At 38.6% G+C, this 110,609-nt stretch overlaps 2 protein-coding genes and 1 pseudogene across 4 annotated transcripts; 1 reads left to right on the plus strand and 2 right to left on the minus strand.

Annotated features, from left to right (window-relative positions):
- Positions 1-6,030: 6,030 nt before the first annotated feature.
- LOC120414291 (metastasis-associated protein MTA1) lies at positions 6,031-99,397 on the plus strand. Of its 3 annotated transcripts, none has more exons than XM_039575423.2 (14): positions 6,031-6,254; positions 6,592-7,337; positions 38,985-39,146; positions 47,223-47,330; positions 90,981-91,249; positions 91,364-91,684; positions 91,751-91,939; positions 92,062-92,364; positions 94,837-95,192; positions 95,255-95,517; positions 95,583-96,188; positions 96,253-96,383; positions 96,448-96,563; positions 98,159-99,397. In XM_039575423.2, the coding sequence occupies exons 2-14, from the start codon at positions 7,310-7,312 to the stop codon at positions 98,580-98,582; spliced, it is 3,276 nt and encodes a 1,091-aa protein (XP_039431357.1). In that variant the 5' UTR covers positions 6,031-6,254; positions 6,592-7,309; the 3' UTR covers positions 98,583-99,397. The 3 variants fall into 3 exon arrangements, with proteins under 3 accessions (XP_039431357.1, XP_039431358.1, XP_039431360.1); XM_039575424.2 differs by having other exon boundaries at positions 6,842-7,337; XM_039575426.2 differs by having other exon boundaries at positions 7,121-7,337.
- Positions 55,969-58,712, minus strand: LOC120414294 (guanine nucleotide-binding protein subunit beta-like protein; annotated as a pseudogene).
- Positions 99,398-104,550: 5,153 nt separating the features above from the next.
- LOC120414293 (traB domain-containing protein) lies at positions 104,551-106,692 on the minus strand. Its single transcript, XM_039575429.2, has 3 exons — positions 106,535-106,692; positions 106,287-106,405; positions 104,551-106,229 (listed from the first exon to the last, which is right to left on the minus strand). Exons 2-3 carry the CDS (start codon positions 106,378-106,380, stop codon positions 104,845-104,847), a joined length of 1,479 nt encoding a protein of 492 aa, XP_039431363.1. The 5' UTR covers positions 106,381-106,405; positions 106,535-106,692; the 3' UTR covers positions 104,551-104,844.
- Positions 106,693-110,609: the final 3,917 nt, after the last annotated feature.

Genomic DNA, 110,609 nt, shown 5'->3' on the forward strand with positions numbered 1-110,609 from the left:
AATAATAAATAATATGTGTTTTTGAAACACAGTTAAAAAAAACTCAAAATTTATAGGCATTTTCAGTTGAACAAATTTCATGTAAAATGTGAAAACTTGTGATTCGTGCTTCGAATTCAGTATAAAATGCAATATAAATCGATAATTTTATAAACAAAACTAGTTTTAACAAATTTCAGGCAAAATTCCGACTTTTTAACAATTTTACCTAAAATTTATATGTATTTTGTTAAAAAGCTTATAAACTTAGTTAACTTAACATAAACATTGATTTTTTTTTCTTAAAAACTATATCAGCTACTTTAGTGATGGTACATTTATCGTACAAATAAAGTTTGAACATCTTAAATATGATTTTAACAAAAAAAACTATGACTATCAAAGTCACCCCGGAATTAAAACTAAGAATTTTTAACGTAACTATTTTTCTAAACACTATTGAAAAAACTTTTTTCCAAAATAAAGCATGGACTCTGTGTGGCCTACCCTAGTACATGTTTTAAAAATAATAATCTTGAGAAAAACCTTACCTGTTGGAAAATATTCTAAAAACAAATTGAAATCCTATCAAAGTCACCCCGGTTTACGGTAGTCTTTTATTTGACAGGTTGACAGGGCTATATAAACAGGGACTGCTGATGGCAGAGATTTTGTTTATGTTACTTTATTTAAAATCATGATTAAACAGACTTTACTGAAGTAACTTTTGCTCATTTTTGCTGAAGAGGTAGCTTATTAGGAGTACTTTCAGAATATGCAATAACCCAGAAAGTGTCAAAATGTAAATGATGCCTTTTGAAATGTTACCGTCGAATTGCTGTGAAGTTCACTTGCGGTGAACTTACCCAGTCAATTCAATTCTGAATATTCTGAAATGGAAAAGAAAGAGTGGTGGGGTTTTTCGTTTTTGGTAGTTGGTGTCAATGGGACTTTTATGAAAAATTAAATTTCGAAAATAAAGCTATTTTTCATGATAACAATTTTTGTTATTCAACTGAAAAAAAATCGTGGAACATGTTAGAAGAGTAATGTCAAGTACTTTCCAAGACTGCAATAACCCAGAAGATCATCTTTAATTTAAAACAAAATTTTTCATTCTGAAATTTTGAGTATTTTTTTTTAACTTTGCAGGGATCATTTTCAGAATGTATGAGTGTACAAAGCAGTAGCGTGCCCAGCTCCTCGAGGAAGGTGGGGCAATTATATGGACGTCCCCTGACTAAAATTAGATCAAATTTCTGAGGATGGTGGGGCAGTTGCCCCATGTTGCCTCACCCTGTGCACGCTAGTGGTACACTCAAACAAACGGCACAGACAAACAGACGGGACACTCGAGTTCGGAACCATCGTCCTTCAATAACCGAGCCAAAACGGTTATTTCAAATACAATTTAGCTTCGGCATCCACTCACCCGGCGCTGATGGCGCTGCTGTCGTGACAGCTCGCCCGTCTTTCCTCAGTGTGTGTAATGTGTTTTTGTTGTTGTAAAGTTGAGCGTGAGCACGTGGCAGCAAATGAAAACAAAACAAAATATGATAGAATTCAGAAATTCTAACGGTGATCCACAATCCAGGCTTTGCGGGACAAGATTGGGGCAGTTTCGACCAGGGTCAGATGAGCGGCTGACTAGCGAGGACATACCCTTGGCCCACAATTAACCCGGTAGGCCTGCCGCTGCCGAAGCTGCTGATGAGGCGTCCGCTACTGCGGAGGAAGCCAGATTCTGCGGTGAAGTCATCTCCTTCGCAGCAACCTGCTTATCCTTCATGGATTGCTGCTCAGATTGCTGCTGCTGGTCGTCCTTTTGGCGATGTTGCGTCGATCGTGAGCGCCACTCAATCTTCATCCACAGTTGTTCTGTTTCGATGTAAGAGTTTGCGGCAGCGTTTTTTGGAATCTTTGCGACTTTTTTCATCTCATTCGCCACTTTTTGCTGTTTAACGCAACTTAACTGCGCCGTGGACACGTTTCCCGGGGATGTTTCGAAACGCCCATCGTTGGGATTTTTATTTTTATTTCATCAAGTACTGACGATAAGCAACAACAACGTTATTTAAATCAGCTGATGATGTTTACAATCGTTAAGGCTTGATTGTCTCACGCATACACTGACATGACACATGACAGTAATGGGTTTGTATTGGTATGTTTGGGCTGCGCTTCGGCATAAGCTCACCAGGCAGCGCTGGCGTCGCCGTGATTTGGTGGTTTGATGAAGGACGATGAATTTCAAAAAATATTTGTATGGAGAGTCACGTCTGTTTGTCTGTGCAAACGGGGTCACTTTTTAGTTTGACACCCCTTATACACGGAGTTCACACACACTACTAAACGTTTGTTTTTATAGTGTGAGTGAGTGCCGTGTAAAAAGTGACAGTTTGTCACTTTTTAGTTTGACTTTGTCAAACCAACGGGGTACAAACTAAAAAAGTGTCAAACGAAAAAGTGACCAACCACCGGGGGTTGAGTGTACAAAGTATAGAATTGGGCCATTTTAATAATGTTGATGATTTTTTTTCTAAATAAAAAATATCCATTTGACATGTCTCACGATTTTTTTAAAGTTGAGTTACGAAAAATGGCCACGATTAAATTAAATTAAATTAGGTATCTTTGCTAGCGTGCTCTCGCAATCAATATACAATCTGTCAGCTAACGAGGCAATATTTATAAAGGTGCGCACTTTTTGTTGCGCTCTAAATTTATAAATTACAAGCCTTGCCCGACAAACTTCGTTCTGCCTTTTTTTTCGTTTGTTTTTTGATTTTTTGCTTATTCAGCCTCCTGTGATCAAAATAGGATTTTACGTAACTTTCTCCATACAATTTACCCATGCTCCGGAATCGGTTCCAGAGTGGCCAAAGTGTCAATTAGTTAGCGTAAGAACCTTCCTTGAGCTTATACGAACCCAACGCAACAAAAAGCACCTCGATCCGACGCTCCGTATTGAACTGATTCGCGTTCGAACAAAACCGTCGAAATTTGTTATATATATAAAAGATATAGACATAGATAGATTACTCATTTAATAATTTATTACATATTCAATCCTTCAACCTATAATACAGTCATAAGCAAAAACATTTGTTAAAACCTAGGTTAAAACTTGTAATTTTCGATCGATGAATTTTGTTGATTTGTATCTGCTCTAATCGAAATCAATCAAAAACATCCAATAGTAGATTATGCAACAAGTTGCTAAAAGATGTTTTTTCAGCACGAGTCTTACATTAAGTTTACCGAGTTGGATGAATACGACAGGTGTTGAAAAAATCAAAACCTAGCTTAAATATCTGTCCTAATTCGCCCCAGATGACGGTTCATGTATTCTCGCTTACTTTTTCAAAAGGCACTATGTACATAGGAAAACCTATATTTTGAAAAGTAATCTAGGATTGGGTACTAAAGCCCTATGTCAATTTTTATGTACAATGGAAAAAACACGATTAAAAACCATTTCTGATCACTTTTTTTCATTTTAATGCAAAAAAAAAATGGCAAGACAACATTTTTTCGATGGATCAACTATGGTCCCCTTGGAACGAGCTGTCAAGTAGGAACTTTTCTGTCAAGAAGGACCGCGAGGTTAATTTTTCCAAATTAATTTAAAAATCTATTTTAAACTCTTTGTGGTCGTACAAAGGGTCATTGTACTCAGAAAAATAAGTTTTATCGCTGTAAACAGTAATATCAGCAATCTAAGCTTCATTTTAAGGACCCAATTAAACTTAGTTGGAAAGAAGCATAGATTTTTTTTTATTTGATTGCCGCTCAAAAATCTAGCATTGCCAGATTTATCTGGACACCTGGCAACACACACTGTAACTGAAAATCACACTTTGCTGAGTTCATTTTCGCACTTTTTCATACGATTTTTTCAGTTCGACTGCGATTACACAAAAAAGTGTAATCGTAGTTGAACTGAAAAAATCGTATGGGGAGGTACGAAAACGAACTCAGCACAGTGCGATTTTCAGTTACAGTGCAGGTAGTAAGCTTTAAACATTACATTGTCAGTACCGATTAATTTCATCAGCCAATTTGTTTTCATTATTACACAGTTTGTACATAGGCAGAAAAAATTCCTCGACAATAAGTTGATTGTAGATTTAACTTTACCAACCGCGTCGTGACCAGTGAGAATTTTGACTCGAAATCGAGCCAAAATCGACTCGAGGCTCGAGCCAAAATTCTCACTGGGCGATTAAAAGCTGTTAAGTCGCGGTTACACCATGAATACACTCAAACCCCGTTGGTTTGACATCAACTGTTGTCAACGAACGGGGTCACTTTTTAGTTTGACACCCCTTTTACACGGAGTTCACACATACTACCAAATGTTTGTTTTGATAGTGTCCGTAAGCGCCGTGTAAAAAGTGACAGTTCGTCTCTTTTTAGTTTGACATTGACCAACCAACGGGCTACAAACTAAAAAAGTGTCAAACTAAAAAGTGACCAACCACCGGGGGTTGAGTGTATTGTTGCATGTGCAGCATGCTCAAAGATACGCGCAAATCAGCCTGAAAATGATCGCCGCACTTTGACCAAATGCACCCTGTCAAAGCTCAGAGCCGTAATGTTGAACTTACTTATTTTTAGATATACCATGGTAAACTTAACAGCAACTTCACAGAAAGTTTAACTCCATGTTGCAGATTTGACAGCTCGATAGCATCGCACAAATTTATCGGCACATGCCACCCTGACATTTTGTAAAACATTTCACCGAAATTGCTTATGAAATATGTGACGAACAAAAATCCTCCAGAGTTGTCAGTCAGTGTTTTGTTTTTGTTGTTGTTATCGGTTCGAACCGTTTTGAATAGAGTTATCTACGTGCGCATGTATTGCGTGTACGTACACGAAAAAGATTGAGGTTAAATTTTGTACCGTCCAGCAAAACAAATGGCGTGCTAGCGTCGGTGCTAATGTGCGTGAGAGTGGGCTTAGATAACTATAGTTGCCAGAACAATTTAAATGTGGCTGGTTAAAACAAGAGAGCATTGGGTAACTCTTTGGTTGAAAAGTGAGGTCCAGACTCTTATTGCACACTTTGCACCAAATTCTCCCCCTGTGCAAATCATAACTGCACACAAAATATTTGCACACTGAAAATCATACTCCTTCTCCCCCCCGCTCGCCTAGAATGGTGCGTGTGTCGACTGAGCTTTGTTGCTTTAGACCACTTTAGATCAGTTTCAAACTAGGGTGTGTGTCTTAGATAGTTTTTTTTCTGCTGTAGTTTGAGGTGTGCACTTTGTTGGAGAGCTTTTCACAACTTGCACGATTGTCTAAAAATCTCTGAAATCCGCAATAAAAGTGTAAAAAATTAACCATTGCTGGACTTAATCAATTCTAGAGTTTTTTTTTAAAAGGTCCTATAAGCTATTGTCTTTCATATGTTTATAGGACCAATTAAAAAAAAACTTTAAAATTGCTAAAACCATTAAATTTTTACCCCGGGTGTGCCATTTTGTATTGCGGATTTCAGAGATTTTTAGACAATCGTGCAAGTTGTGAAAAGCTCTCCAACAAAGTGCACACCTCAAACTACAGCAGAAAAAAAACTATCTAAGACACACACCCTAGTTTGAAACTGATCTAAAGTGGTCTAAAGCAACAAAGCTCAGTCGACACACGCACCATTCTAGGCGAGCGGGGGGGAGAAGGAGTATGATTTTCAGTGTGCAAATATTTTGTGTGCAGTTATGATTTGCACAGGGGGAGAATTTGGTGCAAAGTGTGCAATATGGACATTTCAAAAAAAGCCCAATCTAAAAGCAGCGTTGCGTATTGAGTTATCTACGTGCGTATGTATTGCGTGTACGTACACGAAAAAGATTGAGGTTAAATTTTGTACCCGCCAGCAAAACAAATGGGGTGCTAGTGTGTGTGAGATCGGGCTTAGATAGCTCTATACCAACTTTTATGGAAACAGACAATAACATCATGTTGAGGTTAAGTCGCGCTCACACTCGTTTTGACAGCTGAAAGAGTCCGTCATACCTCCTAAAATCGATTCACCTTGGTGCGAACCGCAAAAAGCCAAAATGGCGGAGCTTGGCAAAAACCAGAGACGCGTCCTGCTGTGTGCGATCGGCGGAATTTGAGTGAAATACGGCCGTTTTGTGTGCGAAACCGGGCCGGAAGTGCGGCCCAACGCGAGCGGAACACGGTCCCGATCGAGGTGCGGTAAAATTTGCCCGCCGGCTGCCGGAAAAGGGCTCTCTTCTGTGCGCGGTTGCAGTTTTTCGGTTCGTTTCTTGGTTTCTCGTTTTTTTTGTTGGCTGGTCTTTCGCTACACACCGACACAGAGGAAAAAAAAGTGGGGGCAAAGGCAGAAGTGCTCTGGTGTGCGTGTGTGTGTATGTGTGCTCCCTCGCCCTCAACCCGCGGCTGGGAGAAAGTGCACGGAAACTACTTCCGGGGGTTGTTCCGGTTTGGACAAGTGCAACTGCACTTTGCTAAACGTAGGTCTGTCGCCCTAAACGCCTACTGCAAGTAACAAATTTTCCGATTTTTCCTTATTGGTTCTTCCGATTGATTACTCTCCAAAACAAATAACACAAAAATAATCATTATTGAAAGCAGTGTTGGAAAAAGTAGTGTAATAAATTGGCCCACACAACGACCCCGCGCGCGCACACACATGCGAAAAAAAAGCCCAAAAGAAGAAGAAAGCAAAGCAGTCAAAATTCACACAACAAACAGAGAGAGGAAACAAAAGTCTTAAAAAAAGCAAGTGCGCGTGAGTGAGAAAGCAGCGAAAAATTTATCATTGATAACAAAAAGTAAATAACATAACAAAGTATAATAATCAAAATATTGTCACCTGCCAAAGTGTGAAAAAGAGAGAGAGAGAAAAGCAAGCGGTGCACGCCAGAAGGAGACGAAAGAAAAACAAAACAAGCACACTACTAAACAGAGAAGAAGCGCGCTGGTAGTAGTCGCCGTCGTCGCCTGCTGAGACCGCCGTCGTCAGCTGTGTTTATATGTGTGTTCTGTATGTGTCGTGTACGTTTGTGTGTGTGTGTGATGGTGTGTAAAGGAAAGTTTTCCCTTCGCGGCTTCTACGATCAAAAGTAAAAGAAGTAAAAAGGAAAAGTGTTTGCAATTTCAGTAGTGAGAAAAGCTTTCCTAGTAGCTTGTTTTAAGTTATCCACACACCAACACACAGTCAACACACTTGCAAAGTGATTGGAAAAGTGGTAGCAGCGGGGGGAAGAAGAGGAGGAGGAAGAGCTGGGGGGAAGTCGACAGCTTTCCTCTGAGCAGCAGCAGCGGCGGCAACAACAAGCGCGTGGCCACTATGACAACAAACATGTACCGGGTCGGAGGTGAGTTTTACCTGTTTTTATGGGTTTCCGGAAGTCATTTGCAACGGTCCAAGGGGCCCGCCAAGTCGGGGTTGGGACTTTTTGAGGAACTTGCTATTAACTGTCCTATGTATTGTTTTACTGTCATATTGAACAAATTCTATATTTTTGTACTGCATTTTTTATTGTTTTTTTTTATTTGATAACATATTTTGAAGTTTTTAAACTCTTTATGTAATATCGTGCCAAACATTTATTTAAAAATAAAGGAATTAAAGAATTTATGAATTGAGGAATTAAAAAATTTAAGAGTTCTATGATTCAAGAATGTAGAAATGTATTAATTCTCGGATTAGTTTTCAAAAAGCCGTAAGAGCCATTGGTAAACAAAGTCCTTTTTGCATCGGTATTCGACCTAGGGGAAATTCTCGTATGTTTGGCAGGTTAAGCACTCGCTCCTAACTCCATCCAATTTGCTGATTTTCACTATTTAAACAACTAATTTTGCAAAACTTTTGATATAAACTTGCTTGTTCACTTCTCATTGAGCTATTTATCACTCGATTTCAGTTGAAAACGCTTTTAATTAGCTTTAATTGAATGTCAAAGTTCTGACCTGCCAACATTAGAGGCACGCTGGATTTAGATGCTGTTCCCCTACTTTCGAAAAACCAATATCAATAATGCTCGAGATTGTTCATCTTCACGTCCTTTAAGTGTCCAAAACTAAAAATTAATGAAATTTTGTTTCATTTTCGAGAAAAACGAAAAGTAGTGTCAAAGGTCACGGTGGCTCTTACGGCTTTTTGAAAACTCACCCGAGAATTGAAGAATTTGAAAATTTAAAATGATCTAGAAACAATCAAAAAATAACAACTGGCGCTTAGGCCCTTTAAAAACTAACCCGGTTTTTGCAGGTAGTAGAAATTCTTGTATGTTTGGCAGGATAATCACTCGCTTCTAACTCCATCCAATTTGCTGATTTTTAACAACTGATTTTGCAAAACTTTTGATAGAAACTTGCCTGCTCACTTTGAGCTATTTATCACTCGATTTCAGTTGAAAACGCTTTTTATGAGCTGTAATTGAACGTCAAACTGCTGACATGGATCATTAAAGGCACGATGGAGTTAGATGCTATTCCCCTAATTACAAGCAAAAAAGGTGCTGGTAATTATGTTACATATGGAGCCTAACATTTCAAAAGGGCACATAACTTTTGTAAACAATAGTGTATCCCTTTCACTCGAATGACAGTTTACATAAGGTGTGAAAGGGACACACTATTATCTAAAAAAGTTATGTGCCCTAATGAAATGGCAAGCACGATATGAACAGGTGCTTTGCACAAAGGGACCATCTATAAACCACGTGGACACTTTTTTTTCGAAATCTCAGAAACAAAAGTTTTTTTTGTACGATACAAAATTTCAACCTACAAATCCGGATTTTTTTTTAAAAGGACCAATAAACTATTGTCTTTTATATGTTTATAGGACCTTATAAAAAAAACTCTAAAAATGTTTTCTAATATTAGTTTATGCAACAAGTTGCAAAAAGAGGATTTTTTCAGCACGAGTCGTACGTTTATCCAACGAGGTTCACCGAGTTGGATAAATACGAAGAGTGCTGAAAAAACAAGTTTTGCAACGAGTTCCATACAACATTTTTTGCAATTCCGAAAAACACCCATTGAGTGAAATTTTAAGTAAAATTTTCATGTATTTTGTCAATAAATCGTTTTAAACAAAAAAATGTTGAAAAGTGTTACTTTTCGAAACAAGTGCTGAAAAGTTCAACTTTTCAGCACCCATTTAAGTGCTGAAAAGTAGAACTTTTCAGCATTTTTTTTGAAAAGTGTTGCTATTCGATTCAAGAATGACAGGAAAAGTAAGTAGTTTCACGACGGAATTGCAAAAACATAAATTTATATACTCATAACTATTGATAGGGTTGCCAGATCTTCAATTTTTTGGGCTCGATGAAAAGGTTTTTTTTCAAATACGCATTCAACAATGGGTCGCATGATTAATCCGGGCATAATTTTCATTAAAATTTCTGAGATTCGACTTCCAAAAAGTGTATAAATAACACTTATGTGATCATAACTATTGATAGGGTTCTTCAATCTTTTGGACGCGTTGGAAAGGTCTTTTCAATACCTTTCTAGAAATGTATAACATGACGTGCTTTCTTACAAAAAATTCCGTGTTACAATCTTCCGGAACAAAATGGTTTTTTTAGCATAACTTTTGAAGTACTTAACTAATACTTGCGGCTTTTGAATAAAGACTTATGGGAACCCAAGACGAATCGAATGAGATTAAAACGGTCAAAATCCGATCAGCCAGTTCGGAAATAATCGAGTGACAATGTTGTCCACATTCCTACACACACCCACACAGACATTTGCTCAGATTTTGATTCTGAGTTTTTTTTTTTGTTTTTTTTTTTATTATTTCTAAGAGGGAAAAGCCTTTTCGAGCTGAGTTTGATTTCCATACTCTCTCTCTCTCGGGCAGGCACAAAACCTCATAATCTCTTTTTTTCATTTCATTGTACATAGGTTTACTTAGGCTATTACATATTTTTCTTACTTGTAAACTATTATTAGTCGATATGTATAAGTGAAAGTGGGTCTAGGAGGTCAAATTTAGAAGTTCATTTTTCGATTGATTTTATAGCCTTTCCTCAGTAAGGCGAGGAAGACAAAAAATTACAAAGTTCTTCGTCAAAATTAGAGTATTTGTCCCTATTTTGGGCCTACTAAGCAGATCAATTTGATGTATTCTCTAAGGCTGCTATAGGCAGCTTAGCTTATACATGGATAGGTTGATTTTTTATTGCCAAACTGCCCATGTTCGCATAAATGTCCCATATGCAAAAAACGCATTTAAAGTTTGTCCCATACATAAGGCTACGTGTTAAGTTTTCGCGAAAAAACTGGATTTCATCCTTATTTCTAGAACAAAGTACTGGGTGTTGTAGGCTTTTCTCAAAGAGCACACGATTTTGAACCAAACTACATCAATTACTCAAAAACGATGAAAATGCATATGGGACATTTTTGCGATCAAGGGGAATAAAGCTCCTACAAATATTTTTTTTTACAAAACACCTTGTGTCGCTCTATAAGCCCGAATGACTAATACATTTTTTGTCCCTATTTTGGGTCTATTGCTCCTAGGTTCCGACCTTCAGTGTACCCACTTTCGACGTATAGTGCACTCCCATAAATTAGATCGACAAATCATGCTTGAAGAAAAAGTTGAAGTTTTCAGCGGCGGTGTTTTTTTTCGCACTCTTCGGCAAAGTTGTTCCCTGGAACACAAAATATGAGCTCATAAGGTTTTTGAAAAATGCAAAAATCGTTTAGAGGCTTAAATCTGGCATACGCACCGATTTTACATGTGAGCAATTCTCTACGAAATCGGTCTTTTTTCTTCAATTTTATTTTTTGTATTTTTTAATCCGGCTGAAACTTTTTTGGTGCCTTCGGTATGCCCAAAGAAGCCATTTTGCATCATTAGTTTGTCCATATAATTTTCCATACAAATTTGGCAGCTGTCCATACAAAAATGATGTATGAAAATTCAAAAATCTGTATCTTTTGAAGGAAATTTTTGATCGATTTGGTGTCTTCGGCAAAGTTGTAGGTATGGATACGGACTACTCTGGAAAAAAATGATACACGGTAAAAAAAATTGGTGATTTTTTTATTCAACTTTTTATCACTAAAACTTGATTTGCAAAAAAACACTATTTTTATTTTTTTTTTTTTATATGTTTTAGAGGACATAAAATGCCAACTTTTCAGAAATTTGCAGGTTGTGCAAAAAATCATTGAGCGAGTTATGAATTTTTGAATCAATACTGATTTTTTAAAAAAATCGAAAAATCGGTCGAAAAAATTTTTTAGCTTCATTTTTCGATGTAAAATCGAATTTGCAATCAAAAAGTTCTTTAGTGAAATTTTGATAAAGTGCACCGTTTTCATGTTAAATCCATTTTTAGGTGACTTTTTTGAAAATAGTCGCAGTTTTTCATTTTTAAAAAATAGTGCACATGTATGCCCACTTTTGAAAAAAATATTTTTGAAATGCTGAGAAAATTCTCTATATTTTGCTTCTTCGGACTTTGTTGATTTGACCTTTATTTGCTGAGATATTGCAATGCAAAGGTTTAAAAACAGGAAAATTGATGTTTTCTAAGTCTCACCCAAACAGCCCACCATTTTTCAATGTCGATATCTCAGCAACTAATGGTCCGATTTTCAATGTTAATATATGAAACATTTGTAAAATTTTCCGATCTTTTCGAAAACAATTTGTTCAAAATTTTCAAATCAAGCCTAACATTTCAAAAGGGCTACACATTCAATATTACGCCCTTTTAAAATGTTAGTCTTGAATATTGTTTTCGAAAAGATCGGAAAATTTTACAAATGTTTCATATATTAACATTGAAAATCGGACCATTAGTTGCTGAGATATCGACATTGAAAAATGGTGGGCTGTTTGGGTTAGACTTAGAAAACATCAATTTTCCTGTTTTTAAACCTTTGCATTGCAATATCTAAGCAACTAAAAGTCGTATCAACAAAGTCTGAAGAAGCAAAATATAGAGAATTTTCTCAGCTTTTCAAAAATATTTTTTTCAAAAGTGGGCAAACATGTGCACTATTTTTTAAAAATGAAAAACTGCGACTATTTTCAAAAAAGTCACCTAAAAATGGATTTAACATGAAAACGGTGCACTTTATCAAAATTTCACTAAAGAACTTTTTGATTGCAAATTCAATTTTACATCGAAAAATGAAGTTGAAAAATTTTTTCGACCAATTTTTCGATTTTTTTTAAAAATCAGTATTGATTCAAAAATTCATAACTCGCTCAATGATTTTTTGCACAACCTGGAAATTTCTGAAAAGTTGGCATTTTATGTCCTCTAAAACATATAAAAAAATAAAAAAAAATAAAAATAGTGTTTTTTTGCAAATCAAGTTTTAGTGATAAAAAGTTAAATAAAAAAATCACAAATTTTTTTTACCGTGTATTATTTTTTTCCAGTATAGTCCGTATCCATACCTACAACTTTGCCGAAGACACCAAATCGATCAAAAATTTCCTTCAAAAAATACAGATTTTTGAATTTTCATACATCATTTTTGTATGGACAGCTGCCAAATTTGTATGGAAAATTATATGGACAAACTAATGATGCAAAATGGCTTCTTTGGGCATACCAAAGGCACCAAAAAAGTTTTAGCCGGATTAAAAAATACAAAAAAAATCGAATGACCGAAATCCTAGAGAACTGCTCATGTTAAATCCCATTTAAAGTTCAAAGTAAAAACGTCAGGTCCTGTCGCAACCAATCAAGCTCATATTTTGTTTTCGTTTTCAGTTTACTTAGCGGATCATTCCCTGAATTGCCCGCAAAATGGATCAGTTTTGTTACATCCTATTATTTATACTTTTTCTAAGGCCGGGTCTAAGATATTTTGATAGAAATGAAGTTGGATGGGTAATCAGTAGATCTACCTTATAACCCTATCAAAAGTTATGAGAACTTAACGGTGTACATCAACCAGAGCTTTTGCACCCAGATTTGTGTTACAGACATTTTAGTATCTTCAAAACTACGGGTACAAACGAAATATTTTTTTTATTCATCCCCTTAAGTACTATCCACAAAGTAATTTACAACAAAGTTTGAAAATTTTTACAATCACGTTGTTGCAGGATTGGGTCCGTAAGTTTGACAATTTTGGAGTAAGAAGACAACAACTTCCTTCGTTGCGGTGCACCCTTAAGTGTTATTTATACACTCTCAGAAATTTTGATGAAAATTATGTCCGGATCCGGATCCGGATTGGGGGGAAACATTAAAAGATTTCAACAAAATTGGCATTAGTTGGTTATGTATAGCCAAAATCATAAATAATTCCCAAAAAGTGCGCAAAACTTTCAATTTCACCAGACGCGCAACCACTCCTGGAAAACGTTGCAGTTATATAAACTCCACTAATAAGCCGGCAGCTGCTCGTGATGTTATCGTTTCGCGATTGAACCATGAACTAGATTTGTGTGATTCACCTTAGCATAATAACTTACATTCGAAGGACTTTTGGACTCGGTCGAATCCTTCCGTAAACCTTCCACAAACCACTTCCAATCTCGATCCAAACTGGTCACCGCAATAACCAGCTTCACGTGCTGTTGCGTCCTCCATTCATCAGTGGGGAAGAAGCACATGAAGAAGAAGCAGACGAAAAGTGTCATCCATTTTAAATCTGACCTGGGCGAACAGCGACGACTTTACGGCCGAGCGGCGGCAACAACGCGAGAAGCATCGAGATGATGATAACCTGGTCCGCATGTGTGTGTGTGCGAGCACGTGTGCGCCTGTATTGGTTGGTTGCGAACAAAGGCCGGGATCGGGCGGTTCGGATGGGCCGACTAACTGTTTAGTTTGATTTACTTGCGCATAAACTATCTTTTTTTCTTCTTCTTTCTGGTGGCTATTAAGGGGGGGACTGGGTTTTGATGGTGGCAACCTGAGGGAACTTCTTCAAATGGTGCATGATTAGTAGCCTAATCTCTCTGCACACGGAGTTGACTTGTCTTGAACAGTACTGACTTAATCCACGCAGGTTGCGAAAGATAGTAGTACCCAGTAAAGCAGTGATCGTTGACTTTGCCTTTGTACTGATTTGGGACAAATCGCAGATTGCAAATATCCACAACTGAGGACGTGCTATATTTAGCACAGAAACGATTGCAAACATGACGATGGTGTGTGGGGTATTCCTTCTTAATTCAAGTCTTGTCGCGTACTAGTTACGTCTTAGGCATTGTGACATCGCACTTGATTTGTTCTTTTCGTTGAGACATGATGAGATACTAGTTTCGTTAAAATAATTAAAGAACACACATTTTGTTATCCAGCTCTAAGTTGACTTAATTACAGCTAAAAACATCGCAATTAAGTCGATCACTTCCGGTGTGACATTCGCTGGCGTTAGCTGGCGTTGCGCCCCGGATTATCGGTGGTGTGAAAGCAAATGATGTCACTGTATTTGCATTACACACGGCACACGTAGGTTTGTGTGGGCAGTAGTGCACTCACAGTGTGTCATATATGTTGATTTCTTATCAATTTAATATACCAGTATCGCGTTTACTACTAGTTGAATAATGTATGCTTGTGTGTAACGAATAATCAAAAGTTTTCTGTGTTTCGTGGAGATCCCCATATTCAGCTTTCCATGATTTATGTTCTACATTTTTGTTGTGTGCCATTCTTCACTTTGATTTACTCAAACTAAGATTAAAGACATTTTTGAAACCTTACAAATCTTTTTGAATCCAAATTAGGGTATATGTCCCTATTTTGGACCTACTATGCAAAGCGTCAACATATTTCGCATTGTTTTCAGGAACGGTCTAACTAATTTGGCTCGTTTCAGGATTGTTTTGACCCTTAATTTATGCTTAACAAAGTGTACTATTGAAATTTGGAAATAATTTAACCATTTCATTGAAATAAGCATTTCAAGTAAAACATTTTTTGGATGCTTTTTGGACTTATTGAATGTATTTTGAAGACATCGCTGAACCTATTTTGGACCTACACTCTGATTGGTTGAAATTTGGACAACTCGAATTGCGGCGTGCGGCGGCAACACGCACACTTACAGAAACTCGGTTTGATAAACCAAAGGGCCTATCCACGATTATAATTTGGAAAATATTTATTCCAGAAATTAAATAATTATGATAAAACAATGGATTTGAATTTGAAAACATGTTTTAATTATATTGAATGGAAACTCACGCATCTTTAGCAGGTCTCTGTCCTATTTACAATTTGCGTATTCTTACGACCTAATTGTTCAAGCATTAGAACATAAAAGACAACCCGTTATTAGTCGCAATAAAAACACCTTAACTTAAAATGAAATGAATGACAGAGGTACATACACAATACATAACAAGTTACAATGAAAAAAGGTTCTAAATTTTACGCAGAGCTTAAGTTCAAATATTATTAAACAATCAAGAAATTTTAAAGAGAGATAATAGCTTGTAACTTGGTGTGAAACTTTCTCATCTGTCATGTTAAACTTTACAGTTGCTTGACAAAAAGTTTAACTACATGTTGCACTTTTAAAAACAATGTAATATTTGAAAAAATCTTTGTTTGAATACCAGGGTGCCTTTGATAGTCATAGTTTGTTTTGTTAAAAGCAGATTTGAGGTGTTCAAACATTATTTTTACTTCGAACTTACCATCACTTAGGTTGCTGATATAATTTTTAAGAAAATCGTTTATGTCAATATTTAGTTAACTAAGTTTATAAGCTTTTTAACCTTATACATACAAGTTTTAGGTAAAATTGTTAAAAGTTCAGAACTTTGCCTAAAATTCGTTGAAACTAGTTTTGTTTATTAAATTATAGATTTATATTACCTGGTTACGGTGTTCGCTTTGTAAGCGAATGGTTCTGGGTTCGATTCCCATCTGCTCCCAACGAGAAAGTTAAGAACACATTAATTTGAAATGATGAATATGAACGAAAAATCAAAGTTGCTCGAGGTGGGGTTCGATCCCCCGTCCTTTGGATTGGTAAGCAAAAATGCTAACCACTAGGCCATGACGACTTGGTGAGCGTGGACTGGAATTAGGAATACTGTTACAGAGAGCGAGTTGTGGCGCTATAACCACGGCAAATAGTGTCCAGGGCATTCGTGGAAATACAATGTCCCATCCCAGAGGGTCCCGGAGTACCAAACCTTCTTAGCATGGTGCTCCCAACGAATACAACCAAAAATCTCGGAGCGTATGGTGGTGTGTCCCCACGCTTCTTCCTCCCCTGTCGATTCAGAATTGTGTTGTTGTTCGAACACTCAGTGCTCAAACTCAACCCAATTACGAGTCATCTCTGCGATACGGCTTTATTAGGGAGCGGCCGTGGCTGACTGGTTACGGTGTTCGCTTTGTAAGCGAATGGTTCTGGGTTCGATTCCCATCTGCTCCCAACGAGAAAGTTAAGAACACATAAATTTGAAATGATGAATATGAACGAAAAATCATAGTCGCTCGAGGCGGGGTTCGATCCCCCGTCCTTTGGATTGGTAAGCAAAAATGCTAACCACTAGGCCATGACGACTTGGTGAGCGTGGACTGGAATAAGGAATACTGTTACAGAGAGCGAGTTGTGGCGCTATAACCACGGCAAATAGTGTCCAGAGCATTCGTGGAAATACAATGTCCCATCCCAGAGGGTCCCGGAGCACCAAACCTTCTTAGCATGGTGCTCCCAACGAATACAACCAAAAATCTCGGAGCGTATGGTGGTGTGTCCCCACGCTTCTTCCTCCCCTGTCGATTCAGAATTGTGTTGTTGTTCGAACACTCAGTGCTCAAACTCAACCCAATTACGAGTCATCTCTGCGATACGGCTTTACGCAGTAGGCCTGGCCGCTTTAACGCTTGTGATGTATCAATGCATTCTAATGCAATGGTGCACTACAAATGTTAATAAATGACAAGAAGAGTGCTAGGCGTCATCTAACCTAAGGCACTCTCCAGGATCCCTTCGAAAGATTGGCTGCGCTAGGGTCTGATTAGATTAGATTAGATTAGATTAAATTATAGATTTATATTACATGTTTAACTGAATTCAAAGAATGAATCAAAAGTCTTCACATTTTATATGAAATTTGTTTTACTGAAAATGCCTTTAAATTAGGAGATTTTTTTAAATTATGTTTCAAAAACAAATAATATTTAATAAGACTTATTACTCACAAACTTATTTTACCTTTTCCTAGTAGAAGATTGTCCGAAGAATCCGAAAATGCATTCCGTTTTATGATTCAAAATTATGTTCATTGAGAGAATCATGACACTTTGAGAAGATTAAAATAATGCTATTTATCAACATTTTCCTGATTATTGTTAACTAACTTTTTAAACTTTAAAAAATTTCATGAAAAGTTCTTCATGAGGCACTTTGAGCACTTATCTACCACGGTCAGTATGATTCCATACCATTCCGTACGTATTTAATTTGTACTCTTCATTTTGCGGAAAAATCTCAAACCTATCAAAGTCACCCAGATTTACGGTTATTTAGATATGTCTCAAATCATAAAATTCATAAAGTTAACCTCGCACCTCTTTTGCTATTTTTTTTTTCGATTTTTTTTATTTTTCTAGCTGGTTCAATTGTGTTTCTAACATGATTGACGCCGTAATTTTTTTTCCATATGAATATTTCTCTGATTAGTTTGCAATACGTCGTAACAGCATTCACGATCTCCGACACTTATTTGATTTTTTTTTCTCTGAATCAAACCAAATTTTGTTTGTTTTCCAGTAAAGAGCATTTAGAAGTTGTGCAGATGACAATTCAAAGCATTTTTTATTTATAATTCGTAAATTGATCGAGAACTGATCGAAAAGTTGATTTGTTTACAACTAGCGCATAGGATCTTTTTAAAACAAACTCAAGTTTTTTTTAAATTTAATTCATACGACTTTTTCAAAAACCACTCGTAAGCAATGTTGACAGCTCCTGTCACGGTGACAGCTGACGAATGAACTAGACCCTTTAGGTTTTTCAATCATTTCCCCTTCAATTCCAACAGGGTAGCCAGTTTGCATTTTTTGAAGCAAAAATTAAAAATATATGCAGCTTAATTGGTGATAATGATGTTAAGACAAAAATAAATCAACATCAGTTTAAATTTTGGGATACTTTGCAATCGGTCCTAGCAATCATCTAAATCTCTATCATCAATTTGCATTTTTAATCGTTTAAAAAACATTTTTTCATTGTTTCTGTTAATCATTTGCTTTTTTAAGCTTAGATTTCTTTCAAATAATTATAGTAAAGGAATGCAGTTCAAAATATTAAATAAAAAAATTCAATTAATTTCAATGAAATATCGAAATAAATTGATAAACAAAACTGGCAACACCTTGTTAAACATGTGTTTGTGATAGCCTTGAACTGACGGCAAAGTAGCTCCAAAAACTGATCCAACGCGGCTGATTTGAAAAAATATTTTGAAATGAGTTTTTTTTCGATAATAGAATAGTTATTTCAATGGTTTAGTGACGAAAAACATAAAAGAATTAGATAGACAACCATTACATTGCTCGGAAACCAGACGAAATTGCTTGGTGTCAGTGCAAAACAGAAAAAATCATCGAGGTGTCGCGAGCCAAATCTGATAAGCAACGAGGCTGGAATATTTGGACCTAATCGATGTGCTAGGAAAATGGTAGGAAATACGAATGGCATTGGAAAAAGTGGCTGAAAAAGCGGAAATAATCAAAAATGTTAACATTTTTGGAAGAGGTAAGCTACAAAACGATCCTGCTTACACTTTCTGTTGGTTGGATTCAGTGAATTCGTACTTCAAAAGCCTGAACTACCTCGATTAATAAAAATAGGTCCAAAATAGGGTCATATACCCTACCTGATATTTCCAAAAAAGTCGACAATCGAACATAGATAATAAAGAACGTGCTATATTTGACTTGAAATGAGCGAAACTTACTTGAGGATACCGTGGAGATTTTCCCTCATCCTCTTAAAAAAGATAGCTCAATTGATCTTTTTATTCCGCTTAAAATTTGCATTACTCTTTGCATTAAGCACTCAAAATCTAACTCTCCACGAGATGCTTCTTTCTCCACTAGAGTCAAAAACAAATTCGGTGGCTCCTCTTAAAACAAATCTCCACGCACACACTTCCACCACTTCAACCGGGGCACACTCTAGCAGTGTAGTCTCTCTCTCTAGTGTGAGAAAAAGACTCATTAAAGAAAGGAAGAAAAAAAAAACTCATCCTCATCTTGATTGCTTTTCCCAAGGTCAACAACTTTCGGCTCTCGGGGTCTCTGGGCTGCCGCCATCGACAGTGGCTTACAAACGAAGCAAAAAAAAAATCCAAACTTTGTGTGTGTGAGTGCGTGTGCGCCCAGCAAATCGGACGTTTTCTTCCTCTTTTTTATACGAATCCTTGCCTTCCTTTGAAAACCTTTCCTCGCTGAGTTTGCAATCCGTCTTCTTGGCGGATCTGGTTCTAAATTCTAGCGAGGAAGACGCCGAACTTTGGCTTAGGAAATTTTTCGTAGCAGATGAGTTCCTGTTTTGGACCTACGCTGCATAATTTTTCAAGATACGGATTCTTTGAGCCCAACATTGCCCAACTCACCCTAACCAACGTGGTTTTGGCCGTTGCAGTCAGCGCGCTTTCTCCGATGCCACGGTATTTGCCAATTTTGGTCCGTTTGGTCGTCGTCTCCCCCCTTTTTCGAGAGCAGGAGGGACAGGAGTCTCCCGCAGCGCGCGTTCAAGACGACCGACAGTCAGACTCTACTACAACAAGAATGAACGAATAAAAAATCGATACCGCATGTGCTGCACCGTCGTCGTCGTTGGTTGTGTGTCGTCGGTCTATCCGTGGTAGGGAACGACGTTCGGGAGATGGAGAAAGAGACCTACAACTAGCAGTATCGGTTCCCGGATGCTGGCGAACATTCGGATGTTGTACAAGTTCACTGAACCGAGAATTAAATTTTGGATTTTTTTTTGTAAATAAAAAAAAACAATTTAACAATTTGATTCCACTTTTGATTAAAAATAAACGATATGGAACATTTATGCTAATGCAAACAGTTGAGTGTAACTAAAATTACTTTTATTTTTTGCTTGCATTCAGGAGCTGTTTCCGGTGGGCAAACTTAGCTCAAATACTTTATGTGAGCTTGATTGGGCATAACAAGAGCTGGCTTTTGAATTTTAAGTGAGGCTTAACACGTAAAATGAAATTACTTTAAAACTATTTTTACTAATACGACATTTTTCAACTACCAGCCGCAGACCAGATCTTTGATATAATTTTAAGACAAATTTCAAGTTTTTGTCCATATAAATACAAGCATTTAATGATTTTTTTGAAATTTTTCTTGCTTAATAACACAATAATATGATATATAATTTGAACAAATTTTATACTTTAGTTAAATAAAAAAGAATCACAACACTTTTTTTTGTATTTTGATATCCACGTAAACGCAGCAGGATCCAGATAAAAAGTGCCCCGATTGGCATGGTGGTTCCTTGGTCAAAATAAAGAGTTCCGTTTATTTGTTTGGCGAGTAGGTTGGTCCTATCCGAAAAAGAGTGGTCCAAATAATAGAGTTTTTTTTCACGATATTCGCCACGTTTCAAAAGAAAGGAGTTGTATTGTTAATTTGATTTTTGTTAACCGCGGTGGATTTTCTTGAAATAATTCGAACTGTCAAAAATCCACCAAAATGATTACACAAAAAACTGTGCTAGAAGCAAAGCATTAAGAAAATCTACCGCGGTTAACCAAAATCAAATTAACAATACAACTAGGTGCCTAGCTGTTCGTTCAATTAAAATACACTCCAAAACATTTTAAAAACATAGCTAAAACACTTTTAAGGATGTTTTATGTAACATATCCAAAAATGGTGAATGTCCGTTATAACAGGATTATAAGAAAAATACCGGAATTTGGTTCATTGAACATAAAGCACCATGCGTCTACAGCAAAATTAACCGGGAACTCATTTCGATGGAGAAACATGGTACCGTAAACCGGGGTGACATTGAAAGGATTTCAATTTATTTTTGGAATATTTTCCAACTGGCAAGGTTTTTCTCAAGACTATTTTTTTAAACATGTACTGGGGTATACACAGCAAAAAATCCGATGGTATAGTCGCATGCAAAAGCATGCCCATCACCGTTGTGAGCAAAAGCATGGTATTGATCCAGACAATTTCAAAGCGGCGAGATAGCCGAGAGAGTTGGGGCGCGGACTTGGTAATCTGGATATGACTCTCACCAGATTGTTATTTTTGGGGTGTGCAAAATATATTTTTTTCTTCCGTACATGCTTTTTGTGTACACGTATTCTCATACAATATTACATGCTTTTGCTCACAAAGGTGATGTGCATGCTTTTGCATGCGATTTTACACAGAAATTTTTTACTGTGTAGGTCACACAAATTCCATGCAATATTTTTGAAAAAAAAAGTTTTTTAATTGTGTTTGAAAAAAATAGTTCCGTTGAAAATTTCCTATTTTGAATTCCGGGGTGACATTGATAGTCATAGTTTTTCATGTTAAAATCAGATTAAAGGTGTTCAAATTTTATGTTGACGTCAAATGTACCATGAATAAGGTTGCTTATCCGCTGTAAATACTTTTAGCTTTAAAAAAAATTTAATTACAAAAACCGACTCGGTCCTAACCAGGTCACAGTACCGAAAAGGACCCAATAAAAATAATTTTATGAAATAAATAAATAAGGTTGCTTATGTAGTTTGTTTATGTTTATGTTTAGTTAACTAGGTTTATAAGCTTTTTAACACAATACATATACATTTTAGGTAAAATTGTTAAAAAGTCAGAATTTTGCCTAAAATTTGTTAAAACTAGTTATGTTTATAAAATTATTGATTCATGTTGCATATTAAATTGAATTCGAAGCACGAATCAAAAGTTTTCACATTTTATATCAAATTTGTCCTACTGAAAATGCTTACATATTTGGAGATTTTATTTAATTATGTTTCAAAAACACATCATATTAATTATTTATTAACTTATTTCACATTCTCCTTGCGCAAAATTGTCCAAAGAATCCAAAAATGTATCCGTTTTGCGATTCGAAATCATGTTAATTGAGAAAATCATGACACTTTGAGAATATAAAAATAATGCTATTTATCAACGTTTTCTAACTACCTTTTTACTAACTTATCAACGTTTTCTAACTACCTTTAACTAACTTTTTAAACTTTTCATAATTTTATGAAAACTTCTTCTAGAAGTACTTTGAACACTTCTCTACCAAGGTCAGCTTGATTCCATACCATTTCGTACGTATCATATTTGTACTCTTCATTTTGCGGAAAAATCTCAAACCAATCAAAGTCACCCCGGCTATCAAAGTAACCCCGTTTTACGGTACTTTTAGTTCGATTGATATACTGAAATCTGATTTTTTTTTCAATAATGCTATCTCAGATTCCTATTTATGGATATTCACCACTTTTGGACATGGAAATGGCTTACATGAACAATAATAGAATCATAATTTCAGCTGTGGCTGTAAGCTCATTGGTCCGGAGACCTTCAATTCAGCAAACAATGTTTTCATTTGATCTGTAAATGTATTCAGGTAACCTGCATTTAGCCTTAATATTGACGAGCTAAAATTGGTTCAGCCGTTTCGGAGATATTAAATTTTGAAAACTGTGGTTTTTGTTGAAAATCTTTTAAAAATGTCATTCAAAGGAGCTCAACATAATTCGGCTATGATTCGGCTTCTAGCCAATTTGGTAACTGATACGGCCTATAATCCAGTAATCTCCACGCTAATCCGATCATGGCTAAAATGGGATAGCTTCTGAAATCAGATGGACCTATAGGTGACCCTCAGTTTTTGTTTTGGTTAACAAACTCTCGCCGGTTTGATATCGCACTGTGATTTGCGTTGTTCCGGTTGGAGTGGACAATTGGATTTTATTGAGTGCCAATAATCCCTTGAGGGCTGCCAAATTCATCCGAATTACAAAGGCCCTAGCATCATCACGCGTAGAACATCTCGGTAATCCGAATCAATAACCCAACACGTCTTCCTCGGCAGTCGTCGTCTGGGCGATGCAGAGACCTTGTGCCACCACAACCTCTTCGTCAAGTATCAATTAGCAGCCGGCTGAGTGCGTGTTAGTTGTATTACCCACAATGCTGCTTCTTCTTCTTCTCGGACCTGTGCGACTTTTGTCCAGCCCAGACTTGCCAACATTTTAATAAGCCCTTCCCTACTTATTATCGAGCGCGCGCGTAATCTAGATAATCGATGCCCGGGTCTCGGTCTTCTCCCTCACACACTATATCTTGTAGTAGTTCGTTGGCCATTACCAGTTCAGCAGTTGACCACCGCGTCCAGCGTGTATACGTATGTGTGTGTGTGCTTCGTTGGTGTGTGTATGAGTAGATGAGATGGTTATCAGTCCTCTTCCTCATTTGTCTCTCGCGCGCGCTTGGCTAGTTCGACTCACTAAAAAGCTCTCGGTGGCTTCGGCCAGACGAACGAACGGACGGTGGTCATTATTAGACAACGCCGCGCCAATATGTTGTTCGGGGGGATTGGGAGTCTGGATCTGTTTGAAGTTAGATTGAGTGAGGGTTGAAGGTCTCCGGAAGAAGTGATTACAGTCGTTATTTGAATTCTATGTTCAGCTTTAGCCAATCAATTATCTTCAAAGAACCACTCTAACATCGTCGTAACTCCCAGTGCCGGAAATCCTTCAGAAAAAAACCCAACTCCCTCCTCCTAACCCAAGTACCCGAATATTTAATCAATATTTTAGCACAATAAACAAATATTTATTTGCTTTCTCTCACGCCCCCTCTCACCACCTTCTCGGAGGTCGATCCACCACTTGGCTGACGACCACGAGGCGCGTCATATCCGCCAAGAATCAAGGTCTACAACGGGTTGGTTGGGGGTGGCCCATTGCGTTAGGCCACGCACACACACACCCTCACTTTCCACCACCACAACCGCACACCACTTTGCAGGATTCACATGCAAATTTTGCCTTCTCCGTGTGGGCTAATGGGTGTGGATGTGTTTGTGACCAGTCTGGCGGTGTGTCGATGTGAGTGAATGCGTTATAGCTAACCCCTCGTCCCTCCCCGTAACTGTGCGGTGGATCTTCCCCCGAAAATTGGACGGTCGAACGACGAATTGGTCTATGAATGGGGGTCTTCGGTCCACGAGTTCCGATGGATACGCTGCGCGTATAGGGTAGTTGCGGCTGTGTTGGACTTTGGAGTAGAGGTTCCAAGATCCCCTTGACTTATGGTTGAATTGAGTTCAAAATTACAGCTGGACTAGATTAGAGAATTAGGTTTGCACTAAAATTCGAAGTAAGAACTGTTAGGGTTACAAATAAAATAAAATTTTGCAAAATCTGAAGAGATACCCCCTGGCTTGATTCCTTAGGTAAAAATCAGAAACTGTGCCAATTTTGGGCGAAATCGGTTTAAGGTTCAAGTGTCGCTATTGGTCGTTAAAGTTAGTATGGGAAAATTTCCAAAAATGTATGAGGAAAAGCAAAAATTTCTAAATTCTACCATAAGGTGACTTTAAAAGTGTCGGATCATTGTCAAGTGTGAGATCAGTAACAACTTTTCAATAGGGCGAAACTCTCAGATGTAAACAAACTGAGTTTTTGTCAGAATCATATAAAGCGAACAAAACTGATCCTAAAACACCCTCCATCATCACAAAATTCCGAAAATACGTAGTTTTACAAGCAAAAAACAAAAGGGCTAATCAACAACATCAATCAAAACAAACCAAATTGAGTTTTCGCCCTTGTGTTTTCACCCAATCACGAGGGGCGAATGTAGTGTTTTCTGCAAGTTCCGACGTATATTTAGAAACACCAAATTTTCGTTATAATTTAGTGAATTTTAACCTGACAATCCTCAAAATGGATCAAAATGTATGTTTCTGATGTCTCTGACCACAATTCCACAACAAACACAGATTTGTATGATCCTAAATACATAACTTTTTAATTTCAATTATTGTAGTATCGGATCTGGTCTGGATTCACAATCTAGATATGAAGGTCCATAATTTACCGGTTCTTGGAACATCCGGGGATTCTGTTGCAGGACAAAAAGTTAGTGTAGGGAGGTTTAGGAGGAATGCTGACAAAATCATCGCCTCCGTAACCATTGAAGCTATGCAAAGATAGAGAAGGCAGGATGGTGTCCCGGGGTGGCCTAGTCGTCAGGTGCCATGTCTCCCACTTCCGGCGGGGACACCCCAAGGAACGTCACTTCAATATAGACCACATCGTCAAACCAACTTGCTACTTACGGTGTATCCTGGCTCAACGATTCTTGGCCTGAATCGGACTCCTTCTGAAGGCTTTCTAGACCAATTTTTTATCACTGAGGTTGCAAATATCACTGTATTATCACTGACTGTAACGTTTCACAATGATAAAATAGTTGTTTCACCACTTTTTTCTTTAAAAACCCGAAAAATGAACAAAAAACAAAAGGGCGAATCTGTTGTTTACTTTTGCTTTGCGGCGTAACCTGACGGGCTAAACCGTTGTTTTGGTTGAGTGGGTGGCGAATACGGGGGGGGCGAAAATGGAGGCACGCTCTTCAAAAAGGCGTAATTTGTTTTTCTCAATTTTTAATAGCAAAAACACCTTAATTAATTTCAAATTGCTCTCTATGATGAAATTATTGCTATTTTCTATTACGTTTTGACAAAATTGATGGTTTTCATGCTTTTTTGTGGAAATAGGAATTGATCGGAATTGCAAAATTTTGAATGTTGATTTTCCCGAAATGGCAGGATCGTAGGTTTCGCCCTTTTGAAATGTTGTTACTGAGATTCTTATGTCAAATTTTATAACAATCAAGTTTGTCCAAGATCGCAAAACGAACCGAGTTAACCCTGACGAGTAATTAGCGAGACGTTATTGTGTGAACAGTTTTTTTTTTCACCAGCTTATTTTTGCCTAGGGAATCGAATCAGAGGGTATCCCTGAGGTCTATTTTTATTATTGTCACCCTAATCTAGATCCTTAATTACCCAAATCAAGTTGCAAACTCTGTACATTCCTGTGAAATTCCTCAAAGTAGTTGAATTGCTTCGCAGTCTTCGACAAAGTTGTACCCTGCATAACTGACTACCTGTTCGTAATGAACTTGATTAAGACTGAATCTTAGAAATATTTGAAGTAAGGCTTAAACTGTGATATGATCTACAACATAATTTGATGTTGATATTGCATTTGAAATTGGAACTGAATTAGGTTAAGACATTTTTCATTTCATCCGCTTGACTTGGACTAAAAAGGCCAGGCTATTTGATTAGACTTTGACTGGACATTAGGGCGTCCCAAAAAAAATAAAATGAAAAGTGTTCAAAACTTCGGTGCTTACCCCTAGAATGATAGCTAAGAATGCCAGGAACAATGTTTTCGTACAACAAAAAAAATCCCAAAAATGGTTTACAACTCGCGCGCTGAGCTTGACTGAAAAAAGTGCCTTTTTCGAGTATTTTTCAGAAATAAACGTAACAAACATACTAAAGTCATTCAAATTTGGTTGCTTTGGGCTTCAAGTTATAGTTTAATGTCCCCTGAACAAATTCCTGTACAGACATAGTCCATAAAAGCTTATGTTTGGGCATGGCAGGGCGTTTTTGGGAGAAAAATCTGTATTTTTTAGTGAAAGAATTTCAAAAATCACTCCGCAAACGAGCCAAAAACATTTGCAGCCAAAACTAATAAATGCAGCTTATAGGAAATTTCGTGGAGAATATTTTGCTTTTTTTTAACATCCTATTTATGTCCACGCAAAGCCAAGATATTTGCATTTTAGTGAACAAAAAAACGACGATTTTTTAAAATTCTTGGTGTGTAATCGTTTTTAGCATAAAATATTGGCTACTATGATTACAAACAAGATGGCATATATTTTGGATATTTTTACTTTGATCGCTCAAAAACGATATTTGAAAAAATGAGATATTCACACAATGTGACGGAAAAAAATCCCGGGAATTGCCGGGATTTCCCGTAAAAAAATATTTCCCGTTTCCCGGAAAATTTATAAATTTCCCGGGAATTTCCGAAATTCAAGCGGATGTATACATTTTCTTAATTTTTTGGACCAATTTTTTTTAAAATGCCCTAGAAATATGAAGAAATTCGATTTAAAATTAAGATTTATTTCTGATAATATTAATTTCTGAAGCAACTGGAAATAGACCTTACCTAATGAAGATAAAGTATTAAAATTCAAGTAAACTTTTGAAAGAATAATTGGATATATAATAAAGAATATTTAAACCCTTTACCGCGAAAGAAAAATTTAGATTGTTTACGTTTTTGTTTACCATGATCAAATTAGATGAAAATTGAATTGGAATCATTACATATTTCAAGTAGGTTTTTGCAAGAAGAATTACTTCAATTCGTTCCAAAAAAAATCAGTTTAGATGAAAGACTGGTGCAACAATCGGAGGAAGGTTGAACAAAAAATGTAACAGTGGGATTGGGATGATGAAAATTTATCTTATAATTTAAATCATGTTTTCTTCTATGAAAAAACATTAAAAGAAGTCAATTATAAACCTATATAAACCATGTGAAAAAAAAACCATTAAAAAACTAATTTGTATTGTTTAAGAGGTGCCCGAAAAATGCAAACATATTTTAAAAACTTGCTTCAAATATGTGGAAACATTGAGTTGTTTGAACTAAAGCAAACACGATAAGTTAAATTTTTAAGGAAAAACTAAAAAGCTTATTAATTTTGTTCAAGAGCTGAAACCAGTATAACTTGGTTAAGCAAAGTTATTTGTTATGAAAAAAATAATTTCTGAATAATTTTATTCGTATCAACTTAATGTGTCAAACCATATTCTTTCAAACTGGTCACAGAGGCAAGTTTTAAAGAAAGTATGGATTCATTTTACTTACTGTCCAAACACTTTGATGAAAAAATACTTCGCAACAAAAAATACCAGAGATATTTGATTTATTGTACGATTTGAACTTATAAAATTAGAAAAAAAAATACATTTGCATGTAGTTGTATGATTTTTTACATGCAGTCAAGCTATTAGTTGATCTTTATTCTTTACACTTATCTTAACCATTTAAGTCGCTGGCCTATTCAATTTTGATGCCAAATATGATTCAGAACCAAGATTTGAACATTTTTCAATAAATTTAAAATTTCCTGGGAATTCCCGGGATTTCCCGGGAAACTGGTTAAAAATTTCTCGTTTCCCGGGAAATTTATAACCCCGCGGGAAATTTATAACCCCGCGGGAAATTGGACGCTATACCTACTGGACATGACTAACATTGGATCAACATTATTGAACAGTACAACTTATGTCAACATACCATGTATTTCCTCTAAAAACAAGAAAAAAAAACGCGGTAACCACATGGTAGCGAGAACGAGGCGAACCAACGCGGGGCAAGGTAGAACAGTGAAGCTACCCCGACCTCCTGTGCGCTACCGATGGACACTGCGAAGCCAGTGAGGGGCCAAGAAGGGAGGACGAAATTTAATAGCCGGAATTCACGTAGACACCCTCCGCGTGCCGCATGTTTTATGGCGTCGACTTCATCGAGTCTCCCCCCGCAATTTGCGGCGTTATCTTCGACTCGTTCGGATGTTCTTTTTTGGGGAAATGTGTGACACTTGGCGGCACTACCAGGACCTAGGTCAGAACTTGGCCCAACTGAGAGAGAGAGAGTCCAATGAACTCCCCTTCGTAGCGAGTTGTAGTTTACGATTATCGCCGCGTAATCCAATTCCTGTACAACACCGCACATCCACACACCACTCAAAGTGTTACACAACTGCCAAGTTAGCGCGAATACGTGAGCCGCAAACAAGCGTGGCGGGGCCGAATCCACCTACCAGCGCGTTGATGCGCGCTTGCTTGGCGTTGACTCGCGATCGGCGGCTGACGAGAGCGGATCGCACGATCGCAACCTGCTTCCCACAGCGATACGTGGACACAAACAAACGAGAACGGCGGCGTCGGCAGCATAAACATTTGCTCGGCGCGCAGTGCAGCGCTGCCTCCCTCTGGTTCTCTGCCTTGTCCTGGTCGCGTTCGGAACCGGGCGTAGACCTGTACGCGCGTACGCTTCGAGAAAACGGTTGAGAAAGTCGCCTTCCGATCGTTACATCCCTTGGCTCGTTACTCACGTGACCGCTTGTTGGTGCTCTGATCGTTGAAGTGGGTCGTTTCGGCGAATGACCATTTCCCTGAAATAATGCGAAGATTCCGAACAGTTGTTGGAAAAATGAACTCGGGTAAAGCGACATTTTTCGGTTTAACGACTCATTCGCTGAATTGGCCAAGGGTTAGCGAAACTCGAGCAACTCGTTCGATATGTACAGTTGAGCACCGTTTTGGCCTCCATTTTGGAGTTAATCGCCCGAGTTTGCTTTATTCTCTTCTTACTTTGCGTAAGATTCTTCCCCCACCCCTCTTCCCCTTCCTTGCTTCTTTAGTTTTATAACCTTATTCAGGTTGATTCGCGCGCGCAGCAGTCCCTTCGCGGAACGACGACGACGACGACCCTGGGACTGGTTCTTCTGGGGTGCTGGGGCGATGTGGTATCATTTTCTGGTTGCTTTACTAGCTCTGTTATTATCATAATGTGATTTTTTCCTTTTGGGTTGGCTTGGTATCTTCTTCTTACCTGATTCGTTTTTATTCTGTCCATTTGTGGCGAGCGATTAATGAGCGAGGGTTCGCGGTATGTGTTGGAATTTTTGGATGGGTGTATTTGTGTTCTAAACGCTGTACAATTGTCAGCGGGTTTATTTCGTAATGTATCATTGGAGATTATTATAAATAAATGTAGCTTGTGTAAGCGCTTTTAAGGGGTAAAAATGAGAAAAAAAACCTTAGATCTATGTTACCGTAAAACGGGGTGACTTTGATAGGTTTGCGATTTTTCCGCAAAATGAATTGTACATTTAAAATACGTAAGGAATGGTTCAGAAACATACTGACCGTGGTAGAGAAGTGTTCAAAGTACCTCAAGAAGAACTTTTCATAAATTTTTGAAAGGTTTATAAAGTTAGTTAACTGTAGTTAAGAAAATGTTGACGGAAGTCATTATTTTAAACTTCTCAAAGTGTCATGATTTTCTCAATGATCATGATTTTTAATCGGAAAACGGAATGCATTTTCGGATTCTTTGGACAATTTTCCACTAGGAGAAGGTTAAATAAGTTTGTAAATAATAAATAATATGTGTTTTTGAAACACAGTTAAAAAAAACTCAAAATTTATAGGAATTTTCAGTTGAACAAATTTCATGTAAAATGTGAAAACTTGTGATTAGTGCTTCGAATTCACTATCAAATGCAATATAAATCGATAATTTTATAAACAAAACTAGTTTTAACAAATTTCAGGCAAAATTCTGACTTTTTAACAATTTTACCTAAAATTTATATGTATTTTGTTAAAGAGCTTATAAACTTAGTTAACTTAACATAAACATTGATTTTTTTTTCTTACAAACTATATCAGCTACTTTAGTGATGGTATTTTTAACGTACAAATAAAGTTTGAACATCTTAAATATGATTTTAAGAAGAAAAACTATGATCATCAAAGTCACCCCGGAATTAAAACTAAGAATTTTTAACGTAACTATTTTTCTAAATACTATTGAAAAAAGGTTTTTTTCCAAAATAGTGCATGGACTTTGTGTGGCCTACCCCAGTACATGTTTTAAAAATAATAATCTTGAGAAAAACCTTACCTGTTGGAAAATATTCTAAAAACAAATTGAAATCCTATCAAAGTCACCCCGGTTTACGGTATGTTTATGTTGTCGAGAATCGAGAGTTGTGAAACGTTTTAAAGTATGTTGATATGATACCTGTTCAAAAGTTCTCTTTCCCTGCTCAAGCACAAAAACTAACACGCTTTCATTCGACATCCCTGCCATTAGCGGCTAATAAACTATCGAAAATCGCCTAGCCATAACTTCTGCCCCGAACTAGCACCCCCACCCAGTTTTCATTTCCGTTGTTCGACCTCCACCACCCCCCCTTTTCACTCCCACCACCCTTTCCCTCCCTCTCCCACTCTTCCTCCCTCCCTCTGAGATATATGTATAGTGAAAATCGCGGCTGCAACGCCACATTTCGTGGCGCATGTGTAAAGTGGTTCTGGGTTGTTCTACGCGACGACGACGACGACGCTTTGCTATCTCGGGGATGACCGCCCCACCACCCATCCACCCACTTTTCAACCGGGGGTGAAATTTGCAAGCATCCTCCCCGCGTGACGAGATTAGAGGTTGTTTTTTTTTTGTTGGTCGATTTTAGTTTTTTTTGTTTGCCTTTGGAATGCACTTTTGACATGGCGATGGCGGTGAGAGGCTCGTTTTGTTGCACTTGGTGCAGTGACGTTTCCGAAACGGTTCGTGTTTTCTTTGTGCACGTGACCACTGCACCAGCTTTAGTGTCGCGCTTCCTGTACTAATGGAAAATGGCGACCACCGGGTGGGTGGGTTTGTTTCTTTGTGGGTGTGTTATTTATAGTTTTGGAATGTTCGACACATTGGAGAGATAATTCTGAGAATAATTTAACTCACCTTTACGAAAGATCCTCAAAGCGTCCACAGAATTTGGGTTTTCTTGTATTCTCATAGAACTTATTTCAAAATATTTAAATACTTACGCTTTAAATTTAATTTTATGAACTTAAGTTTCGGCCTGATTTTCAAGTTAATTGAGTTTTAAAATTGCAACTCTTGACCCTTAAATTAACCTTGCCTTAAATAAAACCCGTTTTATTTGTTTTTTTTAGATCACTTTTAAAAAGTGCCTCGAACATCAGTTTTCTTTAAAACATGCATGCCTACGTTAAAAACTTATTTTTGAAGGTTTGCTCAGATGCTTTTTCTAAATTTGGTCGTAGAACGAGTAGATTGCGTGATACAATTTTCTTGTCTTCGACAAAGTTGCTTGAAAAACTTTCTCCAAGACAAAAAAATCATGAAAAAAATTCCTGCTAAGTTAAAATTTCAAAAACACCTCAATCGCGACTAATTTTCAATCAAGCCAAAAGCCGTCGCTTTGCAACAACTTTTCTGAAGATATCAAAGCTCCAGAACGACACAATTTTTCGGGAAATCCTTTTTCCTTTTAATTTAGCGATCTGCATCCCTGCACAATCTATGTATGGTATAAAATTTGTTTCTGCATTTTTTTTAATCTATATAAAGGCTGCCACAAATAAAAAAATAAAAAAGTATAAAAATTGAAAAAACGAGCCATGGTTTCAACATTTTAATGAAAAAAGTGTTTTAAAATGCATTATAACCTGTCCAGTTGTTTTGCAATCATTAGTTTCCAAAATATCTAAGTATTGACGAAAATTTATTTTTTTGCGAAAAATTAATTTTTTGCGGTGCTGTACATTGGAATTTTATAAAAATTGAAAACATTTTTAAACAAGCCCAAACATGCTTAATATGATTATCAATGCAGAAAAATGCATTTTAGATTGTTTGCAGCAGGGCTGTGGAGTCGGAGTCGGAGCCGGAGTCGGTGGAGTCGGGTCTTTTTGGGGACCTGGAGTCGGAGTCGGAGTCGTCAAAACTCGAATAGCTGGAGTCGGAGTCGGAGTCGGCTAAATTTTATGAGCTCGAGTCGGAGTCGGAGCCGGAGTCGACAATTTCTGATAAACCCGGAGTCGGAGCTGGAGTCGGAGTTATCTTAAATTTAATAAAATTTATGAACTTTTTTATTGTTCAGTTTTTTGTTATAATGCAAATTAATTTACAAAACTTTTAAATGCCTATTTTTTTTAACCTCGTATTGATTTTTTCCGTTATTTTATATGTTGATTCAAGAGATTTATCTGATGCCTTTGCTTTTGTAACATTTTCAATTTGATTGAATAGTTCTGACTTTGTTATTTCACTATGATCAGTTAATGATAAATTTCCCCTCATTTACCCATGTTTGTAGTTTCATAACTCATTAACTTATAAATAATTTAGGTTGTGCAGGCATTTTTATTAATATTCAGTTGATGCTTGACTCCCTCCTTTTGCTTCTTTCAATTCAAATTTCACAAAATTTAAAAACAAAGGATCACTATCAGTACTTAACATTTTTAAAACATTGGTAAGATTGACCATTAAATTATCAACTATTAGGTATATCAATCTATTACTTGGAACTCAACATGCTCATTTTGTATATAAATAAAAAAAACCAAAGGGTCGTGTTGTAAATATTTGAAACTAACAGAATATATCAAAAATAAGTTGCAATTTATTTTGAAATCATCATTGAAAATATTAGATATATCGATTTCCTTAATGTTTACTATTTCTCTACAAAAATCTGAAAGTGTGGATCCATAAAAACATCTTTGAACAAATCTAACAAATATTTCTTTTTAAATGTCATTAACCGGGGTAACATTGATAAAACTTGATTTTTTCAAATTTTATTCAACCGGTAAGGATTTTATCATGATTTACATGTTTAAACCATGTACTGGGCCGAAGCACAAAATGTCCATGTATGTATTTTCAAATAAATTCAGGAGAGCTTTGCAATATAGTTACGTAAACTGTTTATTTCAATACCAGGGTGACCTTGATGTTAGTTACTTTGGTCTTACAAATTTCAGCCGATTATGAAGGCTTGGTCTCATTGAATTTTCAATTCAATTCAATTCATTTGGTGTTAATTAGAATTTATTAGAATTTAACAGTTCTGCTCCAGGATGTTACATTTGCAATTCAGAGATTTGGAGAACCTTTCAACTGAGATCAATTCATAAGCCTTTGAAAATATTTGCAACGGCCTAATGTTCAACCATTAAATTTTCAACCTACCAATATGCTGGAGTGCTGTTAAAGACACGATTTGTTTAAGGTTATAACTTTTTCAGCATATCTTGTTAAAAATGTCTGCTGCTCGTTCTGAAATTTCCAAAAAATGTCCACGTGGTTATGCAAGATCCCTATTTATGTGTCACAGGTTTCCTTTGTCCTTCTAAAATTCAACTTTTATTTAAAAAAACGAAGTTGACTTTATAGCTGTCGGCCAGCATTGCTAGTACCAACCACTAGTGTCTTCCTTTTTATCTACAAGGACTTCGCCGCCCTGGGCTCCTAAGTGTATGAAAGTATGGCACGGAGCGACGGCGCCGAATACCCATATTTACACAAAGAATTTTAGAGCGCCAGCCGCGGGATTCGAACTTTTATTTACTCTAGAATATTATTTCTTGCAATAAAGGCACTGCACAGAGATTTACAGTTAGTATTTAAAATTTATCTGTGTTGGATTTGCGAATTCTTTCGAGCCTAATACCTAAGAGCTTGTCTTGAGCTTTAATCGAGACCGAAAATCGATCATTTTGAAATACCCTTCTTGCATAAAAAAACCAACAAAATTAGGATTTTCAATCGAATCGCAATTAGATTCTGATAATCAATAAATAAAATTAAATTACAGAACATAATTTACTCATTTTTTTTTTTGTATGCCTATTCTAGATGTTCATACTTTTGATTGTTGCCAAACTATTGAAAATTTTGTTTTATTATTTCGTAGACTTGCCTTATCCCAAATATTATGCTTCAAAAAAAAAAAAAACCTTTCTCATTTCGCTCGGCTGTGTGTGCAAACTCCAAAGTATTTCAATTTTCTGCGGTACATCCGTTGTATCCATATCCTGCAGTCCTGTGCGAGCAATCCGGTGAGAGACGCAGAGTTTACCGGAATCTTTTTCCCCCCCAAAATTTGGGGGAAAATTCAAGTTGCCAGCAGATGATGATGAAGACGAAGAAGTAGGCAGATGTTAGAGGGAGGCAAGGTGTGGTGGAGGGGAGTAAAAATCAATATGATAATGAACCCGTTGAGTATAAACAAACACACGACCGTCGAGGACTACGATTCTGCTCCGGAATTGTGTGTGTGTTCGTCGGTTTTGTGAAATTGCGTTTGTGTGTTCAGTCAGCTTGATAGAATAATATGTACACACTTCCCTCTCAGCAGCAGCAGCAGCAGGGTGAATGAAGGGAGAGAGAGAGAGACACTTTTGCACTAGGCTGTGGCTGGTGTAGTCGATTTCGTCGTCGTGGCCCAGGAACAACCCCCGGAAGGGTCGATTCTGTTGTTGTTGATGTTCTCCCCGGGAATGCAAACAGAAGGTAATGGATGAGGATGTGAAGTGGTAGCTCGGTACCTGGAAGAGGACAGATTAGAAATATGGGGTAAGGGAAGGGGGAGTTACGGACTGGTCCAGTTTATGAAGGGTTGTGTTTTTTTCGGAAGGGTTCCAAATGGAGGTTACAAGAACAAGTGTCAAGAATATCGCTTTGAATGTCATACCGTAACGTCGATTTTCGAGGTTTGAAATTTGATACAAGTCCCTAATTATAAAAAAGTCGATACCGACTGGTCAACCAAAACAAATTCATTCATTTCTTCGTTACTACTGGTCGATGGGAAAACATCTTCCATTTGCATATCGTCCAGCTTCAATCTGCGATAAGGTCCCAGTCCCAAAAAGTACGCTGGTATGCCAAAATAATAAGAAACAAATAAAAGGGATTCGCTTCGAGAACCCTTGGCTTGGCGTTGTTTTTGCCGAAAATCGAGGGGGAAAATTCGATTACCATGCAGGCACGCGCTCACATGACTTTCACATTAAAAAAAAAAAACCAATATCCAATTCGCAGAATTCGACCTCAAACGGATCTCTTTTATCTCTGTCAAATGACATCGGGACAATCCGCGTTACGACTGTGAGTGCTGTTCTGCTTTAAAAAAAAAAATAATGAGAAATTGAAATAAAAGTCGTGATCATTATGGTTCGACTAAAAAAAGGAGAAAAAGCCTTTCTCCCTCGCCAATGAAAACCTCGTGGAGCGGTGGAGATAACAAGTCCCTCGAAGCCTGCCCCTCGAAAAGCTCCGAAAATTGAAGATTGAAAGTGTAACGCCGTTGATAATAAGGGCTAAGGCAAACAAAACCCCCAAGGGAGTGTTGCTTTCGGGAAGGCAAAACAAATTTCGGTGCGCCTTACACGGTTCAAGCAGCAGTGCGGATTATGTAAATTGGGGAAGAAGTGTCTTGCGATGCTGGTCCAGATTTGAGGTCGAAACTGCACTCCAGATGGGGGTTAAATTTTATGCAGTCCATCTTAGCGACTGATGAGCTGCACAAATTACGTCAGAAGTGTGCAAAATGTCATGGCAATCCAACAGCAAACTTTTGCGTTTTTTTTTGTTTTGAAAAGAAGCAAAAGTCGCGAAAATTCGCTGTGAGTTTTCCATAGCAATTTGCACACTTATGGTGTGTTTAGTGCAGCTCAGCCATCGCTGAGATGCAACTGTTAAAGCTTTTTAGTACAGTTTTTTCGAAACATTGATTTGAAAATTATGACCAGAAAACATTTAAGCTTAAAAACTAATGCTCTTTTCATAACCTCAGCGAAGCATAATCACTAGTGCCGGCAAAGTGGCAAGTCAAACCAGCACAGTTGGATGGTCAGAATGCGTGTATTATTTCCGGTGACTGATTTTCACCGCCATTATCTGTGGGCTTCTCTAATTCGTCCGGGGAACGCTGCGTGGAAATGGTGTTGTGGGATCACGATTGTGGTAGTGTCTGTTGGTGAAGTTTGTGGAAATATTGGTGAAAAGGGCTAGCAATTTGAATTACTAGCGCAATTCTAATCTGGATTTGAAATTGGATACCGTGATCATCAGTCTTTATTAAAGAGAAATATTTTAATTTTTTAAAGATTTTTTTTTCGAATTTTTCTTAAATAAATTTTTCAAGAGCATTCCAATTCCTCGATGATTGATGCAACATCGCCCACCGATCCCGTCATGTCATGTCATTACAGAACATTATAATACGTTGCAATAATATGTTGACGAATTGCCGTCCCGTCGTCGTCGTTGCCATCAAATTTCCGCCTCCGGGGCGGTATCGTCGACATCAGCGGCAGGTGCATCAGAAAAATTGACAGGGTTTCTCTGCCACCGGACTGGGCAGCTGAGTCCAAAATAATTTTGGTGTATTTTTAATCGGCCTCACACGCACTATATTTACCATACTGGATGGTGATATGTAGGGTAAAGGTACATTTCTTTGGTGGATTTTTTCGTAATTTGTTCAATTGAGTTTAATTTATTGAATTTGAAATTTACTTTTTCCAGATTAGTTCAAGACTCAAAATAGTTGCAATCACCCTAGGTTCATACATCGTTTAATGAATAATTTTCCGCGGTTAAGCGAGCAGTTCTCGCCACAATCTGTTTGTGAACTTGTTGAGGCTTCGGTCCCCTCGGTTGACACACACACGCATCAATCGCGTTGAAAATGCTCGAAAATTTCATTGTGTTAAAATGAAAAACAAAAAAAAAGCACGTCGAGTATAATTCAGTGAATGAAATCGCGCTTCCATGCAACGGGGTTGTGCATATTATGAATTGAATTAAATAGTACATCGCCGTCGGAAACCAACAGAGTGGCCGTTGACAGATAAGCGACCCATCGGTGGACCCCTCGGACGGTTCAACGAGCCGCGCGGGCACCTGTTGGTCACCCAATGAGATAGCGCGTGAAAGAGACACAATGACAACCTGCTGCTGGTAAGCTCAGGAAGCATATGGTGGTCATTCATTCATTAAATTGGGAAAAATATGACGTTGCCATGTATACTTTTTTGCTTGCTGTCAATATTTTATGATATTAAATTCACTTGCTGCATGTTTCATCGTTAGGTTATTTACACCTGAATAACTTCAAGATATCAGTTAAAATGGTTTATTTTTTTCAAAACAAATATAAAAAGAAAATGAAAAAATTGAGTATTGTTCACTTCACTTGTTGCTGAAGCTCTGAAACAGATTTTTTGGAATATACCCTTGAAATATTGCCAAATTATATTGAATAAAAGTCACAAAAAGTCACAAATCACTATTTCAAACTGTAAAAGCTGCCATCAATCCAACCAATGAAACCACGTAGGGATATCCAGCTTCTGTCATACTGTACAGTACAACCCAGTTGAAAAAAAAAACAAACACACACTTCACACGTGGTTCGACCGCGGATTTCCCAACAAATGAGGAGGCAGAAAGTGTTGCTTTCCCGCCGGGTTTTATATCGGTTTTCAGGGCTAACCAACTCACTCGACCCAGCCACCGCCATCGAGTGTAAATTGTAAACCAACTCATTCGATGGTTTGTGTGTGTGCGTGTGAGTGTTTGTGGGAAATGGTTGGCTTCAGTAATTGGCCGGGAATCGTTTTATAGCCTCATTAAAAGGTGTCGCCGATTTATGGCTGGTTGGTAGTTTCAAAGTTGTGACGAGTTGGGTAGATTATGCTCAATCACTATTTGGTCAAAGTGCTTGCAAGAAGTTGTGTCAAACTTGAGTATTTAAGAACTTTCGATCACTCAATAAAAGCTGAACCAACAAATGTCTTGGAACAGCATCAATTCTTCACCGTAGTGTGTATGTCAACAACTTGTAACATTTATTGAACACATGTCTACAACAGGTTTATTGTGTTTATTTGAGCAGGTGGGTTCCCCTCTTAGAAATGAGTTTTATCAGCTCCTCGTACGGAGAGAAATCGTTCCGGGAAATGTCTCGTCATCATACTCACCGCCTCTCGGACAGCAAGGAAAACGAAATCCATTTTTGTGTTGTGTCTGGCCTTTAACGCGCAGCTTTGGCCCAGTTTCTTCAGCTGGTCCCAAATGTGACGGAAAATTGTCGGCCAGAAGATGCTGGCTCGTAAAAGGCTCGTTTTATGGTTTCTGTGACGACAGCGGCTCGTAAAAGTGGCGAATTATGGCCACCACGGTCGAGTCGGGATCACACGCAAATTGACCTCGTCATTCGTTTCAAGAAGACTCCCCAAAGGAATTCATCTTGAGGAAATTAAGCTGGAAAATCGACCGCGAAATTCGTTACTAATCTGATGATTGTATTCTTCTCTCTTTTCAGACTATGTCTACGTGGAGACATCGTCGACGACCCCGTTCCAGATCCGGCGGATCGAGGAGCTCAACAAGACCCCCAGCGGGAACGTCGAGGCGAAGATGATGTGCTTCTACCGGAGGCGCGATCTGCCCACACCGCTCGTGCAATTAGCTGATAAGCATCAAAGTAAGTAGTAGCTATACACACGTTTTAAATAATAAAAAAAAGATCAAGTCAAGTTTGTTGAAGTCAAGTAAATTTTTTGTGTTTTTCTCCAAAACAGTTTCGAAAAGTATCACATTTTTATACAAGTGCTAAAAAGTTGAACTTTACAGTACTGTTATAGTTGGCGATGAAAAGTTTGCCGTTTTGTTATTCGAGACTAAATGAGATTCTTGTGTATATTTTTATGATAAACAACTTTGTCGCAGACCGCAAAACGATCTGAGTTAACCCTGACGAGTTATTAGCGATTTAAAGTAGACGATTTTGTTTGAACAGATTTGTTTCACCAACTTTGACGATCTATAGCGACCCTTGAACCTGAACCCATTTGGCTTAAAATTTGCACAGTTAATTATTTTTGCCTAAGAGCAGTTCTCTACGAAATCGATCTTTTTTTTATTTTAATTGTTGTATGTTTTAATCCGGCTGAAACTTTTAAGGTGCTATCGGTATGCTCAAAGAAGCCATTTTGCATCATTAGTTTGTCCATATAATTTTCCATACAAATTTGGCAGCTGTCCATACAAAAATGATGTATGAAAATTAAAAAATCTGTACCTTTTTTGAAGGTATGTTTTGATCAATGTGTCTTCGGTAAAGTTGTAGGTATGAATATGGAATACACTGAAAAAAAAACGGGAAAAAAATTTGGTGAATTTTAATTTAACTTTTAGTCACATAAAACTTGATTTGCAAAAACACTATATTTATTTATTTTTATATATATATGCTTTAGGGGACATCAAATGCCAATTTTTCAGAAATTTCCAAGTTATGCAAAAAAACTTTGAACGAGTTATAGATTTTTGAATCAATACAATTTTTTTTTTAAATCGAATTATTGGTCGCAAAAATTTTTCAACTTCATTTTTCGATGTAAAATCAAATTTGCAATCAAAAAGTACTTTAGTGAAATTTTCATAAAGTGCACCGTTTTCAAGTTAAAGCCATTTTCAGGTAACTTTTTTAAAAATAGTCGCAGTTTTCCATTTTTTATAAAATAGTGCACTTGTTTGTCCACATTTGAAAAAAAAAAAATATTTTTGAAAAGCTGAGAAAATTCTCTATATTTTGCTTTTTTGAACATTGTTGATACGACCTTTAGTTGCTGAGATATTGCCATGCAAAGGTTTAAAAAGCAGGAAAATTGATGTTTTCTAAGTCTCACCCAAACAACCCACCATTTTCTAATGTCGATATCTCAGCAACTAATGTTCCGATTTACAATGTTAAAATATGAAACATTCGTGAAATTTTCCGATCTTTTCGAAAACAATAGTTTCAAAATTTTAAATCAAGAATAACATTTCAAAAGGACCAAAAATTCAATATTACGCCCTTTTGAAATGTTAGTCTTGATTAAAAAAATGAAAATATTGTTTTCGGAAAGATCGGAAAATTTCACGAATGTTTCATATTTTAACATTGTAAATCGGACCATTAGTTGCTGAGATATCGACTTTAGAAAATGGTGGGTTGTTTGGGTGAGACTTAGAAAACATCAATTTTCCTGCTTTATAAACCTTTGCATGGCAATATCTCAGCAACTAAAGGTCGTATCAACAAAGTTCAAAAAAGCAAAATATAGAGAATTTTCTCAGCTTTTCAAAAAAAAACTGTGACTATTTTCAAAAAAGCTACCTAAAAAAAATTTCACTGAGGTACTTTTTGATTGCAAATTTGATTTTACATCGAAAAATGAAGTTGAAAAATTTTTGCGACCAATATTTCGATGTTTTGCAAAAAAAAATCTGTATTGATTCAAAAATTCATAACTCGGTCAAACATTTTTTGCACAACCTGGAAATTTCTGAAAAGTTGTCCCTTAAAATATATCAAAAAATAAAAAAAGTGTTTTTCTGCAAAAAAAGTAGCTATTTCATAAAAACCTTGTATTTAATAAAATATACATATCGTTGTTTATTTTCCCTAAAAACGTTATAAATGTTTTTAGGGAAGTGCGCCAAGATTCAAAATCTCCAAAAGCGAGCAAACCTAATTTCGGAAGGTTCATCTCCATCTATTACCGGCGCGCGGCGGGTTGCTGCACTCTCAGCAGAGTAGTGTGGTCCCCTTTACTTTGGCAAGTCCGGGGAGATACCCCCGGAGGCCAATATCCCGAAAACCATCGCCGTCGTCATTCTTAGCGGTGGTGGTGGTTCGTGTTCCGTCCTTAGAGAAAGAAGAAGAAGAAGAAAAAAATATGTGAAGGAAGCAAATTCTAGTCATGGAAAAGACAGGAGAGGAGAGGGGGAAAGAGGATGCTGTGTTTGTAAACTTTTCCGCGCTACAACGCTTCTTCCTTTTGCTCTCTAGTCCTTTTTAGCTCCGAAAAAGGCACGGGGCACAGCTTCTTTGCTCAGGATCAACATCAGGGTGGGCGGAGGTGGTGGCGTGGGTGGTAGAACGGAACGAAACGGACGGGTAGTGAATTGCACTCGCAGGGTTATAGATTAAAGAGAGAGAGCGAGGTTAGTGAGGAGGTGGAGGGGGGAAATGAAGGGACGGAAGAATGATGAGGAAAACGGAAAAGTGTATACACCCGAGAAAATAGGATTGGGTGGAGGGTGGTGGGGGTTTTGGGAGGTTGGATTTTTCCTACGCTTTTCCTCCTAGAGAATGGGTGGGGGTGGCTTTCTCTTTGATGGAAAAGGCAGGCAGGCAAGCACCTCCGAATACGGAACGCGCGACCGGCTGCTTTTGGGCTGCTCTCTGTGCTTGCAAAAACAAAGACACTGTAACAAAACTATTGTTTTTATTTCTAAACAAAACTTTCACGTTATTGATAACAAAATAAACTTAAGTTATCTAAAATGATTTTCCATGTATGTTTTTACTGTGTATCTTAACCTGGGTGGACTCGTTCGTGATGGGAGGTGGGAGGTGGTTTTTGTATTAAATATAAATATATTAAAATACAAGTTTTTCGGTGGCCTGGGAAACTCGATATGAGGGTGGTGGTGACACTGGTTGGGGTTGCTCAGATGGAGGGGTAGACTAGGGAGGGGACAAATGCTTTTCCTCGCATCGACCGAATGCCGGTGGTCTGCTTGTGTATGTGGAAATTTGTGTGTCGGTGTGCGGATAAAATACTATAGATCTTCTTGGATCCTTTCTTCGTTCTCTATATCCTTGCAATGTTGGTGGTCGTAATTTTGGTTATTTTTTCAGTTTTTTTTTTGTTATCAGAGGTAGATGAGCTTTTTCCAATAGTGGTAAAAGACGAAAGGCTGTGCTTTTATCATTTTTGAAAAACTCCCTTGTTCCAAACAAAATATCATGTTTCGTATCATAACCATACAAATTCAATTTGAAGTACACTTCTGAGACGATTTCGGTCCGTTTAGTTCGGATCATCGAACAAAAGAGATTTGTCAAGTAATTCACTACCTTACTAGCAAATTTGACACACCCCACAAGAGCTTGTAGGTTTATTCCAGGATGTTTTCGTGCTCCAACAAAATGCCAGTTCCAGATGTATTCCACGTGCGGTGTTTCCTTTTAGCGTTTTCTCTATCCTGATTGTTTAAATTTCCACGGCCTCTTCAGCATTCCTGTCATCCTTGATCACGATCACGTATCATGTAGATCTGGAGTTGTTTCAACGATCCTTTCCTTGGAATACCTAAGGATTCGTTCGATTGTGTGTTATAATTGCCAAACGCTTCATTTTTCGATTCTATTCTTAAACATCTATTAACTTTGACAAGTCCAATGGGTATATTCGCTGTCATGGAATTCTCGCCGGTGAGTAGAGTTGGAATTTAAAACGCGAATTACATGCTGTGAAAATTATTGTGTGCAAGTCATACAGAGCTCGTTAAGTTACCCTAGAGCGTTCTGTAGACCTTCTCCTTCGGGGAAAACACATAGAACAAACAGATCGTCCCAAAGAGATTCGAGTTGTGTTCGAGTGATCAACACTAGAATGCGATTGGCGATCGACAGTAGCTTCACCTTGCGAGTAACCCCTCGGTTGAAGTCCTCACCCGGTGTCCTCGGCATCGACGGTAGATTCCTTCAAAGAACATAAGGTTCCTGCCTGCCGCGAGGGCACCTACAGCAAAGACCCTTGAACCGAAAGAAATACCCGTATCACTCAGCTGGCTTGGCCAGCTGGAGGGCTGTTCGGCCCTTAGAATCGGATAGATCGCGCAAGCTTTGCCTTCCGATTAGAACGACCGAATACAATCTCATTAAAGGACTTCAACCAGGGGGTTACCTCTACTAAGTAAAGTCGCGTGTTCAAGACAGCATGGTTCTGCGAGCCCCAGGAACTCGTGCTTAGAGGGACACGTACAGCAACCAACAAAGTATGGTTTGGGTGGCCTTGTTTAGAAAGCCAGAGTCGGCGAAGATCCACGCGACTCTGGTGAATTTGGCAAGGTACAGTGCGCCGCGTCGCGAAAATCCCATCAACAAGTCCTTGAACTCGCTGCAACCAGGGACGACAACGACGATACCATTAAGGGCGGATAACGCACGCCGTTCAGAAGGGGTTAGGGTAGTTTGGTAATCCTGGAACGGGTCTACCAACAGAAGCGCCCAAGGATCGACGATTGCCAAACTACCCCAGAACAAGATTGGGAAGCATGCTTGAAAAGTGAAATAAATATTGGAGTATCGCGCGCAGTCACAGACTCCGTATACAGTACCGTCACATCTGGGTTCCCCCCCAGACAAGCTGGAAGACGTTCTGCGTGGGGGGAGATACGGGGTGGTTGTCCCGCTGTGCAACCCTCGTCGCGTCAAGCTTCCACCATGGTGGTGGAAAAGTTTCGCTGGAATATCGTGGTAGAGTTGCTTCAGATTTGTTTGTACGCTTTGGTCTCGGTGTACGTCAGCTTCTCATTTCAGCGATTGTGCGATTCTTTGAAATAGTATATCACACCCCGGAGCAACAAGGTCGTTTGATTTTACGTCATGGCGGGATAAAGGGTTTAATGTGTGGAAGTTGTGGAAGTAGGTCATGTTGTTATGGGGCTTGTATGAAAGTTTTAAACGTACACAGATCTTAGAAATTTGGTGAAAAATGTCGAACTTGAATTGATATTCGCTACTTGACCACCTCTAATTACGCAAAAGTCACATCACGTCATTTGGGACAGCATGTTTACAGCTAGTTGGTGTGCAACAACACACATATCCCTTCCAATAAGTGCGACAGAGTGCGAAGATGGAACAAAGGCCGCACGTGGTTGCAGCGCAGTGCTTCCTGTTCTTCCCGAGTCCTACCACCACCTCTCCGTTCTAGTTGTATATATTTCACGTCCTCCCTCGCTGCTACCCCGCCCACCCCTCTCTTCAACAACCTTCAGTGACTTTGGCCACCACATAGCCCGTTGGTTTCTAGTTAAAATCTCTCTGCCTTTGGCCCGAACCGGCGTCCAGCCTCCCTCTGCGGTTCCCGCTGCCCGGATAACATTTCACCTGTGTGTGTGTGTGTGTTTTTTGTATGTGTGACGCGCGGCATCCTATCCAGGACTCTTCCGGATCAATCCGCGGAAAGTTAAGGGTTACCAAGGGAACCACAGTACAGCTGGAAATGAAGTTCGCACCAAAATTGACGAATCTCTTTAAAAATTGTCAGAATCTTACATAAACAGTATCGTGATCAGAGCTGATTTGACTGTTATGTTGACATTGCTAAAATTGTCTAACTACTTTCGTTTGGGTGTACAAATGTCTGCACTATCGGTGGGTTCGGTATGCACGCCCTAACCATTTGTCACGTCTGCGGACCTATCGGACCAGTTCTCCTCAAGTGCGTGGGCGTTTTTTTCCTCGCTGTCAATTATCACGCATGCAAATTATAGTTTTTTATTTGCAACGCAAAGCCGGACCGTGTTGTATCGCAGAAGAGCAGCACGGGAAGAGCTACATATAATTTATCATCCGGGATGCTTCGTGCAGAGACCATTAGTGCACACGGTATATGCCAATCGTATGTCCGTGCCATTGCGGTTGGGAGCATGTGTTAGCCCGGACAGGTATACGACAAAGCCTAGATCCGATTCATCCGTGGATTACAAGAAGCCGAGGGCATTATGTATTAACTAAGGTTGTTCGGGCTAATATGGACCTAGAATAACTCCTTCGGAATCAAAGTCACACAAAAGTCCACTTACGCCCCAGTTCCCAAAAGTTCCAAAATTCAGCAGAATTAGCTGCTTTCCCACATAGTCCAGAGAGTGCATCCGGGTTGAGAGAGGACCCATTTCCGGTGACCACCCCCAAAGTGCATCCATCCGCTTCCACCATTTACGTATATATATTCTATACGCAATTTCAATCTTTCGGCCTCTCTACCTTCAACTCAATTCCCGGGCTCGGAACGACGGCTGCTGTGATATGTTGTACCACCTTCACCACCGCGCGCACCTGGTGTCCGTCGCTGGTCCAATCTGGACTTGCCAGATGAAACATATTTCGAGATGAGAATTTCCGAAACGAGGTGCACCGCCCCAGAGTTGCCATCAAAAGTTTTCGGTGCCGTTTTTCTGGGTATGAGTAAATTGTCAGCGATGGCAATGTTTTAAATTGTAGAAAAAAACTTATTTCAAAATTTCAAAATCAAATCTATTGATTGAGTTCAATCCAATCTTTAACATTTTTGGTCAATACCGGTGCCTTCCTGAAAGTAATGTTGGATGAGAGTGTTGTTCCGATGATACTAATGCAGTTTTATCAGTCGTGGAGCATTTGCATTATTTCAGAATCGTCTTCAATTTTCAGGCTAAATTTTGCAATTTATTATGCTATAGACATGACCAGGATGACTAAGAACATTATTATTTATAACTCAATTGACAACAATCATTTGGACTTTCTTAGTTACGCGTGTCACTTTTTCACATCTAAAGTATTTTAGTAAATTACCAACACTGCACCTACCATTGACGCCGACGTTCAGATGCAGGTGCATTCCCCGGAAAGGAGGAACCATCGGCCAGCCTCGCACCAGATTCGGATGATGTATGCACAATAAACAAAATAATTCCAGCAATAGATGTGCAGTGCGTGCTTGCTGCAAGAGTAACGTTTTTTTTTGGGTGCGCCAAGTTCTACAAGGTCCGGGAGCTTTTAGGGAGAGGGTCGTACCTGGAATGGGTCCCCTCTCTTTTTTTGAGTCCGGTGAAACTACATACAGACGGGGGGGAGGGGGTGAACAAACGATGCGTTGATGAAGTTGGAGTGCGTTTTGCGTAGTCCGAACAGCAAAGCTTTCGAGAGGGACCGGAACCACCCTTCGGCAGTCGGTAGGCGTTTGGACCGGGCAGATGCACTTTTGTGTTGTGTTGTCCGGCCGGTATCATTCAGAACCAGACGAGTCGAGTCCGAAGGCTTGGCTGGCACGGGAGCAAATAATTAATTAAAGAATAGATTCGTTCGAGCATATTAAATTCCTAGCTTCCAAAACGGGTCCGGGATATTCAGGACCATGCTGCAGTTACGGTGTGGTCGGCTGCAGATGGAATCGGCCATCCGTGACGTGTACTCTCGGTGGTAGGAGCATTGGCAGGTCAATATCTGGGGTGTTGCATCAGCAACAACAGAATAAAAACCTGTAAAATGGGTATAAAAGCTCTAACCGAACGGACACCGGACACGGATGGACAGGGTCTGTCTTCATTAATGAGATCGTTTCAAGGGTTTGTTGATGGTTTCCGGCAGGGGAGTTTTTGGGGTGCGGAGCGGAAATTGCGTTTGCCAAGCTCTCTGCCAGGGAGATCATCCCAATGTGTGGCTTTGGTGGTTAGTGGGTTGGGGTACTCTTTTGTTTATTGTGCATTCCGGTGCAGATTGGATGGAATTGCTTCTGGATGAATTAGGACAGTACAGTTTGGTATAAAGCTATTCGTAGGCTTCCAAAATTGTAACGAAACTTGTAGATTTTAATCAAAGTCGGTGGTCTCGACTGTGCATGACATAATTTAGAAAAGAAAGTAATTCTATTGAGTACCTTGCAAAGTTCAAAAGGAATCTTCAGTCGGAATAATTGTCTTAACAATGATCTCTAACATTCTCTCCTTCCAGTGGCCACTTCGGAGGACTCGCCCGTCGCGATGAAGCTGAAAAAGATGTGGCTGAAAACGCCGGTCGGCGAGGAGCAGGCCGCCCAAGCTGTGTTAGATCCCGCCCTAGGTAAGTGTCCACTGTGTGTCCGTCAGTCATCGCGAGATAAGTCTCGAACCCTGGAGCCCCCGTCCAAAATTGCGCGTTTTATCTCTCGATGATCACACTGCGATGATGAGGTGATCGCTGAACAGCTTCTGGCGGTAAACTGCACTGACCTCGTCGTTTTCTTTGTAATTTTGTTTGTCGGTTAACGACTTCGTTGTACCAGAGCTTGCTCGAAGATTGCCGAGAGTTTCATTCTTTTTTCGCTGCCTCATTTGGATCGTCTTCCAAAGTCTATAATTATATGTGTGCATTCGACTCTTCTCTATAAATTAGACCGGCACGCAAAACTTTGCATCCTCTTTTGGCCGAGTGGCACTGAAGAAAAAGCCAAAAAATAAAAGACGTTACGTAATTTAGAACCCTTCCCTCGTCACGGAGACAGCGCGGATTTTCGAACTTTTTTTTTTTATTCCTTTTTGATCATCACGCGCAGTCTTCAAATGTGGTCAAGGTTTTCGAAATCGCCGCTTGGTCTTTGATATCGCAGCTTGCGATTTGCATACGACGAGAGTCTTCTGGGGATGCTGCTGTATCTGGCTGGACCCATGTCTGCAGCGTCAGGTGGTCGTAGTAGATAATTGACAAATTGACTTGTTTTATGCGTGAGAAACAGGATTTGCTGAATCATCCGCTGGTCGGAGTCGGAGGAGATTCAGGTACTTTACCTTGAAAATCACGTGTAATTTAAATATAATTTCAATTTCTGTCTAATGACTTTATTATCATTAAAACAAACGTCATATGAAACTAAATTCTTTGTTTTGCACAAAAAGTTGTTTTGCGATGAACTGTGCTGACGAGATGATCCGATTTGGTTCATAATTAGGTTTTTGTTCACATTTGAGTTTGAAGTAGAAACATATCAAGGGATTATTTGGGAGCAAACAGTCATTTGTTAGAACTCGAAGGTTTCACTTTGGTTTAATTTAACTTCAAGTTTCAATGAATTTTGACTGTGTTTTCATCTTGCTGGCGAGTATCGCTTCAAAACTTCACAGCTAAAAAAGTAGTAATCCAGCTGCGTGAAAAAGGCCTGGGTGTAAAATTAATATTGCATTATTTCATGCAATTTTATGCGATTTTACACCCTGAAATATGTAGCCCATCAGTATGGGAAACCTACTTGACCGAAATGTCAAGCTCAAATATGCGTTTATCCTTACAGCTTTACATCGGTCTGATGCCCGAGTGGGCTAAGGCGCCAGTCCTTACTGTTGGTGCTGGGTTTGAATCCAGCCGGTTGCAACTTTTTTTTTTGTGTTTGCAAAAATTGTGCATGCAGTGTGTAATATTAAGTGTTTATTTTGACGAAGGTGATGTGCATGCTTTTGCATGCGAATTTACCATCGGATTTTGTTCTGTGTTGCTGAGGTAATTTTAATGTTTGAATAGTTAAAAATAATCTTACACTCCTGACATATAGTCCATGGAAGAAGTACAACAGGCCTGTATCGAGCAGGAAGGTGCTTCTCTAGAAGATGCGAACTTCTTAAAACAGATGGAACTGCCCGACTCGCGGGCTCGTTAGTGCTTCTACCCTTGTGTGCTGGAGAAAATGGGAGCTTTCGATGGGAAACGGTTCGACAAACAAGGCCTCCTGTCCCATGGTTAAAGTGTTGCCAAAAATGATGAAAATATCATGAAAGATGTACGAACGATGGCAGAATGAGGATCGCTGCGAGTTGGCTTTCGAAATAGTGGCTTGTTTTAGAAATGGTCAAGAATAAAAAGTTCAAATTCAACGTGTTTTATATTAACTGACAAAAATGCTACTTAAATCAGCAACAAATCACCCCTTTAATGACGTAGGGTGAAAAACTGTCACAACCAGATCACCTCCAAAACCACTCGAAAATCCTCCATCTCTTGTGGCGCACGCAGAACTCCCTCAAAAAGGTCCTGAAATTCTAGAAACAACAACACACACCGGAAATGGGCTACAGGTACAAACACTTGCACGCGTTGCTCTCACCCCTTGAAGGGATGAAAGAAAGAAAACACCAAAACGACCACCTTCTTGGTCGGACCAACAACAAGCGAAACTCTCGTTTATCATTCGCCAGAAGTAGCAGCGCGCCGTCCTCTCGAGTTGGTCCTCGCGAATGATAGCAAAAAAAACGAGGGAAATTTTAATTTAAAACTTCGCCGAATGCCGGTGCTCACTCGGGCGGATAATGTAAAATTTAAAACAAAGCCACGGTGGACCGGAGCGAACGGCTTCAACGGAGTCTCGCTCACACATACACCCCGCACGTGTAGTGTCGTGAGGATACACCAACACATTCGTGAATGGGCGAGGATTCTACGATTCCCGATGAGGTGAAACCACGCTAGCAAGCAGTCCTTTGGACAGAGGAAAGTAAAAAACGAGGAGCACCGAAAATTTTCGGCACTTGAAAAAATGGTGGGAGTTTTTCCCTTTTTTGGGGGAAATGTGCGACATGGGATCCGTTTGGGGTGAAGTTTTGCCTTTATTACGAGCGTACGGAACATGGATTTAGTTCAAATCCTGACCGATCGGTTGTTCTGCGCACACTTAGAGATTTGAGGTATTCCAAGTAAACTCAGAAAATGGTCTGTCCGAAGACTTCCGTAGTAACATTTCAATAGGGCGAATCTGCGTTTGTAAACAAGCAGTCTATCCCTTTTACTCAAGTGACAGTTCACGTCACGTAAGAAAGGGATAGACTGCTTGTTTACAAACGCAGATTCGCCCTATTGAACTGTTACTACGGACTTCCTTGAGTTAAAGTCTATTAGTCCACCTCTGTAGCAAGCAAGAGGTCGTCGGATTTTGACTCGGAATCACTTGTCCAGGATCGTATAAACTATTAAGGGGTTACATACATGTAAAGCGGCCAAAAATATCGGTGGTTTGAGCACACACTTAAACTTTTTTCAAAATCTGTTTTCAGGGCATTTAAATATACATTTTCATCTATAAACAAAACAAATTTGAAGACATTTGGTTGTAGCAGTTTCAAAAAACGGGTGCCACAATATCTCAACATTGCTTCGACCAAATCTGTTCAAAATGTTGGTGAAGACTCGTTAACCGGACCCGTGTGCATGACGAAGGCCAAAAAGTTTGTTTAAAAAAAAGATAAAAATATTTTTTCTGTTTTTCATATAAAAAATCGCCAGTTTTTGATTTTTATAATTTTTGAAAATTCAAAATTTCAAAATCGGGCTTCGTCATGCACACGGGATATGTCTTGAGAGTCTTCACCCCAAATTTCAGCCAATTTGGTCCACCTCATCTCGAGATATCGTGGCACCCGTAAATCAACACGGTGTTTAGAGAAAAACGCTCAGAAAGTTAGACAGTTTGCTTTGCGCATGGCAAAATTCTAAGCTTAAATCGTCTCTAACTCAGTTAAATCATGAAATATCTTCATGAAACTTTCAGGAGTGATTTAAATTCACCTTTTTAGTGGATTTAATAATTTTTCTGTAATATGAAATTTTGTGATTTGCTACATGTATTAACCCCTTAAGAGTTCTTCTTAGCTATGACATTCCAAGAATAATAGTGAAGCTTCATAGTTGGAAATTTGTTTCTGACAAATCAACTGTTTTCACCTGAAATGAGATGATAACAGATGAATTGAAGTTAGGCTCGGACAATTCCCAATAATGAGTTCTCAATATAAGAATCTTTGTATCTTAAGTTCTTGCAAATGTTAGGATTCGACATGGTGATTGAATCCGGAAAGATGTTTTAAGTACTTCTACCTCCACTGGTTGCCATATCAGCAATATTTTTAGGATTCTATCAGGCTGTAAACAAGTCCAATCCTCAATCAGCTTCCCCACCCTACTACCAAAATTTCTGCTTCAGTTCCAATCACGACCTGAACTCTCCCTTTCTCGCGACCCCAACTGCCCGATCACCCGTTAGCTTTCATTTCCCTTTGACCCGTGGCGTGGCTCCCATTTCTAACCTGGCCGGCCAGTATATCTGTGCGCTGCCATTACGCGCGAAGCCAAAACAGCCAGGCACAGATCTCCGCCTTCGCCCAGTCGAGAAGAAGAAAGCAGGAAGCCATTCCCCGCGTCTCTGCCTGGCTGCGAATGCAAATTTTCCGTTATAATGAAATATAAATCATGTTTTGTTTGCTTTTAATTACTATGCGCAAAGCTCGCAGTCCGTCCGTCAGTCCATGTTTCGCCTAGATCCGACGACCGACGATGGTACTGGGTGGATTGAGCTCAGGTCCGCGACCTCCATCACCGGACAAGACGAGATCGGTGCGTGAAGATCTACGCGCGGTGGCCATAGCTATTATTATCGTTACTGTGGGAGTGCTTTGACATCGAGGAGGGGCGAGACCAGAAGTGTCTTCTTGGGACCTTGGACTCGGACTACACAATTACGTAGGGATTCATATCGACGAGGAACTGTCGATACTCGCTCTCTGTGCGAGTGCGCAAATTGATTTTAATTAGCCAGCTGGTGATAACAGTTTCATTAACAATAACATGTGCCGTCTCCCCCTCACAATGCGAACAATGCGATTGAATTATTCATTGCACGCACGCACCTTCCTCTCGCCCTCCTTCAAAAAAGAAAGATAAAGAGTAGCCAGTTCTAGAAACTCCAGAGAGGCGTCATTCGCCGCCGTTGTGGGCGCGTGTGACATTTTCCGAAAAGGGCACCACGTGACCCCCGCAAGTCCGGTGGACGCCATCGGACCGTGAAGCCGTAAAATATAACATGATGTTATTTTAGAGAAAATTGTATTTGTTGTGCTCAGATATTGCAACCCTTTCAAAGATTCAACCAACCTGTCCGCAGCTACGAGGTGGCAATTGAATTACGATTTGGATGAGTCCTGGAACCACGGCAATTCACAAGCCTGGCCTCTAATTAATTGAATTGCACGCGGGAAAACGTGGCGTGTGCCAACCTCGAAGCCCGCCGTGTAACGTGCGTCGCATAATTTATTTCCCGAGCGCCAATAATCGATATTCTGAGGCGGTACTCCGAGATTGGTTCATTCATAAATTATGAAGCCAAAATGAGCAATTCTCTACGAAATCGGCCTTTTTCGACCATTTTTATTTTTTGTATTTTTTTAACTTTATGGGGGCCTTTCCTATGACCAATGAAGCCATTTTGAGTCATTGCAAAGTTGTAGGTATTGATGAGGACTGTTCAGAAAAAATAGTTACACGGAAAAAAATCTTGCCTATTTTTTAATTATTTTTTTAAGCTAGACTAACATTTCAAAAAGGCCAAACACTGTATTTAACACCCTTTTGAAATGTTAGTCAGATTGAAAATATTGTGTTGTAAATTCAAATTTAAATTAAAAATTATGTAAAAAAAATTGTATGCACCATATTTCGATTTTCCAAAATACACTTTTTTTTTTTCAAAAAATTATAACTCGGCTGCAATTTTTTTTACCATACTTCTCAATGGCTCAAAAGTTGTGGGGTTTGGTTCCCTAAAACATGTAAAAAACATCTTGAAAATCAAAAAAAATACGTTATTTGGGAAATTGAGTTTTTTTTTTGAAAAAAAAAAGATAATTAAAAAAGGCAAGATTTTTTTACGTGTATCTATTTTTTTAACAGTCCTCGTCAATACCTACAACTTTGATCAGAAAATTCCCTAAAAAGTTACAGATTTTCGAATATTTACGAATCATTTTTGTACGGACAGCTGCCAAAATTGTATGAAGACTTGTATGGATGAACCATTGACACAAATGGCCAACAAAGTTTGAGCCAAATCAAAAAATAAAAAATAAAATTCATTTCCAGTTTTGCTAGAGAAATGCTAAAATGGGAACCGGGGCGAGTTATGGTAAGTTCATTCGCGCGAACAACTTTGACGGTTTCGTTCTTTCTTTAGAAAGGTGAAGAGGAAAAATTAAGAGTGTAATTTCTTGGGTAGATATCTCTATCCTAGATCTGTTTCACTTAGTCTAATTAAACAAGGCAATATGTGTGAATTTGGGGGAATCCACGGAAAATCCCTCAAACCGCCCACGTCAAGTACGAAAACCACATACTTCCATCATAACCTTGCTCCCGTATTCGTACATGAATCTCCCAACCAATGCACGCTTCCCGGCGAGGATTCGGTTCCCGTTTCACACTTCTCAGGCGCATCCGTTGAAGGTAGATGACGACCGTGCACCACCACCGAGGGCAACAACTTCCATCAGTATGATTCTTTGGCTTCTGAATCCTTTTTTCGGAAAGTACCACCCAGTGGTGAGCAAAATTCACTTGGCAGTGTGGAGTGATTTTTCCCTTAGTAAGGAGAAGCTGATTTTTTTGAGGAATCACTTACATCAGGCGATATCAGCTGATCTCCATGAACTTCTTTATTGAAATGATTTTGGTTTAGAAAATTGTTTAATAAATGAGAGTCCTTATAAAGACTCTACAACTTTGTGGAGTTGGTATCAACCACCTGTCTTCATCTTTGTTGGTACCTTCGATATGGATACATGGAGAGTTGATTGTATCTCTGCATTCCAGAGAAAAGCGTGATCCTTATTTCAAGAAATTCTGGGAATATCAGCTGATTTCCACGCAAAACTTGATTCACCAAGAGTTGCAAAACCTTTCCATAAAAAGGATAAATAAGTCGATACGAACCACATGTGGTAGCAACCAAACACCAGTCCATTCTTCGTCTGTTGTTACACCCTTACTGCTGTTGTTACTATTGGTGTCATTGTTGCATTTTCGGGGAAACCCACCCCCACTTCGAGACAGCGGACCCAGAGGGTAGTGTCTCCATGTCCTCTCACAGCAGCAGCAGCATCGTGTCTAGCCACGTGCGCACGCCGGTTTTCCCAGAATCTGCTGGACTGTTGCCATTTTTTCTGGTTCTTCCTCTCTCACAGACAACCAGACCAAAAAGCCATTGTTGTTCCGGTTATCGAAGGTCATTAAAGACACCTCTTACTGATTGTGGGAATTATCGAAATTCACTTCAAACCACCGTCGTCGTCCGTGTTTTTAATCTCTGATCCAGTCCGGAACGACCACGACGACGATGATGATGGGGGGTGGATCAGATATCGAGCGTGTTGTCCTTTTCCTTTGGGAGGCAAAACCCACCAGAGAAAGGGTTTCACACAGACCAACGATGACGACAATTGCGCTGCTGATGGTGGGCAGCCGCGACGACCGAGTCCTGGAAAATTGGGTGGGTGTGTGGATCAAAAGGGCGAGAGCAAAATGGAAATTCGTGTTATTCTATTCTGTTTTCTTTTTTTTTATCTCATTTGGGAAAGGAAGAAAAGAACGGGTTTGAACTTTCGCTTCGACGCCCTGTTTGGCTTTTTTTTCTGCGAAAGCTTGGTGAAGCTGAAGACTATTTCTCTACACAGAAAAAAAAAATCCGGTAAATTTACATCATTTATGATGTACCAAAAGTGCACGTCATTAATGATGCTAATTTACATCAACTTCATTTTAAATTTACATGCCATCCGATTTAATTCTGTAGAACAAAAAGCGTTTCGAAAACATGTAAATTTCCGATGAAATCTACGTAAATTTACCAAAGTTCGAAATTTTTTTACTCCGTTGAATTTTAAATCCGATGTAAATTTCAAATACTTTTATGGCCAAAATGTAGTATGAAAAAATACTCTTTGTGGCAAATGGGCAGTATTCATGATTGCTGAGAGTCGCAGGACTCTCGCCCTTTGCTATTAGTAAGTATCCAGCAAAGCAAAGGGTATAGCATGCATTTAATACTGTCAACTCCCATTCGGCTGTGTTCTCGTCGCTGTCATGTTGTAAACTGGAGCCGAGGGAGGTCCTGTTGTGAATTCTAGTTGGAGGTGGTCCGAAGATCATTGAAGAAGGTAGAATTCGCCATCACCCAAGACACGAAGGCACGAAGGATAGACCATGTCTTGGGGGGTGAAAGGATGATAGGATTTAGTGATAATACCACAATTTTAATATTTGTCTTTCTCTCTTATTTCAGAGGATGCCTGTTCTGAGTTCTAAGTATTGCAGAAGCCTTCCGCTCTACATAATGGAGCCTTCCTTCTATCATTTCCTGTATTTTGAAAAAGGTGATGCGCCGAATGTCGACATATAGTTTATCACACTTACTCCATACGGTGTGAGTGTGAAATGCTGTATGTTTGCAATTGGTGCATTGGCTATTTTCAAAACAGGCTAGATTTTTCCTATTATTTTAAGATAAAATTTAGTAAAATCTATCCATCTATTTATTTTGCTATTGCTATAACTTGTCCCTTATCTCACAAACTTTAACTACTCTATTCTTCAATCTTGGAATCGCAATACATTATTGTAGAAATGTAACTGCTGAAAAAATTTGGTAAGAAATTTGGGCATAACTGTTATTAATATGATTAAAGGTACGTTCAATCTGTTTTATTATATATATTAACTATTCTAGTTTGTTTGTCCTGTCCCATATTTCACAACTTCAGTTGTTATCTTGTAAACTTCTCGTTACAAGTTGGTAGTTCTGTCTAGTTGCAAAATAAGGTTTCTTTATTCTTTCTTTATGTGTTAGTCTGTTATTCAATGTTCGATTTTATTTCACATTGTACTTATCCCATTTTTCTCTTTTTCTCTTTCATGTACCTTGCGAGCATACGATGACCAAAAAAGTCATTGTATAAGCCAACACACGTGTATTTTTCACAAAGCCGCGAAACAGAACAAATATTTTTATAAGTGCGTGAATAACAATCGGTCGTTGAAACTCAAAAAATGTGAGAACAATATCGCGCCGTGGTTCAGTGATAATAAGGCGAAGAAAGTAGACGACGATTCCGCATGAAGAATTTAGCGGAAATTATGTGTTAATTGCACAATGGATGAAGGTTTGAAGTTGACACTATCAAAAGGGAATGGTAAGATGCAATAGTAATATTGCTAGGTTTGATAGTGTCAAAAGGTAAGATCAAGAAATAAGGATTATATGAACCTATATTGTCATAACTATTGTATTCACTGAAAATTCTATCCACTTTCTACCCCCAATGTGTCCTGCACTGGGGGTGCCTGGGGTAACTTCGAGTTGACCTGGGCCGCCCGAGGAATTATGTCGTAGGTGGTTCGTGTACTTCTCACTCACCTCTCCTCGCGGCAAGGTTTTCCGTAGGTCTACACTCGAACATGCAACATGGGACAGCATGAATCTTCAGCTGAAGCCGGACGAATGTATTCCGAAATTACGAATTACAGAATTACAGAAAATGTAGTATGAAAAAATACTCTTTTTTATCATTTCTAATCAATTCAAGCACATGATTCTATTGACATAATGCGTATTATTGACCAGATAATACAAAAAAGAATCATTTCAAACTGCAGGCAACCAAGTGCTTGAAAAATAGCATGGGATTTTAAATTCAACGGAGTAATACAAATGCTCACTTGTTTGATAAGAAACCACATTGTGATTTTAGCTCTGCGGATTTTACTTAGTAATAAAAAATTGGCAAAACTTACAGTTGATCAATTCAAATCGTGCACCTTGCACCTCTACAGATCCTCCTAGCCGAATACTCGATCTCGAATCGAATCTCGATCTAGTCTCCCTTCAGGCTCGAACTGTAGAACTGGTGATGAAGGTGAACACGGACGGCTCGACCGAAACCACCTGCTGCAGGTTGACGTCACGCAGCAAAATACTTTCGACGCTCGGATTGGTGGCCTGAGCTGTACTAAGTCACTTTAAGACCGTCTTTGCAGTTGTTGCGTCCTGTTGCGCCAATCCAGCGATCGGCCAAATTCAAACCCCCTTAGGCCTTCATGGAAGAGCTGAATGGTCAGCGGCGTAAGCGAGCTGCATAAAAAAAGTATAAATTTATACTCCATAATTGTAACGAATTACAACTTACCAGCTGAGTGTAACTCTTTTGGCCTGCTTCCACCAGTGATTTCCGGATGATGTTTCGATGTGACGACGGCGTCTAGTGTCCTCGCATCTACGAGTAATCGGCCACGCCGTTCTTATTCTTCTCCTGGCGACGACTGGTGCCCCTGGATTTAGTTTGCGCACACTTCTTAGCGAACCGACACGGACACCTGTCAGACGCGAATGATGTTGTCGAAGTAGCCGGCGTCAGGGTCTGTCCGTCGGTGGACCAGGCCGGCGACAGCTACTGCGGCCAGTCGGCCATGGTCTTGCAGGCCAGATCTCAGATCTTGATCGACGATCCGTAGGTGACGCACAGCGCCGAGAAGCAGAGCACTGTGTTGCTCCAGCGTGTGCAGATGCTTGCCATCGTTCAGATCCCACAGGAACGCCTTGCAGTCCTTAGACAGACATGCACAAGGAACCGTCGGTCGATCTTCAGCTTGCAATTGGCCAGATTCCAGACCTACGGTGAGATCCAAACCAACGGACACGATGATCCGGTTGGAGTGGTTTGGCGAGAAGCGCACGTCCGTCCTTGCATGGTCTTCGAAGCGGCGGGTCGACTTGCCGGCGGCCAAGTCCCACAAACGGAGGGTCTTTTCCCAGGAGAAGGACAGGGCGTAGTTACCGTCCGAGGACAGCACGACGTCGCTGATGAAGTGCGATTAGCCGTACAGGCGCTTCTGCGGGATGCCGTAGCTGGCGTCGTCCCGAGTCAGCTTCCACACGGTCAGGGTCTTGTCGCACGACGAGGACAGGATTATGTCCGGGTACTTTAGGTTGGTCGCGATCTGGATGACCCAGCCGGAGAGCTGGCCGCGGAGCTGCAGCGTCCCTATCATTGTTGATTTGCCGCACTGTTCCATTTTTCACGGAGAAAAGCACTTTCGTCCTCGTCCGGCATGTTTCATGGTATGCTAGCTGAAAAAAAGCGAATAACAATTATTGTAAATTAACACAGAAAGAAAACTAATACAAACTTGCATATTTCAGTCGCAGCAGGTGGGAATAATGATGATCATCTTACCGGAACCTACAGCTGAGGGATTCTCTCAGTCTCTAAATTATTAAATTTTAGAGATGAAAACGCAGAATCGTGAAAACACCAAGAAAGAACACGGGACGAACGAATGTGGTGCAACAACAAAAACGCAATTTTTCTGGGTCGTGGTCGTCGTGATGGTGACAGCTCGCGCAGCAAAATGTTGACTACCCCTGCGACTGAAAATGCAAGCAGGGTTGCATAATTGGATTGTGTCAACAAAATCTGTATGAGTTGACGAAAAATCTGCGTTGAGATTTCAGAACCTGATTTTAAGAGCGAGTCCACAAACAAAGAATTTTAAAACCTCTTTGTTAGTGACGTCGTTAGGACCTCATCAATCCGTCGGATTTTTTAAGGGATTGTTTGGATATTATACTCTAGGTCGGGGCAAATCGGGACACAAAATTTTGAAGGACAATAATTGAAAAATTGCGCAATTTTATGTTCATATAAAGTAAAGAAATAGGGTCCTAAAGCCCTTTGTAAATTTTTATGTGCAACGATTAAAAATACGCCTAAAAACCATTTCTGATCACTTTTTTTTATTTTAATGCAAAAAAAAGTTGACAACACACCATTTTTTCGATGGATTAACTATGGTCCCCTTGGAAAGAGTTATCAAGTAGGACCTTTTCTGTCAAGAAGGACCGCGAGGGTAATTTTTCAAAATTGAAATCCATTTTAAACTCTTTGTGGTCGTACAAAGGGTCATTTAACGCAGAAAAATAAGCGTTATCGCTGTAAACAATAATATCAGCAATCTAAGCCTCATTTTAGGACCCAATTATCTGTCTAATCGTTTCAATAATTTCTCCATTTTATTAAAATTTTAATATATTTTGGTGTGCCTGAATCAAATGTTAGTCAAATCGATTCATAACCCAAATGTCATGAGTTCGAATCCCGAGGTGGTAGGTATCTAAGAGCAACATGAGGTTGAGGCTCACCTTAGAAAGAAAAAAAAAATTGCATTTTAACTTTTTCATAGGTATCGAATACCTATGTTTATGCTGTTTTTTGAGTTTTCTATTTTAGTAAAATTTGAACGTTTTTTTTTTGTTTATAATTTACGAAATTACAATTTTTAATCACATTATAACTTTTATTAAGATAGGTTTTTCAACAAAATATTTGTGTCGTATAGTAGGGATCAAAAATAATGGTCCACATAAAAAGCTTATACCGAGGCTTATACTAAACTTATTTTTTTAGAATTATAAAATAATGATTCAAAGAGCCACTTTACATGATCTTTCAAAACGGGTCCGCAGGCCACAAAAATCACCTCGTGGGCCACGTTTGGCCCGCGGGCCATACTTTGGTCACCCCTGACCTGAAGGGTCTCCAGAGCAAACTTACCGTTGCACATAAAATTTAACATAGGGCTTAGGAACTCATCGCAGGTACAAGGTCCAGACTGTTAAAAAGCTTAAAAAATTTCTAGCAAAACAATGTAATAGGGCCGAAACCGAAGTGTAAACAAAGTGTCTATCCTGCTCGATCCAAATGTTAAACATCAACTGACGTGAGCAGGATAGACTCTTTGTTTACACTTCGCCTTCGGCCCTTTTACATTGTTTTGGTTGAATTTAATCTGAATCGGCAAGATACAGACCTTCCGTACAAAATCTGGCAACGCTGGTTCTACGTCAAAACATTAGGTCTATTCCCGTACTGCAGAATTCTGCAATTCTGCACGAAATCGGCAGCAGAGCGTTCCCGTACTTTTCTGCAACATAAGTAACTTTTTCCCAGGCAGAACTTCTGCAATTAGAGAGACAGAAGTTGCAGCAAAACCGTTCCCGTACTTTTCTGCAAGCTCTCTCTTCTCTTTCTTGTTGAAAAGTGACTGCAAGTTGGTGTGATGGATGTTGAGTACACGTTTACATAAAGTTTGCAATTTTGGTGAAATCCAGCATTTTATTATTAGTTGTAATATTTTTTTTTGTTTTATTATCACTAAATTGAATTAGTCTTTTTGAAGAGACGTTTGTATATTTTGAATTGATGATTTTTTTGGGTAGTTAGTTTTTTTATGTCTGGTTTTATTGAGAACGATTTTTTGTGTTAACGATTTCATGCTTAGTTCATTAATGTAAATGATATAGCGATATTTTTTAGTGTTAAAATGATAACTTTTTGAATAGACTAAATATGTGTGTTTAAATAATAGGTAAATTTAATTGCCAAATAATAATTTCTCGGATTAGTTTTCAAAAAGCCGTAAGAGCCATTGGTAAACATAGTCCTTTTTGCATCGGTATTCGAACTTCTTACGAAAAACCAATATCAAAAATGCTTGAGATTGTTCATCTACACGTCCTTCAAGTGCCCCAAACTAAAGATAAATGAAATTTTGTATCATTTTGGAGAAAAACGAAAACTAGTGTCAGTGGTCACGGTGGCTCTTACGGCTTTTTGAAAACTCACCCGAGATTTGTACCTTTAACGGTGCTACCAATTTGTATTCTTATTTGAACCAAAAAATGTGATGTAATTTAGTCGAATTCTTAAATTTTAGGAAGTTTAAATTCTAAAATTCGGAAATTCTTAAATGCGCCATCTTGAATCACAAAAAGTAAATTTTTTTGGAGTCGTTAGAAAATCAGGTTTAGAGGATTAGAGATTGAACATTTTGACGAGTTCTTCGGAAAATAGAGTACGAACTGTTTCTATGTTTTTAATATTTGAGTTTTCATTTTTTTATGTACAGAATTTTAAAATTTTACTTATTTTAGTTTTTTTTAGTTTCTTAATTTTTTTATTATTTTTTAAACTGTAACTTTTGGATTTTTGGTGTTCTGAACTTTGAAATAATCAAACTTTTGATTTCTTTTATTTCGAATTTAAAAATATTTGAATTTTTAAGTTTAGGAACTTTTAAGTTAGAAACCATTATTTTTTATTTCAAATTTAGAAAATTAAGATTTTTTTGAAATTTTCAATGTTTAATTTTTAATTATTTGAATTATCAAGCTTTGAATTTCTGATTTATTGTCTTTTTTTCAAAAATAAATATTTGCATTTTTAAATTTCTCTAATATCTGATTAATTTTTTCAAGTTCTTCAATTTGAAAATATATTTTTTTATATTTTTAATCACGAATTTCTTAATTTTCAGATTTATAAATTTATGAGTTTCAAAATTGTAGAGTTTGTGATTCATTTTTTTTATTTGTCAATTTCGCTGCGTCACCGTTGTTCTTCGATGTGAAATCCAATCATAATTTATTTATGTTATCTTTCAAACATTTTGCTATTAAAACATGTATTTATGGTCTATATAAATTTACCTTCTATATTAAACCTTTTTCTTTTTTTAATTATGTTTTTTAAACGTACCTGCCATTCTCATTTCTTAAATTGTTTACCTAATGTAAAAGTTTTGAGTTGTTTCTAATATAAAATGTCTACCTAAGCATTATTAATTTCTAGTTTAATAAATGGTACATGCTTGATTTTTTAGGTAAAATGTTGATTTGCATAAAAAATAAGTCCCCGTTCTAGAGGTAAACTTCTTTCAATTACAATTTTTGTCAACCCATTTTTTTAATTGTTTTGAAATAATTAAAAAAAACTTCAATACCCAATTTGAGTAAATCCACTCAACTGTGTATAACATTGCAGAAAAAGTACTGGAACGCGCTACCCAGGCAAAAGTTTTGCGGCTTCTCTCCTTGCAGAACTTTTGCAAAAGAGAGAGATGAAGAGAGCGAGCTGAAAAGTACGGGAACGTGCTGCAAAAAAGTGACTTATGCTGGCTGCAGAATTCTGCAGAAGCTGCAGAAATTCTGCAATTCTGCAAGTACGGGAATAGACCTATTTTCAGTCTCAGGGGTCTGATTTTGTCTGTCAAAGAGAAAAGTTTTAAAATAACTTAAATACGTTGTCGTTGATCTCGTTATAATAACATTTTGGTAAGAGAACTATGTTTAGACAATTTTAGATTATTCCACTGTATTTTTGGAATTTGATTGTTATTGTGAAAATATATTACCTTACAGCTTGACTCCCGGTAATGGATTCAAATGTGCAGAACCGAAACAACCCTTACCATCGCGAGATGCTTTTTAAAAGTATTCCCCGTGCGGATGTTCACCAAGATGCTCTCGGAGTGCGCCGGATCAGCTCGTCGGAGGGAATCAGTCAGCTGATGCTCGACGAGTCCCGGTTGATAGGCTGCAGCGGACACAACGAGTAAGGTAACTTTCACCAGGCCCTGGCCAGTGTTTTAATTGTGTCCTCCTTTTGTGTAGAGCAGCTCCAGCAGATCAAAGCTGTAGAATATGCTCGTTACATAAAGTTGGTAAAATAGTTGATTTAGTTGTGCTGTTTACTCACCAAGAAACCCCGCAAGTTGTAATATTGTGAATTAAGATTTCTGAATTTGCTGGATGGTCCGCTACCGGCTAAAATCCTGCATCATTTGTTGAAAAAGTTCCGGAAGGCAGAAACTGATCGAAAATCTGTCGACGGCGGGTTTCTGGAATCAACTGAATCGTCTTTTACGACTTCCCGCAGCAAACGTCAAATCAGTACAAACTTGCTGCCGGATCCTTTTGCGGATATCTTCCGAAATAGATCCTGCACCAAAACAATAACAAAAATCACAACAAACATCAGCCAATAAGCACAACATTGAATTGTCACTGATTACCAAAACAAACTTTTTTTTTGTTTTGACTCAATCGCCGCTTGACATTAGACGCTGGTACTTATAAACACTTCCGCTCTGCTGCACACCAAACATAATATTGGATTGATTTGATTTTGTATTTCGCTTGTGCTGTCATTTGCAAAACATACCAGCAATTTAAATTTTCATTCTTTTAGAGTTTACATTTTGAAAATTTTTACATCGAACTTTCGTTTACATGTTTTTCATACTTTCAAATTTAGGATTTGCCCAAATAAAAGTTTCGTTTACATGAGATTCAAGTGTTACATTGAATCTCAATTTACATGGAGGTTGTTTATGTGCTATTCAACTCTTTACATGAGTTTTCAAATTTACATTTAGCATGTTTACATCTAAAACATGGTTTCAGTGTTGGGTAAATTTACATTTTTTTTTCTGTGTAATTTGTCTATTAATCTTCTCATTGAAAAGTGCCGGCGACAAAATTGGGCGAAAAGTTCACCGCCCGGAGATCGCGAGTTGGCGCGATCGAATGAACATCGCGAAAAAAGATTCGGGGGTGCATTGGGGTTAAATGATCATTTCGTCATTCGGTTTAATTTAAAAATAATTATTTTTTCGTAAATATCGTTACTTTGATGCGATGTAATTCATTTTTACAGTAAATTAGGCATTGTTATATCAAATTTGACCTTTCAAACGCACTAGAATGGCCAAATTTTAAAACATCAATGTTTGCCAATTTGACCGTTTTACCCCCAATTCCTCTTGTAGAACAAAAGAAAAGTTCATCCGCGGTCTGTCAGCAGCGCGCTGTTTTGTTTGCTGGATCAACATTTGGAAATGTCGAACGTTGAAGGAAATCGCTCAAAAAATGGAAATTAACCGATTTCAAATGTTATGGCCGCAAATGAAAGGTAAGGGTGGCTATTTTTTATTCCGATCTGTAAAACTAGTTCTGGCGAGGGTTCTGGGCACTGCGGCAATAGATTTTACCGGCGGGTTGCTTCCGGTTGCATTTGATTTGAGGAGAAGGTTTTTCAATCCACCAGGGGCTTATTCGGGGGCAACAGTTTCGGTAATCCGGAATTTCCGGTAAGTTTCATATTTGCAGTGTTTAGCGTGAAAAACAAACTTAGACCAATCTTTCAAGTGTGCGCTCTTTTTGAGGAGGGGCGCAAATCGAAGAAGAGCGCAACTCGGGGGAGCGTTATTTCGGGGTTTGAGCGCAAATCGAAGGAGCGTTATTCCGGGGTTTTGGCGTAAAATGGGATTTTCTTTTTTAATTTTATTTACAATTAAACGAAACATTTATATAAGGGGTCATCCACAAAACACTGATATAGGGCCATCCTCAAATCTGGGTATCCAAGAACTTCCGTATGTCATGGCCTAGATAGCTACCTGATCAACGGAGGTCTATATGGGTGAATTAACCATCGGTATAGCTTCAGATAGTGAACCACGATGGATACCTTCGCCATGTTGGATTATTATGGGTCCTCCAGGAACTCCCGGGAGTTATGACCTGATGATCCAAGGCTGTATATCATAGGTACTCACGATCCTGCTTTGCATTAGGGTGAGTGCATGACTCCGTGCCACTAAAACCAAAACAATAACAAACGAACAATGGATCGTGCCAGGAAAAGCAAAACATAAACAATGTCAGTGGCAGTGGAGTGAGAGAGTCAGAGATAACGATTTTGACAACCGCACTACTACACACTCGCGAGTACCTTAGGTAGAAAGCCATGCTGATGATCTACCTAATCAACGGGGGTCTATATGGGTGTATTAACCATTGTAACTATAAGCTTTTTTAGACTAAAAAAAGTTTTTTATTCAAACCTGGTCATAACTTAAAACTTGGTTGGTATTCAGAAAATCTTATCTCAAGATACAGATTTGCGAAAACATTCACAGCACTTGTGTATAGACAGACACCATTTTGTATGAAGAATATGAGGCAATAGTGCACAATAACTATTTTGGTGATAAAAAAACATCAATGGACAAGGTTTCATACAAATCTGAAAATGCAATCAAAAGTCGATTTGCAATAACGAAAGGAACTAAATACTTTGTTGAATCCAAATTAACGCCTCATTTTTCTGTTTGTTTGTTGTTGTGCAGGTTTGGTTTCAAATATTTCGTTTGATATGTTTCTGTTTCAATTGGGCCCAAAGGTGAAGCTTACATTTGTGATATTATTGTTCACAACGATAAAGCTTATTTTTCTGAGTACAATGACACTTTGTACGACCGAGAAGGATTTAAAATCGATTTTAAATCAATTTAAAAAAAATCACAGCTCGTTCTAAGCGGACCTTAGTTGATTCATTAAAAAAAAATGTTGTCCTGTCCTATTTTTTGCATTTAAATGAAAAAAAAAAATGATCAAAAATGGGTTTTAATCTGTTTTTTACCGTTGAACATAACAATTGACTCAGGGCTTTAGGACCCTATTGTCTATATGGGTGAATTGATCATCGGTGTGGCTTCAGGTAGCTTCAGTGAACAACGATAGATACTCTGGGGTACGTTGTTATCGATCATCCAAGAATTCCAGGAAGTGATGACCTGATGATCTACCTGATCAACGCGAAACTATATGGGTATATCAACCATCGGTATCGCTTCAAGAAGCTTCAGTGGACCATGATGGACACTTTGCACCATGCTGGATTGTTATGGGTTTCCCAGGAACTCTCGGAAGTCAGGTAAATCATCAGGTCATAACTCCCGGGAGTTCCTGGAGGACCCATAATAATCCAACATGGCGAAGGTATCCATCGTGGTTCACTATCTGAAGCTATACCGATGGTTAATTCACCCATATAGACCTCCGTTGATCAGGTAGCTATCTAGGCCATGACATACGGGAGTTCTTGGATACCCAGATTTGAGGATGGCCCATTATCAGTGTTTTGTGGATGACCCCTTATATAAATGTTTCGTTTAATTGTAAATAAAATTAAAAAAGAAAATCCCATTTTACGCCAAAACCCCGGAATAACGCTCCTTCGATTTGCGCTCAAACCCCGAAATAACGCTCCCCCGAGTTGCGCTCTTCTTCGGTTTGCGCCCCTCCTCAAAAAGAGCGCACACTTGAAAGATTGGTCTAAGTTTGTTTTTCACGCTAAACACTGCAAATATGAAACTTACTGGAAGTTCCGGATTACCGAAACTGTTGCCCCCGAATAAGCCCCTGGTGGATTGAAAAACCTTCTCCTCAAATCAAATGCAACCGGAAGCAACCCGCCGGTAAAATCTATTGCCGCAGTGCCCAGAACCCCTGCCAGAACTAGTTTTACAGATCGGAATAAAAAATAGCCACCCTTACCTTTCATTTGCGGCCATAACATTTGAAATCGGTTAATTTCCATTTTTTGAGCGATTTCCTTCAACGTTCGACATTTCCAAATGTTGATCCAGCAAACAAAACAGCGCGCTGCTGACAGACCGCGGATGAACTTTTCTTTTGTTCTACAAGAGGAATTGGGGGTAAAACGGTCAAATTGGCAAACATTGATGTTTTAAAATTTGGCCATTCTAGTGCGTTTGAAAGGTCAAATTTGATGTAACACTGCCTAATTTACTGTAAAAATGAATTACATCGCATCAATGTAGCGATATTTACGAAAAAATAATTATTTTTAAATTAAACCGAATGACGAAGTGATCATTTAACCCCAATGCACCCCCGAATCTTTTTTCGCGGTGTTCATTCGCTCGCGCCAACTCGCGATCTCCGGGCGGTGAACTTTTCGCCCAATTTTGTCGCCGGCACTTTTCAATGAGAAGATTAATATTTTTGGACAAGTCATTTCTTGCTTGAGTTAACTTCACTTACCTTTGGACAAATAGGTTGTCATTTTTTTTCAGCAGTCGTCACCGATTTTGTTGAGATCAAATGAAATAAAAAAAAACAACGTAATTTGGTACTCGTTTCTGTCGTTTCAAAAAAGAGATGATCTCGTCGAAAATAAAATCTTGAATAATCTTGATATCTTGACTAAGTATATGTTGCGTGTATTTCAAATATTGATAGATACTGGTAGTTAAATCTTCATCATACCATTTTCAGCAAGAATTTACTTGATAAGCTTAATCTAGATTTGCTGTGTTCACCCAACAAGATCCACCAACTCTCCGACCTGTTGATACGGAATCGCTGCCATTGTCTACATCCATGACTTACAATTAATGCTCATTCCAAACTACAAACCCAACTTCCAAAATCCCGTTGACGTTTCAAAGTACATACCTTACACAACCACTTCAAAGGGAAACCCCGTCGAACGTTGTCAGTTTCGGTAGCGGTGGGCGGTGGTGGTTACGCAGCAGCAGCTGTTGCAGCTTGCACTTGAAACCACCACCACCCACTAGAGGACTAGAACTTTGAGTTTCATCAGCTCGGAGATCCAGCTCGGCTCTTGGATCACGATAAGGAACAGCAGAGTTGCTGGGGTGGTCCCCAGAAGGTAGAGGAGGAGAAGGACAATGATGCAGTTTACATTATTTCTGCATTGAGGACTTCCATCCACCACTTCCTCGGTGTGGGTGGGATGCTGCGGCCTGGCAGTGAGTGCGTGTGTGTGTTTTCACTTGATAATGGAATCGAGGAGGGACAGAGGGAGGCTTGCGAGGGTTGTTGTACTGCCAGCTAGCTATTTCTCGTTTTATGCTAACAAAAGCTCCCAACCAAATTGAAATGAAGCCAGGAAGACTGGTCGTAGAGTGTGGGGTTGGGAGACCGGGAGTGGGTGGTAAAAGAAAATTCGTGTGCGCCGCACACGACAATGCTCTCTCCGGAGTTGGTGCGACGTCAACCGATGGTAGGGTGGAAGAGTTGCCGGGGAAGGGGATCACCCCGGCAGTCGTCCTGACTCGCTGGTGTCTGGGGCAACCCCGACCGACACACGAGAGGACGATGACGACGGTGTACGACTCGGAATAATATACGATGTGTGCACACACACACACTCACACACGCGAGCACGTCGTTCGCCGGAACCATGTATAAAATATATTCACCGTATTTATAGAGGAGGCAGCACGGGCAGTCATTCTCCAAGTGTGGAGTTTCGAAGGCCACCCAACTTGGAAAGGACGACCACCCAGCACCACCCAATTAATCTCCCCTCCCTAAAAAGCATCTCACTCCACCGACACCACAGAGGGAGAAATAATATCCGGGGAGTGGGTAAGTGAACTCTCCCACCCTCCCCCACCAGTCTAGTTTTGGATCTCCCGGACAACCAGGGCCAGGACCAGGCACGACCACTGCTAGGCTGGCAGGCAGGCAGACTTTCGCCAGCATCCCTCCTCAGAACGCACTGACTGCTGTTGCAGTTACGCACTATTGGTGGGGATTGTTTGCAAAAAGGTCCTAAACACCTTAAACAGCCTGGAATAGATCTATGTAATCAGAATATAGATAAACTGGCAATTTTTTTTCTTGAATTTTGTAGTTTGCGTTACAAATATTTTCAAATTATCTTTTATCTACATTTAAGTCACTACCTTCAACTGAGGCAAATCAGTTCTGTGCATGAGAATGCTTGACTGCCAATGAGCTGCTACTCCGTTATTGACAGATCAGCTGAAGTTAAACAATGAATCAAAAACGATCAGTGGGAGCCAACCATCCGTTCACTGTTTAACCTCTGAAGATCCCTACTTTATTAGTCAATACCGGCGCCCTCCCAAGAAGCCTGCAGTTCAACGAAAGGGAGGAATGTTAGTCCGATAGTTGAAGTTGCAGACTCATCAAGCACATAGTTTTTCGCTATATACTTGTTGATACCGCCTGAGACCGTTGAATCCACAGCATCTCCTTCAAGCATCACGTGATTATTATTTTTTTTGGGTTAGTAGGATAAGGTATTGGCTTTTCGATGCCTCCCGAGCTACGACGCTATGGGGAGGACTTTTATAACAGACCCGTCGGCGAGCCTTCCGAGCAACGATGCTATGGGAAGGTCTTTCTGGTTAGCACACAAAATCACTCACACACAGTTATTTTGCTCCACTATTAACTCGACGATCCAAATTGTAAGTGCGTCTTTCGATCATTATATAGAAATGGCTTTTTCACCGCAAACGAATAAATTTGTACACAATCCACCCGACGCCGTGCCTTCCGATCAACGATGATATAGGAAGGGCTTTGAAAATCACAAAACAATAAATTAAGACACACACAATTCACGACAAAAGGCACACAAAAAAAATCACTTTTCACTCCGAATATTTTTTACACCACCTTTACAAATTATGCACTCACCCCATACGAACAGCGACACATAAGCACACATAAAAAATAACCTGAATAATCACGATTTCGCGTCCCCACTTCCAGTGCATCAATGATGCTATTATTCGAATACCACAATCACTCACCCCATACGAACAGCGACACAAAAGCACACACAAAAAATTAACCTGAAAAATCACGACTTCGCGTCCCCACTTCTAGCGCACCAATGATGCTATTATTCGATTACCACAATCACTCACCCCATACGAACAGCGACACAAAAGCACACACAAAAAATTAACCTGAATAATCACGACTTCGCGTCCCCACTTCCAGCGCACCAATCGCTACGATGGCATGGGGAGGACTTTCATAATAAACCCATCGGCGAGCCCTCCGAGCTACGATGCTATGGGAAGGTCTTTCTAATTGACCCACCAAAACACTCGCGCACATGTACATGTAATTTGGCACCACGATTACCCAGACGACTAAAACCTTAAACATCAAATGTCAGTGCAACAATTAAAACAAATTCGTGTCTCCCGATTAGAGGGTGACGAGCGGGAATTCCCGGGAAAAATTTCCCGGGAAATCGACCATTTTCGGACCTCTCGATTCCCGCGAAATTCGGTCGAGACTCCCGGGAAATTTTAAACCTTTAAAAATCGAAGCAAAATTATATAAAATAATCAGAAACACTTGAAAAATTCAAAATTGTTTAGAACATTGAATATTCAATGTTCGATGTTCAAGTTCGAATAAACCAATGCTTCTCTAATCTTCTTATTATAAATGTAAATTTTAACTTGTCAAAAATTCCAATAACTATAATAAAGAGAAGCAAAAAACACGTGGACCCCAAAATTTACCCTAAAAAATATTTAGCAGTTACACCCCGGAAATGAAATGAAATATTTTATTTTCAGAGTTTTTTAAATTATTTCTAAGAGGAAAATACTTTTTCAAGTTAAGTTAAATTTCCATATCTTCTCTGGAGCATAGCAATCCTTATAATCTAATTTTTTTTTGTGAACATTTGGGTTTTCCTGATAACTGTAAATATTTCTTCAATGAATATTTACAGTTGACCTTAAAAATAACAACAACAAAAATTGTTTAATTTGTTGTTTTGAGTCGTTGTTTATCATATTGCAAAATTACCGATACTGGGAAAATTTATATCAGCTATAATAGTTATTTTTTTTTACAAACATCTAATAACAAGTTTGTGCAACATTTGAAAAATCACTCAGTGCGAATTAGGATTCGTAAATATATTAAAATGCAATTTTTGAGTCTTAAAAAGCTCAAGAAACGAGTTGTGTTTCCAGATTCAGAAAAAAAATCAAGAGGTTTTATATAATTCCTCAAAATAATTAGGCTACTTCAATTAACATTCCACAGTATGAATAAATTGTAACTTAACTCATTGAAAAGAAACAAATTCATTATTTTTTATTTAAAAATTTTGGCATTATTGGCATAGTAAAAAAAAAACTCCCGGGTCCCGGGAATTCCCGGGAAATGGCCAAATTCAACTCTCGATTCCCGGGAAATTGAAAATCTCGAGAATCGTCACCCTCTACTCCCGATCAACGATGATTTAGAAAGGACTTTTTTGATTATACCAAACAATTAGCATTAATTTTTTTTTCTTTTCACAAACAATGTCGGTCATCCCCCGCACACTACCACTGCACAAATCAAACTCACGAATCAAACAAAAAACGCCAATCACCAAACAAAACGACGCGAAAAACACGATTAATCCGGTAAGGGTTCTCAACCTTTTCTAGGCTAGGTGCTAGGATGTGAGTCCGTGCACCGAAAAATATGCACACGATTATCTCCGGACTGGCTGAACCGATTTGGACCGTTTTGGTCTCATTCGATCCGTCTTGGGGTCCCACAAGACCCTAGTTAATATTATGAAGTTTAAAAAAGTACTTCAAAAGTTATGCTAAAAAATCGATTTAGCTGGAGTTTGAAATATTGTAAAAAAGGGTGGTTCTTGTAAGAAAACCCGTCATGTTATATATTGTTAGAAAGGTATTTGAAAGACCTTTCCAACGCTTCCAATTGAAGATCTGACAATCGCATCAAAAGTTATGAGCACTTAAGTGTTATTTATATACTTTTTTGAGGCCAGATCTCATATATTTTGATGAAAAAGTTATCATGCGACCCATCGTTGGATAGGTAACCAAAAGACCTTTCCAACAAGCCCAAGAGATTGATGATCTGACAACCCTATCAAAAGTTATAAGTACTTTAGTGTTTTAAAAAAAAAATCTGAGGCTGGATCTCAGATATTTTGATAAAAATAAGTATTATTTATTCACTTCTTTAAGGCTGTGTGGTGTATTCACTTTATGAATGCGAGGAAGGCACCAACCACCTAAAGGTGGATTATGTAACGGTTGTTTTTAATTTTTATTCGGGAATAATAATGTAAATTTCTGATGAAGGACAAATTGTTTTTGAAACAGAGATTTTTTAAACTGCCCAAAATATACATTTTAAATATTTTCAAAATCTGTTTTGATTTCAATTTTTAAAATGCTATTTAGTAGTACTTTTTTCAAGCTGTAGCTATTCTCAATGAAAAAAAAATAATTCTATTTTATCTATTAAAAAAATTCTTTAACGCTTTCTTTTTTGAACATTTTTGATCCATTTTTTGTTGCTGAGCTACAAACCACGATTTTTTTTTAAAGAGTGTATATTATGTGACAATTAGAAGGAACAGTGTTGATCGTTAAATTTAGAAAGATTTTCACTGTATTGTTGTTTTCGTACCATTGAAAATTAGATCCATAATTGCTAAGATAAAACACCTACGAAAAAATGTGTTTCCTCATTTATTTATTTTTTGCAAAATTAATAGTTTAGCAAAGAAAGGTCGAATCGACAATATTCAAAACATGAAACATTAAACTTTTTTTTACCAAAATTTTGTATGTTTTAAATAGATTAAATTACAAATTCGAAATCGACTTTTTCTGGTCATGCTAAAATTTGGTGGAGCTGTTTCTGCTATTGAAACTTGCAAGAATCCCAAATTTCAGCCAAATTGGACCATCCCTCTTTTTTGACACCGCCAATTAAAAAATTACGTATTTCGGGTTATTTGTTTTCGATAAAAAAAGGTTATTTATAGATCAACAAAAAAACGTGTGCCTTTTCTCTTCAATACCTACAACTTTGCCTAGGACACGAAATCGATCATAAAATTCCTCCAACTGATAAAGATTATCTTATAGTTACGTATTTACGTACCATTTTTGTATGTACAATAGGGTGACAATAAAAAAAATCGACATCAGGGATACCCTCTGACCCTTTTGACCCTTTTGAGCCAAATCGGTTTAGGTCGCTTTTTATCGTTGAAGTTTATATGGGGAAAATCGCAAAAATGTATGCAGAAAAACATCGTTTCAGTATTTTTCTGCCAGGTGGCGCGGGTCTCGCCCAAAATTGTCCAAGTGTGAGATTCTTGTAGGAAATTTAATTCCCTACAACTTTGCCCAACAGTGCAAAACGATTCGAGTTGATCCTGATTTTTGGTGGGTTTTTTTTTAAATTGTTTTCTTATATACTTCCTGTATACCTCTTATATACTTTATTTACATCACATTGCTAATAGCCCATTAGGATCAACTCGGATCTTCTTGCACCCTTCGACAAAGTTGTAGGAAATTAAATTTCCTAGAATAATCTTACACTTGGGCAATTTTGGGCGAGACCTGCGCCACTCGCTGTCAAAATCCTGAAGCGATTTTTTTTTCTATACACGTTTCGCGATTTTTCCCATATAAACTTCAATGATATAAAGCGACCCTTAAATCTTAACCGATTTGGCTCAAAATTGGCACAGATAGTTATATTGCCTCGAGAATCAAACCATGGGGTATCTCTTGAGATTTTCTAAAATTTTATTTTTTTTCCTGTCACCCTAATGTACAGCTGCCAAAACTGTATGGAGTGTTGTATGGGTGAAACCAATAACACAAAATGGCTTCTTTGGTCAGACGTAAATGCACTTGGATCGATATTACTCGTAAAAACAACTTGACATTTCGTAATTTTGAAAAGGGTTATAAAGCGATTCCTCACTGTTTTATATTTTAAAGATGCTTTTTTTGTACAATTAAACAGTTTATAAAATAGCTCTAGTTAATAAAGTCAGTAAATTGATTCTTTCAATAGATTGAATTGACCTAAACGCAATATAAAAAATAAACTCACTTGAGCCATCCTTGCACTTATCATCACTTTATGTGAACTATGGTATGCAAAGCTCGATATCATGAACCACTCTTGAGTACACCAAAAAACACCCGGTACTGGGCCCAACGGCTGTGTGCAGAACCTACATGCAGTAGCATCAACAAACCGAAGAAAAAAAAAGTTCCTATTCCATCCCAATTCGTTGGACGCCCATCGCACCGGAAAAACGCATCCAAAATCGCGAAAACTATTCCGCGGATTGCACCGAAAACTACCCTACCCCTTTTGGTTCATCCCAGTTCCACCCGAAATCGATCGATTCCGGCAACTGCACCAAAACTGCATCCCTTGCGCACACATACAAATCTACACACAAACACTCACACAAATTTTATGTACAAAAACAGCGAAACTTTGAAGGTGCGTCGTGTGTTGCGTGGGCGGATGAGCGAAACGTGTGTGTGTGTGTGTACGTGTTCGTGTGACGTCGTCATCGTGGTGGTCGTAACTAAGGCAAAACTGCAACAAAGCTCTAGGATGCATCTGCTACACATGCCCCATTCCCCGACAAACAGGAGGTCCTACCTCCCATCCCAGGGATCATCTCACTGTGGTTGGGGAGAGAGTGCGTGCGTCGTGCCTAAAAACACATTCGCTCCACAATTAGTAATTCGATTGTTGTTGAAAATATGCAAATTTGAGGGTTCTGGTGGAACGTGGTGTGAATTCTTGGTCGAAATTTTATGTGGGGGTGAAAACGCACTTTACAATTTGTACAACCCATGCTTATTAAATTTGAACAAGTTCAAGGTCTTCTGACTTGTCCATTTAAAAACAGATTCGATAAATGAAATTTCTTTTTTAACCTAACCGTCGTCTCTGTGAAAATTCGTCGGCCTGCGCGACTCTACTGTGTGGGAAAGTGGGAGTCCGCGAATGTTAATGAACTCTTTTGGGGCGGCTGCGTGAAGAGCTGCTCTCTACTAGGTTGGCTGGGCTGCGCGCCAACCTTATTGCCAACCGATTGCGCAGGTCGTGAGGAGGCCGTCCAAACCGGTACTACTCGCGCGGCCATATAGCCAGCAGCAGCTGCTGTAATCTGGCCGGCTCAGCAGTTACGGACTCTGGGTTTGGTGGAGGGGAAGGGGAAGAGGATGGTATGCATTTATAGCAGCATAACTGTTCAACGGGGCAGTTTTACTGACCGTTTGGACACTGACTACAGGGGGAATAGCCCTTCAATGGTGAATTGAGCCACTTTACGATTACAGTTTGCTGTTAACAAAATTGTTTAGACTGTTGATGGAATATCTTACCAATCATTTTTTTTTCTCTGTTTTTTTTTTGCAGGTAAGCTTTGATATCAACTTTACGGTAGGGATTTCAGGTGATCGAGTCTTTAATTTAATTAAAAAGTGGACCATGAAATCGACATTGAAGTTTTTCAAACCATGAAACTTACACTTCACAATTAAATCGGCGAAAATCGGCCCGATTAAGCGGTTGTAATTCGCTGAAAAAACACGAAAAAAAAAATTATTTAAATCACCTCTTCCAATGAAGGGGAGGGTGCTTGTATCATCATGAACTGACCGAGCGATGGCCCCGATTGGCACAGTTTTTAATTGACCGTCGATTTTCGGCTGAAATTCATCCCCATGACACAGACACAAACAAGCACCCACTTTGTTGTGATTTTAATCGCGCAGCCAATCGAGTGGCCAGTCGGGAATTCCCAACCCGCGATATCGACCTACAAGTAATTATATTTTGACGGCCAATTGGAGGGGTTGGGGGCCACATACGCGCGGTGAAAGTGATTTCGATTTTTTTGTGAATTTCATCACGGAAAGTGAGCGATGATGTGCTTGTCAGGGAATTTAATTTTCCATTTTCCTTCATTTTTTCCGGACAGTTGGTGTCATCGGGGCACTCAATTGATTGGCAGTAATCGGTGTGATGACAGCAAACAAAAATAGGGTTAATGTGTGAAGAGCACCTCTACCCTCGTTTGTTGACATTGAACTTGGGCTTAATTTGTGAATTAAAGCTTTTCACGATTTACACTTAGTATCATGAAGGCCTTTTATTCAGGCTTTTTCAACCAACCATATTCAATCAAATCCTTGACCTTTCAAAGATACGTACTTTTTCCTATGTTTCGAGTTAAAATTTTCCGACCACTGTACCATCGTTGAGTTTATACCTTTCAGCCCTAGAACGGAAGGCAAAAAGACAAATTTGAACCACCCTAGTGGTCGTTTCAAAATTTAAAATATAGTCCCACTGCTCATAATTACAATTTAAGCCAATTCTTGCAAATATGCAAAACCCACTTCATCAAAAGTACTGACTATTCGCTTTTCATATGAGCAATTCTTCAAAATACAATAAATTATTTTCGTTTGAAATTACATTTTTGTCAGTTTTGATTCGGTTGAAACTTTGTGTGTACTTTTTCTATTAACAAAGAAGTCATTTTGCATAATTGGTTCTTCCATACAAGTCTCCATCTCCGATGAAATAATCATCATCAAAAGAAAAATCATTGGACGTTCATCAAGAGAAAAAATCCGAAGGGAACATGGCTCTCCTCTCTCGCGCACGAAAGATCGGTAAAAGGAATCTAAAAAATCATCATCTTGATTATTCGGCGAAGACATCTTTGGAACATCTTTTTCACTACTACACGTGCAAGTGTAACGTCATACGTCGAAAATGACCTGTCACATTTAGTACATGGGCAATGCACAGTGGTCCAGATCGCAAAATTAAGTGGAAAATGGATTTTCCGTAAAATGATGAAGTTTTGGAGCTTTGGTGTCTTCAGAAGAGTTGTTGCATATGGAAAGGGGCAACTTTTGGTTTGGTTGGAAATTAGGGTGGTTCACTATTAGGGTGATTTTGAAAATCTAACTTTTCAGGAATATTTTTGGGATTTTTTTTGTCTTCTAGAAAGTTGTTGGGCTTGCCAATCCAAGCAACTTTGTCCAAGACACCAAAATGTTATCTCGTAATCTACGCCTTCTACGACCAAACTTATAGAAAGCATCTGAGCAAACCTTCAAAAATCAGTTTTTTGAACATGGCAATTCAGGTTTAAGTTTTAGAGAAAAGTGGTATTAGGAGCACTTTTAGAGCTCTAAAAAACAAACATTTTTATTTTTTGACAAGTCAATTTGGACTTAAGGGTCAAAAGTTACAGCGATTTTTAGGTAAAAAAGATGCAAATTTAAAACTTGAATATCTCGAAAAGGCGCATGCCAAATTTTAAGCGATAGGTTGCATTTGAAAGAAGAGATCCAGCACTACAAACGCTGAAAAAATCCCAGGTGTGTTTTTTCTTTAAACTCGAGATATCTTCATTTGAAAAAGTCTAATTTTCAAGGGAAAACCTTATGGGACCACCCTAACGAATTTCGAAAATTGTCCAAATATATGTTTTTCGATGTAATTTTGCACGCTGAATCCGAATTTGTCCTTAGAATTGACCCAAAGTGTCGAAAAATCGATTTTTGGTCATATTTTGGGTTTCCATGTAAAATTATCATTGGGTTTAAATGATAATTTTACATGAAAACCCAAAATATGACCAAAAATCGATTTTTCGACACTTTGGGTCAATTCTAAGGGCAAATTCGGATTCAGCGTGCAAAATTACATCGAAAAACATATATTTGGACAATTTTCGAAATTCGTTAGGGTGGTCCCATAAGGTTTTCCCTTGAAAATTAGACTTTTTCAAATGAAGATATCTCGAGTTTAAAGAAAAACACACCTGGGATTTTTTCAGCGTTTGTAGTGCTGGATCTCTTCTTTCAAATGCAACCTATCGCTTAAAATTTGGCATGCGCCTTTTCGAGATATTCAAGTTTTAAATTTGCATCTTTTTTACCTAAAAATCGCTGTAACTTTTGACCCTTAAGTCCAAATTGACTTGTCAAAAAATAAAAATGTTTGTTTTTTAGAGCTCTAAAAGTGCTCCTAATACCACTTTTCTCTAAAACTTAAACCTGAATTGCCATGTTCAAAAAACTGATTTTTGAAGGTTTGCTCAGATGCTTTCTATAAGTTTGGTCGTAGAAGGCGTAGATTACGAGATAACATTTTGGTGTCTTGGACAAAGTTGCTTGGATTGGCAAGCCCAACAACTTTCTAGAAGACAAAAAAAATCCCAAAAATATTCCTGAAAAGTTAGATTTTCAAAATCACCCTAATAGTGAACCACCCTAATTTCCAACCAAACCAAAAGTTGCCCCTTTCCATATCCAACAACTCTTCTGAAGACACCAAAGCTCCAAAACTTCATCATTTTACGGAAAATCCATTTTCCACTTAATTTTGCGATCTGGAACACTGTGCAATGTGTGTAAACAAAGTGAAATAAATATTTTTAAGTGGTGCTGACAAGGAAATTCACAAACAATCATCATCAGATTGATTTTCTTGGAGAATTTCGGGAGCGATTTTCTTTTGCGTGATTTGCCTTCTTTCTCTTTCGCGGGTGAAGAAAGTTCGCAAGTGAAAATGATTTTTTTTTGCGATTATTCCATCCCTGGTCTCCATACAAGTTTGGCAACCGTCTAAACAAAGTTGTAGGTATTTTTTAGAATACATTGCTACATTCTAAAACAATTACTCATTCTCAAAATTAGATTTTTCACACTAAAAAATTAATTTTGCAATTTTTTTTAATTCTCATTTTGGAATAGGTTTTAGATGACGAAAAATCCATCTTTTGAGCTATGGCAAAAGTTGATCTAATTATTTTTTTCAAAAAAATCATAATTTGTGAAAAACGTTAAAAAACGATTTTTTACCTTATTTTGATATAAAATTAAATTTGCAATCGAAAGCACGAATAATAGTAGTTTATGCAACAAGTTGCAAAAAGAAGGTTTTTTTTTGCACCAGTCGTGCATTTTCCCAATGAGGCTTAACAAGTTGGATAAATACGACGAGTGCTGAAAAAATCTAGTTTTGCAACGAGCTGCCAGCAATTTTTTTTTGCAATTGCGAAAGACGCTTTTTAAATAGTATTTTATGTAAAACATCCATGTGTTAATTAAATTCACCGTTCAAAACAAAAAAAATATTTAAGAAATTACTTTTCGATACTAGTGCTGAAAAGTTAGAGCTTTTCAGCACTGGTATTGAACAGTATTATTTTTCCATTCTGTTATTTTTGCTTGAGAAAAGAAGGCTCATTAATAGAAAAGGCCCAATAAAATCAATTTTCGAGCATATCAAATGCTAGGGTTGATTTTTTTTTAAGTATTTTTTTCGAAACATTGGAAAATTTTACAATAAAGCTTCATCCATAAAGTACGTCACGCTAAAATCAGCTAAAATTCCAAGCTTCATTCAAACAGTTTTTTGTTTGTGTATGGACAATTTTCAACGAGGGGATGGGGAGGTCTGAGAATTACAACAACAAAAGTGTCCACGTGGTTTATTCATGGTCGATGGCATTTTCTGCCATCTACATCTAGAGATTTTTTAAATGTCCTATAAAAATAAGAAACACAACAGCTAAAATAATATTCTTGGCTTTTTTTCCCCACTGAACACCATTCCGTGTTCTACCTTGAGTGGTCACAATTTTAAGAATGATAAGACCTTTTCTAATATCTTTGTTCATTTTAAAACTTTTTTTTTTTGAAATATGAAAACTATTTAGATTAGTTCTCTTCACCATTCCAGAAATTTCATATTTTGCCGTTATTAAATTAATTAAATTAATTGTTATTAAATTTAGTTGTGGAGCTACGTATCCGTGCCTTTGATCGTATTCGTATCAGTTATTTGTCAACGTTAAAGTTTTATTAACATGTTTGCTATGGTTTCAAAACAGATAAACAATCATTTTTTCCTTTTTTTTAGCGAACTTGGTTGTTATTACGATCCCTTGCACAACATATCAAAACCTGTTTCAACAAATAAACTCCAAAACGCAATATCGCATTGAACATTCCAGCCAAAAGTATATAGTGAAATTCGATGCATCTCTCAAACAAACGAATTTCACGCCATTCGTGATACCAAGCTCCAAAAAGCCTCCCCCATTCAAATCCATCAGGACGGAAAAAAAATCCTCCCGTTGAACCTTATTTTTTCGTTGCTTCTTCAATGTTTTTAACCAAACTCTAAATTACCAACGAACTCGTCGTTGTCGTCGTCGTCAACACACGCTGCTATCAAGCTTCTTTTTTTTAAACAAAAACATACAAACACACTTGTAGTTGTGTCTATCCCTATGTATGTGTAAGTTTTGTGGTGTGCAATTTCCGCGTCACGGTCCCCACCTTTTTTTTGCGCTGCGTTCTTTTGATCACCAAAAAGGAAAACCAAAACAACACGTGGAACTTTACCACCCACCACCCTAGGGAGGGAAGGGGGAAAAAACACATCATCCAAATACCAATACAACGTCGGCAACGCATCCTATTTCCCTTTGCTACATGAAACACCGTGGGGGTCTCCACGTCATCATCTGGTGCACGCTCGTTACTTACCCCCTCGTCCTCTTCTTTTTTTTCATCTTTTTTTTCTTTTCTATTTTGATGTATTGCACGGTGACTACTCTCGACAAGACACCATACAAAAAAATATTAAGTTTAATTTTTACGTTACTGAATTTAATTTATTTCATAACATTATTACTATTTCAGTTTAATGTGAGCAATTTGTGTGCTCAACATATTTCCTGATTTTATTTCGTAAAAGAGAACACCATGTCTCCCTTTTCGAATCGTCCTTTGACCAACTCCCAGTCCTTTCCACTACCTTAATTTCCTCCCTGCCCAAAAATTTCCCATTTTATAATAAACCCCAAATGATAGAGATCCTTTCCCCTAACCGTGCCGTCCACCTGATCAAACTTTTCCGCTCGGCGGAGGCTCGAGATCCGTTTTCCGCATTCGCAACTCTGCTGCCTTGCTGCCTATATAGTTCTACGTTGCTTCCTATCCCTTCCCCCAAACTTTCCTATATATGTTTGTCGTGTTTTCCATTCTGGATGTGTCTTTTTCGGCGAGCTTTCCACTCGGTCCCTCTCTGTCTAATGCATCACACGAGCGAGAACTGGTGCTAAAAACTGTGAGAAGCAGCAGAGAAACCCTTGGTAATTGTAATTTTGGGTGAAAATCGTGGTGAAATGTGTGGAAAAGTACAGCATCCCATACCGTGACCGTGGTTTCACGGTGGTCAGCTTTTTTGAAACTAAAGTAAAATTCAGAAATTTTACTATATTGACTCATTTTTATTCATATTGACTTATGTAAACTGTACAATATTTACTATTTACACATTATCTTCCTAAACAACCATTATCGAGAGAGAAGCCTAAGGAACCACCCTCTCCTTTACGCGAATTGTCTTCTCTTCTTTTGATATACATTGTGAATTTATTGCAACGTGCATCAGCTGCGCGGAGGCTTTCACTCACACACACACGGTGTTGGTGGTCTTCGTGATGAAAAGTTTGAATTGGGTCCTAACGTCAGAGCTAAAATCCTGTTTTTAATTTATTCAGCAGATACGTTTTTCCTTAATGTTCGTAAATATGTTTATATTTGTTTATAAAACATAATAGTTTTCATAAAGATTAAAAAATAAAATTTCAAGATAAGTTCCTTCTTGACAGAAAAGCTCCTTCATGACATACACCCTTACCAAAAATCATGATTTTTTGAGTTCCAAATCCCACTTTTCATACGATTTTTTGAGTTCAGGTACTACAACCATAAAAATGGTTATATGGGTTGAACTGAAAAATTCGTATGCAAAGTGGGATTTGGAACTCAAAAAATCACGATTTTTGGTTAGGGTGTAACGAAAATCCCACCTTTTAATGCCCTGTTAAAAAATTGCGACCAAAACGCGGCGGTTCCGTTTTACCACAGGGCACCTGCTCTGTCAGCTGCATATAAAAGTGGTAGTTTGTCAAGTAAACAACGTTGTCGTGATTGTTCAACCATGGGTTTTATGGACAATGTTTACCTTTTAACGCAGTTCTCTTTCAAATAAACTTAAAATTAACTTTTTTTAAATAAAAATAACGAGAAAAATTTAAAAAAAATATTGATAAGTTGTTTTAGACTGGTAAGCAAACGGTTCCCATGTATAATGAAATAGGGCTTTAGGAGCCAATTAAAATGGTTAAAAGTTGTACATTTTTCTGTCGATTTTTTTATCCGTTTCGAGTTACTAAATTTCCATTCATGAGTATTTATAAAAATAAGTATTTAAAACTAACTTAATCCACCTATGTGGTTGGTGCCTTCCTAACTGTTTACCAAAAATGGGTGATGTTATGGGTTTTGACAGAAATTTCAATTAAATTATATAAGATCCGGAATAAAACAAGTACATAGGCATAAGTGGTCATAACATGAGACAGGATGGCTAGATCATCCAACTTTTAGAAACATTAGAAAGGTCTTTCGATTCATTACCAACGTTGGGCCGGATGATAGATCCGGACATAGTTTACATAAATTTAGGTGAGATTCGGCTTCAACAAGGTACATAAATATCACTCAAGTGGTCATAACTCGAGACAGAGTTGCCAGATTTTGTATTTTTTGGGACATGCTTTTAAGTGTGATTCGGATTATGCGAAAACACATTTTTATATACAGTCCAGGCTCGATTATCCGAAATTTCAGATCGGATAATCGAATCACGAAAAAAAATCGATGTCTTATTTTTGATTGTCGAGCGTAGTACCCTTAAACTACGATAAAGTGATTTAGAATTTTTAAATCCAACATGTCGGCCAAAATGGCGGTGATCAAATATTGAAAAAAATCCATTTTATAATCTAATAGGCAAATCTGAATAAAATGGGGTCGCAGAACTCGAATTTGATGTTAACAGTGAGAATATAAAATAACACAAAAAAAAAATCTTTTTGGTCGTGATTCGATTATCCGAAGTCCCATACAAACCTTCGGATAAACGAACTTAGTATAATCGAGTCTGGACTGTATAACTTTTGAGCTACTCATTGAAGCTTTAAACAATTCAATAGCGATGTATAGGACACTTAATAGGATGTAACAAAAATGACTTTTTGGCGGGCATTCAAGGGGTTGTTCCGGTGGGCATACTAAGCCCAAATCCAAAATATGAGCTTGATTGGACGTAACAGGAGCTGGCGCTCCGCCCTTCGATTTTAAATGGGATTTAACCCGTAAAAAAAGATTTTTTTCAAAAATGTCACTTTTTGAGGCATTTTGGCCACTGAAGCGTGAGCACCCTGGAGCTCGGTACAGACCTTCAAAGTTTGGATTTTTTTTTCGAAAAATCGGCCCCGGCAAAATCAAATGGCGTCTAGGGCTTCGCGAGGCGCGACGCATATCTTTTTTGCTGTGGCCGATTTTTCGAAAAAATGCCAAACTTTGAAGGTCTGTACCGAGCTCCAAGGTGCTCCAAATTTCATTGTTATATATACCAAAAGATGCGCAAAGATATGGCCTACACGCCAATGATGTTGAAAATAAACGCTTCAGTGGCCAAAATGCCTCAAAAAGTGACATTTTTGCGAAAATCTTTTTTTACGGGTTAAATCCCATTTAAAATTGAAGGGCGGAGCGCCAGCTCCTGTTACGTCCAATCAAGCTCATATTTTGGATTTGGGCTTAGTATGCCCACCGGAACAAACCCTTGAATGCCCGCCAAAAAGTCATTTTTGTTACACTCTAACCCTTAACCAAGTCGAATGCAACCGACTGAGATTATAAAAAAGTGTCCACGTGGTTTATTGATGGTCCCATTACTGATTCATACTAAAGTTAAACCTTGAATCACTGTGTCTTGAAAATTGCGGGAAACTGATTTAGTGGCCACCCTGTATTTTATAAAGAGTTGTCTTGATTGATTTTAAACTGAAACTTAATTTTATGTTTCTAAAATAATTATTTATAGCAACAATAGAAAAAAGTTCATTTAACCATTGTTGTTTTCAATAAAATTAAATTTCTGTTCTAGCAATGTGGTTATAAATTAACAGGTCAAGAATGCCTTGTTACCCGGTTCCCTTATTATATAAATCATGGTCCAAGGGTGGTCAGCATCACTGCCGGACGTGATGAGATGCTATGGACTACAAGTGGCTCGACCACCAAACTACACCTTATATTATGTATAAGCCAAAACCTAGAGAGAGAGAGCGAGCCGGAGAGCGAGTGAGCGTCATTCCGGAAATCCGACCCGATCCGCGGACATGTCGAAGGGCACCAGGCCAGGCCAAGCCAGACTATAGCCGTAGCATGCGGGACCATGAGTCTGGTCCGGGTGAGTTATGGCCCCACAATGATGAACAATGCACATTTTAATGGGAATTCGTGGAACAGTCGCGCTTGTGCCGACCATTGCTGCAGAGTTGGGGGTTATACAGGTTTGTAGATTTGTTAGTCCATGAATTAATCTTATAATTTTTATATGATTTAAATTCATTTTATTTGACTAATTGTTTTAGATACATAAAAAATATAACAGAGAGAAAATTTCTGAAAATTCGTATGCTGGAAAACAATTTAGTTGTGTTAAAATAAAAATCTATTTTCTTTACTAATAATCAAATTTAAGAACATGATATCAGTCACGTGAGGATAAACTTCACGTTGATTCTGCCAACAAATTTTATCGTTGTAGTCAACATAATTGTACGACCAGTTCGGCAAACTTTAATTTAGCCCATCAAATATAGCAGGTATGTAAGGGGTTTGAATGTTGACCAACCTGCGTTATTATTGCGGACCTGTAGGTTCTCCGGCAGACTCTGTTACATCAAATCCGAACATTTGATGTGGACTTCAATCAAACTAAACTTGCAATTTTGGACCGCGAATTTCAGCCGGGATGTATTTCGCCGAAAGCTTTCCAATCACGTCCCAAAAGCCAGCAATCTGGTGCAAGAGAAACCCGTTTCCCCGGTGATTGGATTCCGCGAAACTAGATTGATGTATGTGTCCCACCAGTGTTCCGCCCGCGAGAAAAACTAAATCCCCGCCAAAAAGTTTTTGTTTGATGATGCACCACCACCCCACCACTCAACAAACGCATCGTGCCACCACCCTCCTTTTCGTTGTATTTACTTTAGTCCCCCGAAAAAAGCTCAACCCACCCCTTTCTCTATTTCAACTATCCGAGCACACACAGACACACAATATTCAAATACATCCCCCTCGGAATATCGATTTCTTTGGCTGGGACCCGCAAAAGCAACCTCCCACCGCATTTGGGGTGTGGGTCGCAGTGCGTTCCGTTGAAGTACACTGAGCAAAACTTACACAGCTTAACGAAGTGTTCTACACATGATCTGGCCCTGCTGTACAGAGCACTCAAAAATCAATCGCAAAACACTTGAATTTTGGGCACCTAAAGATGCTGTCAATTCAATAGCGCAACACTTGAATTTAATGTGTTGTGTCACATGAAAAACTACATTATATCTATTGGTTTTAAATGATTTTTCCTGCTATAATCAATTCATGTTTGTATGTAATAGAAATGGATTTCGGATTGTTAAATAAAAAATGAGAAGAAGTTGCGTCATGAAATTAATTTGACAGCTTTTATTTTCTACCAACTTTGCTTGTCAAAAATTGATTATTTTTTCGTTGTTAAATTGCCTTTTCTTCCGGTTGTACCTGCTTTCAGAATCGTCCTCCTGGTCAGGTGCGGGGGTTGTTCGCCACCACCGCTTTCTGTGGAGGTGGAGGCCCCCGGGGAATCTTCTTGTTGATTCGGAACCGCGATTGGTTCCATCGAATCAAACTGTGCCTTTACCATCCGAATGACGCATTGCTTGGCCCCTGGGTGGAATGCATTCAAATCCTGCTTCTCACCGCTTCTTGTCCACACCGACACCGATTCTCAAGCGCCCGGCGGGTGTTTTCCTTAATTTCATCAAATGCTTCCTGGTACGGCATCTGCAGCACAAAATAAATCCAAAAATGAAAACAAAACCCAAAAAAAAATCTTTCTCCACACTCACCAAGTGGGTGAATAACCGAAAAAGCACCTCTATCGCCAAAGTTGGCCTCTCTCCGGGTCCGGGAGACCGAGCCCTTCCGCTGGCCAGACGGATCCTGAACCCCGAGGACACAGCCTTGTGTCGATGCTCGTCTTCGCGGTCACAAACCGGGCAGGCATTTTACTGGACAGGAACATGGCGGCAGCGACCTCACGCGGCCATTCGAGCCTGCGAAAAACGAACACACCGGACCGCCAAAACACAAATGAAGAAACGAAGCAAATTCCGACGAAGCTGTCACGAAACTGCATTTCAAATCAAAACAAGATCAATTTCAAGTGTTTTCCTCATCACTTTGAATAGTTCAGCACAGTGGGGCAAATTCATGAGCAAAACACTTGAAAAGTTTGAGTCACCCGATTGAAAATAAGTTGTCAAAAAATGTCAAAAAGTCAATCGCTCAAACACTTGAATTTGATAATGGATTGGATTGAAATTCAAACACAAACAAATTAGGTCTAAGATGTGCCTTTATTGAATCATTCAAGTGTTTGGGCACTTGAAAGAAAAGTGTGGCGTATTTTCAGTGTAGTAGGTAGTACCCCGCACCCCACAGAATTCTGCGATCGCTGGTTCATTTCGTACACCCAAAACGAAAGACCCTGGCAGTTACATCTCCTTTGCGAGTTTAACCATTTTGTTTCTCTTTTGTGCAATCAAGCCACCGTGGCTTAGCGGTAGCGAAACAGAATAGTAATCAAAGATTTCTGTCGGGAATCTTAGTTTTAAGGCATATATATTTTTTTGTCAAATAAACATAAGTTCATAAAGGGTCATAAAAATTTCAGCATTTTTGTATAGCATAAACTCATAAGTGCTGAGAGAAGCAAATGGGACTTTTATGCGACCATCTGCAGTATAGCCTCTAAAGTTGACGAGCATCAACTGAAATCTCATCCTAGGAGACTGCACAATAACATTCCAACGCCCAAGGCTCCAAAAAAGTTGGAACGGTAACTTCAACTCGCTGGTTCTCGGGCATAACTCAACCAATCAAGATGATTCTTTTTTCCAGTGATTTGATAGGATGTCTAGATGATTCTAAAACTTTGCAGAACTTAATTTGATCAAATCTGTAATTTTTGCGGTCAAAAACATCGTTCCAACTTTTTTTTTCGCTTGTAAAAAAAAATTCGCCAAAAATTCCGCGAAGGCACTTGTTTTAAAAAAGGTGGAACGATGTTTTCGGTCGCAGAAATTACAAATTTGTTCAAATCAAGTTCTGCAAAATTTTAGGATCATTTAGACATTCTTACAAATCACTGGAAATAAGAATCGTCCCGATTGGTTGAGTAATGCCCGAGAACCAGCGAGTTGAAGTTACCGTTCCACCTTTTTTTGGAGGCTTGGGCGTCCGTGTAAGTTGGACATGCGTTGGGCGTTCCAGTGATAAGGGATGGTGAGTGGCAGTCCGCGAGGGGTTTGGATTATTTGATTTTAATCAGATGCGAAAATTCCGAGCACAACACACAAGGCTGATGAGTGTTTGGTGATTGAACGGCTGCTTTTGCTGTTTGTAGATCCTTTGCTGTTTGGGAGATCCTTTTGCTCTTGGAGAGAATCGATTTTATTTTTTTCCTATTTGATATTTGAATTTGTTTTTTTTTTTGCAATTATCTAAAAAATCGAGGATCCTGCATTGTCCAAATACAGTACTTGCTCGGTAATTGGGCTGAGAACATAGCACAGTCTTTATCGTGAAGTGACGCGAAGTTCAAAGTTATTTACTGTCATATGGTCATATGGCTCCTCGGTGTATTTAAACTGAGTTTTAAACTCAACCACTTCATGTTATTAAAAACTTTAATAAAAAAAACAGCAGTTTGAACAATCTTATTTTTTAATCGTTGTATTTAAAACGCGAGTAAATAAAAAAAGTATTTTTTTTGTTCAATTTGGTTTAAAACACAATACATGTTGAAATAAACCGGAAATAGCCGAGACCCGGGGTGTATGGGTAAGCCTGGTTGCCTCTCACCCAGTCGGGCTGGGTTCGATCCCAGAAGCAGGGTTGTTACGGACGGCGCGGATCGCGCGGATGGCGCGGATTTGCTGGCTAATTTTGCTCAGGCGCGGATTTCGCGCGGATGGCAATTTTGATAAATAAATTAATTGAGAGAGATAGAATTACTTTCAAGTTATTAAGAAAAATATTATCAGGAATTACGATAATTTGTTTATTCCTTTGAGTGCAAGAATTTTTTATTAATTGAATTTTCTTCTGAAAATGTTTGTTTGTATTTTCTTAGTACGAAACGTCGAAAAATAAAGATGAAGATTATGTAGAAATTATTTTTTATATGTTTCTTGTCATTTCTTAACATCTCCGGCTCTGAATATTTAATTTCTTTTGGGTTTTGAGTAATGATTTTTAACCTTATTTATTTTTAATTTTATACTGGATTTATTCAATTTTCAATGTTGTTAATCAAATATTACAAACTTTTCCTTAAGATATAGATATTAGAATGTGTAACAAAAACTATTATTGGGGCTTGTTCTGGTGGGCGCCAAATATGAGCTTGATTGGACGTAACAAAAGCTGGCCTCCACTTTCGAATTTTAGATGGAATTTAATCGGTAGAAATATTTTTCAAATCAAAAGATCAGAACATTCCAATTCAAAGCATCAGAAATTAAAAAAATCGAAACTTTTTTTTGTTTTAATAGCTTACAAAAAAAAATCAAAAAACATATTATTTTTTTTCAAATTTCTAAAATTGTAATTAAAAAATCTGAAATTTCTAAATTCAAAATTTTAGAAATCTGAAATTCAAAATACCAAAAATTTTAAGATTTAAAAAATTAAAAAGTCAAAATTAAAAAACTTAAAAAATATCAAATTAAAAACAATATAGAAAACAAAAAAAAAATCTCAAATCTAAAATAATTTTAGTATTCTTAAGCTTTTAAATTCTTAAATTCTTAAATTCTTAAATTCTTAAATTCTTAAATTCTTAAATTCTTAAATTCTTAAATTCTTAAATTCTTAAATTCTTAAATTCTTAAATTCTTAAATTCTTAAATTCTTAAATTCTTAAATTCTTAAATTCTTAAATTCTTAAATTCTTAAATTCTTAAATTCTTAAATTCTTAAATTCTTAAATTCTTAAATTCTTAAATTCTTAAATTCTTAAATTCTTAAATTCTTAAATTCTTAAATTCTTAAATTCTTAAATTTTTAAATTCTTAAATTCTTAAATTCTTAAATTCTTAAATTCCCAAATTCTTAAATTCTTAATCTTGAATGCCACAATTTTTGAAGTCATATTTTATGTTAGAGATTTTGAAATTATGAGAAGAAAATATTTTAAATATCGGAAATTAAATTTCTTTCGGAGTGAAATTTTAGCGAGGATTTTGGATTACAAACTGTATAAAAATTCTTAGATTTTGAATTTTTAGTCTTGCGAAATTTAAAATTAAATAATAAAAATTTTAGATTTTGATTTATTTTTGAGCTTATATTTTTGATGTTAAATTTTTAGGTTTTTAAATATTGTATCTCTATTTTGAAGATTTTTTCATAACCCTTGCCTTACCGTCTCTTGGGGTATTTTTTTTAAATGGATTTATTGCTTTCATTTTTTTGGAGCCTTTAAACATAAAACGAGTTTTTTTTATCACATACTTTATGAATTAGTTTTTCTTGATTAAAAAATAAAATTTCTAAAATGTTGGTCGCGATATTTTTTATATGGCGTGGATTTCGCGCGGTTTCGGATTTTAGGTCGGCGCGGATTTGGCGAGGATTTGTTTTCGACTCTCTCGTAACAACCCTGCAGAAGGTCTCGGTGGCATTTTTCGAGACGAGATTTGTCTGATCACGCCTTCCGTCGGACGGGGAAGTAAATGTTGGCCCCGGTCTAACCCTAGGGGTTAGGTCGTTAGCCCAGTCCAGGTGGTGTAGGAGTCGTCTCCCTGGGTCCTGCCTCGGTGGAGTCGCTGGTAGGCAGTTGAACTCACAATTCAAAGGTCGTCAGTTCGAAACCGGGGTGAATGGAATGCTGTAGAGCGAATAATTTATTTATTATGTTGGAATGAAAAAGTTTATTTATCAAAGTATTGTAATTTTCTTAAAAATAAAATTAAAAAACTTTGACAGTTAAAATGACAATCTATGGTTCCAACATTTGAATGAAAAAAGAGTTTTTAAATATAGGGTCCTGACTCGATTATCCCAAGGTTTGTTTGGGACTTCAGGTATGTAGGGGCAGGGGGGCAGAATGGACCAAGAAGTCAGAATAGGCCACCCTTGGTTTTGGGCTTTAGAATGGATTAGGCGGGCCATTCTGCCCTCCCCCCCCCCCCCTGCCCCTAATCGAATCATAAAGAAACTTTTTTTTTTTGTATTTCTTTATTTTCTTACTTTTAACATCAAGTTCAAGTTTTCAGTTGTTTTGCAATCATTAGTTTCCAAAATAACTAAGCAATTACAAATACAATTTTTTGCGAAAAAATCGTGCTACATATTATTATTATTAATGCAGAAAAAATAATTGGGAGCGTTCCATCATTACATAACGCAAAAAATTGGATTTTTAGACACCCCTCGTTACAAAATTTCCATACAAATTTGAAATTTTTGTATGGAGCTAAAAACGCTACCATTAAAGATTATTTATATTTTGAACTACTGCCAACTGTACAGTAACTTTCCTGTAGACAAGTAACATTTTTTGGGTTTTTATCAAGCAAATTTTAGTGTATGCACCGTGAAATTTCATTTTTTGTCGCCGTGAAAAATGACTAGCCCTTTGCATCATCTAACCACTCGGTCATTGCGGTTATTTTTGTTTTTTTTTCAGATTTACGGCCAACTCTGATCCTTGAATACGTTTTTTTATCCATACATATTTAACATTCTCAAAAAAATACGAGTATTTCAAAAAATGACAATAATATTATTTGGCATATTTTGAGATTTTATCGTGGGACCCTTGAATCCGCACCATTTCCTCCAAGCATCTAGTTAAAGGCATGTTTGTGTTGACATGCCGAAGTTTTATTTCGATCTCCAATGCCTCCCGAGTGGGGATGCTATGGAGCGGGCTTAGACAATCTTGATTTTCGGTACTGCTGCAAACATTAGCATAATTCAGCTGCAGCTGCAGAATAGCATAATTCAGCTAAATAAACTCTTAAAATTTCTTCCTCCAAAATCGATAAGAACAAATTGTGTAGCTGTTTGTACTTTATCTCCAGACACGGGCATGAGCAAATGATCGCAAGAACGTAGAGCATATTAATTATTCAGACCGTCATCAACAACGCACACGACGACGACGCCAACGTATCCTCCACGCGTAATTCCTTCCTCCCCTCGCTCCTCTTAGGATGAAAGCGGTTCCGAATCCTTGCTTCGCTAAACCCGTCCTAAACCCGTCGTGCACACCTTTCCCATTAATTAAATATGCAATTAATTTTCGCCCGTCCAAAATGAGCACCGCCGGAATTTCATTGACGTTTTCTCCTTTCTCTCTCTCACTCACACTTGCAGTTGCCCTCGAAGAGGAACGAAACAGCCCAAACACGACCGGTGGCGGGGGAGCAGGCGGCGGTGGCGGCGCAGGTGAGAAAGGTGGTGGCGGCGGCGGAAATGACCGATCCGGCGAGCAGCTAAACCCCAAGCAGCGACACCAGATGAAGCACCGCGAGTTGTTCCTGTCGCGGCAGGTGGAAACCCTGCCGGCGACCCAGATCCGGGCCAAGTGCTCCGTTACGCTGCTCAACGAGGAGGAATCGCTGCTGAGCTATCTGAACAAAGACGTGAGTAGTAGTAAAGGATCGACTTCCAAGGCGTCCGGAGATTTTTCGTTGTTTTTTTTTTCCTTTTTGAAGAATGGTTGAGATGTTGAATAACCGGCTTTGTTTCGCTTTTAGGACACCTTCTTCTACTGCCTGGTGTTTGATCCGACGCAAAAGACGCTGCTGGCGGACAAGGGCGAGATCCGGGTTGGCAGCCGGTACCAGACGGACCTGCAGCCGATGGTGAAGGACGGCGAAAAGTACGACCGCAACCTGGAGGACATGGAGACGCTGGTGTGGAACCCGACGCACACGCTCACGGACAAGAAGATTGACCAGTTCCTGGTGGTGTCCCGGTCCGTGGGGACGTTCGCCCGGGCGCTGGACTGCACCAGCTCGGTAAAGCAACCGTCCCTGCACATGTCGGCTGCGGCCGCTAGTCGTGATATCACCCTGGTAAGTACCTTCCTTGAAGTATGTCAGAACGATTTGTGTTTCACTAATCCGTCCAAATCATTTCAGTTTCATGCGATGGACACCCTGCACAAGCACGGCTACTCGATAGAGGACGCGATGTGTTCCCTCGTTCCGTCTTCCGGGCCCGTGCTCTGCCGGGACGAAATGGAAGAGTGGAGCGCCTCCGAAGCGAACCTGTTTGAGGACGCGCTGGAAAAGTACGGCAAAGACTTCAACGACATCCGGAACGACTTTGTGAGTTGTGTAGACAAAAATCGGCAGTACCTATCACGGAGGACACGGCACTCAAAACTCTTAACCCTTACTCTATCCATCGAATCTAACCTCCAACTTTTCTCTTGTTATCAAATTTAAAGCTGCCCTGGAAGACGCTAAAGAGCATCGTCGAGTACTACTACATGTGGAAGACGACGGACCGGTACGTGCAGCAGAAGCGGGTGAAAGCGGTCGAGGCCGAGTCCAAGCTGAAGCAGGTCTACATTCCCAACTACACCAAACCGAGCCCGGCGCTGATCACCAACAACAGCACCACCAACAACAACAGCAGCAGCACCGGCAAGAACAACATCCTGAACGGCAACTCGAATGGGAGCGGTGAAGTATTAACCATCAGCAGCGGAAAGCCGTGCGAGTCGTGCTCGACGCTAGCGTCGCAACAGGTGAGTTTGGCGGGGGGACATTAACCAGAAAGAATCATATTCGGAAAATGGAAGATCATGCTAAACGTTAGCGTGAAATGCGCTGACTGTGGTGGGAAATACACCGCCAACTTTAGAGGTTGTACAATAGGGTGGTCCAAATCCATGATTTTTTGGGGCTACCCCCTGAAATCGAAGATTGACTCATCACTAGGCTAAATTCCAAGTTTGGCTCATTCTGACCAAAAAATGTTTCATTTTTCAACATTGAAAATTGGGGAATGGGGTGCTGTTTGGATGAGACTTAATAAACTTAAATTTTCTTGTTTCTTCTTCTTTTGTTCGCTATATTTCAGCAACCAGAGGTCCAATCTTCAATGTCTCTTAGACAATTTTATTGGAAATTTAGGAAACAATCAAATTACCGAGGGGTTAATGGATGCAAAAATCATGTTAAATAAATAATAAAACTTTTTTCAAACTTTTGTTAATTTCAAGTCACAATTAATGAAATATGAAAAGTAACCATTGTAAATCAATTTGAGTTACTTTTATTTTTATATTTCATCAGGAAAATATTATGCATCGGTGGTCTCCTCGTTATTTTTCGTTCAGCCTAGTTAGCGAGCAGCATTCGGTGACTGGGCTACGTTCTCAGCCCAGTTACCGAACAAGTACTGTACAACGTTGAAGGGTGATAAGAAATTACTTCAGGGACCTTTCCAACATAGTTTCCATGAAATTTGACTACTTTTATAAAACAAAGTCACTTAACAAAACAAACATTTTTGAAAATAGTGTAAATATGTCGAAATAAGATACCGTAAACTGGGGTGACATTGATAGCCCGGGTTGACTTTGATAGGTTTTTCAAATGCCCGTCAAATTCATTGCTCAACATTTTTGAGAATTTTTAGTATATTAGCACTAAGGGCTACCTTATTATCGAACATATGTGCAAAAATGTGACTGTTATATTGGTTAGGGGCAGGGGGGCTGGGGGGCAGAATGGGCCACCCTTGGTTTTGGGCTTTAGAATGGATTTAGACCAATTGTAAGGCAAGGGTCTTATAAAGGACGTCAAATAACTTCACCATACCGAAAACGACGTTTGAATTCATTGTATTTTTCGAATTATGAGCAAAAATGTAAATTTATTGACAAAACTACGCAAATGTTGTTTATTTCGAGGTTTTTAAATAAGATTTCTGAAAAGTTGGATTGTTTGAAAAAGTTTGCTCAATGTTATAACGTTACTAGATGTTACTACCAAGGTATACAAACAACAACGGAACCTTCAAATCATTTAGTTTAGAGACTTAGGTGTTCTCCCTTCAACGTTGCATTAGACAAAATGGCTTGTTTTCTAAGGTGGCCCATTCTGCCCCGCACCCTGGAAAAAAAAGTCGAAAAAACTTTTTTTTTAAAGTGGCTCAAAAACAGTTTTAAGCTAAACAATTTCATCAACCAAGTATATAACATTGAAGGGAACATCCCAAAGCATAAGCCTACTACACTGAATTCATAAGTTTTCATGTTTTTCTATGGTTTTTGGCGCATTTTACTTAGGAGGACCATTCTGCCCCCCCCTGCCCCTATTATATATTTTTAGATAGGTTCTGAAATGACCTTTCTTGTGGATTAAGAATTTTCAAGATCTGACTTACCTATCTAAAATTACAAGGAGTTTAAAAAATGCTCTGAATTTACATAACCTCAATCTATTTCCCCACGGCGGTGTATGTATAATCTTGACAAAAAGTCTGTAGACTCTATAAATGAAAGGAAGGCACCAACCACCTAAAGGTGGATTAAGTAACGTTTTTTGACGTCTGTCTGCTTTTTGAGTGGGCTACAGTCCAGTTATTGTTGTTTCGGAAATAAATCGAATTTTTGCGGCGACTTATCTGACACTACGCTTCGCAAACTTATCAACTCTATTTCTGAGTGCAACGACTTGTTGTGTTGAACGCGAGGGAAAACATCATTGAAAAAAACATTTTGTCGCTCTGGCACCAAATTGAACCGAACGATTTTCACTCTCGCCGCACTTTTTCTCTCCGCATTGTCTGTCAAACTAAATAGTACCAGTCCTTGCGTGTTGCCGTCGTAGGTTTGGATGAAGATGTTGGCCTTTTGTTCTATATTAAATAAACAAACAAAAGTTGTGTTCACCCACCGACATAAATTTTCGTCAATCAAAACAAGATGGAGGAATCACAACAAACTTGGCTTACACACTGATCGAGTAATACCGAATTAAGCTTGACAGAAAAAGGCGGAGAAAAAAAGGGCGGCGAGAGTGGAAATCGCTCAGTTCGATTTAGTGCCAGAGCGACAATATCAATCGCCCAATTAAAAAGGCGAGTTAAACAACGTCCAATTACCGAACATGTACTGTTTTCTTTACATTTCTTTAAAAGGTGTTTCAGTTTCAAAAATCAATTACTAATCCTCTGTTTTCCTTCTTTATTTTTTTATCCCTTCCTGCAGTGGTACTCGTGGGGCCCCTCGCACATGAATTGTCGGCTGTGCCAGTCTTGCTGGAACTATTGGAAGCGTTACGGAGGCCTTAAAGTAGCATCGCGGTTAGCGGATAGTGGTGATGTTGACTCGACGACGACGACAGCGGCGGCGACAACGCCAACGACGGGGACGGGGACACCCGGTGGCGGAGGCGGCGGTGGCGGAACGACACCCGTGTCACTGAAAAAGCAACGAAGTGGAGGCGGAGTAGCAGGTGTGACGGGATCGGGTTCCGGCAGTGATATCGACGACGATCTGACGATTGTGGCCAGCAGTGGGCCGATCGGGAGTTTAGGCGGGATCAGCAATCACCGGCCGCACAGGTTTGTCGTTTATGGATGGTGGGTGGGGTAGGTTCGTGGTTGTAATTTGAGTTTCGTTGCAGTCCTTCCTTCAAGTGTTCCATCGTCAACTGCGGCAAGGAGTTCAAGCTGAAGGCCCACCTGGCGCGGCACTACGCGCAAGCCCACGGCATCCAGATCCGGTCCGGGTCGCCGCGACCGATCATGAAGACGCGGACGGCGTTCTACCTGCACACGACGCTCACGACGCGGTTATCGAGGCGATTGTGTCGGCAGATCATCCGCTCTAAAAAGGCCGCCCGCCAGCCGTCCTACGCGATAAACATCGCCGCCGTCAAGCAGGAATGTAAGTGGTCTTGGGTTACCTCTTCTCGGTGGGATCTAAAATTTTCCGTTCTACTTTCCCCTTAGTTGCCCTCGCGGAAGCCGGCAAGAGTATAGCGGACATCCGGCAGTTGCTGACGTACAAGAAGCGAGACCGGGGCAGCGTAACGCAGATCGCGAATCGTCTGGGCAACCCGGGTGCCACCTCCAACGAGTGGCTTATACTCACACCGAAGGACAAGATGCCAAAGCCGGACGTGGTAGCGTTTCCGAAGCCACCGAAGGCTCCGGACGGCAGCTTGATATACGAACGGATACCAAATAAACCCGAGGCTGAAAAAATCCCGCTCAACCCGCCGCCGGTGGTGCCGAATCTCGGAGGGCTAACCCCAACCGGTGCAGGTTCCGGTAGTGTAACCCCGAACTCACTCACCGTTGGACCGACCGCCGCAACGACGGCAGCCCCAACCGTGATGAACGCCCTCAACGCTGGCTCGCTCGGTGGCATCGGTGGTGGCATTCCGACGCTGGGAAGCACCGCAGGAGTAACGCCCGGCGGTGGACGAACCACTCCGAATGCCGCCGCCGCCACCATCATGGTGGGCAGCAACAGCAACAGTGGCAACGGCGGCACCAACACCTCACCTGCATCACTCAAGCGGCGAAACTACGAGGATGCCAACGGAATCGATGGTTTGTAACTAAGTTCCCCCTAAAAGAGCTTAAAAAAAACTAAAGATCATTGTTCTCCGTTCAGGTCCCGCGGCACCACCCCCCTCGAAGCGGCCCAACAAGGACCCGATGCCGTCGCACCGGCCCACGCCCGAACAGTACGCGGCCATGATGGCGGCCGCGCAGGCCGCTGGCCAACCACTCCCGAGGCATCATGTAAGTTGGTGTGCGGCCACGTAGGGCAGAGATTTTAATTTTTCTTTCTTTTAATTTACAACAGATGAACGGTAAACCAAAAATTGCACAAATGGCGCGGACCGGATCCGGGCGGAAGCAGGTCATTAGTTGGATGGATGCTCCAGATGATGTGTACTATCGGTCGACGGAAGCGAGCAGGTGAGGAGTTGCAGAATACATACTAAAAATATACCTTGCTATTTTCATTAAAAATGACTTAGGGGCAGGGGGGGCAGAATGGGCCACCCTTGGGTTTGGGCTTTAGAATGGACTAAGACCAACTGTAAGGCAAGGGTCTTATGAAGGACGTCAAATAACATCACCACACCGAAAACGACGTTTAAATTCATTGTATTTTTCGAATTATGAGCAAAAATGTAAATTTATTGACAAAACCACGCAAATGTTGTTTATTTCGAGGTTCTTAAATAAGCTTTCTCGAAAGTTAGATTGTTTGAAAAAGTTTGTTCAATATTTATAATGGTACCAGGAGCTATTACGAAGGTAATCTATCAACAACGGAACCTTCAAATCATTTAGAGGCTTGGTGGTGGAAGTGTTAAATTAAAATCCACTTGGGGGCAGAATGGAACACCCTTTTCCTGCCTTATAAAAACAATCAAAAGTTATGAAATTTTGGTTAAATGGATTATGACGCTCCTGGTAGGTTCACAAATCACATTTAATGCAACATTAGTTCATTTTTTAGTTGTTTTGATAATGATTTGTAAAAATAGTGTCTTATTTCAACATATTAAAACAATTTCAAAAATTTTTGTTTTGGTAAGTGACTATTTTCATAAAAGTGGTCTAACTTCATGGAGACTATGTTAGAAAGGTCTTTTAAATCATTTATTATCTCCCTTAAATGTTTTATTAATCAAAATGGCTTGTTTTCTAAGGTGGCCCATTCTGCCCCGCACCCTGGAAAAGAAGTCGTAAAACACATTTTTTTTAAATGCATCAAAAATATTTTAAATTTTTTTTGCAATTCCGTCGTGAAACTACTTACTTTTCCTGTCATTCTTGAACGACGAAATAGCCTACTTTTCTGTACCAAAAATAACAGAATCGAATAGCAACACTTTTCAAAATAAATGCTGAAAAGTTCTACTTTTCAGCACTGAAATGGGTGCTGAAAAGTTGAACTTTTCAGCACTTGTTACGAAAAGTAATACTTTTCAACATTTTTTTTTATTTAAGCGATTTATTGACAAAATACATGACCATATGACTTAGAATTTCACTCAAAGGGTGTTTTTCGGAATTGCAAAAAATGTTGTATGGAACTCGTTGCAAAAGTTGATTTTTTCAGCACTCGTCATATTTATCCAACTCGGTGAACCTCGTTTGATAAATGTACGACTCGTGCTAAAAAAATACTCTTTTTGCAACTTTTGCATAAACTTCTATTTTTCATCAACCAAGCATACAACATTGAAGGGAACATCCCAAAGCATAAGCCTACTACACTGATTTCATACATTTGTATCTTTTTGTATGGTTTTTGGCGCATTTTACTTAGGCTGCCCCCCGTTATTCTCGACTGAAATTGTATTTAACAGTTTTTTTTTAAATCGTGTTTTTAATCCAAACATTTCAACCGGTGACTATGGTAATGTCATCAAAGGCATAACCAAAATGACGAAGAATTAACCAAGAAATTATATATCGATCTATCGCTTATGAGTCGGAACTTTGTTGCATGGCTCGGAACTTCAGCAAATTACTAAAAATTGCCTATACATTTTCAGAAAAACCCGCCGCAAGGTCCCCATCACCGAGTTGCGACGGTCGGCGCGGAAACCGTGGCGCCATCTGCACCCCAAGTACGCGGCCATCATCGCCACCCTGCTGCCCCCGATCGTGACGAACTCGTTTGCGGCGGCCGCCGCTGCCGTGGCCGGTCTCGGCCAGCAACAGCAACCTTCCGCGCCACCCGCGTCAACGCTTCCACCGCTAACTCATTCTGCCGCCGCCGCCGCTAATCTTAATCTCAATCTCAACTCGACGGCAGCGACGAACCTGGCTGGCCTGGCCGGCATTCATCCGCTGGCGGCGACCCACAACAGCATCGGCAGCAGCAGTAACAATAACGGAAGCAGCAGCGGCAGCACAAACAACACTAGCAGTAGCAATAAAGCCAACAGTGATCTACAGGTTGTAATCCTAGACTGACCCGAACCGCCGCAGCCGCCACCACATCCATACACGATGGAAGCACTGCTCAATTAACTCGTAAACACAAGAAAAAACTTCTGACTAAAACAGAATAAAACAATAGTGAAGCATGAAAGTAACGAAAGTAAACAATTGCATGTAATAAAAACAAAACACAAACACACACACACACACCGTAAGCAAACAAAACTCTAAACAACTCTGAAAAAAGAAGATTGAAATCGTTTTCGTTTTTATTTTCGATTTTATCTTAATTTTAGGACGTGAGGCGATCGTCGCCGGAACCGGGACGACGCCTCCAAAAACAACTATTTAACAAATAATGATCGTGTAAATCTAAACTATTGATGATGATGCTCTGTGAGACAAACATGAAACGTAATAGTGAAAAGTAATTGAAGTGTAAGAGTGAAAAAAGTAGTGACGAGGAAAATCACAAACAACAAGCTAAAAATAAGTGAAAGAAAGAGAGAGAGGAAGGGTTTGAGGAAAAGAGTTTGGGCTCTGTCGCGAATCGGCAGACACGAGTGTGCGAATGTGCGTTTAAAGTATATTTTTTTCATTTTGTAAAAAGTAAAACAAAAAACAACCGCTCCTTCTTAAGTAAGAGTAACTTCTTAAAATAAAATCGTGAAAATGAACGAAATAAATTCAAACAAAAAAAAGAGAGAAAAAAAACACAATTAAAATTAATGCAGCAAGAAAATCGTGACGAAAGAAAATTGATAATAAGCTAAACTCAATTTACTAAGGCAACCGCAAAAGATAAAAAAAAACACAATTAGATGAAATACAAAGAAATAAAAAGAAAATGGGCAAAATGTAAAACTTGAAACGCGCGCGGAATGTGAGATGTGAGAACCCACAGCGGGAAGGACGCGAGAAGCAGGAATATCATTAATTTTTTCCACCTTTGATGAAAAAACCTCTCTCAAAAATATACAAGCAACTATTGAAAAACAACCAAAAACTGTGTTTTATTTTCTTTAATCGTGCGAATATCACACACACGTCTGTTTTTTTCGGTTTTGTGAGTGGCATCGTCCTTCTTCAACGACACATCAACACACGCATTTTCACTGTTTTGCCATTTCCGGCTCACTGCCGTGCTTCCTTCGGCGGGGCAAAGTGACCGAACTGTTCACTCAGTTCTACCAATTTTGTACCATGGAACAAAACCTACAGTCATCCCACATATTCGGAACACCCACAAATTCGGAACACTTTTGTGATAATTTGTCAAAAGCATGCCAAATGCATCTTTTCTGTGTACCCTACTATTTTTAGGACCTTTATTTGGACATTCTTTTGGTATTTCATTAATATAAGTAGTACTTTTAAAACAAAAAACTGCATTTCGAGACTATTTTATTCAGAGCAGCAAAACGCTGCTTCCAAATTGCCTGTTCCATAATTGTGGGATGTTATTGTGCCTCCCACAATTGTGGAACACCTGAATTTAACTGATATTTTCACAAAAAAGTTAGCAGACCATTCATAAAACATTACTAAGCATGAGTTTTATTGGTTTCAGAATGTGAAGTCATTATTTTTTTTTAAATATGTACCCCTGGAGCGATAAAAAAGATTGTTTACATCGTAAGAAAAAAGTGTTCCGAATTTGTGGATTTAAAGGGTCAAAGTTTTTCTTCAAAAACTTGATATAAAACTTTAAAATTTGCAGTTGTTCGATACAGCAATCGAAAGATCGCAAAAACAGCTTTCAAATGAAGGTAAAAGCGAATCATTATGTTCAATTATCGATTTTCTATGATTTTTTGAACATTGGCCGATCTGTAAACTGTTCCGAATATGAGGGATGACTGTATCATCTTTATTTAACTTCAGTTATATCGAAATGTTTAATTAAATGACAGGGTGGCCACACAAATCTCATTTTCGAATTCCTGACTTTTCTAGAAGTCATTTCTTATCCCAATTATTTCAAATAAAAAACTGTATAAAAAAAGTCAATATTAAACATCGAACAAAATTAAAAAAAAAAACAATTAAAAAAATCAAACTAGTGACAAATTTGGATAAAAAAAGAAACCTAACAATACATTTCTATTTTTTTACCCTTCAACTCGTTAAACAACTAGTCTTGAAAAATGCATACAATTTCAAGGTCAGAAAGTAAAAAAAAAGTTAAAATAACCGAACGCTTTTCCATTTTTTTTTTTGCTATTTTGAGGCATACATTTTCGTTTATTTGGTTGTTGAGTTTAAAAAAATCTTGAAAGAAAAGAATATTTGATTTTTTTAAAGTTGAGATAATTTCATATAGTTTGCTTCTTTGTTTTTTTGAAAATCGGGCATTCAGTTTCTGAGATACAGCCCCACAAAGAATTCGAATCGACGAAAATGAATTTATCAGTCTCACCTATGGCCTGTAATTTTCATCTGACGATGTTTCGGACTATTGGTCCGATTTTCAATTTTAAAAATTAAATTTTTTGCATAATTTTGATGTTTTAAATCAAAATAATTTCAAAATTTCGAAGTTCCACAGATAAATTTTTTGGACATTTTCTCAGCATTCCAGAGATGTTTTTTTTTAAAAGAATTATTTTTAAAACTCGAAAAACCGAAAAAACACGAAAATTTTTATTCAAAAGTAGCTATTATTGAAAACGGATATTTATTAGGATTTTGATTGTCTCAAGCAAGTCTCAAGTAGCCTTTACATTCTCAAGCAGGTTGAAATAGCGAAGGGAATTCATAAATTTTATGATAAGTATAAAAAAATTATAAAAGTGAAATTAAATTGAAAATTCAGGATTTTTTTTTAAATGTTCAATGAATCAAAATTGAATGTATTGCATCTGCAAAATATGTAACACAATTATTTTCCCAAGAGTTAGAAAATAATGTACAAACAATTATGCTTAGTATTCCCAGTTTTTGACAAAAAAATCTAGATTAAATTTTCAAAACAACCTATCCCTAATGGGTTTCCTATGCAGATAGGACCTTTTGAAAATTTAATCGAGAAATCACAAATTTCCGATTTTGCGGATTTTGACGAGTTTCCGATTTGAGTAGCCATCCTGCATTTAGACAAAAGCAGTTAAGAGCGAGTTTTTCACCGATGTGAAACAGGTCGTATCGAGGTGCTCCGATTTGGATGAAACTTTCAGCGTTTGTTTGTCTATGCATGAGATGAACTCATGCCAAATATGAGCCCTCTACGACAAAGGGAAGTGGGGTAAAACGGGCATTGAAGTTTGAGGTCCAAAACACATGAAAAATCTTAAAATTGCTCGCATTCCGTAAAACTTCATCAATTCCAACTCTCTAAGATGCATTCAAATGGTCTTTCGAAGCCCTTCAAAATGTGCTATAGACATCCAGGATTGGTTTAACTTTTTCTCATAGCTTTTGCAAATTACTGTTAAAAATGGATTTTTTTAAAACCTTAATAACTTTTGGCAACAGCCTCCAACACCCATACTCCCATAGGTCAAAAGTTAGGGAATTTCATGGACTATAAGCCTACGGTATTAACTTTTTGGCCAATCTCAGTTTTTCTCATAGTTTTTCGATTTTTCTAGAACAAACATTTTACAACGTTAGTTTTTGCTCTGTAGGCATCCATAGCGGCACTTTTTGGTCTCAATTTTGACATATTCGGAATCCTTAGAAAATTTTACATTAGATTGAGGTGTTGGAATTTTGAATTTGATTGGAAAAAATGGCATTTAGAATTAATTAAAATATTATTTAGAATTTTGCAGGGTGGCCACTCAAGTCGGGAAATCGGGAAAGTCGGGAAAAAGTCGGGAATTCGCCAAAATCTGCCAAAAATCGGGAAAAAGTCGGGAATTTATGATTTTTTGTCAAAAAGTCGGGAAAAGTCGGGAATTCTGAGCATTCTTGTTTGAAAATTATTTTTTAACTCATGAATAATTTTTTGTGTTATTTTGTACAATTTTCAAATTGAATTCACTCATTTCTGCTTTAGTAACTTACTTTAAATTTAAGGTTCTTTAAATTATTTCAACTTATTTGAGCATGGAAAAGCTGTTTAAGACATTCAAAGTCTTATTGAATATTGAAGTCTTTGGCACAGATTTTCATAATATTTTTTATGAATCAAATGATCGCTATTATAAACAAGAGGTAATGAAGGTAATGAAAAACTAATATAAAAATAGAGCCTATGACCAGCTTAGAATTATGATTCTACTTGATTTTGTCACATAATTAAACATTTGAAAACAGATTCCAACTTGAGTTTGTAATTAAAGTATGTTTTTTCCCAAATGTTGCCCTTGAACTTTTTGTTTTGTGAGTATGGGTAAATTACCTACCATAGATAAAGCTCGATTTTCAATTTTCGGAAAACTTAAATATCGAATAAAATCCAAAATTGAAAAACTTTTTTACGTTTTGAAAACATAAAGAAAATATTCAAAATGCAAAAAAAAAATTCCAGTAAATTTTGAGTTATCGCAAAATTGTAAAAAAAAATTGTCTAGTGTCTCTTAAAACATTTTACTTAAAATAAGTGGGAAAGCATAAAATCATATCAAACTGAATTTTCATTGAAAAAAAGCAGTTAAATACTGACCAACATTTTTTTTATAAATGCCTTGACATTTTTCTAAATCCTTTGAATGAATAATAACAGCAATTATGTTTTAATCATTCTTTGATTTAAAATGATGATGAAGTTTAAAAAAAAATAGGAACGATATTTTAAGTTCAGTTATCTTTAACTTTTTGTCATTTCCAGTTGAAACGAAGTATCAAAAACTAAACGTTTGCCAATTTAAAAAATAACATGGAAGTTATAAGTATTGTTGAACCTTCGATTATTTTTTCAAAGACTAATTGTTTGTATTTCTACTCTGAATCATAATAATGAAATACCATTTTTGAAGTTTGTTTTATTTGTGGTTTAGTTTCTGTATTTATAAAAAATGCCTATATTTGGATGTTTTTTAATTCATTACGTTTTTTTTTGTGATTAGTATTGACTTTTCTTATAGAAAGTTTTTTGTGTGAAATCATTCTTTAGATAAGAAATGCCTATCATTTGATCATTCTGGAAAAGTCTGGAAAAAAGTCGGGAAAAAGTCGGGAATTTGAAAATGGAATTTGAGTGTTCACCCTGATTTTGTCGGATTAGGGGTAAACAAGTTTTCGCCTACTTGATACAGCATTTGACGTATTGATCACAGGGTAAATAAGATCTATTTCTTTTTTCAAAAATGTTTTATTTAATTATTTTTTAAATCAAAATTACAACTCCAATACTTCTAACTTACGTGAAATTGACCGAGGATTCCGAATATGACAAAATTGAGACCAAAAAGTGCCGTCTTCTTGGCCTACAGGGCAAAAACTAACGTTGTAAAATGTTTGTTCTAGAAAAATCGAAAAACTATGAGAAAAACTGCGATTGGCCAAAAAGTTAATACCGTAGGCTTATAGTCCATGAAATTACCTATCTTTTGACTTATGGGAGTATGGGTGTTGGAGGCTGTTGCAAAAAGATATTAAGGTTTTAAAAAATTTATTTTTAACAGTAATTTGCAAAAGCTATGAGAAAAAGTTAAACCAATCCTGGATGTCTATAGCACATTTTGAAGGGCTTCGAAAGACCATTTGAATGCATCTTAGAGAGTTGGAATTGATGAAGTTTTACGGAATGCGAGCAATTTTAAGATTTTTCATGTGTTTTGGACCTCAAACTTCAATGCCCGTTTTACCCCACTTCCCTTTGTCGTAGAGGGCTCATATTTGGCATTAGTTCATCTCATGCATAGACAAACAAACGCTGAAAGTTTCATCCAAATCGGAGCACCTCGATACGACCTCTAGAACAAACCGAGCAGAATCTACAAATACTGCCTCTTAAATATTTGATTTCATTCCCTTTAATTTTTTACTGGAGTGGTAAGGGCTGTGATATTGATAACATTGAACAACTTTTCGAACGAAAAAAAAAGACTCACACTTAAGTTAACTGTAATTTTACCTGTTTATTGGAACGCTTTAAATTTGTCTACCGCTAGTAAGTTCGTAAATCGATATCTTTCATATGTGTAGATTTATAAATATTCAGAATTATACAACGATTTTGATTTGCTCTCGTTACACTGTACAATTTTTATTCTGCTGCGTTGATCCATGCGCGAGCTCGCCAGAGACGTTGTGGAGAAAATGTGGTCAAAATAGTAAAAAAATAAATGTGTTTAAAAAACAGAATACACAGTTAGTAGCTTTCGAGCACCAGGAAGTACACCGCAGATCACAACCACTTGTGGAGCCGAGGCCGCACGAACCGAAACACGCCGTACGCGCACAGTGAAATCGTTCCGTACTTTAGCACAAACTTGGCCACTCGATGGCTCGTGCTGGCCGGCGGAATGGTCACAATGGACGCAATCTCAGCGCTCTGCACCTTGCCCCAGTGCTTGATGATGCCAGCGGCGTGGCCAATTCCGACGACTCCGACCACGTTCACGGGTTGCACGCTTCTATCGGCAAGCTGCTGGGGCAAGGCGGCAACCTGGAGCGAGTGGCACAGATAGAGATCTCGCTCGGCGACAAAGACACGGCCAAAGGCTGGGAATTCGCCGGCCATCTCAAGCATGATTTCCTCGAGCAGGTCTTTCTGTTTGCACTGCTCGACCTCTTCGACGCTGATGTCGTCGTCCATGATGAGCAGCTTCGGGATCAGCTTGATGGTTTGCCACAGAGAGAGTCCTCGCAGAGCTCGTTGCAGCGTGATGTTGATCTGGCGATCTCCCAGCTGGATCAAACAGTTTGGAATGCGCGCGGCTTCGTTGACGGCTCGCCGGAACTCTCCGCCTGGGGCCATGCCAAGTTTCTTGGTGATTTTGGCGCTCATGTTTAGCAGCAGAATGTAGAACAACCCGTTGATGGCTCCGTTCGATTTGACGATGCTCTGGATCTTGGCCAAATTTATGTCCTTTGCTTCCTCGAGCAGCGCCTTTTCGTCGTACTTTAGAATGTGGACCCGGGACGGACACAGCTCCAGCATGACCACGTTCGGCTGAACGTTCCGCATCACAAGCGAAACATCATTTTGCGAACTCTCGCTAAAGTGAGCCGTTCCGACGAGATAAACCTTGCTTCCCTGCGGTGTGGTCAACAGCGTGACCGTATCGGGAAGGTTCCGATCAAATTCCTCCAAACTTCCGTAAATTTTCACCGCATCCTTCTGGCTCGCCTGACTCGTCCCCGGCTCGGTCACCTGATCGTCATCCCCCGGAATCTGCGACACATTGTGCGTGGTATCCTTCGAATCCTTGATCGTCAAACTTTCCTCCCCGCCGCTCGTAACCAGCGATGGCTTCGGCGCCGTTACACTCGAACTCGTCGTCGTCGTTTCATCGTCACTCACCAGAACCGACGCCTCGTCCGAGCTGGACAGAAACGAAAGCGTACTGCTGCCGTCCCCGATTCCGTCCATGTTGAGTGTGCTGTCCAGCGACCGGGACGGACTTTTCTGGCTCTGCTGTTGCTGTTCGTACATGTTGTTATTCTTCAAACTGTCCAGCAGGGCGCGCGAAGACTCGCGGGAGTCGCGTGGCGTTGACTTTTGGCCGACGCCCGTCCCCGGAACCAGCAGCTCGTTCCAGCCCTGGGACAGGTTTACGTTTTCAATGTCTTAAATTAAATTGTGTTTAGAATGTTTCTAAAGCCAAACTTACAAGGAAAACCTACCGGATTCAGTCAGCGAGAGGTCCAGCTTGGACGGGCTTAGCGTCTCATCCAGACAGCTGTTGTATTCCGAGGAGGAACTGATTGGGGAGGACATTTTCTAACGGTGAATGTTTTTCCAGCTGAAGGAAAAGAGATTGATTGAGCGAACGTCCACGTAATCTAATTTTTGTTGCTATTGCTTTTCACAAGAGGAAATCAAAACAATCTAACAGTTTAAATTTGGACAAATTTCATGAAAAAAAACTTACGTTTAACGATTTTATTCCAATGTGCCCTGCAAAGTTGAATTTTGTAGATAATTTAATGTAAAATTACGAAATAAAATGAAATATTTGCAAGCTTTTCTGCGTTCCAGACACTTTCGGAATGTTTTTTTTTCTGTTTCTGACAGAACATCAAGCACTAGCGCTGTCAAGCAAACGCGGATAGCGAAAGTGACAGTTCGAGAGTGTAGAATAAAAAAGGCTTGAAATGTAATCAAAAGTTTTTCACGCAGAGGTGGATTATTTCCATTATTTCTTTCCGAATAATTCATAAATAATGAGTACAAAAAATGCTAATTAATTCATTTCTTGAGTTTTTTTTTATAAGGTCCTATAAACATATGAAAGACAATGGTTTATTGGTCCTTTTAAAAAAAAACTCTGGATTTGCTTGTTCGACACTGATATACATTTGAAAAAAAAAGACACTGATATACGTTCTTTCGAAATAATAGGCAAGACTGAAAAAGTGCGAATGCAGAGCTGTGCTTTAAATTTCCACCAGCGCTGCGAGTGGCGGGATTTGAAACTAATGGTACGTTCGTTTGATGGCTAGTTCCACACTGAGTGTCGCACTCAAAGCTGTGAAAGTGTTTCTGTGAAGAAACTCGCGCTAGTTCCGCACGAGTTTCGCCGCCATCTTGGAACTGAAACTCTAGTGCCGCACTCGATATTTTTTTCAGTTTCATGCAAGTTCCATGCACACCAACAAAAAAAGGGCGAATAAGCATTTTGACAGCTAGAACTATTTTGCAAATTCCGAGACAATAGATAACTATTTAACAAAACCGGCAACGTTAGAAGGTAGCTGGGAAGGACAGCTATTGTTTAACACATCGAGTTTTGTGAAAAATTTACCTGTTGGCTTGGAATTTGCGAAATAGTTCCAGCTGTCGAAATGCTTATGCGCCCTTTTCAAATGTTGCACCAGAAATGACGTTCGTTTGAACCGAAACTGGCACCGACAAGTGCGACACTCAGTGCCGCACCGGCTTTTCAAACGAACGTACCATAAATGTACGGTGGGTCGAGTTGGCCAAATTTTATTTTTTATGTTTAAAAATGTAAAAAATCTACGTTTTATTTATGGAAACCCGGCTCCCTGTAAAATTCAAATTCAACGAATGTCATAATCCCGGCTTGGAATTTTCCCAAATGACATGAACATGAATTAACAAAATTTATTTTATTTTCAAATATTTACCATGTAAACGATTCAAGCAAAATAATGTAATTGGGCCAATTCCTAAGTGTAAACTAAGAGTCTATCTTGTTCTTTCCCAGTGTAAACATTTTAAACTGTGTTAGATCTGGAAATGCTTAATAACAGTATAAATTGGTAACACGATACAATACAAGGACTATCAGGATCAGGATCAGTGTCTTTATACTCAAACAGAAAAAAAAACATTGACTGACGTGAGCAAGACAACCTCTATGTTTCTATTGGACATTGGCTCATTTACATTGTTTTGCTTGAATTATTGTTTTCTTGGTAAATACACTCAACCCCCGGTGGTTGGTAACTGAACACGCCGGATTTTCGTTGCTGTTTCCGTCTTTGTTTTCCCCCCGATTGTTTGTATTTCGACCCGGACGATTTCGCGATGTTTGACAGTTGCTTTGGAGAATTTGAACGGTGCGCGTCGCGGTCATCACGCCGGATTTTCGTTGCTGTTTCCGTCTTTGTTTTCCCACCGATTGTGTGTGTTTTTCGGTCCGGGCGGTTTCGCGTTTTCGCATTTTATTTGGTTTTATCTTTCTACAGCCGGCTGTCTAAGATTGAAGCATTTATGCTAAACTCAACACCAAATAACCGGGAATAATCTCATCCGCATCCTCCGACTGTTTGCCTTGAGAATGCATAATACATCACATCATTAAACAAAATTTATTGATTATTGGGTCGCATCATCATCCTCTATGATGAATCCTGGCCATTACCCTTTCCCAATAACAAAATCCCAAGTAGAAGTAGTTTTCCGGCACACGTGGGGGTGTGGATATCGTATAGAACCCACCATTTGTAGCAACCTGTGCTAACTAACATTCCCGTCCCAATCCCCTCGAGATCTACAAACTGACATGGCGGGCGCCGTTGGTGGCCAATGACTGTTACCTATTTGCTTCAGATCTAGTTTTAATGATCTTGATGTTTTATCTTTTCAACGCATTCATACATGCTGTTGATAAGGGAAACACCATTAGATCGTTCAAGCGTATGCTCAGTTGTATTGATAGGAGATTACGGTCCTGTTCAGCAACGGAGAAGGACAACCATGGGTGGTCTCTCATGCTCATGCTCATGCTCATGCTCAACCCCCGGTGGTTGGTAACTTTTTCGTTTGACACTTTTTTAGTTTGTATACCCCGTTGGTTGGTCAAAGTCAAACTAAAAAGTGTCGAACTGTCACTTTTTACACGGCGCTCACGCACACTATCAAAACAAACGTTTTGTAGGGTGTGTTAACTCCGTGTAAAAGGGGTGTCAAACTAAAACCTGACCCCGTTCGTTTGACAACAGTTGGTGTCAAACCATCGGGGTTTGAGTGTATTTGATAAAATCGGATAAAATGTTTCTATACATGACAGTTATATTTCAAAATATTCTTTATGTATGAAAATGTTTGCATGGAAACAATAAGATCAGATCATCGCAAAATCAAAATTACAATTTGGGGAATTGGGTCCTAAAATGAAGCTTAGATTGGTGATATTATTGTTTGCAGCGATAAAGCTTATTTTACTGAGTACAATGACCCTTTGTACGACCACAAAGAGTTTAAAATGGATTTTTAAATCAATTTGAAAAAATTAACCTCGCGGTCCTTCTTGACAGAAAAGCTCCTACTTGACAGCTCGTTCCAAGGGGACCATAGTTGACCCATCGAAAAAATGTTGTCCTGTCAATTTTTTTTTGCATTAAAATGAAAAAAAGTGATCAGAAATGGTTTTTAATCGTGTTTTTTACCGTTGTACGTAAAAAATGTCATAGGGCTTTAGTACCCAATTGGGGGGTGGGTGATCTGCGGGTTGATTGGATTTGTTTTATATTAATGGGAAAAAATGCTGCGAAGGAGGTGAAAATATGTATTCTTGTCCTTAAATATTTGTCAACGTTAAATTGAGGTTTTCCCAAAAAAAGTTCTATACAAAAATTGATTAAGGAGGGTAATAGAGCGTACCATAGAGAATAAAAAACGGCCACCTGTAATTTGCAAATTGCAGTTCGTCGTGATCGTGCTATCTCGTCACGCGACGATTTTGGACCAAAATGATTTATTGACGTAATTTGTGCAGCGACATGCGACAAGATAGCAAGATCACGTCGAGTTGATATTTTGACTCACATTTACCATCAAACCAAACGTTTGGTAGTAAGTGTGAGATCTGTGTAAAGAGGGTGTCAAACTAAAAAGTGACCCGTTCGTTTGACAACAGTTGGTGTCAAACCATCGAGGTTTCAGGGTAATAATTATGTTTTCTAAAGGTTCGAAAGTATTCTGACTGTGATATAGCAAAATTTCCAACGGACCTTGTGACATTATTTCATCACTACGGAATGATTCACGCATGGAGTGTGAACTCCTCGGTGGCCGAGCGACTAGAGCATCAGACTACCAGTCCATAGATGGAAGTTTGAATCCCACCTGAACCCATTCGTTTTTTGTTCGCTTTCAAATATCTATTACAGTCGACAAATTTCAAGGAGACCAGTAGGGAATTAAAACCTGAACTTAACTTTTAGAGCGATTTTCATGTCAAAAATAAAAAAGAGAAATGTTCTGATCGTTTGAGACAAAAATAAAAAAAAATCTATTGAATCGATTATCTGTTACTTCTTAGAACGACCAAAAACTTTTGAAATATCCAAGTCACACTCCAAGTTAAACTTCCCACAAAAGTTTAGCTGGCTCAAATAAAAGCTAAATTAATATGAATTACCATTCCGGTCCCCGTCATCAACCGAAGCGGAACAACGCGCGAACAGACATTAAAGTAATTTGATAATTATTCCTTTATTTGATTACCACCTCATTTCCCCCACCCCTTGCAGGCA

This window comes from Culex pipiens, chromosome 1 (genome assembly GCF_016801865.2).
Source record: "Culex pipiens pallens isolate TS chromosome 1, TS_CPP_V2, whole genome shotgun sequence".
In the NCBI taxonomy this organism is placed as follows: Eukaryota; Metazoa; Arthropoda; class Insecta; order Diptera; family Culicidae; genus Culex; species Culex pipiens.

Coding starts and splice junctions, on each gene's coding strand:
- LOC120414291 (XM_039575423.2), top strand. CDS start 7,310: ATGACAACAAACATGTACCGGGTCGGAG. Junction 91,685..91,750: donor CTAGTCGTGATATCACCCTG/GTAAGTACCTTC, acceptor AAATCATTTCAG/TTTCATGCGATGGACACCCT. Junction 91,940..92,061: donor ACGACATCCGGAACGACTTT/GTGAGTTGTGTA, acceptor TCAAATTTAAAG/CTGCCCTGGAAGACGCTAAA.
- LOC120414293 (XM_039575429.2), bottom strand. CDS start 106,380: ATGTCCTCCCCAATCAGTTCCTCCTCGGAATACAACAGCTGTCTGGAT. Junction 106,230..106,286: donor CCTCTCGCTGACTGAATCCG/GTAGGTTTTCCT, acceptor ATTTAATTTAAG/ACATTGAAAACGTAAACCTG.